Here is a 144,179-nt window from a genome sequence, read left to right on the forward strand (position 1 = left end):
GGAACTAAAGAGTGAATGTGAGATGTGGTGACCGAAAAAGATTCCTGGTAAACGGAAATGGAGGGCTCAAGCGTGCGTTTACTGAAAAGAACAATGCTGAAGAAGAACAATGCAATGAAGACAACTGTGGTTAATGCAAAACGGGTTTTTCGCGAAATGGAAGGAGAATCGTCCATTTGGATTTGGATTTGGATTTGGTTAAGGGAGATTTGCATAGGATCATTTTGTTTCATTTACTATTGGCAAAAACCCTCTCCAGCCCCTCTTAATTTTAATATTGAGCATATTGATCTCTCAAAAAAATTCAAAATAATTTAATTTCTTTCAATCTCGAAAGTAAAAAAATTAAGAATAATTAGTCTCAACATTAATATTGTTTTCAATTTTATGCAATTTTGATTGCTATAATAACAACTTTATCTCTTGAAGTTTAGACATTTTGTTAATATGGTCTCGATTTAACGAATTTAGCTTAAAACATTTGTGTAAATGTTGAGGTTAAATTTATTGATTTTTTAGAATTAAGACTAAATTGACAAAATATGTAAATATTAAGGGCTAAATTTATTGTTATATCAATCAAAATTATTTACACTTAATGAAAAACATTAACACCGTGATTAATTGTTCTAAGTTGCTTGCTTTCAAAATTGAAAAGATTAAGTTTCTCCAATTTATTGAGAGTGATCAATTTGCTCGATTTTGAAATTAAGAGGCACTGGGAATGTCTTTTTACGTTTACCTTTTGAAATGTATAAATAGAAACTTGTAGCAGGCGGCTGCAATTCGAATATTTTTAATTTTTAGGGTAAATTCCTTAGTTGGTCACCTGACTTTTAGGGTTATTTCATTTTGATCATTAAAAAATTATTACAATTTTATCACTCAATTTTTAGGGTATTTTCATTCTGGCCACCCAAAAATTTCTTAACGGTGGCTAACTGTACAAGTGAAATCATGCCGACTTCGTGTTTACACTTTCAGTTTGGTCACCCAATTTTTAAGTAGTTTTCATTTTGGTCATCGAAAAAAATCATTTCAAAATTTTGATCAAGGTAAAAAAAAGAGTTAAGGATTAAATTGAAAAACCAATAGAAACTCAAATAATGCACTAAAAAAATAATTGTACTTGTTTATCCAATTATCGAGAATTCAAAATTTTTTATTTTTTCTTCAATGTTGAAATTTTAAATTTAAAAACATTAAAATTAATTAAATAAATTATTTAATTTATTACTGTAATAAATTAATTAATAAATTTAATTTCATTCTGAATTTTAAAAAATTATTTATATTTTTAGATTATCCTTGACGAACTTAACTTAAATAAATCATGCTTAATAATTGTCTACAAAACTTAAAAAATCATGTTTAAATAAATCATGTTTAGTAAATAAGCGATTAAAAGTGGTAGGTTTTGTTAGACATGAAGAATAAAATTAATTAATTGTAATATTTTTCTCTTTATTTTTAGCTTAGCATGAAAAATTCGAGATCATATAATCAAAAGAAATTTGGACTTTGTAGACCATTATTAAAGATAGTTATTTGAGTTTATCTTAATTTGGAAACCTAAAATGAAATTGTAAACTCTAGAATGAAATTAAATTAATTAATTTCAATATTATAGTAACAAATTGGTTAATACTATTAAGGGGTGATAAATTTTCAATAATTTAATTAATTAATTTTGATATTTTGATTTTTAAATTTTTAAAATTAAAAGAGAAAATAGAACTTCCGTACAAGGGTAAACAATTACAATTTGACAATTTTTAATGCAGTATTTTAGTTTTAGTTGTTTTTTCACTTTAATTTTAAATGTCCTTTTTACCCCAACTAATACTTAAAAATAACTAAATTTGGTGATCAAAATGAAAGTGACCTAGAAGTTGAATGACTAAAATGAAATTATAAACATGATGTGGTGAGTATTAAAGATTTAATGCTTGAGTAACTAAAATGAAAGTGCCCTAAAAGTTGGCTGACAAAATTGCAATGACCAAAACGAAAGCACCTTAAATTTTGGGTAGTTTACCATAATTTGTTTTATATATAGATACGAAAATAGATTTTGGTGTATATTAAAAGGCATAATAATAAATTTATCCCTAAACATTTACATAATTTATCAATTTGGCTCTTGTTATTATTTTGGCTAAATTTGGTCATTGACCTTTAAAAAAGAGCCAATTCACTTTTTTTTTAATGGAAATGTAATGGCCTAAATTCAAAATTATCGGAACAGTGGTTTCGTAACCACAAATCCGATTTAAAGAGAAATTTATTTCAATATTTTTGCATGCAAATTGATATGATAGGAAAATCGTATGAAAATATTAATAGAAAATTTTTACCGATTTAGTGATTAGATAGAAAAAGAAATTATTGAAGAAATTGGGTAAAAACAAGGTATCGAGACCTCTATCTCGTAAAACTGAGTCAAAAATAATTTTATAAATATTTATGAAATGTTATTAATGTGGTATTAAAATTTCGTTAGGAAATTTTAATGTTTGGGTAGTCAATTAAATGAAAAGGACTAAATTGTAATGGGTGTAAAAGTTACTAGAATGATTAAATAGCTTAAAAGTCTAATGAGAAAGGATTTAAAAGGAAATTAGACCCAAAATTTATTTGGGCTGGACGGCAAGGGTATGAAATCAGCAGAAAAATTGATAAATTAAGGGTAAAATTGGAATATTGCAAAATTAACTAAATAAAACTAGGACTAAATAAAAAATATCTAGATTTCTCTTCATTTCTCTTCAATTCCAGCAGCAAAAAACGCCATAGGAGGGTTCTCTAAGCTGGTATTTCATAAGTTTTGCACCAAGTGAGTTAATCCTTTCCTTTTTCTTGTAATTTTTGTGTTTCTAAGACTTTTACAACTAGGTCCTACTATTAAATTCATTAGTTTTTTATTTCATGGATGAAATTGAAAATCACCATGGTTGAGTGCTGTAATTTTATGATGAAATAGAATGAAATTAAAGCTTTAATTTGTTTATGAGATGATTTTATTAGGTAATTTCCAATAGAAATTGATTTTTAGGACCTAATTGTGAAAATGCTTGGAATTAAAGTCTATTGCTGAAATTCTGATTCCTAAAGGTTGTAAACTAGTTTAAGGTGATAGAATAAAATGTTAATTGCGAAAAATCAGCTCAATTAAGAGGCTAATTGAGTAGGGATGAAATTATCATTTATTAAAAGCTTAGGGGGAAAATGGTAATAAACAGATTGCACAAAAACAGTTTGGACAGCAGCAGTAGACTAACTTTGAAAAATCACCATAAATTTTAGAAATCTAATTAGAAGATGAAAAAAATATGACATTAAAGCTTATTGAGTCTAGTTTCTCGTAGAAGAAATAGTGTAAGCAATGGATTTGTAAATTTTGAGATATAATGAATTTTGTGAGACAATGTCAGAATGAATTCGGGTTCCCCTGTTCTGAATTTGAAAAATCATAAAAAATTGAAGAAAAACAATTATGGGATTAAATTTATATGTCTAGAATTCTCAATGAGTCTATTTTTAAGGGAAACAAAAGAGAACATTTTTTGAATTCTGTAAGAAGAGATAATTAATTTTTAGTGAAGAAGGGTCAGAACTGTCGACAGCAGAACAGGGGTGACTTTAAAGAATAAACTGTACTTATTAGATAAACCAAAAATTCTGAAAATTTTATGGTAAAAATATATATGAGTCTAGTTTCAGGGAAAATTAACGGATCTTAATTTGGAGTTCTATAGCTCAAGTTATAAATAATTTAGTGACTATGACTCAAGTAGACAGCTTTGAATGAACTATAAATAATAGTTGAATTATAGAGAATGTTGCATATGAACATGAAATGTATTAAATTGATAATTAAATTTATTTATTTAGATCCGGAAGATTCAAATACGAAGCTAGATCGAGGAAAGGAGAAAGTTTGGAATTAGTAGATTTTTATTGTTTACAAACAAGTATCAAGGTAAGTTCATATAACTTGAATTATATTATTAAATGCTTGAGATTGTATGTTATTTATGTGAATATGATTTGAATGTTCATTGTATGAAAATTTATGAAACATTGATATATTTGATAAAAGGAGAAGAAATCTCGGTTGAATGAAAGGAAAATTTGATGGATCTTTGAAAAGAAATTGACGGTAAAAAAGATCTAGCCCGGACGGGTGATCCTAACCTGATATAGTCCTCCCGAAGAATATGTGTAAAATGGATTTAGCCCGGACTGGTAATCCGAATTAGGGTCTGAATTTAGCCTGGACTAGTAATTCAGATCCAAGCTCATTAGAGTAATTGGCGTTGCAGGGGATTTAGCTTGGACTGGTAATCCCGCTGCAAGGTTGAGGTTCGCGGGAGTGTGCTCTCTGAAATGGATATGTGCGCACATGAATATGAATTGACGGACCCGAAATTGTACAATAAATGGGTACCTCTGAAAATCCATCGAAATTCCGATAAATTCAACGGGATAAATATGGAAAAATAACAAGGAAATGGAAATCATGGTATTGACGAGCTCATCAATCATGGTATATATATTATTGATACATGGAAATTATTGTACTAACTTGAATGTTGAATTTGTGCATATTAGGGTAATAATGCATTGAATGGATATATGGATGGTTATTGTATTGTATTGAAAATATTCGGTAAGTATAATTCTTGTTACATGAGCTTACTAAGCACGAAGTGCTTATCCCGTTTCCTTTTTCCCTATTTTGTAGTGTTAAGAGCTCGGAGGTCGAATTTGGTCGGAGACACATCACACTGTCAACCGCAGGATTTCGGTATATAAAGAAACATTATTTTGGAAATCAATGGCATGTATAAGCTAACAAAGTAAATGTTAACGTGAAATGAATGTAAAGTTAGCCATTAGTATGGTTAACAAACCTGGTTTTAGATATGTGATGAGGTTATCTTATAAATATGCATGAATTTATCTTGAAAATATGTTGAATTGATTTGGTTGATGTGGATTGGTCTCGATTTAATATTGCAGGGACGGTTAGATATTTATAAAGGGGCTATATTGAATATAAAAAAAAATTAATTCGTAAACCCCGGTAATGCCTCGTACCCTATTCTGACAATAAATACGGGTAGGGGTATTACAGGAAATGATTATTAAAACAATAAATTTTTAACAACATTAGCGTGGAAAGTTGTGTGACAATTCACATGTACTTCATATGACAGTTTTGTCTTATATGTCACTTTAACAAATAATTTAAAAGTTATAAATATATTTTAAATTAAAAATATCAAACTTTTCATAAAAATTCAAAAATTTAACTTAAAGTACACGCGAATTGTCATGCAAGTTGCCATGTTTTGAGCTTTAATGTTTTAGTCTATTTATAGGCTTTGTAAAGCCATATTCTAATAGGAGTGTAGTAAGATTGAAACACCTTATTCTAACCAATATAAAATAGATGGAGTTTAATAAGGTTTAAAAAATCTCATTCTAAAATAAAATAAAAGAAAAGAAGTGTAGTTCTATATGGATTTTACTTTTATTTTATTTTACCACCGTATTTTATTTAAATAATGATTCGGGTCACTTAATTCTAACACAAGTGTAATTGCATATGATATAACTCAAATCTAAATAGTTAAGACTCAAAGTCTTAACATTTACCAACAATACCAAAACTTCGTTAACATAATAAAACATATTTTAAATTAGAATTATGCAACCAACATTAGAAATATAGTTTGTTAAATATAAAAGTTTAACTATATAATTTGATAAAATTAAATATAGTGATTTACAAAGAAGTTAATTTTAAATTTAGTGACCTAGAATATAAATTAAATTATATCACACTCATGATGTGGGTGAAAAAAATATTTTATGTAAACCACGAGATGGAGTAGTAAAAAACTTTATATATATTTTATTAAACATGTATTTGATCGATAAAAGCACTATAAAGATCATTGTACTAGGAGTTTGATTGCATTCTGCCTCATCTACTAAAAATGGACAAATTAGTCCATACATGTTAGATCATATAGTAAATTAGCCACTCTATTAGAAAATCCATTTCAGTTCTACTACTAAAAACTGATCATTATATGTCAACGTGCCATATGTTGTTGATTATTCTGTTAGCCATGTCAATTTTTTATAGCAGAAATGGACGAAAATTTAAAAAAGATGACAAATTTGCTCTTTGATTTAATATATGGGCTAATTTATCATTTTTTAATAAATAAGACAAAATACGATCTAAAACCTAATATAGGGGATCTCCATAGTTTTTTAACGTATTTCAAATGCAAATATATATATTTTAATATTTTATAAGAAAATTTTAAAGAAATGACATTAGTATTGTTTTGATAATTTTAAAACTTATTTAAAAAATGTTCTGAAAATTTCTAAAAAAAAATACAAAAACTATAGTATTTCAACTTCAAAATTTATTATTTTTATTTTTTATATAAAACTATAAAAGAATAAAAACATCATTAAAAGGATATAAATTTTTAAAATAATGATATTTTGGTCATTGATCAACTGAATTGGTCCAATTGCATCCACGTCGCCAACTTAATCAAGTGATTAATATATAGTAAGTACAAATATTAAAAATACATTAAATAATAACAAATAAATTGTTGAAAATATATAACTACTATTAAACTGGATTGGATTAGTCGATTAAATTAAGATCCGATTAGAGCACTGATTTGGAGGGAGGGAATAGACTAGTTGACTCACAAACTATTCAAAACCTATTGAACCAAGTTAAAAAACTAGTTGAACCTATTTTCTTTATGTTTATTTTTTAATTTTATGAGTTCTTGATAATTTATTTAATTAAATTGAACGAATTTATTGAACCAGAAACATGTGATTTGATTGGTTCAACTATCTATCGTGTTCTAAAAACCTTGATTTTGATATTAAATATTTAAACTAAAAGTTTAGATAAATGGCATTCATTCATTTTTTATTTAAATTTGTTTTTTTCCTATTAATTAAAAAATTATAAAAAAGTACAAAAGTCTTCGACATAAGCAGGGTGTTGTTTCCGGTATAATTAAAAACGAAAAGTTTAGCTAATTGAGTTTAACTCGATTGGTATGCGCATTGTTGCCAGTGTAATAGTACGCGAGTTTGAATACACTAAAGCGCATTATCCTCGTATTAAGGGTTAGGGACGAGCTATGAGTGGTTCTAAGTATTATGTAAAAAATAACTGATATAATCAAAACTTATAAATGAATTACAAAAGAAAATGCTTAATGCATAATTTGGTACTTGTGTTTTTTTAGGTTTGATATGGTATCTGAATTTGACAAAAATTATAGTGTTTAATTCGGGGTTTAGAATTTATTTAATGAAAAAAATCATAATTAGCTAACAATATTAGCAATGAATTTTCATCGAATCAATCATAAAGAATTAAATTACACCCATAGGATTGTATTTGAAAAACTAAAAGCAAAATTAAACAAATTCACAATTAACACTAAATAACTTCCTTCAAATCGACCATAAAACTCGAATTAGGCACTAAAAAGATAAAATTGTTACTTCAAGTATCAAAATATATAGTCTTTGTCAAATAAAGGTACCTTATTGGACCAAAATATAAAACAAGTATCGCAATAGAAACAAGTGTAAAACCCATGTACCAAATAATATATTAAGCCTAAAAAAATACATAATCTTAACACCGTATTTATAAATATTAAAATACCTTATTTTAATGAGTAAACTACACCCAATGCCACTAAACTATTAGTAACTTTACGTTTTAGTTATTAAAATTTAAAAAAGTTACAAAATGATCACCAAACCATTAGAAAGATTTCATTTAAGTTATTGTGTTGTTAAAGTCGCTATTGTATGACCTTTTCTATTCACTCCGCTTGCACCAATCGAAAGATTTCATTATTATTCTCTTCTATGGCTCATTTTTTCATGAAACAACATTAAACGTTACGAATCTACGAATTAAAGCCCAAATAATTTATTTTTTGATCTTCGACACTGACTATCAAATCGATTTGGATTTAATGCATGTTCTACTACTCATTGATGAGTATCGATCAACCTCATTGATCGTCAACTCATCACTTGGAACTAGCCAGCCGAGCTAAAAAACAATTAACATTACTGTAACTTAACTAAAAAAGTTCAAATAGTTCAATGACTTAAATGAAAACTTTCATATAGTTCAATTATTATTTTGCAACATCTTGAAGTTAAATGTCATCAACATACACTTGTGAATAGTTTAGTGATCTTGAGTGAAAATGGTTGTGCAATATATTTACTAAAAATTGACATAAAAATTAAATATTGTATTAGCAGGAACGATAAAGTAAGAAGAGTGTATATGATGGTGTATTGGGTTCAAATTAGACATGATCATGGGCTAGTTTGGACAGGGTTGAAGTAGAATTTTAGGCCCATTTTCGGGCTGGGTCGACCTAAATTAAAAATGTTAAACCTGAGTTCGACCTGACCCGCCAGTATTAATTATTTTTGATTTTTTTATATAAAAACAAATTTTAAAAATATAATATACCAAATACACTAAAAACATTAAAATAAATAAATTTCAACAAATTAAAAATAAATTAAAAAAAATCCTCATATTTAAGTAACACTAAGATAGGTAGCTACTTAACAAGTAAATGTCTCAAAAATAGTAACAAAATTATCAATAAAACAAGAGTTATACAATATTCAAACATTAACAACAAAATAGTGGTAATATAATAGCGAAACAGTAGTAAAATAATAACATAACAACAAAAAGTGAAAAAAAGTTCACGGGTCAAAAATATCATACTCGAGGTTCAACCCTTTAGAAAATGGCCTTAAATTTTTTTATCTAAATTTATTTTTGGGCTTATATTTTTTCTCAAATATTTTAACTTTTCAGATAGACCTTCGGATCTAAACGAGTAGCCAAATCATAGTCAAGCATAGTTTAGATTTTATTATAAGCTTACATTTTTTTCGATTTTATATAAGAAGATAAAAATACCCTTAAATTAATATTTATTATTTTTATTAAATAAAATTATTTTAGATATAGATTTATGAATGTTAGCTTATTTTAAATCAACACAAACCTGACCCGACTTTATCTATTATAAACACCTCCGTCGTAATTGACGAACACCGTTTTATTTTCTCAAGCAAGTCGAAGTAGAAACCTCTTTTTCGAAGCCCCGACCAGCTCTTGCAAGTAAAAAATTCCCGCCATGGAAATCGCCGACGCCTCGGAGAACGGTTCGGCAAAGACCCAAGCACCGAACAACACGGCTATAGTAGCCGACCCATCAGCCGTAAACCCTTCAGAAACGACCGCTAATAACCCAGCAGTAGAGAAGTGGCCTGGCTGGCCGGGTCACTGCGTTTTTCGGCTCATCGTGCCGGTTTCTAAAGTGGGCAGCATAATTGGCCGTAAAGGCGAGCTTATCAAGAAGATGTGCGAGGAAACCCGGGCCCGTATCCGCGTACTTGATGGTGCTGTTGGAACTCCCGATCGAATTGTAAACGCCCTTTCTTTTTTTTCTTTTTTAATTTTTACCTTAAAATATTTTCCTCATTTTCTCTTTCACAGTAGTCGATTCATTGGGCTCTCTTTAGTTTATAATATGTTTGATAATGAAAAAACGAGCTAAGGGTAAAAGAAGAGAAACTTTAGGCCTAATTAATCTATATTGATGCAAATCTTGTATCTCTTGATTCGAAAAAGTTAAAAAATTTCGTTTTTTTTTTCTTTTTGGTAGCGAAAAATTGCAGTAAAGTAACAACTGAGCTTAATAGGATGGTTTCCCATTGTGAGATTTATGTAAATCTAGGTACCCTTTTGTAACTATTACTGTATAGAGAAGTAGAACTATTGTTTGTAGGCAAAGATTTGTTTTTGGAGCAAATAGTAAGTACTCTGTCCATTGTGAGATTTATGTAAATCTAGCTACCCTTGTTCTGGTTCCTTGAATTTATTGGCTTTTTCTTGTAGGTGCTAGTATCTGGAAAGGAAGCACCAGAGGCGCCTCTTTCGCCTGCAATGGATGCTGCTATAAGAGTTTTTAAACGTGTTGCTGGATTGCCGGACAATGATGGGGATGCTAAAGCAGCCGGAGCTGCATTTTGTTCGATCCGGTTGTTGGTAGCTTCTACGCAAGCAATCAGTTTAATCGGAAAGCAAGGCTCCTTAATTAAGTCATTACAAGAGAGCACTGGTGCATCTGTGAAGGTGTTGTCAACAGGTATGTTTTGTACATCTTAAAATATGGGTTCAATTTGTAAGAGTTCTTTGCATTTAGGTTTCAGTTGGTGCATATGGATTGGTTAATGAAATATCTTTATCTTGTAATTTTAATGCTCTAGCCCTATTTTGTGTAACGCTATTGTTTTGGGATTATACCATCCTTTTGCCTTTTGATTGAGTTGTTTAATCCTCTTCATATATGATAAATCCAACTGATTGTTCTATCCTTTAATTAAAAAGGTCGAGTAATTGATAAATATGAAATTAAATAAGAACTTAGCCTACCCATTCCCATGCTAGGCATGAAGTAAACCTTAAATCAATAAAGTCTTCACTTAATTCTGCATGGCTCAGTGCATTAATGGATAATTATTGAAATCCCGTGCCCTTTTTTATTTATTTAATGGATGCACGCTTATGCTCATTTATGTGCATGCTTCATTTATCTATTTTGGGGGGATTTCAAGTGCTTTGGTTATCTGTTTGTTTTGGCTGGAGGGACTTTGTTGGAAGGGGTTATTGCTTAAATCAACCAAACTTGCCTCCTCTTTTAATTTTAGTAAAGATTTAGAGAACTTAAGGACGCCTTTTTTCCAGCTGAATGTCTTCTCATCCCTGTTAAAGTGAGGGCCCTCCTTGGTGGTGCACGAAGTTTTCCAATCTGTATAGCTGAAAATTCATGTTCCTGAGACTTAAATAACTTAATGATACCTGCTGTGTGATTTTAGCTAATATCCTAACCGGCTGATTTTATTGCTTAGCTTTGTTCTGTCGAGGAATCAATAAGTGGCTGCCTTAGGTTGTAATGTCCAAAATCTACAAAGTGTTGGTCATATTGTCTGTTTCAATCATTTGATCCTTTGATAATTCATCTGAACTTTACTACTATTTTAACTCAAACCATTGCAATTGTATGGTTCTAGACACATAGAAGCAGTTTTTATAACTTGTACATGATACTTACGATTCTAGTAATAGAAGGTAATAAATTTTGACGTTTCCTTCAATTATTTTAGACCATTATGGTTGCATAAATTGTACAATAGATCCAAGTTTTTGTATATTATTCTGTTCAAGAAATGCTCTATAAATCATTGGATTTATGGTTTCTGTAAAATTCATGATGAACACGTTTCTGTTGTACAGATGAAACACCATCTTATGTGGCAGCAGATGAGAGGATTGCGGAGTTGCAGGGGGAAGCACTGAAGGTTCTTAAAGCTCTTGAAGCAGTGGTGGGGCACCTGAGGAAATTTTTGGTTGATCACACTGTTCTTCCTCTTTTTGAAAAGACCGTAAGTTTGATTCCTATCAAACTGTTGTTATGTAGACTGCAGCTGTTTCATGCTAAGAGTTGCTATGTATGTTTGTAGCATAATGCGGTTGTCACTCAAGATCTCCAAGCAGAGACAAGGGCTGAAAAGTCATCTCTGCTTACTGTTTCTCAAAGTGGAATCGGAATTGATCTTCCTATTACAGCAAGGAGAGACTCTTTATTCCTTGATCATGAAAAACAGTTCGAGTCACGAATCCCATCTGGAATTTCATTCTATGGACAGGATCCTGCACTTCCGACAGTACATTCTAGTTCAGGGCTTCTTCGAACTTCTGTTCCTATAGTTACTCAGGTTTGTTTTTACGTGTGCCTCGATTATTATTATTATTTTTAATTCCTTTTACCAAAATGGGAAAGAGTGAAATCAGAGATTATGATGTCAAACAAGGAAGGGAAAGGGGGATATGGAGATGAGATTGAAAATTAGAAGGCAGAACCAAAATAGGGTAAGAGTGGGAAATCACGTATTCAATATTCTAAATTGTCAATAATTCATAATCCGAAGCTGGTCGAAATTCATAATCCTGCAAGACATGAACATAAAATGCCAAATAAGTAAAACCCCAAGGTGATTCTCCATGAAATTAAGTACTATTTTAATTAGTAGTTAATTTGAGAGGGTGAGAAGAAAATCACTTGGAGCCATTTTTTAGGTCATTCATGCCCTACTTGCTCCAAATCATTGCTGAAAAACTTGAATGTGGCAATTTTTCTCTTAATTACATGCTCATCATTACATGAATTTAATTCAGCTTAGAGATTTTTTAATGATGTTTTGTTGTTGAAATTAGGATTTTGCATTACATTGGTTTATTATGTATTGTCATTTCTCTTCTTGCATTTATGGAATCAGATTGCTCAAACCATGCAAATACCATTTTCTTATGCTGAGGACATTATTGGGATTGGAGGAGTTAATATTGCACACATTCGTCGCACTAGTGGAGCCGTCATAACCGTGCAAGAAAGTGGGGGCCTATCTGATGAAATAACGGTTGAAATTAAAGGCACCTCATCTCAGGTTCAGTTGGCTCAACAACTTATTCAAGTAAGATACTTTCCCGTACAACCTATTTGTTAATTCAATTATAACCGGCTGGCGTTTCAAGTTTTACTATCACTTCTCTTTTGCTATGTAAATCATGGAACTATGCCTCCTTTGTACTCTCTTTAATGGGTTTGATCCGTGTTTAACATCCTTATTCAATGCATATTTGAACATGGGTTCCAATATATGATACTCTAAAACCCCTCCAATACATGGAAACCTTGAGAAAAATTGAACACACATCCGACACAAAGCCGAAGACTAGTAACATGAATAGATATTTTTCTCTATAAACAATCATTTTGGTGCTTGCATTATTTACATATTAAGACTTTTAATACAGGAATTTATGAGCAATCACAAGGATCCGGTTATGAGCAGCGGTTACAGAGACACGAGTTATAGGTCCTCGTTTTCGCAGTTAGGCAGCTCATCTGCACTTTCATCCCAACCCTATGGTGGATATGGGGGATCTTCAAGTGTAAGTGGCTACTCTACTTTTAGGCTTTAAGAAAATTATCATTTTACCTTAAATTCACTTTGGAGTATGAACTTGAATGGGTGTTTTTCTCTGATGGGATTGACAACGGGGCGGGACGGGGCGAGTGAGGAGTGCAGACTCGGGTTAAGTTTCAGAATATATCTATAAACTTAATATAAATTATATACATATATATATTTATATATATGTATGTAAAATTATTAGTTCATATTAATGCTTTCTGGAAAACATTTGATGTAATAGGGATATAAGTAAAATATGTAATGATTTACATCCAAGTTTGACACTCAAAAACTTTAAACATTGAACCTATTTTGCCTAATTCTACTTCAATTATCTGATAATAATAATGCCATAAGATTATTTAACTAATTATCTTTATACTTGTAATTGTACCCAAAAAATATAATTTTCTCTATTATGTCCATTTACATAATATTGATACACACAATATATGTTAAATTAAAAGTAAATAATGCTTATTCCTAAAAAAAAAAAAAGAAAGTAAATAATGCTAAAGAAATAATTTTTAATTTTCTAAATATAAAAATTAGTGTGTACTATAATGTATTAAAAATATTTAAAATATATTATTTTACGTATCATTTTAAATATAATGTATGTAAATGGAATGTAAGTACGATTTTATTACCATAATTTTGAATTATATTAATAATAGTATATAAGAAATTAAAAATATAAAAAAGAGAATTATTATTTCTACAAGGATTAAATAGGCATTTTATCTTTATTTTAATATTATTTTAATCAATACAATATAATAGCGTCTTTCATTTCATTTAACAAACCATTCATAATCGAAATAAATAGCGTTATTCAATATTCAATAATTTTATATTCAAATTGAGTTTTTTTTTCACATATTAAACATTTATTAAATATTCAGTTAATTTTATATTTAAATTGAGTAATTTAACACATGACCCAGTATGTTTTTCCCACCTATTTTTATCACAATCTATATTTAATAATTTAAAATGTGTTTAAATTATTAATATTAAAAAAAATGTTTAAACAATAAAATGGGTTGGTGAGGTTCATGAATTCCGCCATTAAGAATATTATGCGCTTAATGATGATTGAATTCTGTACCCAATTTGATCTTTAAATAACACCTTTTACAAATAATTATAATAATAAATAACGATTGTGAACCCAAATTAACATAATCTATATAAATATAAGTGATTAAGTTGTTTAGATTCAAGATATTCAGTGTTGTTGGAATTGGATTAGATCAATTGATCAGGCCAGTTAGGTTGAAATCTAAAATCGTGAAAAAGATTGATAGTTGCACTGGTTTGGTTTTTATCAATTTTGAAATTTTTATCAACTTTTATGATTTTTTAATTATTGTTAGACTGGTTGAATTAAAATTTAAGGAATATGCCCTTTTTAGATAATTTCTAAAATTTTAAATTGAACTTCTATTTTAAGAATATTAAAAAGTTATTAACATGCCTTAACCCTTATTCTATAATTATAATAATTTTTTATTTTTTGATAATTTTTTTAATTGAATTGGTTTCACTTTATTTGTGAGATTAACTTAATAAAAGGAAAAAAAAAATATTATTAGGACTAAATTTTGACACAGTCAGATGGGGAGAATTTTTTTTCTTCTAAATTATTTTGGGAAAAATAATGTATTAAAAATATGAGTAACATTATGTATGTTTTTGGCTATGTTAACATACATAAAAATAAAAATAAAAATAAAAATATTAATATTTTTTGGTGATATTTTATTTATTTATCCTTAAAAAAATGATAGTGAATTTGTAAAATACAATCTTAGATTAAACTAGTATTTGGATACATTGAATATATTTATGATGATTCTTTTTTCTAATTTAGAGTTACAAAATAAATTATAATTACAAAATAAGCAAATTTTCCAAGATAATTTTTAAAGTAAAATTTAAATAATAATTCAATATAACATAAATACAATACCTGTCCAAGAAAGAATCTAATTGATCAATTGCATAAATTGAATTATTAATTAATGTGTTGAAAATTATATATCAAATAATGTTAATTAAATTTAGAGAATAAAAATGATAAATTTAAGGAATAATTAATATATCAAAATTCAAATAAATAAAATATTAGTAATACATCTGATATGGTTATGGTACGCCCAATGACTACATATTATTTACTTTGCTTTAGTGATCATATTATTATGTTCAGTATTTATTTTTATGCGTTAAATAAATTAAAAAATAATAATTTTTTTACCTTATGTTTGGATAACTTTATTCATTTATTTATTGAAGGGAAGTTTAATACTCAGTTGCTTTTCTTGAAATTACTTAATTTTTATTTACTCCCATTTGTATAAAAAGTTAATGAAAGGAAAGATATTTCCCTTTCTTTTATTAATTTTAACCATCCAAATAAAATAAACCATTATAGACAATCATTTCTTTAATTTTTCATAGTTTAACCAAACAAAGGTTGTGAAAAGTTCTTCCCTTTTTATTAATTTTAACCAGCCAAATGAAAATTTTCTTAACCTTTCCTTTATCTTCTTTTACAATTATTTACTCAAACATAGTGTTAAAGTACTATGACTATTCTTGAACTGTTCATGGTTGTGGATTGGAGCAACAATAATACGACTAAGCTTGGTGTGCGGTTGATTGATGACAAGGTGTTGTTATAAGTGTGAGAGTCAATGATGGATACATGTCAGAGAATAGTGAATTGGATTGACTCGACAAGAGAATGTTTATTGGATTGTTATGTGAATGTCACAACGATTCTAATGGTGTATGTGATATTTGGACTTGAGGTCACCATGGTTCCCTACATCAGAAGTCTGTTCGGTAATTCGAAAATAAAAGATTGGACGGTACTAGTATGATTGTCTTGTGATTTATTTTCAATCTAAAGATCACTGACGAAGGGATAGATTGCATGATAATGTTATTGTGGAAAAGTTTTGTTGAAACTCATATCCCTATTTTTAGGCCTTCAAGATCATACTGATGGTCAAATTGGTCAAACATTAGTTTACAAATTGATTGATTTGATCTGTTTAAATAAATAAATTAGTAAAAAGTTTGTAAAAAAATTTAAAATAAGAAATTATTTAAAAAATAGAGAATCATTTTAGTTGGTTCAATTGTCAATTCAATTAGGGTTTTAGCTCGATTTGCGATGTCTAACCCTTCTCTAGATCAATATTCTAGTCATTTCTTGTTTTGATTGATTGGTATGGTTTAAACAACATTATCTATTAGCATCGGTAGAAGGTAGTTGGTGACTTCTTGTCTTTAAATGATTCTCTTTTATCAACAATTAGGTAGATGACATAAAAGTTGGGATTGATGAGTTGTGGCTAGAAGTTTGTGGAAATGTTTTTTTGGTTGTATGAACACATCATCTTAATTCGATCTACGCTTATCGATCAAAGGTGAACCATTCACTCTCTTTCACTTAGATTTGGTATCTCGCACTTGGATCTGTTGGTTTGGACTTGTTGATTTGTTTTTTCACTATGTCGATGGTGCTTTAGCGGCCCAATAGCAATGTTAAAGCCCTGAGTTCGAGTTTATTTTGTGTCAACACATGACACTGATTGGATTTTGATGAGTTTTTTATTAGGTTTGTTTTGGTTACTTTTGGTTTAATATCCGGTTTTGATTTTATACTCCTAAATTTAATATTTTAATTAGTAGCAATGGTCAAGCGTTAATGCCTTTCATTGCTTACCCTAGTCAAGCCCTCCTTTATATAATGTAGATTTTGCCAAAGGTTGGTGCCTAACCATTTTATCCTAATATATTTAGGGACTTAAAGGCAAGTAAGTTGGTAGGTTCATTAGATGATTTGAGTGGTTATTCATTAGCTTTTTGGGAATTACATAAGATGTAATAATTAGTAAAAATTGCTTACCTAATTATCTATAATCTTGAGTGATTGGCTAAAACTATTTTAAAAGGAGGTGAAGTATAGATCTTAATCCATTAAGAATTCTTTAATTAGAATTTTTGAGATTAATAATGACCATTATTAATTATGAATAAAATAGTGAGTATCACTTAATAAAGTCTTGTTTTAAGTGATCATATCATGGTATTTTACTTTTTGCATTTTTGTTGTTATAAATTACAATGGCATCAAACACATTTAACACCCTTTCATTATAATTAATCCTTGAGGAGGACAAGTTAAATGGTCTTAACTTTTTGGATTGGTATCTTAATTTGAATAGTCCTCAAACAATAATGAAAATTATATTTTCTTAGAGGTCCCATTCTTGAGCCTTCGAAGATTAATGCTTCTTAAGTTGATAAGGATGGTTACAAGAGGCATCTTGATGATATGGTAGACATAAAATGTCTAATGCTTGCCACTATGACCTTTGAGCTTTAAAAGCAACAGGAGGACTTGATCACAAATGATATGATCGAGCACCTGAAATAGTTTTTTCAGGGGCAAGCACGTCAAGATTGGTATGGGACTTTTAAAGCCCTACTTCAATGTAAAATGGTAGAGGGAACTCATGTTCTCAAGATGATAGACTATATAAAGATCTTGCAAGAGTTGGCCATTGATGTTGTCTTGCAAATGTTCTCAGACAGTTATAGTCAATTCATTATGAATTACAACATGAACGAGACACAAAAATCTTTGTTAGAGTTGCTTAGCATGTTGAGAACAATTGAGGCAAACTTGAAGAAGCTTGTACTCAAGGTTATACTAATGGTTCGAAGGGGTAAGGGCAAAAGTAAGAAATACTGCAAGGATAGTACTAACGGCAAGTCTAAGTGCTTTAAAGTTACATTGGAACCAAAAAGGTGAGGTGGTTAAAGAAGGTAAGTACTACCTCTATGATCAAATCAGATGTAGGAAGAAGAGTTCTACTTACAGTGAGAAGCTTATGAAGATGAAAGGAAGTAATGCTTTTGCTTCAAGTATTCTTATTGTTGAAGTCGGTTTGTTTTCTACTACTTATTTGGTATTTATTATCGAACGTGGTTCTCACATATGTGCTTCTGCACAAAGACTACAAAGGATAAATATGGAATAATAAATTTAGATGCTAGATGTGGTTCTCAATACTTTGTTACTTTTGCCTTCGATTTCAATAGTTATGAGTATGTTTACCCTATGTTCCATAAATCTAAAGCCCTTGAAATGTTTAAGGACTTCAAGGATGAATTAAAAACTAACTAGGCAAAAGTATTAAAGAATCTCGATTAGATCAAACCGGAGAGTAGTTAAGCTAGGAGTTTGATGACCTTTTGAAGGAATGTGGCACAGTTTCACAATGTACTACTTATGGTATTTTACAATGGAATGGAGTGTTTAAGGGGAGGTATTCAATTTTGTTAGATATGGTTTGATCAATGATGAGTTATACAAATGTTTGTACTTTCTTTTAAGGAAATACATCAGACTAAGATGCTTTTACACTGAATCGTATTTGACATAGATGTGATTTTGTGAAGCTTATGTTAGATATCAGATATTTACTAAACTTAATCTCAAATCTAATAAATACATCTATGTAAAAATCCCTTCAAGAACAAAGTATTATTAGTTGGACATGTGTTTTATCATAAAAGTGGTTCATATTTAGAGCGGAAAGTGAGAGAAAGATTGAACTTAGAGAAGTTTAAGATCTATAAGACTTCATTGAACCGGAGGTAGAACAATAGCAAGCTCTACAAGTTGCGGAACAAAAGTTATGTAGAAACACACGCATTGTATAGGTTTGAAAGAAAACATCATGCATTTAAGAGATATGGATTTCTTACTATAACGTATGGTGATGTTTTTCTTATGGATTGAGATGACCTTATGAGTTGTTTTGGCTATAGTAACCCGAAATCCATATTCCTATTTTTGGCCATTCAAAGCTTCGACTAGCACGAATGTAGGGAGGTTGATGGATTCCAATTTCAAAAAGACTTCGACTGGTGATCTAGTGGATTCGTAGAAGATGGTACGAATGAATTGTAATTAAAGGTTTGTGAATGCATTTTTCGATTGTGTGAATGTGTCATCTAGAGTCGAGCTACACTCATCAACCGAAGGTAAACCCTACACACACTCTCTTTCACTTGATTCTGATTTCTTACAATTGGTTCCATGAAATTGGGCTTGTTAGTTTGTTCTTCCACTACTCCAATGGTGCTTCGACGACGCAACAAATAACAACAAAAACCAGCACATATATTAATGCAACAATAAGTGGCACAAAATTTGGAATTATTTAGTATCAATTAGACAACAATTTTGAAAACATGATAGTGAGACATGAACATAATATAAAAATTAATAATAAAAACACAATTAGGGCGAAGCTTGGAATTTTTTCTTTGGGGCGAAATCAAGTTCAAAGTTTTATGAGAGCTAAAATGTAACTTGACTATTTCATTAGCTTATAGTTTTATAATTTTTAAATGATTAAATTAAAATTTTAACATTTAAGTGTAAAGTGTAATTTTATTATATACTAATTCATAATTTTATAAAACTTAAAGGGTCAAACATGTAATTTTTCAATTTAAGCGGGTTGGAGGCCCTTGTTAGTCGCTTGCCATTGCCTCTAAACATAATGATACATATAAATACCAAAATAAATATTAATTTGTCATAACCATATAATAATAAGTATGGTTCACATCCCATGCTTCGTGTTGGATTAATTATCTTTTGTGGTCAAATTATTGAGTAAAACTTTGAAAGTTAAAATATGTTCAATGTTAATGTCAATTTACTTTTTCATACTTTTAAACCCTTTTATTAAATCAAACTAGTAAATCCATAAAATTTAACTCAAGATTTCATTAACAAGAGTTTACTTTCTTTGTTTTATTATGTTTAAATTTAGGATTTACTATCTATATTTAGTTTGACATAAATTGGTATACACGCTAGACTCGTCTAAGGGTTAGGAGTCGAGTTGGGCTTGAACAAGAATTTCTACAATAATGAAAAATATTTTTATTAATTAAATTTAATTATGAAAATATATAAAATATTAATTAAAAATATATTTTTATATTCTGTCACATTTTGAATAGTGAAAGAGGCTTTTTGAGCAATTTAGGTCAATCTGAAAATGGGCTTGAACTTGAAACTTTTTATGAAATTGAGCCTCAATTCGGCCTGACCCATGGACAGCTCTAGTCCACGTAGGCTCAAAGGAGGCAGATAGGAATTTTGGGCCTCCACAAAATGGAAAAAAATTGTTGTGTGTTCTCCTTATAAATGATAATAAAATAAGTTAGTACATGATAAAATTACACTTTTTGTCATTCATTAGTACATGATAAAATTACACTTTTTGTCATTCAATAATTTATAATTCAATTTTTGCTCACCTAAAAAAATTTATGGCTTCGCCGTTGTTGGTCCCTTTACTTTTATAGAATCATTAGTTAATCCAAATTATTGGCACCTTAATTATTTCAAGTAAAATGTTAATGCAGATTTTATTCTAAAAAATATGCATTCTAACTTATAATGTTGAGATTGTTTTTTTTTTGTGTTAGATGTTTTTATTATGTTTACATTTTAATCGAAATAATTGAGGATAATAACTATTTGAATTAAATAATATCATTATTAAAGTAGAAGATCAAATTATGTCAAATTAAAATATAAAAATTAAATCTCGAATGCGATCATAATAGAGGGATTAAAATTGAAATTTTATCATTCGGTATGAAGGGTGGGTTTGGATGGATGGTGGAGTGCGGTGCGGTGTGTTTAGCTTTCATGTTGTCGCATGCTACAATATCTAATTTCATCACCGCCGTTGTTTTTACACTAACCGTAAGTAAAAACATTGCTTATCCAAATCCACCCGAAGGCTCTAAATATTAAAGAAAAAAACAAATAAAGGTAAATTAATCATTTACATAATATATTAATGATTTATTTAATTAGGTGTTAATTGCATTTTATTTAGTTATTAGTAATTTCTAGTTTTACAATTGTTTGGTAGACTTTTAATATTTATAATATAAGATAAAAAAATAGCAATGAAATAAATCTTATAATATAATTTATTATAAGATCCTTATATTATTAGAAAATTATTTTTTATACAATTATATATTAAATGTAAAGTTAGGTATCATATAAATAATTAAAATTTGTATTAGTATTTAAAAGAAAATAAAAATTCCTTTTCATACTTTCAAATTAATAAAAAGTTCATTATTTTGGGTTAAAAAAATTATAACTAAACTCAATATAAATTTTAATTTTTATTTATTATATAAATTTATTTGGGTGAAGTTAATAAAAAAAATTATTACATTTGAGGTACAATGATTTAATATAAAATTTAACTTTTGTTATTAACATATATTTGGCTAAAATTTATTATAAAATCAACTCATTTAACCAAAGCTTGTGAATTGAATAGAATTTTTATTTATATTTTTAATAATCATATTAATAATAAAATAATATGGAATGAAAAAATTAATATAATGAGCAATAAAATATGAAAAAAGAGAGAGATAAAATTAGAAATATAATGATAAATATTAATTATTTTTGTCAATTCAAAAGATTTTTCAAACTTGTATTTGTTATATATCAATTTTTTCAATTCATTAAATAATGTATTTTAATTTCATATTATTAATGTAAAGTAATATAATTTAAATTGTTGAACATAATCAAAATATGACAATAATAAAAAAATTCAAATCATAAATGAAATTTGAATGAAAATAATTATGAAATTAGACTTTTTTTTGTGATATTCTAGCTTTTAATTGAATGGAAATACTTGAACGATAATACAAATATAATAAATAATAAAAAGATATTTTTATTAGTTTAAAAAAATATTTGATTTGATTTTTATAGATTGTAGATTAATATCAATATCAATATATGATTTTGTGTTATATTGTTATATATTGGATTTACATAATGCAAATTCATATTGTTATATAGGAAATCAAAACTTAAAATTTTCAGATCAGCTCCTATCATGTGTGATGATGCCATGGCTTCATGTTTCACTTAAGAAACTTGTGGGATTTCGCCCTTAAGATATTAGCGCCCCCATCGGCGGATAAACCCGAGATCGCACCGTCCCTCAAATGTCAATCTCCTGACTCCGTGCCATTTGAATATGTTGCAGCTTGTTGAATATGTCGGTTTTATTAAGCTAATGGATCCGACAGGAAAATGGGTTTAAGATTTATAGTTTAGGGTTTTGATGGAATTTGAGTTGTTTAAGCGAGAAGCGAATATGGGTGTTATCTAAAAGATAAATTACCAAAGCTGAATGACTAGACATGAGGATGGGTGTAAGAAAGAGCATAATTGTAGATCTATCCAAGAGTCGACCGTGAATTAAAATTTTGAAAATATTCGAGTCATGGTTTGATCTCATTCGGGAATAATGTTTTGTTAATTATGAATGAAGGATGAGTTTTTTTTCTTTTAATTGTGCTTCCCCTTCTTTTTTATTGTTTATATTGCTCGGCTTGTATTTATTCAAGGGTCAAATTATCATCTAGGCTCAAAAGATTTACTCAGAATATGAGAAAGTTTTGGCAAAAATGTTAAGCTCGACAAATGAGCTTGAATAAGATATTGAGCTCATAACTTATTTAGCTCAGTGCTAATCTCAAATCTGGCTTGACTCAAATGTGTTGTTATCCAGTAATCTTTAAATATATATAAATATATATATTTAAAAAAGCATTGTCAATACACCATTGATGGGTAATTATGACACTTTATCATTGAGTGAAACAAAATAAATAAATCAATACTCATATCTTAAAACTTAATTCAAACTCGTTAGTTCAAAAGCTGAAACTATACTGAAATGGTAAGTTGTTTAATTATTAACAATGTTTTCAAAGTTGGACTGATAGTCAAACTGGTTAGACAATCGGTTCGTCGTTTAATCCGAATAGTTCGATTAAACAAATTATTAAAAATCCCATAAAAATATAAAAAAAAATGAATCGTTGTTTTTTAGTTCGGTTCAATTGGTTTCGAACCTAAAGTTTTTTCTAGATTAGTACCTCGATCGACTTCAATCTAATCGACCAATCGGATTCATAAATAAATGATTTTGACTCAATTCACTCGAATTTTTTCAAAATTTTAATTGATATTTATTTTGATTGAATTTTCAATGTTTTTCTTTTAAACTTATTTTTATAATATAAACTTTTATTTTAAAGCATTTGAACATTAATCGATAAAATTTTAAAATCATTTTCATAAATATTTATAAAAAAATTATATGATATTTTTTAGAAAAAATATTTTTATATAAAGCTCTTAAATAATTCTCATTACTTTAAATATAACATATTTAGTTTTACATAATCAAAATTTTAAATTAAATTAAAAACGCTTTTTTAATCTCTTAACAATTCTAATCATATTTCGAGTAAAAAAAATACTTCAAGGTAAAACCAAGCTCCATTTGTTTCAACATAAAAAGCTTTTATAGAAAGTATTTTTAGACTTTTTCAATGTTTGTTTCATGTAAAATAGGATGGTCAACGTAAAAGGTTTTCAAGTCTTGATAAATTTTTTTTCATAAAATATTTTTCAAACTAATAAGACTATGTCACTGAATACCCCCATACCCAACACGAGCATCAGGTCAAACTACTAGGATATTACATTCTCTACTACATTCTTCACTTATTAAATATTTTTTATAAACTTTCACAATTTTTTAATTTAGTCCATTTTCATCCTAAAAGTTCAACATTCACTAATTAATCACATATTTTCTTAAGTTCAATAATTTAATTCTTGCCATCATAAAAATTCATATATTTCCATAATTTCATTTTTACAATACTTTATGCATATTTCATCATCTCATAACAGATTCATTAAATTTTTATCATAATTTTTTTGTTCGCATATTGGATTGTTTCACACTTAAACTTTTGTACATTTTTTAATTTAATCCCTATTATTATATAATCATTTTTCATCATATAAAGACTTTAATCAAATAATTCATTATAATATTTTATTTCACATAACAAATTTTCATACATATCACTCCTCTTATTTCAATTATAAATTTTACAGAATTTACAATTTAATCCTTTACTACATATCATTAATCTCAAATGTATGTTTATTTCATTGAAAACAACTTTTATGAAATATTTTCAGAAAATTTATCAAACAACCAAAAATATTTTACATAAATTCATTCAAATACCAAAAAATTATTAATATTTTTCAAAAAAATAAGTCATTTTTCAGTAACCATTTTCTCTCAAACAAATGAGCCTAAATTTGCAGTCAATTTCCACTATAAAAAAACAATTCAGTATTTCATCGATTGATCCCCAACTTATCAACACCCAACAAAAAATAGTCAATAGAAATCAACAACAGACCACCATAACAAAAATCCATTGTATTTTTAATTTTATTTTATCACCATAATGCTGCAACGCATTTGATCAAAGACAGTATCTTCCTGCCTAAATTGTTCAGAAATTACAACCAGAAGAACCTGCAAAACATAAATTGTGAAATGATAAATATTTGCAACATAAACCAACCAAAATAAAAGCATAAATTAAATATAAGTTTATTCACATATCAGCCATGGTTATGCTTTAAAATAGTATATCTAGCAGTAGTATGTTGAAATTTTTTTGAAGTTTTTTTTTTTTTGAAGCTTCTCAGAGATTGTTATGTCCTCATACCAACATCCAGATATGCTCCGGACATTGGTATCAATCATGGCATAAAGGCTCCTGTATTAAGAGTCAAATTGCATTTTGCCCCATCTACTAAAAAAATGGGCCAAACAATCCATTACATTAGATAAAAGAGCAAACTAAACCTTCTGTTAAAAATTCTATCCATTTTTACTGTTAAAAACCGGTCCCTGCATATCAATATACGTGACATGCCACGTGTAATTGTCTAGTTATTAGAAATGGATTAAATTTTTAACAAAAAAAACTAGTTTGCTCTTTTATCTAACATTTTTGAATAAATGGGGCAAAATACAATCTGACTCCTATTACAAGGGCCTCTGTGGTACTTTTACCATATGATGGCCTCCATTATAATTTCAATTTCAAGGAAACATATGAAATGCATTCTTCTCATATTTCTTCTATCATTATTGCGCAAGTTATCTCATCAGAAAGGAATGATATCTATTGATGTAACCTAGTCCTCTATACTTTCATGGGACATATAAACCGACTATCTACTCAAAATAATTGCTTGGTCTTTTGCCATAAAGGAAGCATAGGAAGATACATCCATCAAAACTCAATATTTATAATTACAGGGTGAATGATGTTTTAAATTGAATTATACATATGCATAACTTTCATAGGCAGAACAGATACAAATCTTACACAATTAAGGGCACTAACATGACCAGAATTAGGTTAATGATGTTTTAAATTGAATTATACACATGCATAAGTTTCATGGTATTAGTTAAAACCAGCATTCGTATGACAGTCAGTCCAACCAAGCTGCAAGTTGATGCCCAAAAAAGGGAACAATGACAGCAATGATTAAGGAAAGAACACATGGTTGAATGTTAGTACTCATCCATCCCAATTCGTAATAAATGTTAAGCTGTTCAGAGCCTGCACATCATCGGAATAGGTTCATTGTGTTTTAAATTTTATCGTATTAGTTAAAAGCAGTTCTCATGTGTACATTTTCATCCATCCAACATGAGTTCTATCAAATGATAGTAAGTCCAACTGAAGTTGATGATCAAAAAACCGAACAACAATGATAGAGGAATGATCATCACATCATAGAAGGTTAGCACTCATTCCATCCCAATTTGTAATAAATATTAGCTAAAACCACATATAAAAATGGTTGAAATCTCCTATGACCAATAAACACCCAAATATAAACAAGTACATAACGAAACAATTAAAACTACAAATCCATCATCACTTAAACTTCACTAGAATCGAACATCAAAACTAACATCAATGTTACAAAAAGCTTGACTTGAAAAAAGTGTGGTGAGAAATGTGGTCTTAGAACTTCTAAGTGGTAGATAAAGCTGGTGCAAAGAACTGAAATCTCGAACCATATATATTTCTAAAATAATAAAAAGTTCAGAGATCTGAAGATATTATTTACAAGCTTCCAAAGTACAAAACTCCATTTTCTTAGCTTTTTAGTTCGAGCTGCCAAACCATGATTTCAACATAAAGGTCGAAAATTTTCGCTGGTTTAGCATTGTGAAACATAGCAATACTATGTAAACATCAATGCTAAACCGGGGCCGAAAAATATAACCGGAAAAATGCAAGCAAATCTCTTATATCAATGCTCCTGCTCCAGCAAAGCAATCCCAAAATTATACAAATTTATATGCAATAAAAGATCATCAACACATCAATCCAATAAGCATTAACAAACATATCTCCTTTTTTCCTTTCCTCAATTCGAAATCGAAAACCCATCTATTAAATCAGCAGTCGATTACATAAGCAAAAATAGATCGATACTAAGGAAATCAAATCATCATCGAAAGAAGCCCATCGATCCATAGCCAAATTTACCCACATTTCAAAAACGAGGCATCAAATCATCCATCTAAAACAAAACCCACACATATGAACCTCTAAAAATCCTGAATAAAAATTACCTGGGCGGGGATCAGTGATGACCATGTTCCTTGGGGTGTTGCTGGTGCTCCAGATGGCGACGCTCATTTGGGAGAGCGACGAGGTAAGAAAAGGCCATCCCACCGAAACAGACATGGTAAAGAGGCTGGATCGAATCGGTTTGAATGTACTTTGAATTGTAATTGTCCAAACCCTTTTGAAAAGCTTTCTTCACGTAACCCATAGATAGCATCGGTTTCACGTAGTTAGGGACTTCCTTCACTTTCATCCCTTTTATCTCGCTAAAAACTTTCCTCATTGCCATTTTCTGCAAAATTCAACCCTAACCCTAGCTTTGATTTCCCCCCTTTCCTTATTCTCTGGGAAATTTGGAGGATTGGATTTAAGAGTTTTTTTGTGTGTGTGTGTGTGTGTGTGCGCGCGTGTGTTAATTGAAGGGCTTCTCTCAGTTAGGTTTAAGGCTTCTTCGTTGGGCCGCCCTGCTTCATTGTTTCTTTCACCTAAAAATAAATAGGGTAAACTGCATTACGGTGACTCAACTATGTTTTTTCTTTATCCAATTATGAAAGTTACTAAATGGTTACTTAATTACTAGTATATTTCTTTTTTTGCCATTCAAATATGAGAAGTTATAAAATGGTCACTCAACTATCAGTAAATTTCTTTTTTGATCATCCAAATATGAAAAGTTACAACATAGCTATTCAATTTTATCTTTTTTAGTCACCCAACAGTATCAGATTTTTGGGTGCTTCCAATTTTATATGATACACGCACAGATGAGATGAAATTTATTAAAGAAAATTCAACTAAACTACCAATTTTCAAGATCAAAAGATTAGTTAACTTGAGACGAATTTTTGAATGGGATCCAAGCTGTTATGGGTTGAGATGTCTTCATAGCATTTGAAGATCTGTCTCTTAACCTCGAAACATACTTTGAATTACTCGATTTTGAGTTTAGGAACTCAAGTTATGGTCATTTTAGTGAAGACTACGCGAACATAATTTTTGGATGGTATAATTATGAAAATTACGAGTTCCGGGCTTTTAATTCGAGTTTAAATCATATTGAGTTTAATTTTTAGACTTAATTTTTATTATATATGAGCCCAATATTGTATTTATTTGATCTTATTATTTCATTATTTGTTTATTCCGAATTTTAGATTTTTTTAAGTGAGTTTTATGTAACAATCAAGTTTAGTTTAAAATTGTTTCTTATTTAGATTGATTAAAATTTCAGTATATTTAAGAGTTTTATTTTGATGTACTTAGCCAACTTGTATGAAGGCCTATTCATTATACACTGTCAATTCATTCATTATTCACTTTAAGTTAATAAATTTTCTTGAGTTTTGATTTTAATAATCTTTTCAAATTGTAAGAATCATTTTTAAGATTTTTCTTGACAGATTTTCTTTATTAAATGGAAAATTAGAGCTATTTTAAGAGTGTTGTGAATTCATCTTTCTAGGACTTTTACACGTCACTTTTCATCTTTTTCATCTATCTTCTTCATTTTATCTTGTTCTTGTTTAATTGTTCAAACATTTGATTTATTTAACTATTTTTTTTTTCATCTTAATTATTTTTTTTAATTATTTTTTTCAATTAATAGATTTAACTTAGATTTATTTGTGTTTTAGGTTTTGTTAAACTCTAAGTTTTTCTAGAGCCGTAAGCCAAATCCATGACTTAGACAAATTTACAATTCTATTCTGCGCATGTGTCCTTATCATTACATTAGCTAGCTAGTGATAAAAAAGATAAAATTGAATAGTTAGGTAACCAAAAAAGAAATTTACTAATAGTCGGGTGACCACTAACATAATTTACCTAAATAAATAAGGTTAAAACATGTTATAAGTCATTGTACTCTTCACAACTTTAAAACTCAATCCTTGTACATTTTATTTTCATGATTTTATTCTCTCTAATTTTCAAATTTCAAAATTCAGATTGAATTGTTAACGCTATTTTTTTGATATGATATTTTGAAATAATAGAAAAACTCACTTGATAATAATGTAACTAAAAAATGACTTTGGTAATGAACCTAAATTTAACAATATAATTTTAACAATGTTAATAGTTAGATTTGAATTTTGAATCTGAAAAGTATAGGACTAAATTCTTAAAAATAAAAGCATAAGGACTAAATTTCAAATTTATGAAGAATTTTGAGACTTATGACATTTTACCCAATAAATAATATTTCTTGTCTATTTTTTTTCTATTTTGGTACTTAAATTGTTATTTTTCATTTCATTTATTTAAAAAATTACTGAAGCTCAATAATAATATGTCATGTGTTACATTTTTATCGGTAACTTTGATTTTTAAGTAAACTGAAATGAAAATGATAATTCAAATACTAAAATTAGAAAACAAATATGTTTCAATGGCTAAATTGTGACAATAATTGTCAATACCTATCTATTTTGACTCCAACTAAAAAAACATGATTAATTAAATCTAAATCTAATTTTGATCCAACTTGATAATAAAAAATTAATAAATTGTACTCATTGAATCTGAACTAGAATGACCTAAAATTGAAAGGCCAAAACAATTCGAATTCAAAAGCGACCATGTTTAATTAAAATCTGAAATGATCAAAACTCAATCTCGAACTTAAATGGTTTAAACCCAAAGAATTCAAAACTACTAAAACTTGAAATGATACGAACCCAAACTCGAATTATCGTAAACTAAAACAAGTGAGAAACTTAAATAATAAAAAAAAAACCTTCCCCTATCCAAATTGAGCAGGTCAGACCAATTGATAGATGTATATATGCAAGGCTAACCCGCTAGGAATTATTTAAGTGTAAAATTAAGAAGATAAGATATTTAATTATATTAATGCAAATTTAGATTAATTTTTATAAAAAATATTAAATTATTTTTTAAAAGGTAATTTTATTAATTTATTCAATAAATGAAACTATACAATTCAGAGAAAAAAAAGTAATTACTCGTCGTAGATGACGAAGAACAAGTTCCATCAAACATAATAAATGTTTTAGCTTTTGCATCAATAAAATATTATAACATGTTGACAATTGACTTTATTAAAACTAAAGTACGATATATTTGAAGTGATTGTAAACACTTAATATGATAAATAAATTAGCCTTGAATCGTCCAAAACGATGAAAAAAATCGACAAAAGAATACAATAACAAAATTATCTCTAATATTAATTAAAATCACTCATTTAAATTATATCCGTTGTGTCAATAAAATTTTCTTTATCACAAAAAATTTGGTTAAAAAAAAATTAGACGAACATATATGGAAATTGGAATCATTTTGGGGCAGTGAAGTGGGCAGTCACATGTGGTGTATAAACAAAACGACAAATTCTAGTGGGCCATACTAACATGTGATTCAATCTCTCGTTTTCCCAAAATAATAATAATACAATAATCCTCAATTTAATTTCAGTTTATAATATATTTGTAAAAAACCACTTAAAAATAAATTATTTTTAACCAAAATTAATAGACATAAAAATTTGTTGATTTGGACAATGTAAAAAAAAAATTGTGACTATAGCTATTTTAACCTATTAAAAAATAATATTTGAAAATTTAATATCTCAATAATATTAGTTTTTATTTAAGTATTTATTTTCTCCAAAAAATATTTCTATTTTTAATTAAAGTAAAAAAAATGTGAATAAAAATTAAATAATAAGATAATAATTTATTTCATTGAGGAAAAAGAAATTCCATAATAGTTTGGTTGAATAAATTGAACCAATTAATTGGAATCTTTTAAAAGTATATTAGCTTTTTTTCCCCTAAAATTAAATAGGCTAAGTGTGAGCTTAATTGTTACTCAATAAAAAATAATTTTAATTATTAAAATATAAAATATTAATATAAAACATTCTTGACGAATAATGTTAGTTTTTGAATGTGATACATTCTCCAACATATTTTTATATATTTAAATATAATTATACTTGTGGTGTGTGCCTTATATTTATTGAACGTTTTGCAAGTAATTATAGGAGACAAACGCGCGACAATCTCTTAAGGCAGGAGTAGGGATGGCGTTGCGATAATATCTCATCTAATGTAACCGCGTTTTCAACTTCAAGCAAGATTTATTCTCCCAGTTAAACTATGACTACTCTATAGATATTTTAGTATGATTAAACCTCTAATCTTAGCTTGTTTAAAGGGGTCATTTTATTCCTATTTTTATATGCCAATCAGTAATGACTTTTCTTGAGGGCAACAAGATGAAATTGCATATGAGTTTTGGTAAGAATTCTGTAGTAACTATGGAAAGAATTTTGTTCCCAAGTTAGAGTTTTGTTTTCAAGGTTTGGTATTGTTAATTTAGTACATTTAAAGTTATTTTCTCTATATTACACTTTCGTTTATTTACTCATTTATTGAAAAGTCAAAGCCTCATTTGCTCATAGTTTTTATCCTCTTTGGAGGAATTTCCACATAAAATATTTGTGTGTTTACCCTACTTTATTTTACTTGTTCATTTATATGTGTTGATCCCTGACAATACTAAAAAATTATAAGATATCGAAATTATGTTTATAATTAAATTAAAATATGTAATTTTGTAAAAGTGATTTATTATACTTTTTAAGGAGAAAATAGGATTTGAATGTTTTTAATATATGTATAAATGTGAGATAAAGGTGGATAATATAATCTCCACCAGTTACACCTCATTACCATCCTTATTTAAAATTAAGTGGAAAGGGTATTTACCTTCCTAAAATGCGAAATTATTTTAATGTCTTAAAATTTTATAAAAATTTAAGTTAATATATGGTAAATTTATAGTTTGGTCCCTAAAAAATATTGTAATTTGAATTTAGTCTTTTTAAAAATCATAAAAATATAAACCAATACAAGGATGAAATTGCATATTAACTCTTTTAAAAGTATATAACTTAATACAAAATAGAAAATGGAGAAAGCATTTCTAAATGTTATTTTTTTTATTAAATCGATTAGGTTTCTATGGTTTATTAAGTAAATTTATATTGAATCAAGAGAATCAACATAGCACAAACAAATGAATATATTAAAATATATAATTTTAGCAATTATTTGTTTAGTCCTTTTTACGAATAATTTATTTGACATAATATCAGGTGAAGGTGATTATAGATAGTTCACACAGTCATGTTGAGAACTATTGAAAAGTAATGAGATATCAGGGAGTAACTCTGAAAGGTCTTGAAATTTTATTTTATACACTTTTGGATGATGATGAAAGGTTTTACGTGAGAGGATCTTGGACGATACTTGAGTATCGCAGGATGAATGCTCTATCGTGTATGGTCATGGAAAACTTCATTATGATACAATCATATATGACGGGTATGATTAGACTTTTAAAAAATAGTTTTGAAGTTACGAGATGAGATTGAAGATGTCCCCTTAATAAATTTTCTTATGATCCAGTAGCGGTCTTTGCGTCTTCTTGACGAGCAAGGTCCCATAAAGTTTGGGTACTTTCCTTTAATGAGGACGAAATTAAACCAATACAAAACACAATAGATGAAGAATCGAAAATAATATGGATAAAACCCATACAAGGAACACGCATATGAGGGACTTATAAACCCACACATCACAATTACACAATGTGAGACTCGAGCCTCAATACTTAAAGATGTGAGTCTTCACATTAACCAACAAATTTAAAGTCGTTGATCTAATAATAATTACAAAATAATTAAAACATTTATAAAAATAATAAAAATTTGGAAATTTATTAAATTGTCGATTTTCTATCCCAAATTCTGATTTTTTAAGATTTCGAGTCATTTGTTCAAAAACCAATTCAATTTTTATACTCGAACCCATATACTAATTAATTCCCGAGTTAACTAATCCACGTAGATTTCAACAACTTTGTTTGGTGAGATATCAAGTTCCATTTTTATTTCCCTCGTGATTTCCTTCCATTACTTTTTAGAATATTTTATTTCCTAATTGTCATGATTCTCTTTTTTTTTTAATCTAATATTTTCCTTTTTTATTTCAAGATTTTCAGTTCACTTTTTGTCCACTTATCTTTTAAGATTTTTGAATAAATAAACAAACAGAACTGTAAAATACACTTAATAATTGGAAGAAAAAAAAATGTAATCTCTGTCTTTTCCTTTGTACATTTTCCCTCACATGAATGATTAAATACATCCATATCTAATATTATATATTTTTCAAAAAAATAATATAATATATACAAAGCGAGTATTAGATACACTAATAGTATATATTTTTTATTTCACAAACAAATTTAAAAAACTATCATTTGTGCCGATTGATTCTTAATTTGATTAAGATGGACATTGTTGTCAGTGCAGAATGATAGGGGTTCGAGTGCGTTGAAACGCATTATCCTCTTTTTTTTATTAAAAAATATTATTTAAATTAATCTAACATAATCGAAAATTAACAAAATTATCAATTTCAAGAACAGGTAGTAAATCTTCACCTGCAAATCTGTACTTCTAGTTGTGGCCAACTTCGTAATACGATATGTAACTTGGTTTTTTCCCCTGGGAACATGTCTTATCCTCCAATGCTGGATGTCTTTTAATCTCGTATATATCCTTTGTAATAAAGCTGAAGAGGATTTTGTCAAATGAAACCCTTGAACGACTTTGACTACCTCTAGATTATCTGTGTGGATCACAATCTTTTGATATTCCTTCCCTTAGATGAGGGACAAACCATTTAGGATACCCCAAAGTTCGGCATAGAAAACGGAACAAACCCTCAAGTGTTGGGGAGGGACTATAGGTAGTTCTAGTCATTATGTCAAAAAGAGCAGATATAATTAGAACTTATAACGAGATTGTTTAAAAAATTTATCATGTATTTTTTAATATTTTAGTATACACTCCTTGTAGAACAATTGTAAATCTCCTAACATTGCTTGTAAAATCTAAAAATTTTACTGACAATATATTAAATATTTTCTCATATTTATATATATATATGTATATATTATCATACATGTCCCAATCGCATCTTGCACGCTTTAAGCCTATATGCCTAATAGTTAATTAATCATTTTTAAATCAAAATTAGGAAATTAATCACAATAAGTTTGAAAAAAATAATTTATTTGTGGGAACCTTTTGACTTTTAACTTGGCTCATTTGCTTCATATTCTACATTTACTTTCTGACCATTGAAAATTTCTTCTTCCTTTTTTTTTTTTACTTTTTTGAAATTTAAAATAATTTTTATTAAAATATTAAAAAAACTAATGTTGGACGTTTTCACATTGATTAATATATTTCTTTATTTCATTCAAATAAATATAATCTTTTAATTTGTACCTAATTAAGTTTTTATTCTAAGTGAGAAGTTAATTTTTTTGAAGTATTTACATATTATGAGGTGATAAATTTAACCCTTAAAGTTTTTTTTGGTCATAATTATTTTCTTTTGATCAATTTGACCTTCAACATTTAAATATTAGTTTAATTATCTTTCTTTTACGAAAAAATTGGTCGAACAATTAAAATTTTAATGATATCTATGTGATAAATCATGTGGCAATTCACATATATTTCATTGTAGATGATTTTTTTAAAATGAACATTGTAGAAAATAATGTATTTTTATTAATTTTTATGAAACACATGCGAACTGCTATATGGGTTACCATGTCATTGTCGTTAAAATTTAAATAGTTTGATCAAAATTTTCATCTAAAGGAAAATAGTTTGACTAAATATTGAAAGTTGAGGACCAAAGTAGTATAAAAATGAAGAATTAAGACCAAATTGATAAAAAGGATAAACATTATGGGTTAAATTTATCATTATACTAATTTTTTAAAGTTTGGATTAATATTTAATACATTGTTAATGCAATATTTTAATTTCATAAGTAATTTTAAATACTATCCCTTATCTTTTTTTTTAAGATTTAATTTTTATTACACCCTAAATAAGATACATGTAGGCAGAATCCTAGGGGATGATAGGGTCCTTGGCCCCCTTAATGAAACGGCTTTATTCCATTTTCAGTCCCTTCAGAAAACTATTAGTTCAATTTAGGTTATTTTAATATAAAATATATGGGTTTGGTTCCCAACAATTTGACTTTTTTGTCTTAACACCTTAACAATTTCTTTTTGGCTTTGCCTTTATATACACCTCATCTTTTGAGTTTTGCTTGTCTAGTTTAAAAACTCATTTTATTGTATCAAATAATTTTTCTTAGCTTTTTAATTTTTTATTGGGTAAACTATATTGCAGGTCACTCTAAAACAGCATCATTCCTATTTTAGTCACTTTAATTTTTTTTGTTAATTTAGTCACTTTGGTTAAATTAATTGCTCGAATAGGTTATTGCAGTTAAAATTTCCGTTAATCCACCAACAGATTGCTAACGTGATTTTTTTTTACTTTTGACTAAAGTTAGAGATCTCTTTGTAATTAGTTCAAAGCACTTTTTTTTTTGTTTATTTTCAACATAAGACTAAGGTTTTCTCGTTTTCTTTCTACTTGTTTGTTTCATAGGAAAAGTAATAGAGAAAAATGAGAATAGTTTTGACTTGTTATTTCTCTTAACATTTTTAAGAGAAAATATGCAAATGAGAAAATAGAAGAAAAAACTAAAAAATCCTTTAAAAAAAACCTTCAAATCTTCTCTTGAGTACCCTCAAATTAAATCATCCTTTCATTATTAACATTCAATACCTAGTAATAATAACATAATTACTATGAAAAATAAAAAGAGAATAAATATTTATATATAAAAAAAAATTATTTAGGGAATCACTGTTTTTCATTAAAAAAATTAAACACACAACAAACCAGATTTGTTAATAAATCAAAAACACATGCAAAGAAATAGAACACAATCTCATTTTGGAAATTTAAGAATTAAGGGAGAAGACTAAAATTTTCTTTAAAAAAAACAGAAAAGAAAACTTACCATATTAAGATCAAGTCTTGAAGAAATTGCGAAGGATCTCCGAGAAGCAAATAGCAGAATCCGAGCACAAATAAACACGGAAAACATAGTATTTATTGTAAAACCTCTAAGTCAAAACTATTCTCATTTTTTTCTATTATTTTTCCCAAGAAACAAACAAGAAGAAGAAAAAAATGACAAAACTTATGAGTTTTAGTCTTATGTTGGAAATAAACAAAAAAATATATATTTTAGACTAATTACCGAGAGATTCCTAGCTTAATCAAAATTCAAAAAATACCACGTCAGCAATCCATTTGTGGATTAACAGGATTTTTAACGACTATGACCAATTTGAGCAATTATCTTAATTAGAATGACTAAATTGACAAAAAAGACTAGAGTGACTTATGTTGCAGTTTACCCTTATTTATTTGGTTACAAGTTAAAAAAGTTAAAAGACTTATAATAAAAGTAGGATTATTTGCATTTTAGGTCCTTTTAACTTATATCAACTTTAATGTAGGTCACAATTTTATAATTTAATCAAATTACATCACTTATTTTCAATTGTTAACAAATTAAGTCACTTATTCTAATTATGTTAAGTAGTTCTCGTTAATAAAAATTAACAAAAAACCGAATGCACAACCTAATCTAAAGGATTTATTACTGTTTAGGTCAGGTTTGTAACACCCTCTAACCCTTATCTGTCCCCGGAACAGGATTACAGGGCATTATCGGTCTGTACAGTTCAATTATAGTCATTTTTCCTAATTCCTCTTAATTAAGCTAAATTCACTTAATTAAAGCCTAGTTAATTACTCAATTAACTTCGTAATTATTTTTAATAAATATTTTCTAATCCATTTTTCAGAAACAGAGACCCGAAAATACACTTTTCCTATAATCTTAAAGTTCGGGTCGTTACAAGGTTAGCTTTGGATGTATTATATGTAACTGTGAATTAAAATTGTACTTGAATAAAAAGTTAATTTCTTAAAGGCTTTATTATTGATTTAGCCCCTAAATTATACCACTTTTTTTACTTTGGTTTTTAATTTTTGTTGACCCACTTTGATACTTAGGATTTAATTTTGTTTACCAATTTAACCATTAAGAGTTAATGCTGTAAAAAAGCTCTCGTTAACTTGTGGAGTCAAACAGAAAGTGCCATGTGGCATTTTTTCCGCATCATCTACATGGAATTAAAAAAACATATTTATTAACATTTAATTTAATTAATAAACTTTTTTTAATTCTCTTCCCAACTCATTTTTTCTCTCTCTCCTCCTCATCCTCTTTGTTATAATAAACATTGATAATGGTAATAGAACGATCACAAAGCAATAAGAAAATGAAAAATAAAACATATAGATTTTACGTGGAAACCCTTTCGGGAAAAAATTACAGGCAGAGAAATTTACTAATGTTGAAAATTGAATGATACAAGAGGAGTTCCGACTACATCTATCTAAAGGTTGAAAAACCTTATTCTAATCAATGTCAAATAGAAGAAATGTAGTTCTATACGGATTCTTAGTTCTATACGGATTCTACTTGTGCGGCATGGTCCTTACCGGCCTTCGGCCCCTTGCCGCCTTGCCCCTAAAGGTCCCCTTATTTTGTCACTGTATTTATTTATTTAACAAGTGACAAGATTTAGGTCACACAAACTCTAACACTCTTGTTAAAACATAATTAAATTTTTCACTCCCTAAACCAGAGGCGATTCTAGAGGGGTTGGCATGGGCCTTGCCCCCCCTAAAATGTAAAATTGTCATTTAGGCCCTTTAATTTTTTTAAATTTAAAATTAGTAAAGGTAAAATTTCACTTTGGCCTCCCTTAAAATTATAAAAATTCGATTTAATCTTTTAAAAATTATAAAGATATAGACTATAAAAAATTAAAATTTCATTCAACCACTCCTAAAAAATTGTTCTGACTTCGTCTCTGCCTTAAACCCTTAAATTTTCTTGTTGTTTTGAAGGATAAAACAAACACAATCTCTACTTATTTTGAAGGAAAGTATTCCACTTATGGGTTCTGATCCAAACATATCAGATTCACTATTAAAACATAAAGATGATATAAAAACAAGCAACTTTTCACCATTGATGTCATGAAATCATTGTAGGGACACTAGAAACTTTCACCTGTGACAAAGTATATTTGTTGGGTTTTCAAGAATTTGGAAATAGGGATTTTTGGGAGGGAGAGTTGTTGGATTCGACGGAGTTCAAGTTTGGAAGGGAAGGATAATGTAGTAATAACAGAAAAAATAACTTAGGAAAGATTTTTTATAAAGTTACTGTCGCAATTTACATGTGCTTCATATTAATATGATATTATTTGTCTTGCGTAACATATCAACAAATAAATTAATAATTATAAAAATATTTAAAAACAATAAGAAACTTGAAATGCAAGAAGGTGTAAAAAATTCATGAAAAATAACATGAAGTACACCTAATTTGCTATTCAGGTTGCTATATTTAAAAATTAGCATTTTAGTCAATATTTGCTAAAAAAAATAGCAATTTGACTTTTTTTTTAAAGATTGATGGTCAAATTTAGAGGTTCTCGTGGGCCAGATCAAGCTTATGCAAGGTATCTTGTAACGATCCAAAATCCGTGGGCACCGGAAAAGTGAGTTATCGGGCTTCCGTCTTAGTGAAATAAGTTTGAAAATAATTATTAAAAATATTTATGAGCTTAGTGGTGTGTCTAATTAAGTTTTAATTAAGTAAATTTAGCTTAATTTAGAGTAATTAGCAAAAAAGATTAAATTGAATAAAGAGTGAAAGTCTAATTATAGATTAAAAGAAAGTAAAAGGGCTAAAATGACAATTAAGCCATTTAGCATAAGTTGAGGCGGCAAACATGTTAAAATCTAAGATATTTTTAGATTTTAATTATGTAAATATATATAATTTAATTATTAATTACTTTTTTTTAAGTATATAGATATTTATTAATTATTATTCTATTAAATTATAATTTATATTATTAAATTATTATTATTATTATTATTAAAAATAAATTAAAATAAAGACAAATGTATGGTGATTAAATTATACAAGTGTAATGCATATATTTATACATTTGTAATATATTTATTTAATTACTTTTTATTTAAGTAAAAATATTTTTATCATATTAAAATATTAAATTATATAAACTAAATAAAATAAGGACAATTGGATACTGATGATAATAGGTAAATGTAAGATATATGTGTGTCCAATTGTAATATATATATATTTGTTACTAAATAAGATATTTATAATAATAATAATTATTATTATAAAGGTAATAAAATAAAAGAATAAAAGAAATGAAATAAAATAAAGAAATAAAACAAAGTAAAGAAGAAACATAAGACATTTCGAAATAGAGCAGTAAAGAAAAAAGAAAGAAAGAAGAAAGGGAAAATTAAGATTTTAAAGCTTGAAGTTTAATTGCTAATATCGAGCCTGAAGCATCGGCCTAAAAAGGAAAAAAAAAGATCGTCGAGGATTAAATCCGAAGAGAATTCTAGTCTGTATCACTATAACTCAAGCTTTATAATTAATATGTATTTAATTTAATATGAATGTGTGGTAAGTATTTTAAGGTAAGTATTTAATGAACTGATAAAATTTGTGATTGGGTATTAAAATTGAGATTGATACTAAATTGAATTATGAGATACTGAATATTGTTTTGAATACTGAATTGAACTGTGAAATTACTGAATAATATTACGTATACTACATTGAATTGTAAAATTTCTAATGAAGTGATTTATTGTATTACTGGGAAAATTGATCAAAATAATAAATTATAATTAATATTGAATCGAAATGGAAATTATACTGAAAAATGATTTAAATACCCTATTAACTAGTCGGGCTAGTCGGATATAGTTGGCATGCCATAGGATATAGAAGAGTGCGGGTTTTTGCCGGCTTACTGATCAGGCACTTATATGCCGATTACTGTTACTGTTACCGTTACTATTACCGATTCGACACTTTGTGTGTCGAATACTGTTACCGTTACTGTTACAGATTCAGCACTTTGTGTGTTGAATACTGTTACTGTTACTGCTACTGCTATTGCTACCGTTACTGATTACTGATAAGGTACTGTGTACCGTTAAGGCACATTGTGCCGTACTGGTGTGTTGGTTGAAATTCGTGTATCCGCTGAGTCCGAGTCAAGTTAATAGGGACAAATGAAATAAATCTACTGATAAAACTAAATTTAAATGATATGGCATATGTGAAAGTTGAGAATTGAAATAAAGAAATAAGAATGGTATATATATAATTGAATGATAACATGAAAGATTGAATTGTTCATTAAGTGATGATAATTGTAATGTAGAAGTATGTGTGTGATTTAATGTATTTAATTATAAACTGAATTATAGTGATACCACTGAGTATATGCATACTCAGCGTACGTTTGTTTCCGTGCGCATATTATAGAAGTCAAGTACTGAACCAGCATCTAAAGCCAGACCTGACTTCAGCAAACTTTTGGTGATGTATATTTTCTTTTTTTGGTAATGTGGCACGTACATATGATATGTATAAAGGTTATTATGTTTTGAATATAAATGGTTTAAAATATTAGTATTACAAGTCTAAGAATTATAATGAAAAAGTTTATCCATTTCAATTTAATTAGTACAATGATAAATTTAAATTGATATTATATTGATTAAGTTGATTAGAGGTATTCAGAATAGAATATGAATGTGTGAAATAATTTGGTTGAATTGGTTATGCTTGAAATGGATATGGTTTTAATTGCAGGGAGTTTTATGTAAAAATAAGCTGAAATGCTGTCGAAATTTAAAAATAATAAAAAAATAAAAATTTGGAGTACTTAAACGAGTCCCATTTCACTTAAATGTATGTTTTAGACTTTGAGAGTTTGATATAGGGATTTAGTAATTAAATTATGCTATGAATGTTATTTTATTTGTGAATTATTTATAAGTTGATTGATACGTCCGGTAATGCCTCGTAACTCTGTTCCGGCGACGGTTCGAGGTTAGGGGGTGTTACATATCTAGACCAATTTTCTAAGCCCGAGTCTAGCCTGACTCAAATTAAGAAAGGTAAACTCGGGCCTGGCCTGACCTACCTATATTTGATTTTTTGGATTAGTTTTTATTTAAAAGTAAAATTTTAAAAAACATGATACAATAAACACTACCGTAAATATAATAAATATTTTATTGTATTAAATATACTTTTTAAAATTTTATATTTTGGGTTGCGTTATTTAGTTGGATAAGTGTTTTTTTTAAGGTTTTGGGTAATTGGTTTAATTGTTATTGTGTTAGTGATTTAATATAAATATAAATATTAATTATTAATTAACATATTATAAAATAATATATTCGGGTTGGGCCAAAAAATCTTGCCAAGGTTGGCCCGACCCATATAGAAAACGAGTTTCAAATTTTACCTAAACCCGTTTTCTGGCCTTATATTTTTGTCTAAACCCTCCTATTTTTAAGCGGGCCTTCAAGTCTGGGTATGCGGCCCCGTCCGTGGGTAGGTTTAATCAAATTCAACTCTTTTCAAAAGGTTGAGTGCCAAATTTAATTAGAAAAAAAAAAGAAATAAGGGTCAAATTTGTCATCATGTCTTAAAAAACACTTCTATGTTGCATTTCCAAGGAGATAACACGTGTGAGAACCCTAGAGATGATATTGAGAGGGGCAGCCACAAACATCTAATATAGATCATAAAATAGATACGAAAGATACAAAATAAAAATCTATCTAGATTGCTTATACGGAAAAAAAAGAGTAGACATGGCGCGTTTTAATTGGGTCACCACAACACCTGGTTTAAATATTGACAGCATTAAACTCAAAGGACTAAACCGATTGACGGAAGTGAAGTTTAAGTACTAAATTAAGTAAAAACAAAGTTTAAGGGCCAAATCATAATAAAAGCTTTCTCAAGGGCTAAAAACTTAAAAGAAAAAGAAACGCGCTTAAATGCGGGAAAATTAAAAAGTAGCAGTTGTATCCGTCCGTTCCGGTCCAATCAGGATGCTCTCCCACTTATCAAACTAGCTATTATAACTAATTTCAAGGGTAACTGAGTAATTTCAGTCACCCGACAGCTTGCGCGCGAATGTCTCTCTCTAACAATAATTAAAGATAACAATAAAACAAAAACTACTACAAGAGAAAAAAAAAATGAAAAGGCAATTTCATTAATTGACCAATAATAATAATAAGGGTAGGGTCACCTTAATTTGGGTCATAATCATTTCATTTAAACTTATTTATTGCTCTAAATTTATTTTTTTATCTCTTTATCATTATTAGCAGTGAATAATTTCACATCGAAGCCAGCAGTGAAATCAAGAAATTTGTATAGAATAATAAAAATATAATTTTATTTTTATTAATTTAAAATTTTAAAAATTTTAAAGGGTCTAAATAAAAAATTTTTCATTTTAAAGGAGTCAAGGCCCTGCCAGCCTCCCTAATTTTACTCTTGGTCACAGATACTCTTAAAAAAATAAATGATTGATCACTAAATGTGTTTTATTTCCATAAATAGGGGTTAAACTTCGACTATATAACTATTACGCCACACATCATAGTTAAGGTTTTTAGACAATCTTTACTCTAAGGTTTTTAGACAATCTTTACTCTTACTCTTATATAAAGAAAGGGATAAAGTAACATTTAGTCCCTAAACTTGATAATTTTTTTAAATTTAGTCTCAAAAATTTGATAATTTTTCTCAATTTAATTTTCGAACTTAGATTATGTAAAGACATGATGACACGACACAATTTAAGATAAAAGTAGGTGCCACATCATCATAGTTTCTTTTACAAATATATCAAGTCTAAAAAATTACAAGAAATTATAAATAATTTAATAGTTTTTATAAAAAAATTTTAGTGAAGACATGATACAATATTAAAGCGCTGTATCATCATACATAAGGGAATTCAAGGATTAAATTTAAAAAATTGTTAATTTCAAAAACTAATGTGGATAAAAATAGATCCTTAGATTAAGATAAAAAATTATCAAGTTTAAAGAACAATAAAAGAAAATGTATAAAAAATCGTTTAAAAATTAGCTTATTTTAAAATTTATTTATAATATAGTATCATTTAAAATTATTAATTGAATTTGTTTATTCAATTAAAAATAAGTTTACTTCTCATATTTGATAATAATGTAACTAAATATGATTTTAATTGATATTTAATTTCACTTAATTTAATTTTTTTATAATATTATTAGTAGGTTGAAATTGATAATATCATAACAATGTCAATTGTTACCATTGAAACGAGTACATGAATTTTTTTTAAACAATTTTAAGTATTTAGATAAAGGGAAATAATTATATGAAATAGTGACGTCCAGTCATCTTTTTTCTAACAATTTTATGTTACATAAGTATTTTTATTTTAAAAAAATTAAAATTAAATTAAAATACTATAATTCAAGATTAAATTACTGATGTGACATAAAACTATTAAAAAAGATATATAATCTATTTATTTAAAAAATAAATTATTATTAAACATATTACTGAATTTCTAAGCCTCTCTGAAAATTACGTCATACTCTAACAAAAAAAACAAATTACTTCAAACTAAAATGGAAGGATTAAATCTAAAAAATCACCATAATAAAGGGACTAAAACCAAATTAAACCTCTATTATTACTTTTACTTTTTTTACGCGTTTAATAAAGTAATATATTAATATTTAAAAAAGGGTCAAAATTATAATTAAAACAATTTTAAGTAATGGTTAAATTGGTATAAATTGTACTACTTAATGATTAAACTTTTTAAAAAGTAAAAAATAGAATATTTATTAAAAAAAAAAAAAACTACCTACCTCACAGACTCACTTAAGCTCTTTTCTTCCTCTCTACTCTCACACACACTGCTAAATAAACCTTTAAAGAACTTTACTTTCTCCATTGCTTAGATCTCCAGTTTTTGTTTCTCTTTTGTGTGTGTGTGTTATTTTCACAGCAATTTTCTCTTATTTTCTTTGAATGAAGGATCTATCTGAACTTATTAAATCTCTGCAAATGTGAATAAACTATATTCTCTCTCTGATCCAATCATTTTTCTCATCTTTTTTTTGGTAAAAATCGTGTTATAAAAGCTTCTTTGATTCGCTCCTTTATTACTTGCGTAAGTCTAAATTTTCCTTTCTTTTCCTTTATTATTTTTTTATTTTTTATTTAATTTTTTCGAGTGATATTGTTATGATCTTCTTCTTTACCACCGAAAATGCTTGTGGAGATTCTGGTATTTCTTTCTTTTTCTTCTTCTTCTTTTTTTTTAGTTCATTTTTGTAATTATTCTTTGTTTGGATCGTAGATAAAAAGGACGTTGACGCAGGTTGACGTGAATGTAACTAAGAAACGTGAGCTTCCGGCGGGATTGGATCGGGTTTTTTAGTGTCTCTTCGGTAATATTTTCGTTTTTTATTTATATTTTTCTTTTTTACTGATTTAAGTACTGTTATTTTTTTCTTATAGAAAATGATAATATAGTTTTTTTTTTTGGTTTTAATGCAATAATATAGTTTATTGAAGTAGCTGAAAAGGGCTAAACTAATTTCAGCTAAATCCAATCTCCACTGAAATAAGTTTATTTTTAGCAGGAAAGATCTATAAGCCAAAGTTAGTTTATTTATTTCATCTCTATAAATGTCGATATCAAATAATCACTTTTACAGTCTTGTTCCTTGCATATAAAACTATAGTTCTTGCCTTTTCAAGAAACAAGAAAATATTTTCATAAAAAAAAAAAACAAAAAAGGTAATTGCTGTTAAATTTGACTTAGAAAAACCCAGCAATTTTCTTGAAATACTGATTTAATATGAAGCAGATCTCTAGTGAAGCGAGAGAAATGAAGGCGTCAGGGCTTGGTTGGGCTGTCCTGTTGGTGCTATTGGGGCTTGTGGTTAATGGAAAAGCTGAGATTTACATAGTGACTGTAGAAGGTGAGCCTATTATTAGCTACAAAGGTGGTGAAAATGGCTTTGAAGCTACCGCTGTAGAGTCAGATGAGAAGCTTGACACTACTAGGTAAATTTCTTAGTATTTCCCATTGTGTTTGTGTGGATGTGTTTATTTATTTATTTATTTTATATATAATTGTTTTCAGATTCTGCTGTGGGGTCTTGGACTTATTTGATTTTTTTTTTGGTTCATATTGGACTTATTTGATATCCTGTTCAGCAATTGTCGTGTTTGAATGATCTATGCACATTTTTGGGCCTAAAATATTACTATGATTTGAGTATTTGACTTAACTATGTTGTATATAGTATTAGTTTATGTTATTTGGATTTAGAAGCAGATAACATCATATATGAATATTTGTTCAAAATGAATATATTTAATTTTTTGATTTTTTTCTCGAATGTTCAAATATGCTAAGAACATAGGTATCTGTACATGAGTAAGTGCTGTGAGTTCCTAGAAAAGACCTTGTAATTCTATGCTTTGAAGTTTGAACCATTATTTTCGAAATTGAGCTAATTTTTACCTTCCTATGCGATTAATGAAACCTCTCATGTAAAACAATAAGGTGGTTCAGTCTACTATTGCAAAGTCTTTTGGTATCTTACGTATTGCCTTGGCATGTATGGTTTTCACTCAAATTTTATGGGCTCACGCAATCTCTTAGTTGATCAAAATGTTCCAATGCTTGCTTGGCTAATAATCCCCTTCCGTTTTTTTTCTTTTGTTATCGTTTCAGTGAATTGGTAACGTCCTATGCTAGTCATCTTGAAAAGAAACATGATATGCTACTTGGTATGCTGTTTGAGCATGGGAGTTACAAGAAACTCTACAGTTATAAACACCTGATAAACGGCTTTTCAGTTCACCTTTCCCCCCAACAGGTGAAATAACTTTTTAGCTGCTACACATACCGTGTTGTTGTATTTGAAATAACTTTTAGCTGAACGAATACCTGCAAAATTTTTTTTGAATCCAGTCTCTCCTTTATCGTTCCTTACACCTTGACAATATATTAGTAGGCAGAAACTCTAAAACGTGCTCCTGGTGTAAAGTCTGTGGAGAGAGACTGGAAGGTGAGGAAACTTACAACACACACTCCACAATTTCTGGGGCTCCCAACTGGTGTATGGCCTGCAGGAGGTGGCTTTGACAGGGCTGGAGAAGACATTGTGATAGGATTTGTAGACTCAGGAATTTATCCACATCATCCAAGCTTTGCAGCCCATCACGATGACCCATATGGACCTGTTCCAAAGTACAGAGGAAAATGCGAAATTGACCCTGATACCAAGAGGGACTTCTGTAATGGCAAGATCATTGGAGCCCAATATTTTGCTGAAGCTGCAAAAGCAGCTGGTGCCTTTAATCCTACTATTGATTTTGCCTCTCCCATGGATGGCGATGGACATGGAAGGTTAGTTGCAATTATTATTTTGCAGTTATTTTCTAAATAGGAAAAAAATATGCCACCTTATCTTTAATAAATATACCTTCAAGAGAGGTCTAACTTTTATATCCTTGCTTCATTACATGAAGGAAAGTCTTAAGGACCTAAATGAGCTCATTCCAGTTTTAAACAAAAAAAGTGAACGTATGAGAATCAGAAGTTGGAATGTGATTGTTTGGCTGAAATATACTGATCAAGGATGTAATAGTTAAATGTTCTACATGCTTGTGTAAGTGCTAATATGCATTTAATATAACATAAAATATAATTATCCCCACTCAAATATATCAACAAAATGTCAGATATAAATCAAACTATTATTTATGTTGTATAATCATATTGACACCATGGTACTTAGACTAATTCGTGATAGTCGGACAGTGACATGTGTCTGGCTCCTCCGACATGGTTATGTTCAATATGTTTAATGAGCATAAAATGGAGTAAGACTACCTCTAATTTTTTGCAGCATTTATGGGTAAAACAAAGTAGCATAAACTTCTCTTTACAGAACTTCTATTCTTCTCACTTTGGAAAAAGTTTAGCATTTGATGGAAGATTTTTATATAAATTTACTGGTATTGAGTTAAAAATTGTATCTGTTATTTCATTCTAACAACCTCCCCTTTTTTGGATGTCACTGTATATCAGTCATACAGCAGCTATTGCCGCTGGGAATAATGGTATTCCTGTTAGATTGCATGGGCATGAATTTGGAAAAGCAAGTGGAATGGCTCCTTGTGCCAGGTAGAGATTGCATAGATTTAAGTTAAAAAGCTGTTTTATTTTCTTTGATATGGGAATTGGCATTTTTCTTTTGTTTTCTTGTTTTAGGATTGCTGTCTACAAGGCAATATACAGGCTTTTTGGAGGGTTTGTCGCAGATGTGGTAGCTGCAATTGACCAGGTGTGCCACGATTTTTAATTGGAATATTTATTTCCATGATTCCTATTTATGTTGATTTAAGATTACTGCTAAGTTCACTTGCCTTCCCATCTGTTTTGAGCTTTAGTTTTTGCTTGGGATACAATTCAACATTATTTATGGGTAGTGTTTTCCTTTTACATCTAACATTTGGGATTCTAGGTAACCAGATAAAGGATCTTCCTTTTGTATATTGTCTTGTATGGCTCTCTCTTGCTAATAATTGAGCCACAGCTTGGATATGTTTTTGTTTAAAGAACACTTCTTTGATGGTTATCTTTGAATTGAAGATGTTGATGACTGACATCCTCCTTTGTCAAGAAAAATGTGAATCTGTTTTGGTTATCTTAAGTTGAAATGTGAACCTGTAAAAAAAAAAAAGCCAGGACAGAAAATATAGAGTAAAATTTGAATTTGCTTGTGATACGCCTGAAAAGAAAAAAAGGAAGAGCTGTTTTTTTGCTATCCATTGATTCTAAAAGTTGCCTATTTTCCAATCAGTTCTACATTCTTCTATGTTATTCTTTTGTCAAAAACTTGTGGTTTGACAATTTTTATGAACAGGCTGTTCATGATGGTGTGGATATTCTCAGTCTCTCTGTGGGACCAAATAGTCCTCCAACAAACACGAAGACCACATTTTTAAATCCTTTTGATGCTACACTTCTTGCAGCTGTCAAAGCTGGTGTTTTTGTAGCACAGGCAGCTGGAAATGGAGGTCCTTTCCCTAAAACTTTGGTTTCTTATAGCCCGTGGATAGCATCTGTTGCAGCTGCAATTGATGATCGTAGATACAAAAACCATCTGAACTTGGGAAATGGAAAAGCTTTAGCTGGACTTGGATTGTCCCGTAAGTTACATCAACTGTGTTTATTTATTTGTCTGGTATGACCCTTTGAGAATGTTTCTTAAGAACAGTAGATGAAAATGGTTTGGTATCTACACAGGAGATGACATGTTTTGTTAATCTGTCAGGATAGGGATTCAGACTTCTTCCTCTTTCTAGTTAATGCTTTTCTTTAGTTGATGCCTTCTTAAGTTGTGGCCAAATGTGCCATTAGTCTCATCGTCAGCATTGTAGCTGATCCTTGCCAATTCCTTGGCTCTTTTAGTATTTTTGGATAAATCTGTGTTCTTTAGAGCTGAATTCTGGAACTTATGGATTATTGCAGCTTCTACTCATCCAAATCAAACCTACACCATGGTTGCTGCTAATGATGTGCTACTAGATTCCTCAGCGACAAAGTTTAGTCCCTCGGACTGCCAAAGGCCAGAAGTTTTAAACAAGAAATTGGTTGAGGGGAACATTCTTCTTTGTGGCTATTCCTTCAACTTTGTTGTTGGTACTGCATCAATTAAGAAAGTCTCTGAAACAGCCAAGGCTCTTGGTGCGGTTGGTTTTGTTCTTGCAGTGGAAAATGTTTCTCCTGGAACCAAGTTTGATCCTGTTCCTGTTGGCATACCCGGAATCCTTATCACGGATGTCCCAAAGACAATGGTAAATCTCCTTGCTCCCATTACCTGTTCTTTTGATATGATAAGCAAAGCTGATAGCTTTCTCACCGGGCCAAAATTTTAACTGTTCTTTTTAACTCAATGATGCTAAATTTTATGATTTGTCTTTCGGAAATCTCTTTTGTAGGATCTTATTGACTACTATAATGTTTCTACACCGAGAGACTGGACTGGACGAGTGAAGAGCTTCAAAGCTATTGGTAGCATCGGGGATGGTTTGATGCCAATTCTCCATAAATCTGCACCAGAGGTTGCACTATTTTCTGCTCGAGGGCCTAACATAAGAGATTTCAGCTTTCAAGATGCAGATCTTCTCAAGCCTGACATTTTGGCACCTGGTTCTCTAATTTGGGCTGCTTGGTCTCCAAATGGAACAGATGAGCCTAATTTCGTTGGTAAAGATGTGCTTGGTTTCTATATTTGTTTCTCTTGTATTCTCAACTAGTGAAAATTTTCAGACCTAATCTTCCTTGTTTTGAGCAGGAGAAGGATTTGCTTTGATATCTGGAACCAGTATGGCTGCACCACATATAGCAGGGATAGCTGCTCTTTTGAAGCAGAAACACCCTCAATGGAGCCCCGCTGCTATAAAATCAGCCTTGATGACTACATCAACAAAGCTCGACCGAGCAGGAAGGCCTCTTCAAGCACAACAGTATTCTGAAACAGAGGCCATGAAACTTGTCCCTGCCACTCCTTTTGATTATGGGAGTGGTCATGTTAATCCGAGAGCTGCTTTGGATCCCGGACTCATCTTTGATGCAGGCATTTTTGCTTTTTGCGTTGGATCTTGGCCTCTTTATTTGTAGCTTTGCGAAATCATTCGGAGTCTTTATTTGCATTCCCCTTGCCTTTTTGTAGGTTATGAGGATTATGTTGGATTCTTGTGCACCACACCTGGTATTGACATTCACGAGATAAAGAAGTACACAAACTCCCCCTGCAATAGCACAATTGGCCGCCCTTCGAATCTCAACACCCCATCAATCACAATCTCTCATCTGGTTGGGACTCAAACCGTTACTCGCACCGTTACAAACGTTGCTGAGGAAGAAACCTACGTCATCACAGCTAGAATGCATCCATCCATTGCCATCGAAACCAGGCCTTCAGCCATGACTTTGAGACCCGGCGCATCAAGAAAGTTCTCAGTCACTCTTACCACTCGATCAGTAACCGGAAGCTACTGCTTCGGAGAGATCACAATGAAAGGCAGCAGAGGGCACAAGGTAACTATACCAGTGGTGGCTATGGGACACTGGCGATAGACTTAATTGGTAAGCAGAACTAGGGAGCATTTTCATCTGCAATTCGTTTTACTACAACCTTACAATTATTCAATCACAACACTGAATTACACGGTCCTCAGTTCATTCAAACATGGATTTCAGATAATATTTTCACGGATCATTATACAATTCAGGATTGTGATTGGTTAATTGTGTTGTAGTAATTGTAGATGAAATGGTCCTCGTACTATTATTCTTTGTAATTTGTGGTAATAAGATATGGGTTTTAGATTATATATATGTCTGAAATATATAGATGTGGAATAGTAGTTTGTAAAGGTAAATGCTATAGCGTGGGGAGACTTGTAGCATCTTCCTTCTATAAGTTTTGCTACTAATTTTCTTTGCTAATTCCATAAAAAAATGCTTCCTTTACTATTTTGTATTATGTTTTGTTGGATTGACAACCAAAATTTCCCTTTTATCTCTTTGAATTTCCTTTTGTTAACCTTGATTAAAGGTCGTGATATTTGTCTAAATCTGAAAATCTGAAAACCTGCTTTGAGAATCTTTGGATAAAAGTGATTTGATGAAAATTCATAATTAATTAATAATATTAACAATTAACTTTTATCAAATCAACTTTCATAAAAAATTGAATATAAAATTAAACAAAAATTCATAATTTAAATTGAGTTTATTCTGTTTACAAAATTATGAAAAATTTAAAAATAGTATTAGTAATTAACTTTTATCAAATCAATCAAAAACTCAAATCAAACATTAAAAAATTAATACCATTACTGTTAGGTATTAAAATAAATAGTTTTTACCAAATACAAGATACCAAATGATGTATTAAGTCATAAAAAATATATATACACATAGGCAAAAAATATAAACACACAAATGTTAAAAAGTTGATGCATTAAGGTTGTGAATTTGAACGTTGTAGATGAGGAAAATAACTAAGCCATTGTTTAAGGGTTTGGCTTGATTTATTTAAGATTTTTCGATGTCTATTAATCATATTGAGCATTGCTGAAGTGATCTTAATAGTCTTTAAAGTGTTGTTCATCGGGTAGCTAATTAGATTCTCAACAATCGAAAGCATTATTTCTAAGAGGGTTTTGTCTTTCGTGCTCTGCCAAAAGTCAACATGCCTTGAACAACTACTCTGAAAGTCTAGTTTACAGAATCGAGAGCGCCTTGACCGTACCTGGGCATACGACAACCCATCAAGTGGTACCATATACCCTACCAAGGGCAAGATGCTCACACTGCCTTGATGGGTGGCTGTATACATACGGTTGAGACGTTCCTGACTCTATAAACTAGGCCTTCAAGGTAGCCACTCATGGCATATTAGCTCTTGACAGAGCACGAGATACTAAACACTCGTTGAGGGACCTTCAATTGTTTGGGTCTAATTAACTACCTGCAGATAACATTTTAAAAATTTCTTTTAAAAGAGCTAACTCTCCCGAACAAGCATCGACTAAATTTGAAATCAAGACTAATCGAACTCCTTCTAAAAGAGAGATAAAAGATCTTCTTGTATTTTTTTAATTTTTTTAAGAGATATTAAACTCGTTATCACTTGATCCGATAAATATTAGTGACTCAGGATTCAATTTAACTTAATATGACAATTGAATTTCAAAAACTAAGAAAGGAAATAAATTTATGATTTTAAATTAAAATTTCACCATTATTTTCATAAACTGGACCGATTGATTTAAGAGTTGATTATTTGGGGTAAAAAAACCGGAGGAAGTAGAAAGAAAATTGCAGAAGCGCAACAATGTCCAGTCCAGAGCATTGAGCAAACTACAAACACCAAACTTCAACAAATCACTTCAAAAAAAAAAGAAAAAAAAGAGGAGAGCCATGTCTTTACCCCCAAGGCTCTCTCGTTTATCATCTTCTTCCCTTCCTAAAACCCCACCTCTTCAAACACTGCTTAAACGCGGCTTCACCCCCACGCTCAAATCCATCAACCAGCTCCTTCTCTTTCTCTCCCACTCCCGAAGATTCAACGCCGTTATCCATCTCTTCTCTCAGCTGGATTCCTACAAAATCAATCCCAATTCCCAAACTCACTCGATCCTCATTTGCTCTCTCCTCAAATTGCACAAATTCGAAGAAGCCGAACATTTGGTGAGTACCCAGATGTCGAAATGTCCCGATTTCCCCAAAACTCGGTTTTGGGATTCTCTAATTCAAGGATTTGGTGTCATCCGAAACAACCCAGAGAAGGGTCTTTTGTTGTTAAAGGATTGCTTGAGTGATTCTGGTACATTGCCTTCTTCTTTTACTTTTTGCTCGTTGATTCATGGTTTTGTATCTCAAGGGAATATGGATAGAGCAATTGAGGTGTTGGAGTTGATGACAGGTGATAATGTTAGATACCCTTTTGATAATTTTGTTTGTAGTTCAGTGATTGTTGGTTTTTGTAAGATTGGGAAACCTGAAGTTGCAGTTCGGTTTTTCGAAAATTGTATGAATTCAGGAGCTTTAAAGCCTAATGTTGTTACTTATACAGCTCTTTTAAGCAGTTTTAATCTGTTGGGTAAATTTGATGAGGGTTGTGAGTTGGTTTATAGTATGAAAAAGGAAGGGCTGGCTTTGGATGCTATTCTTTATAGCTGTTGGATTTTAGGGTATTTTAGAAATGGGTGTTTAATGGAGGCTTTGAGAAAATATAGAGAGATGGTTGAAAGAGGAATAAACCCTGATACTGTGAGCTACACTGTCCTTATTGATGGGTTTTCGAAGGAAGGTAGTGTTGGGAAGGTTGTTGGATTTCTGAAGAAGATGTTGAAAGACGGGGTGATGCCGAATGTGATTACGTATACGGCAATCATGTTAGGTTTCTGTAAGGAAGGGAAATTCGAGAAGGCATTTAGGTTGTTCAAGGAAGTTCAAGATATGGGGATTGAAGTGGATGAGTTTATGTATGCAACGTTGATTGATGGAGCTTGTCGGAAAGGAGATTTTGATTGCGTCTTCCATTTGTTAGATGGAATGGAGAAGAAAGGGATTAAGCCAAGTGTTGTTACTTATAACATAGTCATCAATGGTTTGTGTAAGGTTGGGAGGACATCTGAAGCAGATAATGTATTCAAAGAAGTAGCCGGTGATATTATAACATACAGTACTCTGTTGTATGGTTATACCGAAGAAGGGAATATAAAAGGAATTATTAAGACGAAAGAAAAATTGGAAAAATCTGGTCTTTGTATGGATGTTGTTGCATGTAACATACTTATCAAAGCATTCTTTATGGTTGGTGCATTTGAAGATGCTCGTGCACTCTACCAAGCAATGCCGGAAATGGATTTAAATGCAGATTCGATTACTTATTGCACAATGATTGATGGCTACTGTAAAGTGGGCAGAATAGAGGAGGCACTTGAAGTATTTGATGAGTATAGGGTGTCATTAGTTTCTTCTGTTGCATGCTATAATTGTATAATAAGTGGGCTATGCAAACAGGGAATGGTCGATATGGCCATTCAAGTGATTATTGAACTTGGTGAGAAAGGTTTCATTTTGGACATGGGTATCTCTATGATGTTGATCCGGGCAGCTTTTTCTCAAATGGGTGCAGTGGGAGTTATGAATTTTGTTTACAAACTCGAGAATTTCGGGTCAGACACTTTCAATAGTTTATGTGACGATGCTATCCGTTTCTTGTGCAAAAGAGGTTTTGTTGAAACTGCAACTGAAGTGTACTTCGTGATGAGGAGGAAGGGTTTAATTTTGATGAAAAGTTCGTATAATTTGGTATTAGAAAAGCTTATTTATGGTGGGACAACGTTTCTAGTTGGCCCTTTTCTCAATTTCTTCCTGAAAGACTATGGCCTTGTTGAGCCTATTGTTGGCAAGATTTTGGCACAATACTTGTGTCTTAATAATACGGACATTGCACTACGGTTTCTCAAGAAAATGAAGGAGCAAGTATCAACTGTCAGTTTACCTCCCTCGATTTTGAAAAACATTGTAAAGGAGGGTAGGTTATTGGATGCATATAAACTCGTCTTAGAAGCTAGCGAAAGTTTCGCTGATATGGATGTGGTTGATTACTCATTCCTGGTTCATGCCCTTTGCAAAGAAGGATACCCTAATCAAGCCTTAAATCTGTGTTCTTTTGCCAAAAATAATGGGATTACTCCGAACATTGTAACATACAATTCGGTCATAAATGGCTTGTGTTGTCAGGGGTGTCTTGTTGAAGCACTCCGACTATTTGACTCGTTAGAAAGAATTGGCTTGGTTCCCTCTACAGTTACATATGCAACACTAATTGATAATTTATGTAAGCAAGGTTTACTGCTGGAAGCCAAAAATTTATTCAACGGTATGATTTACAAGGGATGTAAACCGAATATACGTGTATATAATTCATTCATTGACAATTACTGTAAGTTTGGTCAAATGGATGAAGCCTTGAAGCTTCTATCTGATCTTGAGAACAAGAGTGTTAAGCCTGATGAGTTCACTGTTAGTGCTCTGATTTATGGGTACTGTATGAAAGGTGACATGGAAGGTGCTCTTACATTCTATTCCGAGTTCAAAATGAAAAATGTATCTCCTGATTTCTTGGGTTTTATTCATATGGTACGAGGTCTTTGTGCGAAAGGAAGGATGGAAGAGGCAAGGAGTATCTTGAGAGAAATGCTTCAGACAAAATCTGTTGTAGAGCTGATAAATAACATTGATACCAAGATCGAGTCAGAGTCGATAGAAAGTTTTCTTGTATTCTTATGTGACCAAGGAAGTATCCAAGAAGCTCTGGTAGTTCTTAATGAAATCGCATCTATACTTTTTCCTAGTCAAAAGTGGTTCACCGTTCATCAAGAATCTCAAGCACTGAACAATGGTTTGAAGAGTGAAACTCTTTCCGCAGTCTCTACTGTGTCAGCTGGATCCAACAAAATATCCGATTTAGATGGTGCAGCGGAATGCTATGATATTGGAAAAGAGGAATCTCAATTTCGTAGTTTTGACTTTTACTATTCCTTACTTAGTTCACTCTGTTCGAAAGGGGAGCTGCACAAGGCAAATAAAATTATGAATGATATGCTTTCGAGCTTGCAGGGAGATATGTAGTCAAATTACTATTATTTAGTTGCCATGTCTAAAACCTAAAACTTTCTCTGCCCGGGAGATAGGACAAGAAGCAATGTACTTACAGGCTAGCGCTTGTCTGTTTCTGATAAACGATAACCATGCCATTTAAACTTCTTATCTTCCAGAAGGTAACTTTGGTTTCTTCATTATGCAATTCAATTATGACATATTACCCCTTTTCCGCTAGTCTAATTAGTACTTGCCTCTCTACATATAGACACACATGCACTAGCATGTTTTCTGAGATCGAATTTACCATTTTCATGTGCAGGCCTGCCTGTTTCTGGTTAAATTTTTTTTTTGAGATTTTCATACATTTGGAGAGTCCTTGGAGGATCATATCCTCATACTGAAGTTCAGAAATGGGCAAGATGCAGGTGTCAGACATGGGTACTCCAAGAAAAATGAAAAGTCAGAGCAACATAGCCATTAGGTAATGTAAAGTCTATCTACTTTAATTGAAGCAATTAAATAGTTTGGATCCTTTCTTCATGTTAAGCTGTCGGTAATGATATTCATAACTGTAGGTTTCATGTCAATATTGGGGCATATACAAAAATCATATTTGGTGGTAAACATATCATGGAAGTCCTGCACAAGGAGTCAGATTGCATTTTGCTTCCTTCACTCAAAAAATGGGCAAATTAGTCCCTGTACGTTTTATCCAAGAGTAAATTGGTCTTTTTTGTTAAAATTTCATCCCTTTTTAGTGTTAAAAACTGGTGTGGCTAATGAAATAATTAGATAGTTACATTTGGCGTGCCACATGTATCTTATGCTAATATACAGGTACCAGTTTTTAATAGTAAAAATGGATGGAATTTTTATCAGAAGAACCAGTTTATTCTTTGATCTAACGTACAGGGACTAATTTGCTTTTTTTTTTTAGTAAAGTGGGCAAAATGCAATCTAACCCCTAATACAAGGGCCTCCATGGTATTTTTACCATATTACGGTATAAGTATTTGTTAATCGTACTCCGTGCATGTACAAGTTTTATGTTTCTGACTCAATCATTCATGTTCTTGTTTATTACAGCCGGGGTTGGATGGCAGAAATTGCATTGCTGATGCACATTACATGCTGGCCATTTTTCCAGGTGAGAACCATACTTTGGACTCTTGTTTCCTTCTGTTCACATTAACTTCTCATAATGTTGTTTTCATTTGTATGTCCTCAGAAGGTTGATCTTGGTGATATTGCAAACCGGTCAGTAACACTTGTTGACTGGTCTGCAAGAAAGCGGTGTTGAGAATCATCTGGCTTGGGATGTTACTGATGAGCTTCTAAAGGATATCATGGTACATGTGCTTATAACTTATCTTTTAAGCAATCCCATTGTGATAATTACTTGCCACTCTTGATGCTAATGAGTGCGAGGTAGTAAGGTCATTAAGAAACGTACCTTTGGTCTTTTGCACAAACATAGGAAAATGGCAACACTTAACAACTTACTACCTTAACGATATGCTTTAGAATTTGCGGTTCCTTTGTATGATAGATGAATTCTGGCATGGTTTGTCATCTTGGAATACCATAGTAATACGATGATCCATGCAATAAGTGATGAAAACTTGTACATTTCAAACACTTTCTCTTGCACATTTATGAGTCAGTAAAATTACTAGATTCTTGACCCTTTTTGTTGTGTTCTTTTTTTCATTGAGCGAAGAGCAGGTGCAACTTGCCTAAAGAACGGTATCAAACAACCATTTTACCTATTTTGCAAGGAAATTCTACCCAGAAACCCTACATAAATTGATGATGCTCCTCGTCTCTGACTGCGAATTCTTTGGACGGAGTAGAGCAAAACTGCAGGTTAGCAAGTTGTTGGTGGTGTGTCCTAGACGGGTAATTTATTGTCCAACCACCCCTCACATCTTTTCCATTGATACATATTCTATATCCATATACATACACATACATGTATGTGCGTGTACTAACATGTGTTTGAAGGAATTTTTGGAGATTCATAAACAAGAGTGAACTGGTGCACTATACTATTTTTTTTAGTGAGTTGGTATCATACGTTCATCATCTCTTAACCCAAATGTGAAATTATTGAAAAGGAAAATACAAAATAATTTGAAGGTATTTTTGTTCTTTTTATTTTTATATAAAATCTCTCTCTCTCTCTCTCTATATATATATATTTGTGGTTGACCTTTAATTGGTCAAAGGTTCAAACCATGTTGTTGTGGTTAAATAATTATTTTAAAAGATTTTATATAAACTATTTGAAACTTATCGTAATAATATTTGTTGTTCGTTTAGATAGAGTTTTTTAGGCACTTTAGAAAGCCAAATAATCAACTACTCTCTCTCAATTTTAATTATTTAATTAAATAAAACTACTTTAAAAAAATGAATTTGTATTGCAATTTCAATTCAAGCTATAAAATACTGTAGACACCTATAAATAAATACTATAACTTATACCAAAGAATTATGATTCAATACAAAACCAATTCAATCAATAAATTCCGAAAAAAAAAACATAATCAAACAAGAACACTTATGTTACTCGATTCAATTAATAAATTTCGAAGAAAAACATGATCGAACAAGAATACTTATATTACTCTGATTTGGGTGTGAAAGTTGGATATGGCTATATATCGGACAAAAGTATGATAAACTTTTTCTAAATTTTGTCCATGTATTTGAAGGATAAAAGGTCATGTCCTTATAATATAACAATACCTTAAAAACAATGAAGAATCAAAGTCACATCACTCAACAGTGCGAACTCGTAAATGGCAAATAAAATATGCATCTTGCATGGATTTAAAAGTTAAGCCTTTATATTTCTAGAAAAGGGTGCCCCAGTCATGTTTTGCAACTTTTACAGAAGAAGAAAAAACAAGAGTTTCCCCCATGTTCTTTCTCATATATGATCAATGGCACAAAATGTGGGAGAAAATGGACAATAAATTACCTGTCCGGAAGGACGCAACCCTACCAAACTCGTTGCCCTCCGGCCTTGTTCGATTGTCATCCTCGTTGTTCTCTTCCTGTTACCCTTGCACTCAAGAATTGTGTGATTGCAAAACAAGCCATTTACAAATGTATAAACCTCTACGTAAAAACGAGATGGAACGAAGAAAATATGACCGATCCCACCAAAGTATTCAGTCAAAAATTGAGGAGTGTCACCAATTTATCTAAGGTTTCTGGATAGAATTTCCTTGCAAATAGGTAACATGGTCGTCTGGTACCGTTCCATATACAAGGTTGTAGCAGCTCTTCGCCCTACAAAAAGGACGGTCAAACGTAAAACTATATTCGGAATCTAGTAACTATACAAACTCCTAAAAGCATGGGAAAATATATGCGGAATGTATACCCCAGCGTTACTTGTTATATGGGTGGTCATGTCAATCGACTGCAAAAAGAATAAAATAAAAACCGTCAGAATCTTAGTTCATAATTCTGGATAGTTCATCATCATACAGAGGAACCACACGTTTGTAGTGTATTTGTTAAACAAGAAGGTCTTATTATAAGTTAATAGAGTGTACCGTAAAATTCCTTAGAAGATCATATGTAACATCCTGTGCCCTGTATGATTTAGGGTGCCATTTTCTCTCAGACCAGTCAACGCGCGTTACTGACCAGTTTGCGATGCCACCGGGGTCAACCAACTGATAAAAGGAACAAGCGTTAGAAGAAGCTAAAGTGAAATGTATGAAACATGATGCAGAGTATGATTCTTACATTGAAAAAGGTTGGGAGGTAATGCTCGTCGGCAATGCAGTTTTTGCCATCCGCAAATGGCTGTTATAATCAAGAACGTGAATGACTGAATGTCAGCAACATAAACTTAGGCACAAATTCTATCATTTTGTGCCCTTGTTAAAGCTAGAAATACTATCTTAGTGCTAATGCTAATAGTTAAGCTAGAAAATGACGGAAATAAACATCAATAAGGATAGTTGAGACCAGTCTAACAGACAATAGTAAGGATACGTAATGCTTTCGATAAACAGCAATTGTTAAGAGCTACTTTTGGCATCATGTACCAAAAGAAGTTACACTTAGGCCACCTAAAATTAATTCTTCTTATGTTTCAACATTATAGTCGAAATGGTGAATACAAAGAATAATCATTAAAATTGGAATAAATAAAAGTGAACCAACGCTCTCATCAATGAATGCAAGGCTGCTGTAAATTCGAAACGAGAACAGAATACTTTAATAAAATTTACCCTGCAGTAATCCCGAAACCTTGAATAGTAAAGACTGTCAGCCATGACTAGCAGAGCATGCTGCCGCCTCATTGTGAACCACTGCATAAAATTCAATGATTTAAACTTGCTACAACAAGACACTGTATAAGTTCATAAGAGACTTTATAATATCAATTAACACATACCTGTGCACCCTTTCTGAAGTCTTTCTCTTCTACTTCAGGTAACATGCGTGTTGAATACCTGCCATTTCCATGAGGTCCAGGATCCACAAAGCTGGCAAACAAAGTGGGTGGGATAAATTTCAAACAAGGGAAATGGTGCAACAAAGTCCATTATGCGTACGTGTATGTGTAATACTCTCAGATTCTACTCACCAGTCAATGAAACTCATATTAGCATGCATTAGATAATTGTAGACGTAATCAAAATTATGCAATGGAATACAACTGCAATGTCACCATCAATACTTCAGATTTGGTAAAAGTACAAGTAAATATATATATGTATATTTTGGGAGGGGCGGGGGTGTTAATGACACGAACTATATTTTACCTGTCAGAGAGTAAAACAAAATGTTGGTTATCAGGATCTTTTAGAGCATATGCCAATAATCGTCTCTCTGCATCAACCATAGAAAATGCTCCCCATGTAACCTGCAAATTCAGTGTCAATAAATAAATCAATAGAAAAACTAACCGTACAATAATTGTTGAAGTAGTCATATATCAGATAGCAAAGCTCAACCACAAAATTTGATCTAAGAAACATACCGGAGAACTGTGAATTTCCCGGTTAAGGAAGTAAGGGCTCACATGCACTGGTTTTTCTTTTGATGCATGGATATAAACAGAAAATCTTCCCTCATTACCCTGCCAAGAAAATTGAGCAAACCTTTTTATCAGGATACATGGTTATTATAATTCAAAAACCAAAAATGCAGAAAAAGATATACAAAGTTATTAGAATTCCTTTCTGCAAGAATTCAACAGAAACAATACAGACTGAGCAGACAGTCGATATAACCAAAAGGCATTGATACAGACATCCTGAATCATACAAAGCAGGGGAATTGCCTTGTCCTCCACCCTAGCAATTATATCAATTCACAATAAGCCAGATTGATTTCACTAATACCTTCGCCATACACATTAACATATTTGCATTGGCAATCAACAAAGGAAATGTTCTTTACTAAAATGAAATACATATGGCTCTCATTCATATTAGGCAATTCCTGGACACAAAAACTAGTAAAATGACCAACCTGAATTTAAGGATAATAACCATGAGATTTAATGGAATAAAAAATAAAGTCCATGAAGAATATGAAGACATTAGATCACGGAAGGGAAAAATGAACTAGCAACAACAACCAAAAAAAACTTACACGGAAGAACATATCCCAAAGCTTCTCAAATGGCAATGAACCTGGAGTTAAGAACATGAATGCAATTTTAGGATTTTTGGATTCGACAGGAGGTGTATCCAAAATATCCCTAACCACAACCCGTGAAATAATCTCCTCATCAGTTAATTCCCTTTTAGGAGGAGGAAGCCAATCAGTAAGGACCTTGCAACCTCTAGAAGAAAATACATAACATGCAACATCGCTGTTCGGTGGATAGATGTAAGCACAAACTAGAAAAAGGCTGACAAAAGAAACCATTAAAATAATCCATATTGGCCTCTTCAAAGGAGAGCGATGGCGAGATCCAGGCAAGATCTTAGTATCACCCATGCTACCTAATCGCCACTCCTTAGCTACCTTCATCTAGTATAAACAAAAGAGCTCTATATTCATGTGTTTCTCCTTTGTTTCAGTTTCCTCCTCAAGGTAATCAATCAGTATCCAACAACCAACCCCAGATTCTTCAATGGATCAATGTAATGTGATCTGTAAAAAGAAACCATAGGTGAAAAAGAGTTACAATACTTACTTTGTAACACAAGTATCCATCATATCTGAAAAACAGAACTTAATTAAAAGGGTACACTTAGATACCAAGATAAACCTGATCAATCCCTTAAGCTTAAAGCTACATATAGGTAAAAAAAAAAAAGTTAAAAAGAAGAGTAAATTCAAGCAAACGCTCTATACTTCAAAATAAATACAACCAGTATACAAAATTTACCTACTTTTTTTCCGTTTTCTCTGTGCAATTTAAAAGGCTCAAAAGCAAACACTATTTTTCAACATGTGCGAAAGAAAGAAACGTAAAGATTTGTTTCCCTAACTATTAAAACCAAACACAGCAGCAGCATCTTTCAATCACTTCCATTAAAAAGTTTGACAACAAAAAAAAGTCAACTCAAATCAAAGACCTCGTTGATCTAACCTATCTAGACTATAAGACTCGTTCAAATCCAACAAAAAAACACTTGATCATTCAATTCCTCTCCATAGTTCATAACAATCATAAAATAACATAACCAATCAATCAATTCAACAATGAATGAATCAAACAATGGTCATTTATTTTTTAAAAAAATGATAGAAGCAGCAAAGTTACCTCCGCAATGGTGCTCATCGAAGAAAACGGAAGCGATCTTCAAATCTCTGGATTTGAAAGATCCAAAAAAAAAAAAAATGGCAATGAAGATCTAATGGAAGCCAAAAGCATGAAACGATGAACAAATATAAATAAATAAATTTGTATATTAAAAAGAACAATTATTTACTTCAATAATTTAAACAAATTTTCGACGTGTTTATAACTGAATTCTTTGTTTTTTGATTTGTTTTTGTTTGTGAAAGAATGGAGAAGGAGAGGGACAGAGCTGGCGGGTTGGTAATATAGTATTTTAGCTAATTTCCAAACAGCCGGCGATTTAGTTTAATAATTGGTTAAAATATGTCATAAGTCCCTTTACTCTTCATAAATTTAGAATCGGGTCTTTATACTTTTATTTTTAGGAAGGCATAATGTTTAATTTAGCTCTTATGTTTACACATTTTGTCAATTTAACCATTTTTTAAAGCTAAATTTGGCCCTTAACTTTTTAAAAAGAGTCTATTTAAAATATAAACCTTTTGAAAAAGAGTCGAAATGATATTCTTTAACGAGAATATTAACTAAAATGTTAAAAATTTAAACACAACAACTTGCATGACAGTCCACGAGTACTTCGTGCTAGTTTTTTTGAATTTTATAAACTTTTTATATATTTTTTATTTTGATTTTGATTTTTTTATCTTTATAATTTTTTATTTATTTTTGATGAGACATATAAGACAAATGATGTTATGTTAGCATGACCTACATATGGATTGCCATACAAGTTGTCAAGCTAACATCGTTAAAAATTAATGTTTTAATCACCATTTCCATTAAAAAAATTCAATTTGACTCTTTTTTGAAAGGTTAAGGATCAAATTTAGCTAAAAAAAAAAGAAGAGTAAAAGTCAAAACAACAAAAAATGTAAATGTTGAAGGTTAAATTTATCATTATGCCTTTCAAGATTTTAGTTTATTTTTTATATTTCAAAATTCTGGTACAACTATTAACATTATTAATTTTTTTAGGTTAAATTTGTTAGTGTGACATTTCAAAATATGTCATAAGTCTCCGTAATTTTTGAAAATTTAGAATTGAGCCCATGTACTTTTATTTTCAGGAATTTAGAGGTATAGAGATTAAATTCTAAAATTTTAAAAGGTATAGGGATTTTTGGAAAATTTTAACCAAAACAAAAATATGCAGCATGCTTCTATTCGAGAATCAAATTGTTTAAAATATCTAATCGCGTTGTAAGCGCGTGTAACTCACTTTGCCTTTCTCAATTAACTGTCTTCGTTTAGGGGTTAATTACTGTTTTCCGACACGTTTTTTTAATTTAATTATTTATCCGTTTGGTATAAAGGAAATAAATTTATAAAAAAAATGTTCTCCTATGAGATTTTTAGTATATGATTTTTTTAACTCACTTATTTAAAATATATTATAAAATATATAATTAAAATAATAAAAATAATATATTTTTTTAAATAATTAAAAACATTAAATCAATCAGTTTCATATATAAAATTTAATAATTGATAATCGATGAATATAACTAGATAAATAGAATTTACAATTAACTTAACTACCAAAGCCATCTAAACCGAAATTGATATAACGAAATTGGTCTGTTAAGTCGGATATTTTATGTTATGGATCTGGTACCATTTAAATTTGAATAATTTAATTACTATTTATAACAGATTCAGAGTAGATATAAATATTAGATATTTATTATATAAATTCACTCACATTTTTGAATTTAGATCAAATATTTGAATCCATTATTTTCTTTATTTTAAAAAAATTAAATATTTTTTAACTTATTACAGTTTAGACGAGTTTCAACCGGTACAATGTTAAAATTAAATAATATTTAAAAAAATTAAATAAAATAATTATTTTTAAAAATTAGAAATAGTAATAATGTTAATATTGCTATAATTATGGAAATTAAATATAGTGATATTATACTTACAAGGATGTTTAACCTTTAAGCTTAAGATTGGTATTTCAAGTCCCTTACACGCATGCTCTATAATTAATATTACACATAATACTAATATACCTCTCATCGTTGTAAATTGTACATGGTTTTTCGCGGAAGCTAGGGACAAAACCCCGACACAGTAACAATTTCTTTTGTTGTTAGAGGACAAGTCGACTACTCAATAAATGATACTTCAAAAATTGCTTCTGAAAGAGTTGATCTCTTCAAAAAGTACGAATTCAATATATGCATTAATATTTGGGATATTTGTCAAAACTAAACGTGAATTTTGATCAAAAGTGAAATCTCATGCATATGAAAATTTTATATATGAAATTTTGATTTGAATCAAAATAAAAGTTTTGTGTATGCATATGAACCGTAATTCAAGTTTTATGTATATAATTATATCAAATCAAAATTCATGTATTAAATTACACATTTAACCAAAGTTCATGTATAAATTTGACATTTATCTTTTACCATTTTTCCTACATAAAACTTTAGAAAGTAGGTTCGATATGGGGATTAAATTAACCACTAAAATGATTTTTTTTTCTTGAGTGGATCAAGTAAAATTAAAATTAAGTAATAGGACAATATTTTAAAGGGTTAATATATAGTTTACCCCATGAAGTTGTCTAAAAGTATTTAGTTCGTACTTGAATTTTTTTCTATCTAGTTAGTACTTGAACTTGTATTTCGTCGCACACATTGTCCTAATTTGTTAACAATGTTAATTTTTTAAGTGTTAAAATGTAGTTTACCCCCTAAACTTATCCAAAAGTACCTAGTTGGTACCTGAATTGTCTAAACAAATACGTAGTTGGCACCTGAACTTGTCTAAAAAAATTGTACTCTTTTAAATTAATTTATATTTTTTAGCAAAAAAATTAATTTATATTTTTAAAATATTTTAAAAAAATTAATTTGTCTGCCACATGTCATATTGAGAGGCTTCCACGTGCCACTATAAGATTAGTTATCAGTGCCACGTTAATATAAATTAACGGTGTTAGTGCATAAATACCTACTTGGGTAACATAATACAAGTTCAAATACGAACTAAATATAAAAAAAAATTAGATGCTAACTAGATACTTTTAAACAAATTCAAGGAGCAAACTGTATATTAACCCTATTTTAGACTTTGGTTTCTCTACCAAGATGCCAAAACTAAACCAACATCACAATCATCATGCCCACTAATTACTTTTAAAAATAATTATAAAATTATAAAAAGACTTAATATATAGTTTGGTATCTGAGTTTAACACTTTTTCTAATGCAGTACTCATATTGTTTTTGATTGATTGAAATGTCATATCAAAGAACAATATCTGATAAAAATTTTGTTCATTTTTACTGTTAAAAGATGTTTCCTATAAGTTAGCATGATGTACAAGTGGCACATCACATGTAACTATCTGGTTATTCTGTCTGCCATAACAGTTTTTAACAATAGAAAAAGATGATATTTTTAAAAAAAGGAGACCAATTTACCTTTTTTTTTAGTAAAGAGCGTAAAATACAATTTGTCTCTTAGTATAGGGGTATCCATTGTAATTTTACTTGATAAAACTATCGAGATTTATTAAATGAGGCGATAAAAAATTTAATGTTAATTTATCTAATGTTTTAAATTTGAGTCTCGTGGATAGAGAATATAATATTGAAATTTTTTTACTCTTGCTCAAGAGTTCAGTCCAACTCGAATTTTAATTTATCCGGAATTCAATGTAGCTAGAATTTTAGACAAAAAAAATAAAAACTTTTAATAATATTAAAAAATAGTGAGATGAACGTACGCACGCGAGGCCAAAGCGCGTGAAACAGTCTTTCCCCCAGGCTCCAACATGTTTGTTGCTCTTAGAATCGAAGTATGTACGACAATTACGAGGCTTTGAAGTTTAAACGTGTCATTGGTCGTTGCCTTGAAGGAATGAAACGACAAATATACCCTTCATCTTTACTTGTTTGGTGCGTCTTATACAAATAAGGTTTGGTAGGCATTTTAGGTAACTTATTTTTTAAATATATATAGATTCAAGATCTTTCAATATTCGGTAATCATATCAAATTGTATCGAACTCTGAGTGGAGCCAAGTCAGGATCTTTAAGTCGGGGGCAAAGCTCTTCCAATGTTGTTTTCTTTATCCATCAAATTTAAACATAAAATTTTTCTCTACTATTCAATTCGAAACATAATTTTAATAACGCAAATTATCATAATTGCATGCTCGTTAGAAATGTATTCAATAAATAATTAAAGACACGATAAAATATAATATAATATAGAAAACAAAAAGTATAGTATGATAATAAATTTAGCTCTTAACATTTATCTCTTTTGGTATTTCGATTTTAATTTTTTTATTACTTTAACTTTCAACATGTAAAATTTAGTCAAAATATTTTTTTACGAAAGTTTTGACCAGAAGGTTAAGTTTTTACATTAATCTACCGTTAAAATTATAACAATTCAATCAATTTTTTTATAAAAGGAAATAATTTGACTAAATTTTAAAAATTAAAAGTTAAGGCTAAAATGAAATTTAATAAACAAATGTTAAAATTAAAATAATTTTATTATGCGAATTATTGATATGTTAAAATTTGGGTAAATTATAAAAAATAATCACTTTTGTTTACCTCAAATTACATTTTAGTCACTTATGTTTGAAATGCTACGTTTTAATCACTTACATTATCGTTTTATTACGAAGTGATCACTCTACCGTTAAGCTCCGTTACCTCCCTAACGACGGTCCTACGTGGCAATTCAAATGGGTTTAAAATGCCAACTTGGATGTCCTACATGACAATCTAAATTAAATTTGTTTAATTAAAAATCTATTTTCATTCCAGTAACTGGACATCTAAGTTGGCATTTAAAACCCATTTGGACTGTCAAGTAAGACTACAATTAGGGAGATAACAGAGTTTAACGGTAAAATAACCACTTCGTAACAAAACGATAACATAAGAGACTAAAACATAATATTTCAAATATAAGTGACTAAAATGTAATTTGAGACAAATAAAAGTGACTATTTTTAAATTTACCCATTAAAATTTATATATACGTATAACACATTTAATACGGTTTAAAAAATTAAATTACAGAAAACATTGTTCTTTTATATGACAATTTTTTTATTAATATAAAAATAGTGCAATAAATTAATAGATGAAAATTGACTTGGAGTCTCCAGAAAAGTTGGAATATTAAGGAGCGAATTGACCTAAAAATTCTTAAATTAAATATTTTTTATAATTATTACATAAATGAACCAATCAAATTAACTCATTTGTGGAAATTATTATTATATGATGGCATTAAAGTCAATGTCAAACAAAAGCCTAGTTCATGAATGTCGCGTTTGACGGAGTAAAGACCGAGAAATGACCGTTTTTATGTTCACATTTTTCTGACGACTTTTAGTGTTTGAATTTTAATATTGGCTATTTCTATTCGAAATTTAATTTCGGATAAATTCGATTAAATATTTATTTTTAAACTTAAGGTAAATTTAGAAAATCCTTTTTAATAGGGGTCGGGATTAAATTATAAATTTTTAAGAAGTTAAAATTAGGCTTGCTTATGGGTCGGATTATTTGCTCAGGCTCGAAAGCTCGCTCGAAAAATAAAAGAGTTTAGACAAAATACAAGGCCCGAAAAATGAGCTTGGGTAAATTTTAAATCCTGTTTTATATATGGGTCGGGTCTTGGGCAATATTTTTGCCTGACTCGACCCGAATATATTATGTTATAAAAAAATATTATATTGATTATATATGTTAAATAATAATTATATATATTTATATTTATGTTAAATCACTAACCTAATAATAATTAAACTCATAACCCAAAAAAAAAAATTACCCAACTAAATAATCCAACCTAAAATATAGAACTTTAACAATAATATTTAATACAATGAAATATTTATTATATTTATTTGTTTTTTTAATATAATAAAATATTTATTATATTTATGGAAGTGTTTTTTAATATAAATACTTTTTAATGTGTTAAATTTTTTTTTATTTTAGCGTTTTTTGTGCAATTAATGTATTATATTTTTTAAAAATTATTTTTAAATAAAAACTAATCTTAAAATAATCAAATATGGGCAGTTTGGGTCGGACCCAAGTTTACCTTTCTTAAATAAGGTTCGCAAGGATAAAAAGTAAGCCCAATTTTTGGGTTGGGCTGGGCTCAGGCTTGGAAAATTGGTCTAGACACATTGCATAAGTCTGGCCCCAAACCGGTCTGACTCGAGCCACGAGCACCTCTAGTCAAAATATTATTTTATCATTTATTAAGTTTTGATTTCATAAATTCCAAAGGAACTGTATAATTTTTTTCATTTTTGGGGGCTCAAGTTGTAATTTTATCATATGTTATAAAATTGCATGATTTTTATCTTTTTTTGGAGGGGGGCAAGGCCACTCCTTGCCACCCTTACATTCACCCTGAATCTTGATTAACCTCAAGATATATCAAGCTACTCGAGCTCAAGCTCGATTAATCTCGTTTATCAATTTTGTACTAAAACTCAAACTCAAATTTGATTAAGCTTATATGTATTCAAGCTTAAACTCGACTTAATAATTATGCTTAGGGTTAATAATATATGTTAATGACAATAAAATAATTTAATAACATAAAAATATTTAAAACATATATTAAAAATGAAAAGCTTGATGAGGTTTACGGGTATTCGAATGAAGTATTACAAAGTTCAAATTTGGCTTTATCAATAACTCGAACTACTTATCAAATGAAGTTCGAGTTTGTTTGAAGTAGAACTCGAGTAATTTGTAAACATTAATGTTTCATTTGCACTCCTAATTGATCCTAAAAGAGTAAAAATCCGTGATGTTATATTCTTTTGGAGGGTTAAAAATTTATGACATTTAAAACGCAAGTTAAATTTTTGAAAATTTTAAAACCTCAAGTTCGAGCCTTACTCTATCTAAAGTATAGAAGCATTTTCAATCTAGACTTACTCTCATTTTAAGCTCAAAATTTTATTTATGGTTTTTTTATGAAATTTTATATTAATTTTGAAACTCAAAAGTCCAAAATTCAATATATAAAATTTTCATACGTAACCTGACTTTTGGTTTTATTTGCAAACTTTGGCTTCAATTTTTCCTCTTATATGAAAATTAGCTCCAATTTTCCAATGAGCTGCCCAAATTAGACTTCTATAATAATAATAATAATAATAATAATAATAATAATAATAATATGAACTTTCGAGATTCAATTATTATTATTATTATTATTATTATTATTATTATTTACCTTTTAACTTAAATGGAGCTTTGATTGCTTATCTTTGATCTTTCTAGTTGGAATTGCCAAAATATTTCATGTTTGGTCACACTTGTAATCATAATTGAATCTCGAAAGTTCATATAATTAGTGTAAACTACATTAGTAATCATTCAATTATATATATATTTTTTTGATTATCCAACAATGAAAAATTAGAAAATGATTACCCAATTTTTTAATTTTGTCTTTTTGATCACTAGCTAACTAAAGTAAAAATGAAAACACCTAAAATTTCAATATAATTGAATGACCAAAAGACAAAATTTAATAGTTGGATGACCATTTTATAACTTTTCATAGTAGAATGATAAAAAAAATATAAAGAATACATAGTTGAGTGATTATTAATGTAGCTTACGTATATAATTATTGTTGCACACGTGAAAGAGCTAAAATGCCAACAAAAATGGCAGTCTTGTATCTCAGCTGGTGAACCTTACCAACATAATCAAATGCATTATTGCAGCACCGATGGTTTCTATGTTACTCAGATTCTAGTGCTAGTTGTTAGTGATAAATACAGGTGTTTGTCCAACATGTGTACCTATGATCTTTTTAAGTTTTTCTTGTTTTCATAAGGTCATATCCTCGTAATTATATGTCAGATATGTCGTATACAAATACGAATGCTTGTATGACATAAACCTAGATCTCAATAAATGTCAAATACAAATGAATGTCCCATAGGGGGTCATATCTCTAAACCCGTATCCTATTAAATGTCGAATACGAGTATCTAGATACGGGCATTTGTCAGGCATTAGTATTTTCAAGCTTTTAAAGTTTTTCTTTGTATTAGGGGATCATATCCAATGTTTTTTTGAATCAGATCAATGGTTGAACCAATCAAGTCACTAGTCCGGACAATTTGATTAAATAAATCATTAAAAATTCAAAAAAAATAAAAATATATTTAAATTTTAGCATGGTTCAATCAGTCCGTATAGATTTGTTCTTCAATCAGTCTAAAAGTTTTTCTCTGAACCGATATCTCGATCGATTCCTAATTCAACCGGTACAAACAGCTAGACAGGTCCAATTTAGATAACCATGATCATATCTCCATACCCATATTCTAATAAATGTCAGATACATGTATCAAATACCGGTGTTTGTCCAACATGAATATGTTATGTTCAATCCTTTTAAGTTTTTTTAAGTTTTTCTATGTATTTAGGAGGTCATATCCCCTCTTATATCCTAATACGGGTGTCGAATACCGTTACTTCTATAATGAAGAAGTCTAACAAAAGTTTCAAATGACCCCTCTAATATAGGCTATTTATTCCCTTCGTTAATTTATCTCAAAGCAAAATTTTTAAAAAAATACAACACATCAAGTACAAAGGTTCAAACCAAAAAATGCTGCCTAAATATTGTATAAATCAAATCTTTAAATGTATGTTCTTACTTTTTACCACAATGTTAATGCAAATACTAATAGCTCAACCTCAACAGATCACTAACATTGTCACTAATAATGGGAAAAATGTCAGTAATGAGTACCCGGTAACTGAGAGATTTGTTTCAATTGAAAGAGATGCCTTCATCTTCGTCGTCGAGCTCCAGGTCGCCAGAATCATAACCGCCCATCATGGAGAGGAAAAGCAGAACCGCAAGTAGCTGTGCAGCTAGAAAATATTTTGCCCTCCTCTTAAAAGTTTTCTCCTCCTCTGTTTTCTCCCTTTTTGGCTTGCTCTTCGGCTTTGAACCTAGTTGGGAACAAAAGCGAACCATGCTTATTACAACACTAAGGTTTACCAAGATAAATAGGGTTTCTGCTAATGAGCGCCCTAGACTACTCTTTAAGGTTAGTTGACAACCATTTTCTACAAACGAAGAACTGGATCATTCCTTATATCACCAGCAGAACATTCAAAACATCAATAGCAGTTAATTAATCATGATTCTTTTCATTTTGAATGGTTATAAAGGGATAAGTTTTGTAACTGTAAATTGTAGACTAGAATATTGAGGTAAAAGTACCATGAAAGCCCTCGTACTAGGAGTCAATTGCATTTTGCCCCTTCTACTCAAAAAATGGGCAATATAGTCTTTGTATGTTAGATCGAAAAGCAAACTGGTCCTTCTATTTATTTCTACTGTTAAAAACTAGTCTATGTATGTCAGCATGACATACATGTGGCACACAACGTGTCATTCTTTGGTTATTCCATTAACCAGACCAGTATTTAACAGTACAAATTTTTAATAAAAATGACCAATTTGTTTTTTGACCTAATGTGCAAGGACTAATTTGACCATTTTTTAAGTAGTGGAATCAAAATGCAATCTAACTCTTAGTCTAGGAGCTTCCGAGGTACTTTTACTGAAAAATGATTAACGTATGAAGTTGATGAAGGCCAAGACCAGAAACCAACAAAGCAAAGTAATATTAACAAATTAACAAAAGGAAAAACGAAAGAAAGAAAAAGATACTTTTGGGTGCAGTAACTTACTCCAATTTGAGGGACCTTTTCTCGGAGTTGACGATGAAGGGACTGAGCGAAATTGTGGACCAGAAGATGATGAACCAGACTCTATCAACTCCGTTTTAAGTTTTTCGGCATATCTGACAATATTGTCATGCTCCAAGAGTTTGCTTCGGAGCACTGACGTGTCCTGGTGGTGAAGAATTGCAAAGGAACATGTTTTAAAGAGGTTAAGGAGAAAAGTTATGTACTATAGAAAATGTGTTACTCATTCATCCATAGGATCTTCAATATCCTAATTTGAATTCTCCCATGATTTCAACTTATGTTTCTTTTCCTTTCAGGAGGAAATATCTTTAGCAGATACTAACTCAAAATCATGATTAAAATAAAAAAATAATTCCAAAAGTTAATCATTACTATGCCATTATAACAAGGACCTACAGAATGATCTAATTTAATATGCCATTATAACAAAAGCAGTCCTAAACTCATAATTTCTGTCTTCAGGTCAAAGCAGCGACAGTCATTACAATATTAATATAACCTATCAAATTGTTCATAATTTCCACAAAATATATTAAATGACGCTTATATTCGACATAAATTATACATATTAAGAATATCTGTCATGCAAATGAAGGAATTTGCAGTGCAAACACATCATTTATTAACAAAAGCTATAAAGATTATTCAGGAAATATAATCAGCAAGAATGCTTCCATTACTACAACAGTATACAGCTACGTGATTTTGCATAGTGTTGCTCCCATCAACAGCCAGGTTTAGCCAGTATTCATCTTCCTTGTGACTCAAGTTTTTTTCAGATAATTGAATGTTTAGCAGATGCAAAAACTACTCCGAAGGAGTTCACGAAAGACATTTAAATCCAAGTTTAAGAATTCATAATGATTTAAATCAACCATGTAATTACCAAAATCATCTTTCAGAGATAAAAAAAGGAGTGAAATAGTATAGCCTCTGAGGTAACTCACAGGTAGTGCATGAAGGGTGACAAGAACATGTCCGAGAAAAGTTGCATCCAAGCTTGATGGCCTGCAACCATGTAATAATCCAGCTGTCTATATCATTAGGTTTGAGTAAAATACTATTTGAGAAACTAAAATTTCTACAGCCAACAGATTTTAATATCTATGCCAGGATACCAAAAGGAATTACCTATCATCAAAGAGGAAGTTCTGTTCTCCTAACTTAGTAGATAGAGCACCATAAGCAATTTTTGCTCTCCTGTAAATCTGCCCAGAGATAGAATATAAAGAAGTGCGATTCTGAAAATCTAGTACCAACCCTCAACGCACATGAGCATCAGTATATAAAAGCACATGGTACATTTTCTTGATAGCGCAAATGCAAGCATTGCATGGTTTAACATGTACATGCAGGTAGAGTAACACAAGAGAGAAAGAGAGGGAAGAAAAAATATGGAAAAATTGAAGGGAAAAGTGGGACCTCATCTTCTCTGTGTTCGGCATTGTCTTTAGTAATTCCAAGACGTTGTTTAACACTATACACTTGCTTTAGGAAAAGAACTTTTCCTATTGGCCATGAAAGGTCAGAATAATAAATCTTGTAGGCTGATCTTCCATCGGTACCCACCCATAGTTCGTACGTCAATGCATCAGCTAACCAAGAGTTAATCATAGCTTGTATCGATACCCAATCTGGGGCAGATTGGAATTCAGAGTCCAGATCAACGATACCATCTTTCTTTAAACACTCAACAACCCCACTATTCTCGTTGTTGTAGGCAACGTAAGTACCAGATTCAACATAAGGAATTTGATCTGACAGAAATTTATTAAAAAATAGCATTATCATGATTATGTCTATTTACCCAAGTACGCGCTTGCATGTGACAAACACAATTTACATGCAGATACTCATGCTAGAGAAATATGACAGTAAAATATTATAGCTATAAGCGGGCCATCAGATAGTGACCACTAGTGCCATCAGAAAAATAAGGGGCTTCAACCCATCTTTTAAACAGTGAAAACACCACCAACAAAACCTTTAACAATGATGTGAGGTTGACTGACATATTCCAATACTATGCCCCCATACATAACATTACATAAGAGTAAGATCATTGTCTGGTTCATAAAAACACAAAAAAGAGGTGAACATCAATTTCAAGCTTTACATATGTCCCAAAAGAGAATGCTATAAGAACATGCCAAGAAGATTGTTTAAGAGATTTTTTTTCTAGAAAAAAAAATAGGGCATCAACAGGATTCGAGTGCTCCCAGTTGAAAATTTACCGTAGTAGTGGAGCAATGCACCCAATTTATCCTCCCAAAACCTCAATCTAGATTTACAAAAGCAACTCTCAAGCAACACCCTTGAAATTTTTAATGTTTTAAGTGGTTATTACTTATTACAGTTTATAGCAGTTAAGTTCTTAACTGATATTTGGCTCAATGGTAGCTCAAAACTCTAATTTTAAATAGCAGCCATAAAGTGATGTTAGAGCTCCTATTTTGCTTTTTAACTCTCTCTAAGGCCAATATTCACAGCAATTGGAGTGTGAATGGCTAGCAGTCCTACTGGTTAAAGTGACGCCCTTAAATTAATACATATACATATACACATACATATATCCAATTTACAATTTGAAGAACTAATTCACTTTTATAAAAAGATTGTAGAGTGTCATAAACTACATTGTATAACCAACAATGCCATGAGATTCAAACAACCATATATATATATACACACACATATCCTATACATACATCTATATATATATATATTAAAGAAAACTAAAACTAAAGGTAGGCAAAGTTGATCCACCCCAGTATTTATTTTAGCTGAGCAATTAAAGAAGAGACATTATAACAAAAGAAACCCAATTGAATTACATACATATATATCCAATTTACAACTTGAATGACTATTTTGCTTTTATTAATTAAAAAAAATTATAGTGTGTCATAAACCAAATTGTATACAGCCAATAAAGCTAAGAGAACCAAACTACCCAATATATGCGTGTATGAAAATTAAAGATAGGCAATGTTAATGCACCCCCAGCATTTATTTTAGCTCAACGTCCATCCGATTTGCATTTAATTGACAATTAAAGAAAAGAGAATTAAAATTAAAAGAAACCCAATTGAATCACATACATACATAAACCAAATTGTATAACCAACAAAGCTAAAAGCATCTGTTTGTGCGTGAAAACTAAAGATAGGCAATGTTGCTGCAGCCCCAGAATTTATTTTAGCTCAGCATCCATCCAATTTGAATTTTATTGACAATTAAAGAGAAAGTTAAAATTAAAAGAAACCCAATTGAAATTTAGGAAAAAGAAAAAAAAAACCTGAATCAGGGAAGATTGAATTGAAAGATAAACGAAAGGGAAAGTGGGCAAGCTTGAGATAAATGAAAAGCGGCAAACAAATAGGGCACGCAGTTGGGAGATCGAAGTAAGGCTTCCTTGCGACCAGTGTGAACTCTTCGGCTTCCCTTTCACCCGCCACTTGCTCCATTTTCTTTTTCTTTTGCACTAAGCAGCTATGGCTGTTTGTAATTTGCTCCGATGGGTAAAAATACCAGAGCAAGCTGAAAAGAGTTTTGAGAGTAGGGGTTTAACGAAGCGTTTTTAAGATGGTAGGGTTTTTCAACAAATTTATTTGTTTATTTATTTTTGGGTTTAAGTTGTCAATAGATTTGATCATAAGTCAGGTATCTATTTAAACATACAAATTAAGATTTAATAAAAATGTTAATATTATAATAAATAATTTTGAGAGAATTTGTTCATAAATCAAGTTATCGACCTCGAGCTCAGCCTAATCATCTTGAATGTGTATAATATATTATATTATATAATTTACAACATACAAAAATTAAATCTATAATAATATATAATCAGTGGCGAAATCAAAAAATTATTTTAGGGGGCCGAATGAAATTTTAATTTTTTATAGTTTATATCTTTATAATTTGTAAATAATTGAATCGAATTTTTATAATTTTAAAGGGCCAAAGTATAATTTTATCTTTACTAATTTAAAATTTTTTAAAAAATTTAAAAGTCAAAATAATAATTTTACATTTTAAGGGGAGCCGAAACCCATACCAGCCCCCTGACTTCGCCCCTGTATATAATGCTATAACATAAATATTAGAAAAAAGTTAAAATAAATATATATAAATTTATTAAATGTTAAAAAAAACTAAAATAATAATATGAGTGAATCTAAAATGTTAGGTTAGTCATGTACAAATATAGGTGGTATTAGACAAAATTTTATATCCATATTTCAGATTAGATCGAACTTGAAATAAGCATAAAATGTATTAATATTATGCTTATACCCAACCTGAATATAACCTAGTCTAACTGTCCAAACCCTCCATATTTCAAGCGGGCCTTAAAATTAGGCCGAATAGCCCAACCCATGAACAAATCTACTACCAATCCATCTTATTTCATTACCATCCCTAAATTTAGTTCAAGATTTATAAATCAGTTTAAAAAAAAAAGAAAGAAAGAAAGAAATTGTAATCTTATCTTAAATAATAACCTTAAAATCTTAATCACAATCCATCGATTATTTATGTCTATTTACGATAATATTTTCAATTATTATAATATTCCAATAAGTTAATTGCTTAGTGATTATCATGCTTAACACTGGCTTGCAAGATTTGCGAATAGCTAGAAATTATTATTGACTGATTTTAGTTTCAAGTTGCATTATATCAAGCTACTGCCGTTATATTAAAAATATAAATGTACTCACCGTGCACATAAAAATATAAATCCACCCAATCATTTTATATAATTTTAACGTATATTAGATTTATCAAATAGTTAATTTCTAATTTATTTAAAATTTAATGTTCAACAAAATATCATTTAAAAAATTACATAAAATAGCCCCTTTAATATATGTCTTTAGAGTTTTAGCACAGTTAAAATAAATCTATACAGTACTCATACATATAAACGAGATTTTTTACTCACCGAGATTAAAAAATCATTAATTGATATTTTAAAAATAAATAGAACAAGTAATTAAGGAGATTTTTACTCAATTCTGTAAAAGCCATCCATCGAATATGAAAGTCAAAGTCAACTTGCGAATGATAATTAAACATATATAGGATAATAATGGCTAAAATGGTAATGGAAGGGAGCCAAACCCAAATAAGACATTAAGACTTTTTAACTATGCTTGTGGAGTTTTTAAACTCCATGAATAATATACCAAATATATTCCCATAAATATATATGGGTTAATTCCACTAAATGTTTGCAAATTATTGTCCCAATTTTAAATTAGTACTCAAAACTTCAAACCTTCTAATTGAATTATCAAAGTATCAATATTATATTAATCAAGTCCTTCCATCAGCTTAGTCATTGGTTTAAGCATTACATGTCCGCTTAAATTTAACATGGAGTATATTTAAATCACATGAATCAAATAATAAACACAAGTGTAGTTACAATTCAACATGTTAAAAGGAAAATAACTCTTAAATTTTATCAAACTGTCCATGCCGTAAGTACACAAGTACTTCAGACTTCAGAGTTTGATTCACGTGACTTAAATTTTATCAAACTGTCCATGCCATAAGTACACAAGTACTTAAGACTTTAGAGTTTGATTCACGTGCTTCAAGTTCAAACTGACATTTAACACTTAAATTGACGGCTAAGCTGATAAAAGGACCTAATTGATACAATACTGATACTAGTAAGACTCAATTAGAATGTATTGAAATTTAGGAACCAAATTAAAATCAAAGAGATAGTTTAGGGACGTTTTGTGAAATTAACTGTGTATCGGATGAGCAAAGTGGGAAATTGTCATACTATTAACTAACTGGGTAAACTCTTGTATAACAAACATGGCAAGCATCAAATGTTAAAAATAAACAAAAGTATTGGTGAGGTTTAGACAGTAACAAAACAATCATCAAAAAGAAAAGTGTAATGCCATCCAAATTGTCATCGAATCAAGAAACTCAAAAGGGAGGGGTTAATAATGCCATCCAAATTATCATTCGAATCAAGAAACTCAAAAGGGAGGGGTTAACCTTACTTTTGATGCTGGGATTCAGATTCTAAACGATCACTTTCTTTCTTGAAAAACTCGAATTCTTGGAGAAGTTTTGCCAGCTTTGTTGCATTCTCTTCTTGAATGTGAGATGGAACTTTTTCTTGATATCCTGATGCACTGATGATCTTCTTCAGCTTCTCCTGCTGCCTGTGAAAACAAACAATTTTGATCCTGTGAGTTATGGCAACTCTCTTGCTATATTGACATGTATTGAAGATTGACCAGAGTATTCGTGCCCTATCTTACTCAGACTAAATGTAAGTGTCAGATATGAGGATGAGCCTGACACCGATATATTAAATTTTCTTTAAGTTTCTTTCCATATATTTTGACCTGAACCCAGAAACTCGACTTGATCAAACTGAATGCAAACTTGACCCAATCCATTTTGACCATAAAAAGTCAATAATCCAAACCTATTCAACCAGACCCAAAAGAAGTCCGAACCTGGAAACAGATCCAAATCCAAACTGATTCAAACCTGAAGGACCTGACTTGAAAAACCCGAACCCAAAACATCCCAAATCCTAAATGAAGCACAAGAAATTGACCCAAACCTGAAGTGAGCCGATCCCGAAATTGATCTAAACCCCAAATTACCCAGATTCAAAATTGACTTGAACTGAAAAGATTAGAAAAGTCCTAAAGCCCTAATTGACTTGATTTATGAATTGATCCAACTCCAAACCAACCCGACTCGCCCAACTGATAGGTCTATCTGATAAAGATATATATTTTGAAGTTTTTGGAAGGTCATATCTCCATAATCACATCCGATATGTAGTAGATACAGATGCCAAACATTAGTACATCAAAATAAAATGAAAAGTCTAGAATAGAAAAAAACTTACTTCAGTATTTCATCCATTTTATTCTTAATCTTTTCGCGTTCTGCTTCTGCATTTAGGGTTCCCTGAACCTTAAGATAAACTTTAAGGTTTTCATTAACATTTTCAAATGCACATCCAGCTGGAGCATCATCCACACCACTGAGTAGAACCTGGAGATTGGTAATTTGAAAACATTAAAAACCGCATTTGAACACTATAATAAAAGGATAATCCAAAATTCTGAATTGGAATTCGATGCATCAGTGTTTAATATGCTGCAATACCTTGAAAGATGATAACGTGGCAAGGGTTAAGATCTCTAATTCACAAGATCTTATGATTTTCGCCACTTCATCATTTTGACATAATGCAAAAGCAGGTAACCTAAAAAAAATAAAATTAATGCAATACAATTAGACAAAGATTTGCTGTGAGTTATGTCAAGGCAATCACAAGCCAGCTCCTTCGAAGATTCGAAACAACAAAAAGAGTATATATATAGTGTTTCACTTATGAACCTTTCATTCTTCTGCTTAGCAAGCAGCTCGGCCCGAAGTGACCTAAGAGACCTTACAGTGGACTCTACAAGGTCCATTTCATATTCCACCCTTTCATTTGTCCAGCTCTGCAAAGGGAAAAAGAGGCCAGTGCACAAAGACCAAAATTAAAAGTTGAACTTGCACAAATTTTTTGTTCAGTTATCATATGATTTTTCAGTTTTCAGGATAATAAAACAAAAAAATTATTACCAAAAGAAACAGGAACTTACCTCAATTGGTGATGGGTAATCACATATCATTATAGATTCTTTCTTTGTGTGGCTCTTTACTCCTGGAAGGCGCTGCCACAGTTCTTCTGTAACGAATGGCATAAATGGATGAAGCAAACGCAGGCCTATTTCCAAACAAGCCCAAAGAGCATCTTGTGCAAATTTCCTTTCAGAGGAAAAAGCTGGATTATCACCAGCAAAGTAAGGTTTGATTGCTTCGATGAAAATATCACAGAACTGATACTGCCACCAAGAATACACACTGGTCGTAGCATCAGAAAATTCATATGAATTTAATGACAATACGGTCTTCGATATAGCCTTGTTTAACACTGAGAGTATCCAGCGACAACTGAAAGGCATTGTCTCAGGATTTATGGTTGATGGAGGAGTATAGTCATCCGGAAGTTTGCTCATGGCAAAACGAACAGCATTCCATAATTTGTTGCACCATTGACGATAGCCAACCACTCTTAGGATATCCAAATTGATTTTATCTGACTGAAATGAAATAATAATTTAAAAACAAAAAGGCTGAGAAGTGCAAGGTCTCTCAGAGAAGAACAACAAGTTTAATGAGAGTAGAAACATAACATAATAGAATAAGCATGTAGAAGTATGAACCTGAGCGGTGTAGGAAACAAGAGCAAACCGGAGAGCATCAGCACCACATTCAGCAATACCGTTAGGAAAATCTTTCCGCTGCCCTTCTTTGGCAGTGGCCAGCTCATTAGGATCCAAGTTACCCCCTTCAAGCCTCTTATGAAGACCTTCAAGTGATATCCCATTTATCACTTCAAGAGGATCAATTACATTTCCCAAAGACTTTGACATCTTACGCCCATGTGCATCTCGGATCATGGGATGTAAGTAAACCTGAAAAAATGAAAATCATCTAGGGTCAATAGAGAGCTTGAAGCAGTCTCACAAAAGTGCTGTACACAATTAAGGACAAGATTGCACTCACCTTACTGAATGGTACATCACCTCCCAACTTCATTCCCAACATAACCATTCGAGCAACCCAGAAGAAGAGAATGTCATGGCCGGTTTCGAGAACCGATGTTGGATAAAATGCTTTTAAATCATCTGTATCATCTGGCCATCCCAACACAGATAATGGAAAAAGACCAGAAGAAAACCAAGTGTCGAGTACATCAGGATCTTGAGACATCTCAAACTTCTTCCCAGAATATTTCTTCCTAGCTTCTGCTAGAGCCTGTTCCTCATTGGTGGCAACTATCCAGTGATCATTATAAGCACCAAGTTCCTTCAGTTCATCATCTTCCAAAGTAACATACCATGCAGGAATACGGTGACCCCACCAAAGCTGCCTTGAAATACACCAATCACGAATGTTCTCAAGCCACCTGCAACATTTGGAAACTATCACTCACGCTATGCAGCCATTAAACCAGGATGGTGTAAGATGAATATGACATAGAAATAAAGTCAGCCATGGAGCCATTCAATGGAAACCAACAAGAATTGTTAACCTAAAATTTCTAGAAGCAATAGTTTCCTACATTTTTTAGGCTTTTGGTTAATCACATTGGAGCAAGCTAATTCAAATATGAGAATGTCACAACACCAAACATAAAAAAAAGTCATAATACTTGAGAAGATCATTATTCTAGAACATATTATCAGCACGTAGAAGAAAAAATACTTAATGAGTACCTTTTCCATTCCGCGGTGTACTGCTTTGGAATGAACTCAAGCTTCCTGTTTTGATCATCCATGGCTGCATCAAGAGCTTCCTTCGCAATGCTGCTACAGCTAACATACCACTGGGGCTTTATCATTGGCTCAATGACATCATTGGTTCTTGAACAAAGGCCAAGGCGCATCTCATTGTTTTGAGCTCCTCGATACAATTTCTGAAGGTGAAGAAATAAATTAATGAATATAGAAATTACTTCCGATCATGCATTGATGAAAATAGAAATTATTTAATGCCAAAAGCTATACAATGTAAATGTGCAAAAGGCAAAAGATTGGTCAACAACCTAAGGCCTTTTCATGCATTCAAATTGCTCACCAATTGTGCTATCCTGAGTCCTCATTTTCCAACACAGATACAATGTACATGATTAACTTGAGAAAACTACGATGCCTAGGTTGGAGACATACTTGTATCTAACTCTCATCCCCCATGTCCATGAAACATATATCATCTATCCCACGACAAAAAAGAATGTACTTGACTTATAAAGCATAACTAAAGCATGACTTTGCTTGGATTTCAGATTTATTTTCCTTCTTACAGATAAATACACATATATATATACTTGTATATTTTTATTCTTGCAATAGTAAATCAAACCTTATATACAATCATCATTTATCAATGTCTTATTACCCTCCAAAGAATGAAAACGTAGCTCATAAACCGATGTTTATAGTTGTTAAATGATAACTTTACATCTCAAATTACAACTCTTGAAATGGCAAAATGCCACCAAGTCTGAAGAAATACTGAAACCCCAAAGGTATAAAAGAACCATAAATCAGGAAGCAATCATAATTACCCTCCCTTCTAGTATCTTCTTTCTAGGAATTTTAGTTGCACTTATTTAGTTATTTTTTGCAGATGCCACAGGTTAACCAAATATGCAGTCCAGACTAGAGCTCAATAGTGAAATATCATTGCATATGAATCCAGCATACTGGGAAAATACCTTGAAGTTTAGGGTAGAACATTAGCATTTTAAACCAAATGGATGCAGGTTTAATTCTTTCTCCATACATAGATGGGATGCAAGGGGTGCACACCCATAATCAAGAAATTTAAATCAAAGATTCAATACTACTGCAGCAGAGAAAATTACACAAGAATATTTGCATGATCTCAAACTGAAAGATAACTCTTCCCATATACATATCAATAAAATCAAATACCTTCTTCTGTAATGCATCAATCACAGCCTCACGAGCCTTAAACCGTGGCATTCCAACAAAATCTGCCCCACCATTGCTATTTATTTTCCCATCATCAGTGAAAATGTTAATAAATTCAAGGTTATGGCGCTTGCCCACCTCAAAATCATTTGGATCATGAGCTGGAGTTATCTGTGCAACATTGAAGGCAATGCCAAGAAAAGTAAACAAAACGAGGAAAGATGCACAGTTAGCAATAGCATCTCAAAATCTATGATAAAACTCTTTACCTTTACTGCACCAGTTCCAAAAGTTGGATCAACTAGAATTGCATCACAGATTATTGGAAGTTTTCGTCCATTGAAAGGGTGAATGGCAAATTTCCCGTGCAGATGACTGTACCTCTTGTCTTCCGGATGAATAGCTATAGCTGTGTCACCAAGCATTGTTTCAACCCTAGTAGTGGCAACAACAATTTCACCCAATTCTCCCTCCAAAGGGTAAGCAAAGGAGGTCAACACTCCAAACTCCACTGGCTTTTCATAACTAGGTACCTTTAACAAAGTTCTTTCTTTGATGTCCGTATAATCTACCTAGAAACGTGGAGCAACTTCAAGAGAAGCAGCAAAAGATGAAGAAAAAAAAATTACCCAAAAATTGAATTACCTCTATATCAGAGATAGCAGTTCGCAAGATACAGTCCCAATTGACTAACCGTAAATCCCTGTAAAATGCATGGAGAAATGAAGAGGCAACGAATTTGAAAAACAAAGGATTGTGCTTAAAGGATACCGATCATTCTAAATGCTATGAACTTCATTTTTACTGTAAGCAACACAAATTTCATCAAATCACAGAATAACAGAAATCATTCAGCATAAAACATGCCTATAAATAAGACCCTCCTTATAAAGCCGATTGAAAGCTTCCACCACAGCCTTTGACCTCTTCTCATCCATTGTATAGCACTGGAAAAAATAAATAAATAATATAATAAAAAAGAAAAACCAGCAAGAAACATGAGAAGCTATTAATAAAACAGCTAAAGATAAATTTAACTATATAGCCATGGCCCATTAGCCAATATGAAAAGAAAAAGTTAAACTATTAAAGGATGCCATTCATATTTTACCTCACGGGACCAATCAAGGGAGGCACCCAAACGTCGTAACTGTCCCAGAATGGTACCACCATACTCATCCTTCCACTTCCAAACCTAATAATTGCGGTATCAATAAAAAACCATAAAGATGTTACATTTGCAGAGCAAATCAATAGCTCCATCTTAATTTCATAGTTAAAACTCAGAGAAACTTAATTTCAGAGTTAAAACTCACTTCATTTACAAAATTTTCACGACCAACATCATGCCTGGTTAAGCCTCTTTCACGCATTAGCTTTTTCTCTACAACCACCTGAAAAATTCAGATATTAGAGCAACTTCAAGTCACACCTGTCTATATCAAACAAAAAGCAAAATGGAGAAACTTATATATAACAAAATGAAACTTAAGCTTTAACTGATCCAAAAAAAAAAAAACGAAGGAACACAACCTGTGTAGCTATCCCAGCATGATCCATGCCAGGTACCCACAATGCATTGTATCCAGACATTCTTCTCCAACGAATGATCGTGTCCTGCATGAAATAAATGAAATACAATGAAAAATTGCCAATAAATATTAGCAGCCGTAGCATTACACTATGCAACCTCTATGGCACAAGTCAGTGCATGGCCTATGTGCAGAGCCCCAGTCACATTTGGTGGAGGAAGAACCTGCAAGATCAGTAAGGTTATTAAAGAATCATCACTTTAGTTTGAAAAACGGTAAATAAAGAGAATTGGGTGAATTCCAGTTTGATTCATACAATCACAAACGGTGGTTTTGAGCTACTTGCATCAGCCTGAAAAAACCCAGATTTCTCCCACCAAGCATACCATCTAAACATACAGAGACAAAGAATGCAATAGTTGAAACAAAAATTAACCTTAAAACATATCTAATCTACCAATTGTGAACTTTTTCAACACTTACGACTTCTCCACAGAAGCTGGACTATATTGCTTGGCCATCTGATTAGATAGTCTTTTCTTCTCGCCAGAAGGAGTCTCTGGATCCACAAAATCCTCCGGATTCTCATCATCTGCTTCTCGCTTGGCACTCTTCTTTGCACTCTTTCTTGGAGTATTCGATCCTTGTTGTGCCTTTGTAGAATCACAAGAAAAAAAAAACATTCATTGATTTCAACATTGCTAAAAATCAAAACAAAAAACTAGCTACATCTAGCAAACCATGTAATCCATGCGTCATATCTCATGCTTCTCATGCAAACCGAATAACATAAACACAAATTAACTTGTTATGTTAATCATGTTTAAAACAAGTTAATCAGTGTCCTATTTTCGAATCGTATCCAAAGTTGTGAGGCCTAAAACTAATTACACGCACAGTTTTACAAGTTCGTAAGCAGATTTTTACTTGCAGTTACCTTAAGTTTGGCTAACTCAGCTTTTTCTAAGGCCTTTTGTTTCTTCAGTTCCTTCTCCTTCGCCTATCACCAAAAAAAACATAGGTAAAGCTAAATAACAATAAACGAATCCAGATTTGGAAGTAATTAAACTAAAATGAAAAAGTTAATAACAAATGAACCTTTTCTTCTTTCTTTTTCTTTCGTTCGAGCTCTTCTTCAGTCAAAGGCTTCGTATCCGGTTGCTGAGACTGCAAATTTAATAAAAAAAAATTACAAGAAATGAAAAAAAAATCAATGAAATGAGAGAATTAGTGATAGATAAAAAGTAATGAAGAAAAACGAAGTAAAGGAAGTACACTAACCATGGCTGCTGAACTTTGATGAGAATGAGGAAACAGAGCGGCGTCCAATAGAAAGGGTGTGGGCTTTGAGGGCCTGCGTGCGTTAGTCAGGGTTTTTGTTATGTGCTTAAGACCGAGAATAAGCGAAAGAGAAACCATAAAACAAGTCGAATAAGTTTAGCGTTTTATTTCGTATTTATTTATGGATTTTTCCGGGGTAAACCACACTGTGGTCACCTATTGGTAAATTTAATTTTTTATCACTCAACTATAAGAAAATTACAAAATAGTCATTTAAATATTTGATTTTACCTTTTTTGGTCATTAACGTTTAAATGACTAACATAAAAATGACGTGAAAGCTTTTAAAATTTGCATAATAGCAAATTTAACCCTTTATACATTATGTTAATTTAATTTTGATTCTAAAAAATTAACTCTCAACTTTTATATATTATGTAATTTGATCGTTTTTGTAATTTTATTTTTCTTTCTAAAAAAACAAGCTTTTTAATTAAATTTAATTGAAAATATATAAAAAATGGAACACAAAAAAATCCAAGTTAATAATTTTACTATTGTCTTATTATTTTAAAATTAACTCTTATTGTCAGAAATAAAAGCAAGATTGCAAAAAAATAAAAATCAAATTACATAATATGTAAAAGTTAAGAGGTAATTTTTTAGAATTAATACTGAATTGACATAATATATAAATGTTAAGGATTAAATTTACTATTATATTTATTTTAAAAGTTGTGAATTTATATTTCATATTTAATGCACTAACAGCTTGTAAATTCATACATGTATAGTGAATCATAAGAAATGACGTGTTCTTATATGTTTTAGCATGAGTGTATAGTATTCATAGTATAATAATTTATTTGGACTTCAAATTTTATAAAAATATCATTTTAGTCCTTTATTTAAATTTTCACTTCCTTTAGCCCTTAAACTTGTGATATTTATCAAATCACCTTAAAATGAATTGTCACGTGGATGCCACATCGGTAATTAATTAAGGTTTAAAAATTTAAAATTTTAAAAAATCAAATAAAAATTATAAAAATATTTTTTTTACTTTTAAAAATTAATTAATTGCTATCGTGCCTATAAACTATCCATAGTCCCTCCTCAATTTATAAATAGGAGTATAATGCGTTTTCAGCGTATTCGAACAAAAGTCATCATGTATTGACAATAATACCCATGCCAATCGAGCTAAAACTCAATCAGCCATTATAACATGTAGTTTAACATAGAAAATTTTACCATAATTAATTTCCTACAATGTAGTTTAACATGTAATAATATTATATTATATTATATTATAATATTTTTTTTTATATTTTTTAGTGTTTACATTGTAATATTACATTATAAATTAATTTTTACGTGACATAAACAAAATATAATAAATATATTACTCACATATAGCGTTAGATTGAATTGAATAACGTTAATTGGATTTAAAGATGTATAAAAAATAATATTACTAACTTATTTTTAATTAGAATAAACTATTAGAATAGTCTCTTTTGTTTACTTCAAGTACATTTTAGTCACTTATGTTTGAAATATTACGTTTTAGTTACTTACATTTTAACTATTGAGTTGTTAATTGCTGTTACTGTGTAATGATAAGCTGATGCAGCCCATTAAATCATCATTTCAAACAAATTTTTAAATTAATTTATTTAGTTCCCATATTTTTTTTATTTTGAGCAATTTAATTTTTTTTATGTTCTTTTAATTTTTTTCTTTATTTTTCATTCTCTTCTGTTTTACTTCTCTCTCTATTTTATTCCCTTCTCTATTTATTTTAACATAGTTTTTCTATATTTTCCATTTGTTAAAACTAATCTATGTACTTTTAATTTTTTAAACAATTTAATTTTTTCAAGTGAAACGAATTTGTGGTCTAATTTTACCCAATGAAAAACATAGGAAAACTAGTTAAAAAATATGAAAAAAAGGAAAAAACAAAAAAAAGAAGCAGAAGAGAATGGATAAAGAAAAAGAAAAAGAAAGTTATAAAAACACAAAAGAAGAAAAAAAATACATCTATAAAAATATGTTTGTGTAATTAAATATTAATGCTCCTTATTTTAGAAAATTTCTCTACATTCCAAAATTCCAAAACCAAAACACATCCATATATATTATATATATCAATATTTTCTTAAAACCAAAACACAGAGATATGTATGTATCGATACAATAACCAAAACCTTAAATCACCATTAGACTCGTTAACTATTACTTTCAAAGTGATAATAAACCATGATATATGTAAAACTAGTTCATCCCAAAACTTTCAGATCTATAATATCGTAGCTGGTTAGAAACGAGCTTTCCGTTTTCGAGCAGTGTACTTTGTGTCAGGGGGAACGACATTCCCTTTCCTTCTCATCTGGTCCTTCTTCCTCAACACCCATTCTCTGCCCTTCCCTTTCTTGTTTACTTTCTGCTTTTTCTGAGGTCTATGCCTGTCCGAAATGCAAACCTGCAACAAAACCCCGAAAAACACAACAATAACATATAAGTAGTTGCAGTCATTGTGGCGGCAGAAACCGAAGCAACAACGAGCAATGTACTAAACTTCGTAAACCACTTATTTATTTCGTTTTCCGGGAAAAAAAGTGCAGGCTTTGACTGGTATAGGGCAATAAAGCATGTAATATGATACATATATATACATATATATATAGGCTCACCGTCTGATTTTCTTCATCTCCACTGCTCTCATCATCAGAACAACTCTCTCCGTCTTCACCTTTTCCACTGGGAACGACAGAGCTGAGGGACGGCGGGCCACAAGTGAGGACAAGGTATTCTTTTCTCTTCTTGGTACTGGAGGAAGACAATTAGTTAGTGTTAGAGTGCTTAAAATGATACAACGAAATGTCCATCTATCTATATATTTAAAAGAAAGGGTGTTCTATTGGAACTCTCTCCTATGTTCATGAATGCATATTTTCACCTAAATTATATTCCATGCGATAGAAGCGATAGCACCTTTCCCTAAACTAGTGCAAGGTTGTTTGAACTGGACTAGGCTGGCCGGTCAGACCGTGAATAGGCCAAGGTACCAGTGCAGAGAAGGGCATCAAATCAGTATGGACCAGTTGAACTGAATTTTTAATACATAATTTTAAATTTTTAAGATTCTTTTAATGATTTCTTTAATTGAACCAGACGGACTGGTTGGACTGATGAACCGGTGGCCTGACCAATTCAACCAATGGTCCAGTTCTGAAAACCATGCACTAACAAAGATACAATAGATGGATAAATATAATATAAACAAAAATGAAAATGCACAGTACGAGAGGCATAAGGTAAAAAGAAGTGGAGTGCTAAGATACAAATGCCCGCAAGGACATAATAGCAGGAAAATAACACCAGTAATCATGAAATGTCGATAATTTCATGCAATACATTCCATTGCCTCTGAATAAATGAGACTGCTGAATAAACGAGACTGCAAATCTTGATTCCATTAAAAGCAATGGAACAAATCGTATGATCCAATTGGAGGCATGAACAATTGGATCTAAAACAAGTTCATCGTGAACAAGAAAAAGGAATAGAAGCAAGTGTATGCATAGCTGTCATTAACTCAAACAATCCATCCCACCAAACACATATATGGACACGAAGAAAGATGGCAACTGTAAAGCCGATCATAAATAGTTCATATGGGATCGCAACATACCTGTGCGGGTAATCGACAACCACGCCACCAGCAAATCCAGAGCGCATTGCATAACTCAAAATTAGCTCATGTTGGGCTAGATTTTCAGGATATACTTGGAGCACTGCTCTAGCTCCCCTTGCTAAGCATCTATATAATGATCCGAAAAAAGCCCTAAAAGATCATATCAACCATATTAAATTTACCGAAATACATTTCCCATTTACAAAAAACTAGATACATAAAAACCATTAACATACTTTAATCTCAATCTTGGCTCGTGAGAGGACTTGTCAGCATTGCATAACCACTGCATGCCAAAGCAACGAAAGGAGAAAAGAAATCATGAGCAAGAATATGAAGTCTTTAAACTGCTTCAGTTTAAACCAATTACAAGAACGCTTTGGAGAATAAATTGCAAGCTTAAGTCACATTAATCCTCTCCATAAAGAGAAATTTTGCACCCAAAGAAAAAGTGCTGACCACATAACATTTTAAGATAAATGATTGTTTCTTTCTCCGCAAACCCAATCGACATTTCAAAGACTTTTATTGTAAAAACTATGAGACACTGTATGGTACACTTATTTGCAGGTCCCACCAGAAGCAGGGTTCTGGGAAGGTCACAATATATGCAGCATTCTCTATATTTACTCAGAGAGGTTGTTTCCGGGTTTTAAAGGGGCGAATTCAATTAGATTACTATAGCAAGTGCATTCTTGATAACGATTGAAACCCGAAAATTTAAGACGGACAAACAGAAAACCGAGGCTCCCATAAGACGTAAGGGGATTTCCAAAGTAACATACATTCAAATTAATAACAGTTGAAATGGTAATCTGATCCATAATGAAATAAGTTTTTTCATACACAAGGCAAGACTTACAGAATTCAGAATATTCGAAGCATGGAATTGAACTTGAATATATGAAAATGGTGAAGCAAAATATTGACCAAAAGCATACCTGAACAGCAGAGATACTAATAGCTCCATCGATAACTCCAGGTCGAAGTCCTAAGCCCTGAAAATTAATATAGTATAATGAAGTCCTCATTTAAGAAACATGTCCGAAAACAGCTACAATAACATCGGTTTAATTTGAAGATTTTTAAGAACTTGGTAATTTACCTGACCCATATCACCAAGTAACAAATCTCCTTCAACCTCATTTTGCAAAGCAACATCTATAAATCAAAGCCAAAAAAAAAAAAACACTTAAAACCATTTATTACAAATGTGTCAAAAAATTAAGTTTCAACAACAAAAAATAAGAACTAAACTTACTAAGCATTGATTCAGAAATATCGAAACCAATCCATTGGTGACTATTCTCAGTTATTGTCTCCCCACTAAGCCCTGATCCACAACCTAAAATAACAACAAAATATTACAAATTAAATATTAAAAAAGGGTAATTTCATTTTATTTTATTTTTGTTTGAGCAGAGAAATAAATATATATACCGATATCAAGGAGCAACCTTGGGACTCCATCATCGGGCAAAGCCAGAAGTTCCAGTGCTCTCTCAGAGAGCTTTGTCTATTTTTTTTTTACAAAAAACCCAAATTTCAATACTTAGTAATTTCAGCAGCTAATAAAATTATACACAAAATAAAAGGAAAAATAACTGCAAAGTGAACCTGTATTTCAGCAATACGAGATGAGGAAGTGTATTTTCGAGCTTCTACGTCGTCGTAGAAAATCTCCGGCGGGGCTTGCAATTCAGGCCGACTCGACATCCTATCAACTCCGGCGGCGGATATGCGACGGCAACGCGATGGAGTTTGACAGTGTGAGAAGGGCGGCTGGAGTTTTGAAGGGTTAAATACTATATCCTTTGTGGAGGATTAACAGCTTAAACCCAAAACTACTTTTGTTCCATTTAAAGTTAAGGGTTAATTCCAGAATACGTCCTTCAACTATGGAAAATATTTTAAATTGGTCCTCAAGTTTCAATAAAATTACACGATATTAATAAACTATCAATAAAGTCTTATCTTGTATTACAAGATTTAGGGTGAAATCTAAAATATTTGACCAATTTATACTTTATTTTTTATTATATTAATAAATTATCCTTTTTTCAAATAAATTTGTCAAATTAAAAAACAAATATTAATGTTTCGGTTGATTCGAGTTAATTTTTTAAAATTAACGGGGTCGATATGGAATAAACCCACCCCCGACTCACCTGGGATATTTACAAAATTATCTCTCTTTATATTTTTATTTACGATTTAAATCTCCCGAGACTTTTGTCCCACTGCCGCCTCTGTTTAGTCTTTAGTACCCTAAAACCCCAAAATTATCAGTGATTTTCGTTATTCCATTGATCCTTTCGCCAATATCCAACGCCATCTCTGTCTTCACCATTTTCAGTCACGATCGAAATCTGCTGGGCCCTGGAGGTTTCGTTTCTCCATACAAATCGACACAGTGAAAGCAGGTTATTCTTCACATTCTCTTTTTACTTTTTCTTGGATAAATTTATTTGATTTTCTCTGCTGAAAAGCAACATATACATTTGTATCGAGTAAGCAAATTTGTTGGCAAATCTAAATTTTTGAGGAGTTCATTGCATTGACAAATCTTTGATTCACCACTGTTTTATAAATCAAAATAATTGAGTGAATTGTTAATTAAAGAATTGGCTTGAAGCAATGAAATGAAATAAAATTCGGGTCGGGGGACGGGTGTAGAATTTCGGGTCGGGGTCGGGGTCGGGGTCAGGGCAGGATATGTTACGAGTTAGTGAAATTTAACTAAAAAGTTTCTAATTCTCTACCAGCTAGTAATTCTGTTTATATAATATGCTTAAGCTCCAGTTCTCTTTAAATGATTCATACTCTGTTGAATTTTGGATGTTATTATTCAATCCAAATATGGGATAAATGGTGGGTTGTTTCCAAATTTGCTAATTGCTTAACTATAAGTTATAAGAATTTTATTTGTATCATCTTCTTAATTGTAGAGGACTCATTTTTTTTATGTTACTTGGATTTGGAGCAAGTTTATATGCTCAATTTTGTATAAGTTTTTTTCATTTTTATATCCCATGTTTGCTTTGGAGAAAATGAAGAATCCGGGTAATATAGATCTTACTATTGTAAGTAGAAAGTGAATGTGAGCTTTTCTGTAGGCAATCCTTGTAGGGGAATGGCTCTCAGGCTGGTAACTAAGAATCTCAGCGGTCGAATTTCGCCCAAGCTGTGTTCTGCTTCTCTGTTACATTCACATGCCACAAGTTTTGGTATTTGTCTGCTTCTTTCTTTCTCTACAGAAAAATAAATAAAAATAAAAGAAAGAAAATGAAATATTGATTCTTGCTTATTTGATTTATTTATTCAATTTTGCTCATCAATATATTTGAAATGCTTAGCATATCTTTATGCATGTTTTCAATGTCTTCATCAATACCTTTGCGGTTCTTCCAAGAGACTTTATGTGGTTTTGTTTGTGCCTTGAAACATGAAGATCCGAATTACTATAGGCAACTTCACTTTAGATGGAAATATGACACTATTTTTTGTAGCACACAAATTGGAAAATAGATGGCTGATGTGAAAACCATGGAAGTATAGGTTTCGGAAGTAGCTATTTCTTATCACAAAAAGGTCAACTATGCATATTTCGTATCCATATACCAGATGCATATATGCGATTTTCTTTGCTCTTAATGCTCAAATCTCAAATACGTCACCCTATACTTGTATCTGAATTCCTACAACCTCCCTTGTGTCACTATCATTATGAATTTTACTAGTGTTATGTTTTCAGGGTTTAAAGAAGTACGAGAAGAAGAGAAAAGCCAAATGGTTGGTAAAGTCTTTAGCAATGTTGCTTCAAACTATGATCTCATGAATGACTTCATGAGTGGCGGACTACATAGACTGTGGAAGGATAGGTTGGATTTTGTATGCATTTTTGTTCTTATTATTTCACTTTTATCATCTTGTTGCTTTCTCTATTTTAAATCTTCTGCCCAATTTATCAGATTGGTTTCCAAACTGAGCCCATTTCCAGGAATGAAACATCTTGATGTAGCTGGTGGAACAGGTAGGCTTTCCTTGTTGAACGAAGTATATGTGCATTTCTTGTAGTGGATAAAGCATAAACACCGGCAAACAATAAATATGGTGAGGTTACGGGAAAATATAAGAACTGCAAAAGTGAAAAAAGAATTAGGCTAGCTGTTGTAGTTCTATTGGTTGGATGATTAATTTGGGCAATGTGAGTATAATGAATAACACTCATAATAGTATGACCTTGGAAGTGAATCTTAGCTCCTTAAAATGAAATTTATTTGTCATTTTCTAGTGTAAAATCAAACGAGACAAGTTTGGGGTGTTACTATGCTTCATTCTATTTTCTTGATGTAAACTGAAGCTGTATTCCTTAGGTTAAAAATGCTGAATGTGCAGGTGATGTTGCTTTCAGGATTCTGGAAAGTGTTAACAGCATCAAACGCAGAGCATTACAAGATCCACTCAATGATGACCTACAGGAAGAAACTCGGATATATGTCTGCGACATCAACCCAAACATGTTAGATGTTGGAAAAAATCGTGCCCTAGAGAAAGGTAAATAAAAGAATAAGTTTGTTGTTGAATGGATTATATTTTATCTCCTAAAGGTGAAAAATTATTTGTGAGGGAAATTTTGTACGTCACCTCAATGTTACTATTTCTTCTTTTTTTATCCTGTTTCCCTGTGCTTTTAGGTCTTGGAGAAGACAAATCTCTTGTATGGGTGCAAGGAGATGCAGAAGCCCTAAGTTTTGAAGATAATTCAATGGATGGTTATACCATTGCATTTGGAATTAGAAATGTCACCCACATAGAGAAAGTTCTTTCTGAAGCTTATAGGTAAACTTCAAACTTTTGACCTCCCTTTCTTTTGGTTCATAGTGTCATTTTCTTTACAGAACCGTCTGATATATTCTATATTCTAATTCCCTCTAGGAAACCAAGCCCATGTAGATAAATTGGAGAGACTGGTACTATAACTTGTTTAGAAAAGGGACGTTTTCTTTCTTGTGACCAACAGTAATCATGGCTTTGAGTAAAGTGATTAAGGAACTGAATATTCTGTAACTTTTGGTGAAATAAACTGTATTCTCTTAGCTTTACAACTAATACTCAAAAGTAGTACCAAGGTAGACTGCCGGATTATGACTTGAATTCATGGGGTTAGCAAATTTCCCAGGAGCATCTATGCATGAATGCCCTCGAGCTTGCTGTATTCTCGAACCAGTTTATGTATGAGATGAATTATGAAGATAATTAGAAAACATGGTAAATGAAATATGAAGCTGAATTCATCTATTCATTATAATACCTTGCTGTGGTTTTCATGCTGCTTATTTCTAAGTTCATGGTTCACTGGTTCAGCAAAAACTTGTGTCTTTTTCTTTTTCATTTTCATTATAGGTTAGACTAAGAATTGGTGTTAATTATATTCTGTGGCATACTTATGAAGTTGATTCTATGCAAAGAGAAAGAACATTCCATTTCCAACTTCCTTTTCTTTGTTCACAATCTCGTAATTTTAAGAATTCGCTACCTGTTTTGTGCTGTGGACCTACTTCCATGCAGTGGCACAGACTGTTCCATAGCTGAATAAGGTTTGTGTTATGAATTATAGTGTCTATAATGTTGGTGCCCATCTATCTCTCTCTCAGGGTTTTGAAATGGGGAGGAAGATTCCTTTGTCTCGAACTGAGCCATGTTGACATTCCTGTATTTAAGGAACTGTGAGTATCCTTCACCCTTTTCATATTGAATGCAACTGTTCGATAAAAATTTCTTTTAGAACATAAACGATCTATGCAAGTTCCCTAAAGAGTGAAACTTTTGTTAAGACTATACCATTTTGCTTTATATAAATTTTCATTTAGCTACTTTGTTCTTGCAAATTTTTTACTTTACACCATAGAGTAATTTTTCTACCATACTAAATAACCTTTTAAGAAAGTGATAAATTCTAGAAAATAAAAGCTGGAGAATCTTTGACATGATTCACGTTTAAATTACATGCCAAATAAACTACTAATTGTAGAAAACTAGTACATCAATGGAATCCTCATTTTCCAACTAATAAGTATCCATCTTGTTAACTTTCAAAAATTCATGTGAGATTTCATTTTACAGCTAGTCTTAGTGGAGCTTTCTTTTGGCACTTTATGTATGTTCTTCATATTTTATCAGATTCAGGTTACTTTAGTCTTGTTCTAAGAACTTTTTGCCCTTCATGCAGGTATGACTTTTATTCTTTCTCGGTTATCCCACGACTGGGAGAGATTGTTGCAGGTGATAGAGAATCTTACCAGTACCTAGTTGAAAGTATCCGCCGTTTTCCACCACAGGTCATAATTAAGTCCTCCATACCTTCTTATTACTTCTGAGTAATATGCAATTAATTACTTGATGCATTTTTGATTACCTGGAAAATAAGTTAATTCAAGGTGGCTAGAAATCTGGAACATAAAGTATGAAATTCTGGGATTTTCATTTCAAGTGAATTGCTCAAGTTTTTCTGGAGTTATCGGTTCTGTATTCATCGGTGATCCTAATTTCAGCTCCGCTGTGTTGCCATAAAATAATTATGAAAAATTCATCAATGCAGGAGAAGTTTGCTTCAATGATTGCGGATGCCGGATTTCAGAAGGTCGAGTATGAAAATCTTGTCGGGGGCGTGGTTGCCATTCATTCCGGTCTAAAAATTTAATGGTATATCAAGCAATTCTTCGTTTGACTTTTTATAATAACTGAACATTATCGGCATTCTTTGCAACGAACTACCGCTGCCTGCTTGCTTCTGTTCGATCTAGATGGAATGACATCGTGAGAAGCATTTAGGTTCAAGCATGTTGATCTGTTATGCATTTTCAGCTTTATTTTATATTTCTACTAATGCAAAAAAGTTCCCTGCACTGTACAGTACTTGATGTGAAATAAATACTCACCTTGAAGTTTTCCCTATTATTGAAAGCAAGTTTTGAAGATTCCAGCTTTGATGTAAGAAAACAACATCCAAATATTTTTAAGATTCAATCGGGGAATTTATCGGTGGAATTTATCGATATGATTTTGAGTTGATTTAATGTTTCTATCATATCGGTTTAAAATAATATTTATTAAACAATAGAATTTTTTTTACATCAAACAGATGATTAGAAATATTTAATTTACATCAAATTTGATAAATATAAAACTAAAGTAATTTACACATTTTACATCAATTTAAAATTTAATAAAAATATATTGATTTTTAAATCTATTAAGTCAAATTAGTTCAATTAAATCTATTAAATCAAAATAATTAAATTAAATCTATAAAATAGGTTTAAGTATTTGTTTTTATTTTATTTTATTTTATTTTTGGTGAAAAATAAAAAGAAGCAAATTACATTGAATTAAATTGCTCAAAAGTGCCACTCGCTTTGTCTTGTTATAAAATCTCTAAAACTTCATTGCAAACATTATTGAAGACCTATAAGCTTGACTTCTACCCCAAACTTAGTTTAGCCAAACCGATCCATAGTTATGTTGTCTTTTTTATGTATATATTTAATCCACCATTGTCCTTTCAAATCTCATAACCCATTGGACCCTCCTAAGCAAAGTGATACTTAAATCCTCCAACTTATTACCAGTTAAAGCTTGGACCACATCTAGATTATTTGTATGAATCTCGACTCATTTATATCTTTTGCTAAGTAGAAGAAATAGTTCATCTAGAATATCTCAGAGTTCAGCCTCAAAAATTGCGCATAAATCCTTCAGATTTGATTCATGTAATAATCAAAACTTAAAAATTCTCAATCATTCAATCAGCTTGTTTTTAAACTTGATAAAAGAAAATAAATCAATTTTTTATATAATTTTATTTCATTGTAAATAGTCAAACTAAGCAAATGGTCGACAATACATTGTTGTTTAACAATAAAAATAGCAAAGACATTGATTTGAAGCAGGTATCCCAGCAATATCCAAGCAAAAACCATGTCCATCTTGAACCCCTGGATATTTAAATTCGCAATTTTGTTCACAACAATCATCACTGCAATGCTCACTGCATGGTCCTATTCCCACATTGCAGCTTTTAGTTCCCGGCCCCTTGCATTCATACACGCATTTGCATATTCCGTTTTCATCACATATTCCTTTCCCATTCTTTGAAGTTTCACATTTAAAATCGCAATTTTCATCACATTTCCCTAATTGTTCTTCACATACTGCACCATTTATTTTACCTATTTTTACAAAAAAAAAATGTATTTAAAGTTGCTAGAATCAAACTGGGCCGATCAGTACATCAATTCAACGGAAAAGATTAAATCAATTGATTCATGAATTTATCTGAATCAATTACATCAGACAAAGAAATATGATCATAATACCTGAGGTGAATAGGAGAAAGATGGCAAAAATATATAATGGAAAGAAGAATTTAATCATTTTTTCTAAAACTTTCAATTATTTTATTTGGTTTTGTTTTGGTACAAAAGATGTTATATATGCAAAAAGAAGGGTGGTCCAATTTCAGCAATAAATTTATTCTTTAATTGGTATTTTATATCATTTAAGGAAATGAAAATTTCTCACTATATATAAATATTTTAACTATTGAGAGCTGCAAATATAAAATTTTAGATACGACCCAATATTTATTATATATTGTCACTTATTAGTGTGAAAAAAAGAAAGTACATTTCAATAAATAAACTTGAAACAAATTGATTGAGTCATAATTCGATTGGTATGGATTGTCAATATAAGAGTACGTAAGTTTGAAAGCGCTGAAGCGTATTATCCTCTTATTTATGGGTTGAGAAAGAACTATAAGTAATTCTAATCATTATATTAAAAAAAATATAATCGAAATCTATAATGAAATTACGGTAAACATCAGAAGGTATAAACAATAACATAAGATGAAAGCAAAAGAACACTTTTAAACTAACAGAAAGACACTAATGGCCAAGTTTATGACGTCCGCTATAAGATGCTTCATAAACGTGTCTAAACAGTTGAGATTCCTTGCTTATTTTTAGAGTTGCAGAGTTACTAAGATAATTGAATTTCAATATTTTCCAAATTGTATACTTACATTTTTAAATTAATCCTTCTAATATTTTATGTAGACAATGGGGATTGTAATTGCTTGTTGTACCATACTTTTACTTATCCTTATATTTTACGAATTTAAAAATTAGGGTAAACTATAAAAATAATCACTTTTGTTTGCCTCAGATCATATTTTAGTCATTTATATTTGAAATTTTACGTTTTAGTACGTTTTAGTCACTTACAGTATCGTTTTGTTATAAAGTGGTTACTCTACCGTTCAACTCCGTTACCTCCTTAACGGTGGTCCTACGTGGCAATCTAAATAGGTTTTAAATGCTAACTATAGAAGCCTAAATTACCCAAACCCCATTTACAACCAACAACCCAAAACTCAATTTCTAAACAAACAGCCCAAAATAAACCCATACAAAGACCCATTAAACCCCAACATAACCCACAACCCAAACCCATCAACTAACAACCCAAATTCCACCAAACCTTAGCCCATCCCAATCAAATCAGCAACCAAACCCTAGGTGCGGCTTCAGCTTTTTGACCTCTGCCACCACCCACCGCCACTCCTCTGTTAGCCACCTGCTCCATCATCCCTCTGCACCTGCAAGGAATTAAAAGGAAAGGATAGCAAACATAAAATAATAAAAAGGAAAGCATTTGTAAAAGGCTATAAAAGCCATCAAAAGACAGTGTAATGGGGGGGACGAATTTTTGGATGAATGAAAACAGTAGATTCGGCCATTTTAATACCAACCAATAGACTTTAGATCACCAAAAAGCAGAGAATAACACCAAAACGGAAGATAATCAAAAGCAAGAATAAAAATAAAGAAACAACAGAAGGTGATTGGCATCTTTTTCTTTTTTCTTTCTTCTTTCGAAATTTCTTTTTTTTCTTTTTTTCTTTTATTTTTTTCTCTCTTTTTATGTACATACACATATATATTATTAAAAATAAAAAAATAATGAAAAAATAAAAAAAAGTTACCTTTTGAACTTCCGGCCACCGCGCGACGGTGGCGCATAGCAGAGGTACGGCATCGGAGTCTCACCGAAAATCCCCAGGCTGAGAGAGGGCTGAGAGAGAGAGAGAGTGAGAGCTTTTTTGAAGAGAAAGAAAGAAAAAATGATTTTTTTACAAAATTTTTGCTTTTTATAATAATATAAAACGACGCCGTTTTGCATTAAAGACCCAAGACATAAAACGACGTCGTTTTGCCCTAGGTCGGACCGACCCGACCCATACCCGCTAGAGGATCTGCGTGTTTTTGATTAATTGGTTATTTATGCGCGCGGTCCTTCCGCTTTTTCACTCTTTTACAATTAAGTCATTTTTTATTTTCAATTTGGCCCCATTTGTTTTGCGCTTTTCAATTTAGTCCCCTATGAAACGCGCGTTTTTGGGGTTTGGGGAAAATTTCTCATTTGATCCCCCTATACCTCACGCGCATTCAAATAAGCCCTTACTTTTTATTTTTATTTCGAATTTGCCTCAAAATTTCATTTTTCTATTCAATTTCGTTATTTTTTTACTTTTCTCATTATTTTATCTTAATTTAAATATCAATTACACTATTGTCACTGTGATGATTATTATAGTTTTACTTATTAGCATTTCATTATCACTATTTCTACTTAATAGTTATACGCATATATATTATATATTATTATTAATAGTTTTTTATTATTATTTGTCTTAATATTATATTATATGTATACTCTTTTAATATATTAGGCATATTCCAAATTCTATATTACGTGTGCGTATATATATATTTGTAACTATATTGTGCATATATTTTATATATATTATTATGCATATATTTTAGCATCATTAGTTATACATTTTTTATACCATTGTATGTATATTTCTAATACTATTATTATTATTATATATATATGTACGTGAATGTATTTATGTAGCGTATGAATAGATTTTTTTCTATCATCATTTCTAATATACGTATATATTGTATATATTTTATATATCATGTATATACTTTAATGTTATTAGTTACATATTTCTTATACCATTTCATATATATGTTTTTATATTATCCTTATTATTATTATTAATATTAGTATATGTTTTGTTATATAGGTATATATATGTATATTTATACATGGTATTATTTTTAATTACCTTATTTTAATTGTACATACCCAATTTTGCCAACCTATTCCTAAATACTAACCCAAATCCCTAAAACCCAACAGCCCAATACCCCTAAACCCACTTACAACCAATCAGCCCAAATAACACCTAAAAACCAATAACCCGTTAGCCCAACTAACCTAAACCCATTACAAATTAAACCCAAACTAACCTAAACCCAAAACCCTGTAAGCCCACTGACCCAATAACCCCAAATCCCATTAGAAACCCTAAGTTCAGCCGAACCTACCCCCCACTTGCGCCACCAACCCTCTGACGGCCCCATGCCACTGACTGCCGGCCACCTGCTCCACCAGCACCACCCATTCCCTACAAGCAGCAATGAAAGGACAGAAAATTATATAAAATTGATTTGTAAAGGGCTATATAAAGCCGAATGGAAAACTGTAAAAGGGTCCCCTTTTTTAAAAAAAAGAAACAGAAAAAGAAACATTGAATTCTGGATTCTGTCTATATCCATATGCAAGGATAGCATCAGACTAAGCAAGAAAATAGCAAAGATCGAAGAATCAAAAGCTAAAAACTAAGGTTATTTCCTTTTTTTATATTTCTATTTCGTTTTAAAATCTATTTTATCACCCATACACATAAAATATAATAAACTAATAAAATAAATAAGTAAAATATAAAAAATAAAAAAAGAGAACTTTTTACCTTTTTCGGACACCGTAGCCTCTAGTGGCCGTCCAGTGACCGGCCCTCTGGCCGGTAGCCCCCCTCTCTCCCTCCTCTCTCTTCCTCTCTTTCTTTTTTTTTTCTCTTCCCCTCACAAATGATTTTTTTTCCTGAAATTAGGCCTATTTATAGCCCTCCAAAACGACGTCGTTTTGGACTAACCCGTCTACTGATCCGACCCGCTTCAAGGATCCGCGTGTTTTTTCATCTGAGGGGCTAATTGCACTTTAAGCCCCTCCGCTTTTTCATGCTTTCACAATCAGATTTTTTTGTTTTAATTCGGCCCTGTAATTTCATCCGTTTTTCAATTTAGTCTTTACTGTCACGCTGCGTTTTGAGGGTAAGGCAATATTGCATTTTGACCCCTCCAAGTTATGCGCGTGTTTTAATTAAGTCCCTTTTCTTTGTTTTTATTTTAAATTGGCCTTACAACTCTGTTTTTTTATTTAATTTTAGTCCTTTTTTATTCTTATTTTCTTATTAAATATTCTTGTTATTTTTATAATATTAGTATTTTTACTATTATTATTATTATTATTATTATTATTATGTATTAGCTTATGTTTTATTATACAATTATATACTTATAATACGTATACATGCTTAATATATTTGTATATATTTATGTAATATTAGTACTAAAGTTTTTATTTTAATATGTAATATTACCTAAATGTTTTAGTATTATATGTATATGTATATTCTTCATATATTATATATATGTGTTCTTAATACTATACTTTACATATATCATATATTTTTAATGTTGTATTATTATGGTCTAATACTATATTATGCATATATTTTTTACATGTATATTGTGTACATATTATCTAATTTCTTATATATATTATGTTTTTTATGTTATTTGTTATATGTTTCTTTTATTATTCCACATATTTTTTTAACTACCATAATATTTATATATATATTTTTCATACAATCTTATGCATATATTTTACATTATTTTATTATCATTAATATTAGCATATGTTTTATTATTTATGTATATATCCTTAATACATATAAGTATATGTTTCTGTAATATTATTCATAGGTATTTTCAACATTATTATTATGCATATATATATTATGTATGTCGAAACCATTTTTTTTGAAAACGGGGATCGACTTTGTTTGAAAGTAAAAATTAAAACGGGATTCGCCACCAATCTTTTATCAGGTGTGATCGGATCACCTTTGTTTTAATAAATCAAATTTAGTTTACTAAAACAGGGCCTTTTGTCTACGAAACTTGAGAGAATGAGTTTGGGAGTCGGTTACGTGCGAGGAAGGATTAGCACCCTCGACACGCCCAAAAAATTGGTACCGAATTGATTAGTTATTGTCTTAATGTCGAAAACTAAAAAATCGGGAAGGGACTTGAAATACGATCTTTTCTATTAATATTGATTTTAAAATTCTTGAATTAGCTTAAATCAATTTGTTTAAAGATTTCCTTATCTCGAGATGTCGGAGTATCACATCCCATAAGTTAGGACACAATACCATGAATTCCCGAGCACAAGGTTGTCTTTTAATTTAAATTGGAAATCCGTGTATTTCAAAACTCAAAAGGATATTTAGCTATTTAAAATCAACGAGAGAACCGAAACCCCGTAAGTTAGGGCACAATTCTTCGATGCTCCAAAATGCGAAACATTGCCTTATTTATTGAAATTAATTAAAACATGAGAAAAAATATTCCTAAAGTGAGAAATTAAAAATAGATAAACGACGCAAAAAATGATATCATTAATGAAAAATATTAACATGGAATACTAGAATATTAGAATAACAATAACAATGATATTTAAAAAAAAGAAAATAAAAACAAATCATGTACTAATAATAAAATAGGAAAAATGATAAATTTGGTAATAATAATATAAAATAATATGTACATAAAAATACATATATATATATGTGCATATAATAAAAGTATGTAATAATAATAATATCTACAATAAAAAAATATTAGGAAACGTACATAAAAAATATATACATAAAAAATTTTACAACAATAATATAAAATAATGATATGTACAAAATATATATATGTACATAAAATATACACTAATGTAATAATAATTATAATAATACTAGCAATAGTAACAATTAGTAATAATAATATATACACAATATGGTATTTTAAAAAAAAATATATATATTTATATATAATAAGATTTAAGAATATATACATAAGATGATATAAAATACATACATGGAATAGTATAAGAAATATATAACTAACTGCATTAAAAATATATATACATAATATATATAAAATACATATAATATATACGTATTAGAAATGATAAAAATTATTAACACACTACATAAGTAAATAAAATATAATAATACTAAAATAATTAATTTAAATAGTAAAATAACTAAAAAAGGATTAAATTGAACAAAAAAACAAAATATTTGGGGCAAAATTGAAATAAAAATAAAAGGAAAAGGACTATATTGAACACGCGCGGAAACAGTGGGGGGCCAAAACAGAAAATATTCCTTCCCCATCAAAACTCAACATAGCAAGAGGGACTAAATCGCAAAGCGCTACATACTTTAAGGCCAATTTTTGACAAAAAAAATCATTTTGAAGAGAGAAAGAAAAAAAAAGGAAGGGAGAAAGAAGAGAGAAGGGAGGGGGGAAAAGGAAATCCGGCCAAGGGGGGCCGGTTACCGGCCGATCGTCGCCGGCCACCGCCCACGGTGGCCGGAAAAGGTAAATAATTTTTTTTAACAATATATGTATATATAAAGAAAGAAAAAAAAACAACACAAAAAAAAAGAAAGAAAAAAGATTCGAAAGAAGAGGAAAAAAGAAAAAAATGCAACCTTTTTATTGATGTTTCTTTTGTGTTCAAAATTTGAAGGGATTTTTGTATTTGTCTCCTTCTTCAATCTTTGTAAAATCCCCCTCCCCCTTTTTTACATGATTTTTGAATGGCTTTTTATAGCCATCTTTTACATGACTTTCTATTATTTCTTTTTCTATTTTGTAGGTGGTGGTGGTAGACAATGGATATCAAAAATGGGAGGAAAAATGGGGCAAGTGGGAAAGTGGCTAGGTGGCTAGGGTTTCTTAGTTTTTTTTTTGGGTTAGGTTTTTTTCTTTTTTCTTTTTTTTTTGGGTTAGGTTTTTTTTGGGGGGGCTTAATAGGCTTTTGAATTGGGTTTTGTAATGGGTTTGGGTAGATTTAAATGGGTCATGGGTTAAGGGTTTTAGTGGGTTTAGAGGTTTGGTTGGGTTTTGATGAAATCGGGCCCGGGCAATTTGGGCTTCTACAGCTGTCCCTCTTTGCTCATTGTTGTGCAACAGGAATAGAGCAAAGACTTTCAAGGAAGACCAAATTTGCCCGGTCATGCTAGGTCTTGACTTGCTTTAGAACTCTTCTTGTTTAGTTAGTCCATTTTCAGTCCACCGCATCTTGTAGCTTTGGTTCACTCCACTGCATCTTATGATATACGCCTTGTAGATTCAATCTATTCCAATGTAACTTCAAGGATATGAAATTTATGGCTTCGATCTACTTCACTGTAACTTCAGAAAGGTGAGCTCTACAACTTCAATCTTCTCTTCTATCGCTTCAATGAGATAAGGTTTGTGGTCTTTTCTTCTGCGACTTCAGAAAGGCAAGATCTGATGCCCTCGATCAACTCTACTGCAACTTTAAGGAGACAGAATCTGACGTCTTCAATCAGCTTCAATCTTTATTCTCTACTCGGCATGTGATCCTCTCGCAATATGAGTTGATTTTTGAAACTTATCTTGAAAAGCAGATTTTGAAAATACCTCGACATGTGACTCGAGGCTCAACTTACCTCTCGCAGAAATTAAAAAGCTCAACTCACTTTTAGCAATATAAATTGAAAAAATACCACAGTGTGTGATCTGAAGCTCAACGCACCTCTCGCAATATGAGTTGATTTTTTTTTTGAAAGACAAAAATTGAAAATACCTCAGTATGTGAACCGAGGCTCAACTCACCTCTCGCAATATAAGTTGATTTTTTGAAAAAAAAAATGAAAATACCTCAACGTGTCTTGAGGCTCAACTCATTTCTCGCAATATGAGTTGAATTTTGAAAACAGAAATTGAAATTACCTCAGTGTGTCCCGAGGCTCAACTCACCTCTCGCAATATGAGTTGATTTTTTGAAAGACAAAAATTGAAAATACCTCAGCATGTCTTGAGGCTCAACTCATTTCTCGCAATATGAGTTGATTTTTTTTTTACAACAGAAATTGAAATTACCTCAGCGTGTCCTGAGGCTCAACTCACCTCTCGTAATATAAGTTGATTTTTTTTGAAAACAGAAATTGAAAATACCTCAACGTGTCTTGAGGCTCAACTTATTTCTCGCAATATGAGTTGAATTTTGAAAACAAAAATTGAAAATACCTCAACGTGTCTTGAGGCTCAACTCATTTCTCACAATATGAGTTGAATTTTGAAAACATAAATTGAAATTACCTCAGCGTGTCCCGAGGCTCAACTCACCTCTCACAGAAATTAAAAAGCTCAACTCACCTTTCGCAATATAAATTGAAAAAAATACCACAATGTGTGATCTGAAGCTCAACTCACCTCTCGCAATATGAGTTGATTTTTTTTTTGAAAGACAGAAATTGAAAATACCTCAGCATGCGAACCGAGGCTCAATTCACCTCTCGCAATATAAGTTGATTTTTTTGAAAACAGAAATTGAAAATACCTCAACGTGTCTTGAGGCTCAACTCATTTCTCGCAATATGAGTTGAATTTTGAAAACAGAAATTGAAATTACCTCAGTGTCTTGAGGCTCAACTCATTTCTCACAATATGAGTTGATTTTTTTTTTGACAACAGAAATTGAAATTACCTCAGCGTGTCCTGAGGCTCCACTCACCTCTCGCAATATGAGTTGATTTTTTTGAAAGGCAGAAATTGAAAAACGGAAATTGAAAATACCTCGGCGTGTAACCTAAGGCTCAACTCGCCTCTCGCAATACGAGTTGATTTTTTTGACAACAGAAATTAAAATTACCTCAGCGTGTCCTGAGGCTCAATCACCTCTCGCAATATGAGTTTATTTTTTTAAAAAATACCTCAGCGCGTCCTGAGGCTCAACTCACCTCTCGCAATATGAGTTGAACATACAGAAAATTGACAATACCTCAGCGTGTCCCGAGGCTCAACTCACCTCTCGCAATATGAATTGAATTTTGAAATAAAACATCAGAATACCAGAACATGTCATCTGGTGGAACTCATGTGTCTTTTCAGCTATCATCACATCTTCTTGCTCTACTGGAGTACCTGTATATGTCATGCATGATGTTATCATGATATGCACATGTTTTTCGTAAATGATTTTATGCCTACATGATTATGCTATGTGTCTTAGGCATGTTTGTCGTATGCCCTTTTTCATCACAATTTTCGTGATGATCTGTATTCATTACTTCGGCTCCTGACTTTCTCTTTAGGCCCTGTACCCGTCCTCAAGTTTCACGAGTAATCAATGTTTCTCAAATATCACTCTTTTGCCATTGGTTGAGCTTTGTCCTTGCGTTGAGGCTCTTGTACTTATCAAATTCTTACCCGGGTAATGCTTAACATTTCTTTCGTTTAGAGTATGTCATTTCACTATTTATCATGTAAATGAATCACATAATGAGATGCGTGAAAATGGTCAGGTAGGGACAAAAGGATACCTCACATTTATTCATTTCAGATGTAGCAAACAAAGAAAGTTAACCAATGATAGTAAAAGAGTGTCATAAAGAGAAAAGGGATTGCATTCAACGAATACAAATGCTCTAGATATTCAATGCATGAACTCTTCCACATTCTTCAATCAAGAATCTTTTCGAGCATGGCTTCTTGCGTAAAAGATTTCGAGCTTTCAGAAATGCTTCAAATACGGTAGTCTCACTATTTGACCCACTGTTCAAAACGCCTTGTTCTTTAAGCCCAGGTTTGCTTCATTGGAATGCGCTTTCGGGTTTTCATCCTAATCTTTTGTGTTTAATCAAGACGCCCTTTTCGGGTTTTCACATTGATCACCCTTTTTTTCTTTCTTTTTTTTATATGCTCTTTTTGGGTTTTCATCTTGGTTTCCTTTTTCAAGCATAATATTTCTTTACAGCATCTGAATTCACTGGACTCGGTAACTCTTTCCCATCCATCTCGGTGAGGATCAAAGCTCCGCTCGAAAATGCCTTCTTTACGACGTATGGACCTTCCCAATTTGGCGCCCATTTTCCTCGGAAATCTTTTTGTATTGGGAGAATATTCCTCAGCACGAGTTCTCCTTCGTGGAATTCTCTTGGTCGTACCTTTTTGTCATGGGCTTCGATCATTCTCTTCTGGTACATCTGTCCATGGCAGACTACCTGCAGACGTTTTTCTTCAATAATGTTTAACTGGTCATATCGAGCTCGAACCCATTCTGCTTCTATTCCATAGACCAGAGAGAAAGGAGTTGCTCCCGTAGATGTCCGCACAGATGTACGATATGCATACCAAGCAAATGGTAGCTTCTCGTGCCAGTCTTTATATGTCTCGGTCATTTTCCCAATAATCTTTTTAATATTCTTATTGGCTGCTTCAACAGCTCCGTTCATCTTTGGGTGATAGGGTGAGGAGTTATGATGTTTTATTTGGAATTGCTCACACACTTCTTTCATCATCTTGTTGTTCAGATTCAAGGCGTTATCTGAAATGATTCTCTCAGGCAAACCATATCGACAAATGATTTCCTTTTTCAAAAATCTGCAAACTGCAGTCTTTGTCACATTGGCAAACGAAGCAGTGTCTATCCATTTTGTGAAGTAATCAATAACCACAAAAATGAACCGGTGTCCATTAGAAGCTTTTGGGGAAATTGGCCCTATAACATCCATGCCCCACATAGAAAAAGGCCACGGAGAAGTCATGACATGAAGAGGCAAAGGGGCTACATGAATTTTATCACCATAAATTTGACATTTGTGGCATTTTCGTGTGAAATTAATACAGTTGCTTTCCATCGTCAGCCAGTAATATCCGAGTCTCATAATCTTATTGGCCATAGTGAAACCATTGACATGTGTCTCGCAAATTCCCTCATGGACATCTTCAAGTATTTTTCTAGCCTCAACAGCATCTACGCATCTCAAGAGCACCTGATCTTTTCCTCTTTTGTACAGGATGTCCCCATCAAGAACAAATCTCGCTGCCATTCTTCTGATTGTTCTTTTGTCGTTCTCGTTTCCTTATTCAGGATACTTTTGATTCTTAATATATTCTAAGATATCATGGAACCATGGTCGTCCGTCTGGCTCCTTTTCAATGCTGAAACAATGGGCAGGGACTTCGTATATGCTCATTTGAAGAGGCATTATTTCAGTTTCTCTGCTCGCTTTGAACATTGAAGCCAACGTGGCCAGGGCATCAGCTAACTGGTTTTCTTCTCGTGGGAAGTAATTAAAAGTTATTTCTTCGAATTCTTTAATCAATTCTGCTACTAGGTCACTGTATTTAACCAGTTTCGAGTCTCTCACTTCCCAATCTCCACGGATTTGGTAAATCACCAAGGCTGAGTCTCCGTATACTTCTAAAGTTTTGACGTTTCGTTCAATAGCTGCACGAAGTCCCATGATACATGTCTCATATTCCGCTATATTATTAGTACAGAAGAAGTTCAACCTGGCAGTGAGTGGGTAATGGTTCCCTTCTGGTGATACTAAGACTGCTCCAACCCCGTGCCCCAATGCGTTTGATGCACCATCAAAGCTCATCTTCCATGACTTCTCTTTTGGTAACTCGCATTCTTTTTCTGTAATGCACATCAAATCTTCATCCAGAAATTCAAATATCAATGGCTCATATTCATCCATTGTTCGGGTCGCCAAAAAGTCAGCTATTGCGCTTCCTTTTATTGACTTTTGACTCACATAGACGATGTCGTACTCTGATAGTAAGATCTGTCGCCGTGCCATTCTTCCTGAGAGTGTAGGTGATTCCATCATGTACTTTATTGGATCTAGCTTTGAAATTAACCATGTCGTATGATACAACATGTATTGCCTGAGTCTCCGAGCTACCCAAACCAGAGCGCAACAATATTTTTCAATGGATGAATACTTTACCTCATATTCAGTGAACTTTTTACTGAGGTAGTAGATCGCCTTTTCTTTCTTTCCTAACTCGTCATGTTGCCCCAGTACGCAACCCATTGAATTTTCGAACACTGTCAGATACAAAATTAATGGTCTTCCCGGAGTTGGCGGTACTAGTACTGGAGGACTAGACAAATACTGTTTTATCTTGTTAAAAGCCACTTGGCACTCCTCGTTCCATTCTCCGGGATTATGTTTTCGAAGGAGTCGAAAGATTGGGTCGCATTGGTCGGTAAGTTGAGCGATAAATCGGGCAATGTAGTTTAATCTCCCTAAAATTCCTCTGACTTCTTTTTACGTGCGCGGAGGTGGTAACTCTTGAATGGCTTTTATTTTATCTGGATCAACTTCAATACCTCTCTCGCTGACAATGAAACCAAACAATTTTCCTGAGGTAGCTCCAAACGTACATTTGGCCGGATTGAGCTTTAACTGAAACTTTCTCAGTCTGTCGAACAACTTCTTCAGGTTCACTATATGCTCTTCTTCCCCTCGGGATTTAGCAATCATATCGTCGACATAGACCTCTATTTCTTTATGCATCATATCATGGAATAACGTCACCATAGCCCTCTGATATGTTGCCCCTGCATTCTTTAACCCAAAAGGCATCACCTTGTAGCAGAATATTCCCCATATCGTTATGAAGGTAGTTTTCTCCATATCTTCTAAGGCCATTTTGATCTGATTGTACCCCGAGAATCCATCCATGAAGGAAAATAATGAATGTTTTTCCGTGTTATCCACCAACGTATCAATGTGTGGTAAGGAAAAATTATCTTTAGGACTTGCTCGATTCTGGTCACGATAATCTACGCACATTCGTACTTTGCCATCTTTCTTTGGTCCCGGGATTATGTTAGCCACCCATTCTGGATATTTGGAGGCTTGTAGGAAGCCAGCATCAAATTGCTTCTTGACTTCCTCTTTTATCTTCAACAACATCTCAGGCCTCATCTTTCTTAGCTTTTGTTGAATAGGCTTGCATTCTAGCTTTAATGGGAGCTTATGGACCGCTACATCTTCATCCAATCCTGGCATGTCCTGATATGACCATGCGAATACATCTTTGTATTCGTGGAGCAAAGCAATCAAATTATGCCTGGTGCCCCCTGAAATAGAAGTCCTAATCTTCACTTCTTGCCTCCTTTCTTCAGTTCCCAGATTTATTGTTTCAACAGATTCTTGATGAGGCAAAATATGTTTATCCTCTTGTTCCACCATTCTTAGCAAATCAGGAGACGAGACATAGTCTTCAGCGTTTTCTTCGGCTTCGAATTCTCCTAAACAAACAGCCTTCTCAAAATCAATTTCAGGACTCGTAACGGGTTTGTTCATGCTGTTGACATCTGAGCACCTGAAAGTTGAATAGAAAAGGGAACTATAGAGGGGCATCCAAGTATTGAAACCAACAAACAAAATGTCATGGCATGGGATGAGGCAAATGTAAGGATTGGCTATGACATGAGAAAATGATTATGAAATTAGTGATAATGTGAAAGATTATAACGAAATGCATCTTCATTGATATTCATTTGAATGATAGAGAGCGAATACAGGCTCTTACAAAAGAATTCTATTATATCTAAGGACATAACAGAATGTTAACGTTTGAGCATTACTCTGAAGACTTATAAACTACAAGAAGATCCTCGGTAGTCCAATTGTTCAACTTGAAACCCAGGGGACAAGGGCGTATCCTTAAGACGTCTTTACTTGCGTTAGCTTCTTTGTCAATGACATTTATACTGACATTCTGAAGACCCCTTTCAATTAATAACAGCGTGCTTTGTATATTATCCTGTCTGGGGTATATCATTCCTGCAGATGTAAATGTTTTTGACAAAGGAGGGTACGTTATGGGCTCCCATTCTATTTCTCGGCCCAAAGTTCTCGCGATCCTTCTCTCCTGATTCTTCTTCCACTGTTTTTTTCTTTGACGCATGTCCGGCTGGAACTCCAAACTGTATCGGGCCTTGTAGTGCACTGGCTTTAGGGCCCTGACTATTCCTTGCAGGTACCTTCCCAAACCTTTCCTTGCTTGGGCTCCCTTTCCTACAGTTAACATGGCACCCATCTTGGTATTTCTCGATAGTTTTGGCTCGGGAATTCTGTTTCCCTCAGCGACAAATGTGGCATTGACAAATTCAAGAGATCGGAAGGAACATTCCATAGCATCTTTACTCACTTCAATATATGGTGCGTCGGCAGAGATAGATGCTACAATGTATTCTTCTCCCTCGACAGTGACCAAACAGCCATCCATGATGAATTTCACCTTTTGATGAGGGATGATGGGACCGCTCCAGCAGAATGAATCCAAGGTCTTCCCAAGAGACAATTGTATGATGGTGTAATGTCCATGACTTGAAACTCAACATCGTATATGTAGGGACCCACTTCTAAAAGGATCTCAATTTTTCCCATAACTTTTCGTCTTGTTCCATCAAATGCCCTTACTGTAGAATGGCAGGGCCTTAGATAGGACAAATCCATCGGAATCCTGGAAAGTGTGGCTAAAGGCATGACATTGAGTGCTGATCCATTGTCGATGAGCACATTCGGTATTATATAGCCCTTACAACGGGTTGTGATATGCAATGTTTTCACTGAGCCTCTACCATTGGGCGGTATTTCATCATCATTAAAAGAAATAAAATTATCCGCATTCAAGTTGTTCACCCACCTATCCAGTTTTTCAACGGATACATTGTTTGCCACATAAGCTTGATTTAACACTTCCAACAGAGCGTTCCGGTGTGGTTCTGAATTCAACAGCAAAGATAATACCGAGATTCACGCTGGCTGCTTACTCAATTGTTCTACCACGTTGTACTCACTGTGCTTGATAAATTTTAAAAATTCCTGTGCTTCTTCCTCATCCACATGCTTTTTAGCTTCTTGTTCAGGCACAGTTTCATACTCATCTTCAGTCACATGCATCGGTGCTTTTCCTTTCTGCTTCAAGTCACTATTCTTCTTTACTGATTCGACCTCTTTTGAATATCATCTTCCGCTATGAGTGAAATGACCTACTTCCCCAACGCTTCCAGTCATGGCTTTGGGTTTTTCATCTTCAGGTGTGACGATATTAATGTCATATTTCCATGGTACTGCTTTATTGTCCTTGTAGGGGAAAGAAGACGGTACTTCGATTTATCATTTTTGGTTTCACCGGCTCTTTCGTCGCGTCATAATAAATTACCAACGGTCGATCCGCGCTATAAAGGGGACCTGATGACTGGCTATCAGAGGCGCATATTTCTCTTTCGTTGGCCTCTTCTCTCTTATTAAGGACCTTAATCTCCTTATTATCCATCCGGTCTTGAAGTAACCTTTTAAATTCCTCACACGATTGAATGTCGTGCCCTACAATTCCATGGAAATCACAAAAAACCTGACCTTCTTCTCTGAGATTATCGTCGGGGCGACAGAGCAATCCCTTCTTAACCAGTGCTTCCCAGATTTTCTGCAGAGGCGTCCTTATTTCCGAAACACATCTTCTAACTTGCCATTCCCCTTCTTTCCCTGCTGCTCCCATATTTCCTTCGGTATGGTTAGGGAACGGGTTCCCAGTTGCGTTACTGGCACTATCGAATCGTAGGATACCCGCATCAATGAGTCATTGAACTCTCCTCTTAAAGTCTAGGCAGTTTTTCGTGGAATGTCCCTGGTTTCCCGCATGGTATGCACAACTAGCGTTTGGATCGTACCATTTCAGGTACGGGGGTTTCAGGGGTTTCATGTAAAAAGGGGATACGACATGTGCGTCGAACAAAATATGGTACAACTCCCTATACGTGATTGGGGTGGACGCGAACTGGGGTTTTCTCGAGTTCAGTCTCGGATTGGGTCATTGCCTTTGGAAAACTTGATAGCTGGTAGTTGCCTTCGAACGACCCTTGTTATACCTACTTGCATCATTCTATTCATTTTTCTTCTTCTCCGGGGCCTTTAAAGTCCACTCTCCCTTTTCTTTCATATTTTCCAAAACAACTAGTTTGGCTCGATCATTTTCTGGGTTAAAACCTAAACCTATCGGGAAGTTCGACAGTACCGAGGCATCAGTCCGATATTGGGGTCTGATAATGACGGGTGCCCCTTGCATGTTTGGTTTGATCAGGACGCTTACTGGGGCAAGACTTGGGGAATAGACGATGTCTTCATCATCCTCACTATTAACCACTAGGCTACTCTTTTTTCAAATTCTTTGGCCAGTAAATGGGTTAACTGGCCCATCATATTTTTTGGAGTTTCAGCATTTGTTCTCGCATATCTTGTTAAATTTGGATCAATTGCTCTTGCATCCGTATTTGCCTTTGGTCTATTCTTTCCAACCTTTGGTCCATATCATTTGTCGGTTCTGAAATAATTTTACCTAATTAGGGTCTTTTAATGAAAGTTTAATGCCAATGATACAATGCAATACAATGCAAATGTATGGAATGAATGCAAAAGAAAGGAAGGCGTTGATTCTGAATTCAATTCCATTAGAACAACTTTTCTAGAAAACAAATTCCCTTACATGAAAATAGATTACATATGCGGTCTTGCCCTTCATAGTCCAAAATGCTGATCTTTTCTTCATGGTCGAATCTTGTAAATTCTCCAAAATATGCCTTTCCTAGCTCATTGCTGCTTAATCTGAGCCTCGATCTCTTGCTCACTTATCTCCATGATACTCATCAAAAAGTACCAGCTCTCGGATAATCTTCGTCGGTAATTAAATCAAATCATGTATTCCTTCGTGGACTTCTATCTTTCTCTCGTCATGCACTTGGATAACCTTTGTTGGCTTGAATCTCCGGCAATTACATCATGTATTCCTCCGTGGACATCAGCTTTCTCTCATCGTGTTTATTTGGACTATATTTACACGGCCGCACTATAATTCACTTTATCAAAAAATTCGTTTCCTTATGACAAACTATTCTATTTAGGAATCGAATTTCGAATCAACACATTATTTTCTTTGATGTAATGCAAATGCATGAATGCAAAAAAAAAAGGAAGGCATTGATTCTAAATTTAATTTCATTAGAACAACTTTTCTAGAAAGCAAATTCCTTTACATAAAACAGACTACATATACGGCTTTTCTCTCATATTCCAAGTGAAGACACCTATCTTCCTCTTCATATCCGGACTTATGGTCGAGTCTGACGAATTCTCCAAGAGATGTCTATATTAACTCCTTTTTTGCTCGATCCAGGTTGCGACTCGTTGCTCACTTATTACTGTGATACTTGTCAGCTCCTTTAAGAAGGTCAAGACGTGACGGCTCTCGAATAGTCTTTGTCAGTTTCTGTCTTCAGGCAATGAAGCAAAGTCTTGTATTTCTTCACGGGCTATCAGTCTTCCTTCATGTGTTCACTTGGACCATATTTAGACAACCGTATTATAATCTACTTTATCAAGAAATTCGTTTTCTTATGACAAACTGCTCTATTTAGCAATCAAATATGAATCAATACCTCCTTTCTATAATGATGTAATGCAATGCATTTATATAAAAAAACAAAAACAAAACACGTTAGCACAGGATAAATAAATCAAATAAAGCACCTAGTTGGGTGACTGCTAGGAGTTCGGAGTGGCTTTACCTAGGGTGAGCTCCTAGGTCTCTCTATATGCTGCTTAGTTCTAAAGTAGGGGTACCCAAACTGGCAGATTCCTCGATCCTCACCTATTATAGGTTCATACAGACCGAGTTCGATTCAGGGGAATACATTTCCCTACAGCTATACGGAGGTGAAAACCTCACGAAGACGCAGGTACGGATGTATCCCGAAAGCGATCCACTATCCTATACGGAGGTGAAGACCTCATGAAGGAGTAGTTTTTCACTTCCACTTGAGAGGGTGAAATTGACCAATGATGCGACATGCAAAGATCCCTCAAAGAATTAAACCACTTAAAGCAAGCATATTATAAAGAGAGTCGCGAAAATAATAGACAACATGCAATGCAGTAAATTTAAAACCGATTTTTGATTTTTGACAAAAGACAAAAAAAATAATCAATTTAAGGCTCGACTCTCGAGGTCCCCAGCGGAGTCGCCAAGCTGTCGAAACCATTTTTTTTGAAAACGGGGATCGACTTTGTTTGAAAGTGAAAATTAAAACGGGAGTCGCCACCAATCTTTTATCAGGTGTGATCGGATCACCTTTGTTTTAATAAATCAAATTTAGTTTACTAAAACAGGGCCTTTTGTCTACGAAACTTGAGAGAATGAGTTCGGGAGTCGGTTACGTGCGAGGAAGGATTAGCACCCTCGACACGCCCAAAAAATTGGTACCGAATTGATTAGTTATTGTCTTAATGTCGAAAACTAAAAAATCGGGAAAGGACTTGAAATACGATCTTTTCTATTAATACTGATTTTAAAATTCTTGAATTAGCTTAAATCAATTTGTTTAAAGATTTCCTTATCTCGAGATGTCGGAGTATCACATCCCGTAAGTTAGGACACAATACCATGAATTCCCGAGCACAAGGTCGTCTTTTAATTTAAATTGGAAATCCGTGTATTTCAAAACTCAAAAGGATATTTAGCTATTTAAAACCAACGAGAGAACCGAAACCCCGTAAGTTAGGGCACAATTCTTCGATGTTCCAAAATGCAAAACATTGCCTTATTTATTGAAATTAATTAAAACATGAGAAAAAATATTCCTAAAGTGAGAAATTAAAAATAGATAAACGACGCAAAAAATGATATCATTAATGAAAAATATTAACATGGAATACTAGAATATTAGAATAACAATAACAATGATATTTAAAAAAAAGAAAATAAAAACAAATCATGTACTAATAATAAAATAGGAAAAATGATATATTTGGTAATAATAATATAAAATAATAATATGTACATAAAAATACATATATATATATGTGCATATAATAAAAGTATGTAATAATAATAATATCTACAATAAAAAAAAATTAGGAAACGTACATAAAAAATATATACATAAAAAATTTTACAACAATAATATAAAATAATGATATGTAAAAAAAATATATATATACATAAAATATACACTAATGTAATAATAATTATAATAATACTAGCAATAGTAACAATTAGTAATAATAATATATACACAATATGGTATTTTAAAAATATATATATTTATATCTAATAAGATTTAAGAATATATACATAAGATGATATAAAATACATACATGGAATAGTATAAGAAATATATAACTAATTGCATTAAAAATATATATACATAATATATATAAAATACATATAATATATATACGTATTAGAAATGATAAAAATTATTAACACACTACATAAGTAAATAAAATATAATAATAATACTAAAATAATTAATTTAAATAGTAAAATAACTAAAAAGGATTAAATTGAACTAAAAATAAAATATTTGGGGCAAAATTGAAATAAAAATAAAATGAAAGGACTATATTGAACACGCGCGGAAACAGTGGGGGGCCAAAACAGAAAATATTCCTTCCCCATCAAAACTCAACATAGCAAGAGGGACTAAATCGCAAAGCGCTACATACTTTAAGGCCAATTTTTGACAAAAAAAATCATTTTGAAGAGAGAAAGAAAAAAAAGGAAGGGAGAAAGAAGAGAGAAGGGAGGGGGGAAAAGGAAATCCGGCCAAGGGGGGCCGGTCACCGGCCGATCGTCGCCGGCCACCGCCGGCCATCGCCCACGGTGGCCGGAAAAGGTAAATAATTTTTTTAACAATGTATGTATATTTAAAGAAAGAAAAAAAACAACACAAAAAAAAGAAAGAAAAAAGATTCGAAAGAAGAGGAAAAAAGAAAAAAATGCAACCTTTTTATTGATGTTTCTTTTGTGTTCAAAATTTGAAGGGATTTTTGTGTTTGTCTCCTTCTTCAATCTTTGTAAAATCCCCCCCTTTTTTTACATGATTTTTGAATGGCTTTTTATAGCCATCTTTTACATGATTTTCTATTATTTCTTTTTCTATTTTGTAGGTGGTGGTGGTAGACAATGGATATCAAAAATGGGAGGAAAAATGGGGCAAGTGGGAAAGTGGCTAGGTGGCTAGGGTTTCTTAGTTTTTTTTTTGGGTTAGGTTTTTTTCTTTTTTCTTCTTTTTTTTGGGGGTTAGGTTTTTTTGGGGGGGGCTTAATGGGCTTTTGAATTGGGTTTAATATTTGGGTTTTGTAATGGGTTTGGGTAGATGTAAATGGGTCATTGGTTAAGGGTTTTAGTGGGTTTAGAGGTTTGGTTGGGTTTTGATGAAATCGGGCCCGGGCAATTTGGGCTTCTACAATGTAAATATTTAAACATTATATTATGCATTTTTATATATTACATATATGTATTTTTTAGTATTGTATTTTTGTATGTGTACATATTTCTAATACTGTATTACATTTGATCTTATATATTGTCTTATATATATATATATTTTTTAACTCTATATCGAGTATGTATTTTTAACATTATACTATGTACATATTTCCATATTATCCCATGTATTTATTTCCAATACCATACAACGTTTTTATACATATTATGTATCTACTTTAATATTTTTGTTATATATTTTTATATGATCTTATGTACACATATTTCATTATTCTTGTATATACATTTTACATATAGTATTATTTTCGTATATTATTGCATTCATTATTATACCTATTATTTTCACTTACTTTTTTAATTACGTATTAGTTGGTATATATATACATCTTTTTATTATTACTATTATTATCACCGCTAATATATGTTCATATATGTAGCACCCCAAACCCGGCCCAGAAGTTATGGCTGGATCCGACATGCCACATCAAAAATGTTAAAAAAAATTTCCATTCTAAGTCCAGAAAATCGTACTTGATGCTCAAAAGATTAATTCATTAAGGGTTAAAGTGAATGGAAGCTGTGCACCAGGTAGGAAACCGGAAAAGAGGTGGTGAGTCCATCGGACTGCTTAAGTACCAAGCTCCCTTCAGATCCAATCCTAGACATGCATACCGCCATTGCCACACCTTAACGTCATTGATATTTCTAGGAAACCGATTTGATTAAGTCATTTTTAGGAAAAGTGATTAATTTTGGAAAAATACTTTCATTGCGGAAGCTTTGCTTGTTGTCGTGTTATTTTGAAATCAACTCTTGTTTTTGAAAACACGCCCTAAAGCTATCCAATTTCTACAGTTAAAATAAGTATTACCTATCTTAGTAATACATATTAAAACCATCAAAAATAATTAAGCGGCCTTATTACATTTAAAAGCCCAAAAACTTCAAGCGTAAATAAAAGGATGTCCAGTTCACCAGAAGAAAATCAAACTTTCAGAATGGGTGGCCACTCCGAATTCCCTCACAGCTCCAAGCCCACTATGGTTGGGGATTTCCTGCGTGGATGAAAATAAAAGGGGTGAGTTTGGGAAAACTCAGTGTGTAAGGAAAACCCATTCAAAGCCCAAGTCAGCTCAAGCCTATTGGGCCTAAGCCCATTCAGGTAACAGTGGTACTGGACCAGAGCCCTTTTCAGATTACAATAAACTGGGCCTTAGCCCCTTATTTAGATAACAGTATGGCCCATAGGCCCATTTCAAAATACATGCAACATCAATAAACATATGCAAGCCCATTTGGGGAGACTACTCAACCCACCAACCACTACACTCCACTCGTGCCAGCCATACACTCCATGTGGGGAATAGCTCAACCCACCCAGCCTAACACTCCACAGTTGTAGCCTTGCTGCTCAGTTAACAGTAAATTGAGGCAAAGCCTCCAGTACGTGGACAAGCCACTTTCAGTACTTCCTCCGTCAATATCCCAGTCCCATGCATCAGATAATAACAACATGGCATGCAGTAAATAACAACAGTCAAACATGCATTTAGGTCAATTTAACCCTAGGGGTATTTCGGTAATTTATCTCCTAGAGGTAAAACTGTAAATTTTCCACTTTTAAAGGTATTTCAGTAATTTATTTATTTTAGGGTTTTTCATGCATATTCCTACTTTTCACGTACTAACAGAATCACGTACTGAGGGTTCTTACCGAATTGGGCCCGTTTGCCCATCATTCCAATTTTGGCCCATTAAGCCCAAAAATATCGAGGGCATAGAAATCATGCACTTTGCAGTCCAAATTTTTGCAGTTTACCAAAAACATTAATCGATTTACCTCACGAGCATTCGCACACTCGCAAATCTACAAAATACCGGTTTTCGGCATTTCGGCTTTTCGACTTTTGCCGATCCAGACTAAGAAAGAGGGTGTTAGTTACACACCTATTTGCGACGATATGCTGACGAGATCCACACACGAACCGCCTACAATTGGATTACTAACACGTTAATCTAACTATTCAAATACAAACTACGTATTAACCCCTTACAATATTCGGCCAACCACACCTACAGATCATAGTAAGCTTATAAGAAAACAATAAACAACTCATTAACAAATTTTTGTCAATGTTTACCACATAATCATAATTTCACTGCAAGCTGTCTTTCTGAGCAACAGTCACTAAATCATTTATAACTGGAGCTACGAAACTCCAAATCAAGTTCCGTTAATTTTCCTTGAAAATAGACTCATATATCTTCTATCCATAAAATTTTCAGAATTTTTGGTTTAGCCAATCAATACCAGATTTTTCTCAAAGTTTCCCATGTTTCACTGTTTGACTAATCTGACCACTCTTCATTACGAATCAAATTTCTCATTGTACAGAATTCAAAATATGTTCTTGTTTGTTTCATTAGAAACTAGACTCAATAAGATTTAATTACATAATTTATTCAGCTTCTAATTCATCTCCCACAATTTATGGTGATTTTCCAAAGTCACGTTACTGCTGCTGTCCTAAGCAGATTTATTACCAAATCACTCTTTCATACACCTATCTTGCATGCATGTTATTTAAACATGTATATCACCAATCAATCATCACATATCTATGATTTTTACTTAAGCATAATCTCCATTTCATCATTTTAAAGCACAACATATTAGCCGATTTTTCCCTTTAGCATCTAAGGCACATGCATGCTCATTTGTTTGGCTTAACTTCACATATCTTCCATTTTTCATCAAAAAGAACATGAAACAACAACCATTTCATTCATTTTAATTCATGACCAAATGCTCAAAACACAACCAAAAATTAAAATATACTTCAAGAGTTAAGGTAGAATCAAGAAGAACTCATGAACCTCAAAATAGAAGCAAGGTACCAAGAACTTACCTTCAATTTTCCTCCTCCTAATGACCGAATACTCAAGAGCTTTCTCCTCTCCTTTCTCTTCTCTAACTTTCAGCTATGATGAACAAAGATGGACAAAACTTTGTTCTTTTCACCCCTTTTTCTGTTAATAAAACTTCATATTTCATCCATTTAATTCTTTAATACAAAAGACATGAAATTCTTATCATGAAGCATTTACCTAACCCATTATCATGAAACATTTACCTAACCCATTATCATGGAACATTTACCTAACCTATTATCAATTTGTATCAATTTGTACCATAAATTATGGATATCAAGTGCACATTTTGTCTACAACAACATGATGGCTGGCCACTTCATGTAAAATGGGAGGTTTGTCATGCAAATCCTCCTATTTTGCACTCCTATTTATTTGGCCACTTCAATTTAGCTTATAGCATTTTCAAACATTTTCACATAGGTCCTATTTCATAATTTCACTCCCTTTTTCTTATGGAACAAAAATTAACTAAAATTACCGGGTTCTATCTTAAGCTTGGGCCTTCTAGAGGCCCACTAACATAATTAAACCTATGCCAACATTCACAGGATTCCCGAAAATTGGGGCGTTACAATATATACATATATATTTATAATGTTTTAGTTTAATACTATTATTATGTTTAATATAGCATGCATGATTATTGTTTTTGAGATTATTGCCGCGATTATTATTTGCTTCAATATATTTCTGGTTATGTCAGTTATTCATTTTTATTCCATATCAGCTTTGTTTTGCATTACAACAAAAATTGTGTTCTTATTTTCTAATTAATTTCAATAATCAAGGGAATGTACCGATTTAATATTTAGTCATCAAATTTCATCGCTATGTTGGATGGAATTTGTCGGCTCGTGTTAAATCGATATATCCTTCTCAAAAATCAAAAATTGAAAGTTCTCGTCTCTTAAATTGGATCACGATTAGAATTTAAATTGAACTCGTACTTTTGAAAATCAAGACAACACATGTTTAAAAGATACCAATTTTGGGCGTCGCGAGGGTGCTAATACCTTCCTCGCACGTAACCGACTCCCGAACCCTAATTTTTCTCTGGATTTTAACGTAGACCTAAACTCAGCCTTCTTTTGTTTTAAAAAATAGATCTAATAGGTGTCCGATCACACCTATAAAAAAGGATCGATGGCGACTCATTTTTATTTCAAAATCGAACTTCAGTTTTCAAACTTTTTCACTAGATAGCCACAATTAGCGACCCCAAAGTTAAAAATTTTCATGTCGTTACATTAATATTCTTATTATATTATATTTGCTTTTTTTGTTATTAATATTATTACTATATTTATTATTTCTATTAATAATAGTGTATATTTTTTATTTTACATATATATGTATATATTTTTGTACATAGTATTATTTTCTAATTACTTTATTTAATATTTTTATATTATGTTTACGTATATATAGCGTTACTAATTTTCTTTTATTATTTTTATTTTCCCCTATACATATTACCGTTTATACGTTCTTATTATTACTATATCTATTATTTATTAGTATTTTATTATTACTATTATTAGTATTTTTTTTAAATCAATACTTATATGTATATATTATGTTTTTTTAATACTATATTTTTTAATACCATATGTATTGTGTATATTCTTAATACTATATATTATATGTATTTTCTTAATAACTATATTATGTGTGTATATATATTGTGTACGTATTTTTAATATTATTATGTTTTTAATATATATATATGTGTATATTTATGTAATATTATTAATAGTTGTTTTTTAACATTATTATTATTTCTCACATGTGTATACTACGTAAATATTTTAATACTATATTATATATTTCTATTATTATATATATTATGTATATGTATCTTTTTAATATTATATGTTTATATACCAATATATACTTCGAATACTATATTATATTTTTTACATATTATCTCATGTTTTTTTAATACTATGTTATGTATGTATTTTTCAACGCCATATTATGTACATATTTTTAATGCTATGTATACACTTTGTAATACTATTATTATGTTTATATTTTAAATATATATACGTATGTATAGAGGTAACATTATTAGTGTTTTTAATATCATGTTTCCATCACTTTACTAACTATTATTATATGTTTATATATATTCATGATTTTATTTCGTGTTTAATGCTATTACTATCATGTTTAATATCATATGCATTATTATTGTTTTATACTATTACTATCGTATGTATATTGTTAATGTTTTAAATATTATCTATTTCATATATTCTTAACTTTTTATTTGTCTGTCCCGAATTTAGCATAGTATTTCATACCATAGTGCAACATCAATTTCAGTTTTCTTTTACTTTTATTTGTTCTGTCTAGAAATATTTTCGTTCATGCCTTTAAATTAATTTCAATAAATAAGGCAATGCACCGATTTAACATTAAGTCGTCGATTTCATCGCTATGTTGGGTGAATATTAATCGGCTCGTGTTAAAAACGGAACATCTTTCTCAAAAGAAACCAAAAAAAACTTGAATTTTTTCGTGTTTTAATCGGATCACGATTAAATGTTGTATTGAACTCGCATTTTCGAAAATTAAGACAACACATGTTTAATATAGATACCAATTTTGGGCGTGCGAGGGTGCTAATACCTTCCTCGTGTGTAACCGACTCCCGAACCCTATTTTTTCTCTGGCTTTTAATGTAGACCTAGACTCGGCCTTCTTTTTGTTAAAAATAAATAAATAAATTTAGTAGGTGTCCGATCACACCTAGAAAAAAGATCGGTGGTGACTCCTTTTTTAAATAAAACCGAAAGCCGGTTTTCAAATTTCCAATAAGTCACCTCAATTAGCGATAGAAAGCAAAAATTTTTACGTCGTTACACTAACTTGGATATCCTATGTGGTAGTCCAAATTAAATTTATTTAATTAAAAACTTATTTTCATCTCAACAACTAGACATCCAAGTTGGCATTTAAAACCCATTGGACTGTCACATACGATTGTCATTAGGGAGGTAACAGAATTTAATTGTAGAGTAACCACTTCGTAACAAAACGATAACGTAAGTGATTAAAACGTAACATTTCAAATATAAGTGACTAAAATATAATCTGAGACAAATAAAAATGACTATTTTTATAGTTTACCCTAAAATTATAATCCAATAAGTAAAATAAATTCCTTTTATGATATGTGAAGTATGCTGGGTGTTTTTAGAGAACTATTCTCTAGCATTAGTCTAGGAGAAATGCCATTATAGTTAACTACGATCTACATCGATTTACCCTTTACACAATTTAAAAATTGATTTAGAGAGGAATAGATTTTAAAATTATATATAAACTTTGAATTAATCAAGGGCGAAGCTAGAAAAATTTTTAGGGGGTCAAAATTAAATTGTATATTTTTACAATAGTAAAAATATAGTTTCACCATTTTAATATTTATATCTTTATAATTTTTAAATAATTAAATCAAAATTTTATCATTTTTATGGGGGCCAAAGTATAATTTTATCTTTACTATTTTAAATTTTTATAAATTTTAAAGGGGCCTAAATGAAAATTTTTTTATTTTAGGGCTAGTTACGCACCTAGAATCAATGTGTATTATTATATATGAATTTTGAGTGTGTACAATTATATATATATAAGATTTTTGTTTGATTTAATTTTCACAAATTGTTTACACAATTATTATTATAGAATCATTTTACGTTTACATATTACATAAAAAATGATTATATTTATCTAATATATAAATAAATTGATATATTCATTGTTTTGAATGTATACGATTAAATCAAAATTAAATTTCATGTATACATCTGAAGCACAATAAAAACTTCATGTATATGATTACACCAAATTAAAATTTATATATCAAATTGTATTTAAATTAAAATTTATGTGTAATTTTGAGATTTGTTCCAACTAAAATAGGAAACAAAACAATCACCAACAATAATCCAAAATCCCAAATATAAGAACATGATTAAAGGAATCTTAGTAAAAGTACCATAAAGGTCCCTAGATTAGGAGTTAGATTGTATTTTTACCCCTCTACTAAAAATATATTATATTTAATATTCATTACTTTGTTAGAATTAATTTTTAAGTAATTTTATTAACCGAGTTAAAGCTGAGTTAATTCATGATTATATAAATAATTATATAATAAATTAAGCATATTTTGTCAAATTAATTAGAAGCATTTAATCTTGGATTATACAATGAGACTTTGTTTACATGCATCACTTAAATTTTTTTATTAGTTTCTTTATTTTACTAAACTTAAAGATTTAGTCTGTATATTTTAATTTTAGTTCACATACTTTTCGAATTTTGAAATTTTAGTTCTGACCTAAATAGTAGTAGTTAAATTCGTTTGGTTAAATTCAATTAATAGTCTTGTACTATACGTACAATTTTAGACTTAGTCCGTATTCTCAAATTGATCATTCTAGGTCCCTATATTTTTTGAAATTTGCCACATCAGATTTTAGAAATAGTAGCTCTTAACTTAATGAATTTAACAGTTATCATTTGATAATAATTTAAATTTTAAAAATTGAAAAGTACAAGAACTAAAAATGATCAAATTAAAGTACAATGATTAAATCTATAACTTTCATAAAGTACAAAGGACCAAATGTGTCTATTGACTAGGGTTTTTTTTTAAATAAGCATTACAAATTGAATTATGAAATATTTAAAATTTCAGACGAACTACTTAATTTAAATTATAGTTTAATAAACACAAATTATTTTATCTAAATTTAATTATAAAGTAAAAATATCAGTATAAAAAATAATTATTAATATATTTTAGTTTAATACGACTACTGAAATGAGATTTTTAGTATCTAAGTTTAGTTTCAATATTCAATTTGGTACTTGAATTTTTTTGCTTTAATTTAGTACTCAAGTTTGGCTTCAATATTCACTTTAATACCTATGTTTTTCTAATTTGATACTTGTACCTTTCTTGTCCCAGTTAAGATGTTCAATTTGGTGCCTAAACTTTTTTTTATCTCAATTAAGTACCTATGTTTTTTGTACTAGAGTAGATGTGTTAGCCATTCTTTAGGCCACATGATGCATTTGGTCTACATACCAAACTGAACATTGAAGCTAAATTCAAGTACCAAAATAGAACAGAAAAATACTCAAGTACCAAATTGAATGAAGCTAAGCTTAAGTATCAAATGATATATCAACCCTAAAATAAATTATCCTATGGCTTGCTTGTATTCGATTTTAGATAGCATCACAATGCAACAAGGATCTAAGTTCAGGTATCAAAAATTGAATAAATCGACAATCATCTTAAAACAAAAAACTAACCTACTAACTCTACTTAACCCAAAATCTTTAATAGAATAAATAGAATTAAATCGATAAAAATCGATTCAATTTAATTTGATTTATTTAGATAACTAATTCTTTGCACACTTTTGTGAACATTCCACATCCTATCTGGTTTAACTTCATTGCTTGAATTAATTAAATCTAGATTTGATCATGACCGGGCTAGGTTGATGTAAAATTTTAAGCCCATTTTTTAGATTCGGGCTAGATCCATCCTGAAAAATGACCTAAAATTTTGCTTAAACTTAATCCAGATTAAAAATGCTAAACCTGGCCTGACCCAGCCCACTCATATTAATTTTTTTAGATTATTATTATCTAAAAATAAAATTTAAAATATAATGCATCAAATACACTAAAAACATTAAAATAAATGTTTCCCAACAAATTGAAAATATATTTAAAAAAATCTTTATACTTAGATAACACTAAGATAGTTGCAACTTAGCAAGCAAATGCCTCTAAAATAGTAGCAAATTTAACAATAAAACAAGAATGATTCAATATCTAAACAATAACAACAAAATAGTAACAATATAATAGCGAAATGGAGCAAAACAGCCGAGTCGGGCTTGAGCAAAAAAATCCTACCCAAGACCCAGCTCATTTAAAAAACAAGCTTTATTTTTTTGTCCAATTCCAATTTCTGAGCTTATATTTTTACTCAAACCCTCTAACTTTTCGAGTAGATCATTGGACATGAGTGGGTGCCTGGCCATAATCAAGTCTAATTAAATCTATTAAATCGATTTAAGCTTTTAAACGATTTATAAATGACTTTATTCATAAACATTAATAAATTGAATCGAATTTTGTTTTAGTTTATGTAATAATTAGATTTTAAATTTCCGTTTATGATAATTTATTTAACTTGATAAATAAAAATAATTATGAATAATTTGTCTAACATTTTGTTTTATTTCATTATAAATACTCAATGCATACAAATGGTAAATATGCATTGCTCTCTAACCAATGCGAGCCCCTTAAAATGAAAAAAAAAATTATTTAGGCTTTTTATAATTTATTAAATTTTAAATTAGTAATGATAAAATTATACTTTGAACCTCTAAAAATAATAAAAATTTGATTGAATCCTTTAAAAATTATCAGAATATAGACTATTGAAATGGTGAAATTGTATTTTTACTATCGTAAAAATATATAATTTAATTTCGACAAAAAAATTTTCCTGACTCAATCACGTCTCTAAACATTATAATAGCAAACACATTAGCGTGAACTAGGTATACCAGCAATATTCATGCAAACCCCATACCCGTTGTTTCTCTGGGTATTTAATTGCACAATTTCTCTTGCAACAACCATTGCGATGCTCACTCCATTGATCCAATTCCCACATTGCATTTTTTATTTATCCGCGACGTCGCCATTGCCATCACCTTTTTTACATAATTTTATTTCATTGTAAATAGTCAATCTAGGCAAATGGTAGACAACACATTGTTGTTTAACAATTAAAATAGCAAAGACATTGATTTGAAGCAGGTATCCCAGTTATCTCCAAGCAAAAACCATGTCCATCTTGAGGCCTTGAAAATTTCGATTCACAATTTTGTTCACAACAATCATCACTGCAACGCACACTGCATGGTCCTATTCCCACATTGCATCTTTTAGTCCCCGGCCCCTCGCATTCATACATGCATTCACATATTCCGTTAACGTCACATATTCCTTTCCCATTCTTTGAAGTTTGACATTTAAAATCACAATTCTCGTCACATTTCCCCAATTCTTCTTCACATACTGCACCGTTTACTTTACCTATTTTTATAAAGAAAAAAAAACATTTAAAGTTGTTAGAATCAAATCGATCAGTACATCAATCCAATGGATTGACTCATGAATTTGTGTGAATTAGTTGAATCAGACAAAAAAAAATATGATTATAATACCCGAGGTGAATAGGAGAAGGATGGCAAAAATATATAATAGGGAGAAGAATTTAATCATTTTTTTCTAAAATTTTTAATTATTTTATTTGGTTTTGTTTTGGTACAAAAGATGTTATATATGCAAAAAAGAGTGGTCCAATTTGAGAAATTAATATTTTTGAGCAATAAATCTATTCTTTAAATGGTATCTTATATCATTTAAGGAATTGAAATTTTCTCGCGATATTATAAACTAATATAGGATGATTTTGCTTGATTGATGAATGATGATCTCCCCTTGAATCTCTTTTTAGTTATTTCTATAATTAATATTTTATATAAAATATATTATATTAATATTCATTATTTTATTAAAATTAATTTTTAAGTAAATCTATTAATCGAATTGAAGCTGAGTTAATTCATGATTATATAATATAAATTAAGCATATTTTTTTCAAATTAGTTAGGAGCATTTAATCTTGGATTATACAATGAGAATTTTTTATTCTATATTTTAATTTTAAATATATTGATTATTACTTGGCATAATTTTCAAATGGTTTGAAAATTTGTTATAATCTTAAAAAAAAATAAAGTTATATGTAACAATTTTTTTTATTTCTTATTTTTAAAATAAACCTAAAAACATAATTTAATTTTTAATATTATTTATGAATTTAAAAAATTTCACTGATAATTATCCGATTTCATCTAAGCACATGACCATGATCAGATATGTAAAAAAAATCCTACCCAAGATTCGACCCGTTTAGAAAACAGGACTTATTTTTTTGTCCAAACCTAATTTTCAAGCCTATATTTTTGTCTAAACCCTCCTACTTTTCGAGTAAGTCCTCAGGCATGAATGAATAGCCCGACCCATGATTAGATCTAATTAAATCTATTAAATTATTTTAAACTTTTAAATCGTTCGTTCGTAAAAATAAATAAATTGAGTTTACTTTTATTTTAGTTTATGGAATAATCAAATTTTAAATTTCCGTTTATGATCATTTATTTAATTTGATAAATAAATATAAATCAAAATAATTATGAATAATTCGTCTAACATTTTTTTTTATTTCATTATAAATAGTCAATGCAAACAAATAGTAAATATGCATTGCTCTCTAACAATTATAGTAGCAAACACATTGACGTGAACTAGGTATTCCAGCAATATTCAAGCACACCCCATACCCCTGTTGTTTCTCTGGGTATTTAATTGCACAATTTCTGTCACAACAACCATCGTTGCAATGCTCACTGCATGGTCCAATTCCCACATTGCATTTTTTATTTATCCACGACGAACTTTCGTCGCCATTGTCGTCACATTCATACAAGCATTTGCATGTTCTGATATCATTTGATGACGGTTTCTCGCATATTCCTTTCCCATTTTTTGAAGCTTCACATTTTGAACTGCAATTCTCATCACAAACTCCAATTTCCTTTTCACATTGTGCACCATTCACTTTGCCTATTTTTACAAAGAAAAAGAAAACAATAATTTAATAGCCACATTGGTCTGTTAAATATTTAACTATCAAGTAACTTAAATAAAAACTTTTGAATAATTTAGTGATTGTTTTGTAACCTTTTTAAAATTAAGTGACTAAAATGTAAACTTAATAATAGTTTAGTAATTTAGGTGTAGTCAGGGGGCCACAGGGCCCCAATCCCTTAAAATTGGAAATTGAAAAATCGACTCTTTAAAATTTATGAAATTTTAAATTAGTATATGCTAAAAGTACACTTTGACCCCCAAAAATGATAAATTTTTTATTTGATTCTTTAAAAAGTTATAAAGATATAAGCTATTAAAATGATAAATTTTTTATTTGATTCTTTAAAAAGTTATAAAGATATAAGCTATTAAAATGGTGAAATTACATTTTAGCTCTCATAAAATTATACAATACAATTCTACCCAAAAAAAAATTTTAACTTTGCCCTAGGTGTTGTTTACCATAATAATAATAATAATAATAATAATAATAATAATAATAATAATAATAATAATAATAATACCTGAGGTGGTGGTTATGAGAAGAATGGCAAAAATATAAAATAGAGGGAAGAATTTAAACATCTTCTTAGAATTTTCAATTATTTTGATTTGAGAAAATTTGGTAGAATATCCTTTTTATATATGCAAAAAAAGTGGTTGAATGTGAGAAATTAATATTATTTAGAATTTAGTTTTAAGCAATAAATCTAATTCTTTAATTGGTACTTAAAATATCATTTAAGGAAATAATTCTTTACTAAAAATATTATAAATTATACCAAAAATAATAATAAATTAATTTTGGATAAACTTTATTTAGCATAATAATAATTAAATTAATTAGGAGCATTTAATATCGGATTATACAATGAGATTTTTTATTCTATATAATCTTAATTATAATTCACTATTTTAAGTAAGTTGACATCAAGAAAAAATTAAAATAAAAATTAGGTTAAGATTTTCTTTTTGTTTTTTAAATCAATGTGTGTTTGATAAATAAAAAATTTACCAATAAGTGGTTGTGTGCGGTGATAACACATTGTACTCCCAAGGAAAGAACGTGGATTTTAATCTGGGAGGCAACATTATTAGGAGGGACAACCACGAACCCTGAACATGAATCATAAAATGGACATGCATAATATAAAAAAAATGAAAAATTTATTCGATTCCTTTCTCATCTTGGTATTCACTTTTTCTTCGGTTGTCATATTTGTTAAATTAAGCTTTATTTGATAATTTGTTTTGATATAACAAATTAAAATATTTTTGAATAAAAATTAAAGTTAGAACAAAATTGGCAAAATGATAAAATCAAGTTAAAATGATTTCAATTGAGTTAAACATTTACAATCAAGTTAAAATTGTTTTAAAACAAGTTAGTATTGCTCCAAGCCAAAAAGTATCGATACCTTTTGGCCAAGTATCGGTAGTTTTCAAAATATCGATACCCATTCTAAAATCGATACCGAATTGATATTCTATTTTCAATTTACACAAAAAGTATCGATACCTTTTACCAAGTATCGATTTTGTCTTTGGTATTGTTGTAAATTAATTTCAACGGTCACTAAATCAGACATTATATGCTAATAGTATTGATACATTTTGTTGCAGGTGAATTTAATGCTCTAGTTGTTTTCATCCCTAGTGGCTCTATTAACTTTCATAATAACCCCATAGTTAGAAATGTATTAGAGGGTATAAATACCATGTTCCAAAGGTCCTACAACAAGGAGAGAGATAATCAAACTTCAAAATTAATCAGAACAACCTTAGTGCTTAATTCTTTCATATTCTTCTTGTAAACACTTGTGAACTTTAATTGTATTCATTCAGCTCAAGTGTTATTCTTTGTATTTGTACTTAATTGACAAACACATCAATCTTTCAAGTATTACTTTTTAGTTTCCTATTTGTTATCCTCTTTAAGAGGGTTGAGTTTTAAGGTTTGAGTAAAAACTTTAAGGGAGTTGCAGTCTTAAGATTTTGGCTAGAAATCTTAAGGGACATTGTACAGTTAAATCTTATCTTCAAAGGTTGTCAAATTAGTGAATTAGGGAAAATCCTTAATTGTAGAAAGCTAAGGTAGTGGAGTAGGCAATTGAGGCTGAATCACTATAAATTGTTGTGTTGATTGTTGCACATTCTTTCGTTGCTTCCACAAATTTTCTTAAAAGCCAATTCACCCTCTTTTTGGTGATTTTGAGTTGATCTTTCGAGCTATCTATTAGCAGCTACCCATATTTTTGAAAAGTCAAAGATATAGGTGTCAGAAAATTGACACCGAAAATCAGAACATTTAAGGCATAGAAATTTGGTTTGAAATTTGGCATGGGATAATTACAATTTTGGTCCCTACTTGTATAGGGACTTTGCAAGTTGATCCCTAAACCTCAACTATAAATAGGCCTAACCATTTCTCATTTTCTTTATCCCATATTTTTCATTCTCTACTTAAGGCATTATTCTCTCTCTCCCTATTTTTAAATTTCACTTGTATTTTTGGAGTGAAATATATTTGATAGTGCTCGAAGACGTAGGCAAAATTTACTGAACCTTGTTAAAATTCTAGTGTTCTTTATTGTTTATTTTTGCATATTTTGTGAGTGTGATTATAGTGATTTATTGTGCTATTAAATTACGATATAGGGATATTCTGGCTAGGAAAGACCTGGTACTTAAGTGATCCTCGTGATCTACCTCTCTTTCTTGGGAATTGAACTTAGTGTGATTTTTCAGTACAATAATTTTACTCTTTTACACACTTCTACTCAACAATTGGTATCAAAGCTAGATTCGTACTTGAGGAATATGACTGTTTATGGTACTATTCACGTATACGATGCTACTCACGTATACAATAGTTGGGATTGAGGAGAAAAATGACAGAGGCATCGTCATCAGCAAGCACTACTGTGACCAATGCAAAATTAGAAGTAGAGAAATTTGATGGTACCAATAATTTTGGTATGTGGCAATGTGAGATCATGGATGTCTTATGTCAGCAAGAGCTGGATATAGCTTTTGAAGAAAAACTTGATAAGATGGATGGCAAGGAGTGGGCCAAGATCAATAGACAGGCGTGTGGTACAATCCGCCTATGTTTGGCCAAAGAACAGAAGTACTCTGTCATGAGGGAGACATCAGTGAAGAAGTTATAAGATACACTGGAAGAGAAGTTTCTAACTAAAAGTCTTAAAAATAGGCTTTATATGAAAAAGAAACTTTATCGATTCACGTATGCTCCCGGTATGTCGATGAATGACCATGTGAACTCATTCAATAAAATTTTAGCAGACTTGCTAAATTTGGATGAGAAATTTGAAGATGAAGACAAGGCCTTATTGTTGTTGAATTCCCTTCCTGATGAATATGATCATCTTACCACCACATTACTTCATGGGAATGACACGATCACATTTGATGCAGTCTGTAGTGCATTGTATAGATATGAGACTCGAAAGAAAGATAAAAGAGATCACAGAGATACAATTGCAGAAGTTTTAACAGTAAGAAATCGTTCATACAGCAACAAACCTGGTAGAAGGGGCAAGTCCAAAGGGAGACTCGCCAAAGATGAATGTGCTTTTTGTCGTGAGTAGGGCATTGGAAAAAGAAGTGTCCTAAGTTACAAAAGGGCAAGGCTATTTCTGATGCATGTGTAGCGGAGCATGATGAGGAGTCAGACTTTAGCTTGGTTGGCATGGTAATGACATGTCATACAGATGAGTAGATTTTGGATTCAGGATGTACTTATCATATGTGTCCTAATAAGGACTGGTTTTCTAGTCTTAAAGAACTAGAAGGTGAAATTGTTTTTATGGGCAATGACAATGCTTGTAAGACAATGGGAGTAGGTATAATCCAATTGAAGAATCACGACGACTCAATCCAAGTCTTGACAGATGTTCGCTACGTACCTAGCTTGAAGAAAAATCTAATCTCATTAGGTGCCCTAGAATCTAAAGGGCTCACAATCACTTTGAGAGATGGATTACTAAAGGTAGTAGCTGGGGAATTGATAGTGATGAAAGGCACAAGAAGAAATAACTTGTACTATTTAAATAGAAGTACAGTTATTAGATCAACATTAACAGTTTCTGCGAAAGATGCAAATTCAGAGGCTACCAAGTTATGGCATATGCGATTGGGACATGCTGGTGAAAAAACTTTGCAGACTTTTGGCGAAGCAAGGCTTGTTTAAAGGTGCAAATTCTTTCAAATTGGAATTTTGTGAACATTGTGTTCTGGGCAAGTAGATGAGGGTAAAATTTGGTTCAGCAATTCACAATACGAAAGGAATTCTGGACAACGTTCACAGTGATGCGTGGGGACTTACCAAAGTGGCTTCTTTGGGAGGTATGCACTATTTTGTTACTTTTGTTGATGATTATTCAAGAAAAGTATAGGTGTATCTAATGAAAAGAAAAAATGAAGTATTGGATGCATTTCTAAAATAGAAGAAGATGGTGGAGACTCAGACTGGTAGAAAGGTCAAACGACTTCGATCAGACAATGGTACTGAGTACAAAAATGACCTATTTCTACAATTATGTCAAGATGAGGGCATTGTGTGACACTTCACTGTTCGGGATACACCACAGCAGAATGGGGTAGCAGAACATACGAACCGGACTATATTGGAGAAAGTTCAATGTACGTTGTCCAATGCTGGATTGGGCAAGGAATTTTGGACTAAGGCAGTTACATATGCATGCCATCTAATTAACCATTTGCCATCAGCTGTAATAAATGGAAAAACTCCTATGGAGATGTAGACTGGTAAATCTGCTACTAATTATGATTATTTACATGTTTTTGGGTCTACTGCATATTATCACGTAAAAGAATCTAAGTTAGACCCAAGAGCAAAGAAAAAATTATTCTTGGGTATAACTGGTGGAGTAAAAGGATACCGTCTCTGGTGTCTTGATACAAGGAAGATTGTTTTCAGTAGAGATGTGACTTTTGATGAATCAACCATGTTAAAGTACGAGGATTCATAAAAGGATGACAAAACTAGTAGTACTTTGCAGCAGGTGGAGCTTGAAAAGGTTAATGATGATCCAGCTAATATTGGAGGGACAAATGATGAAGAAGTTCCGACCTAATAACCTCTACAGCAACAAGATTCAATTGCATATAGGAGGCAAAGAAGAGAGATTCGTAAGCCTACTCTCTTTGATGATATAGTGGCCTATACATTTCTAATTGTAGATGATGATGTTTCGTCTACTTATACAGAAGCAATAAGTAGCACTAATGGTGTAAGGTGGAAGCAAGCCATGAATGAAAGACATGCAGTCTCTTCATAAAAATAGGACCTGGGAGTTGGTGACACTGCCCAAGGGAAAGAAGGCAATTGGATGTAAATGGGTATATGCAAAGAAGGAATGATTTCCTGGTAAAAATGAAATTCGATACAAGGCTAGATTGGTAGCAACGGGTTACAATCAAAAATAAGGAATAGACTACAATGAAGTGTTTTCTCCAGTTGTGAAGCATTTGTCTATTCAGATTTCGCTAGCCTTGGTTGCACAATATGACCTTGAACTAGTTTAACTTGATGTGAAGACCGCTTTTTTACATGGTGATTTGGAAGAGGAAATCTATATGACTCAGCCAGATGGATTCAAGGTTGCTGATAAAGAAAATTAAGTTTGCAAACTGACAAATTCGCTTTATGGATTGAAACAATCTCTAAGGCAGTGGTACAAGTGATTTGATCAGTTCATGAAAGGGCAAAGGTACGCATGTGACGATCCTAATTAGACCCTAGTCGGAATGTGGTTTCGGGACCACAGAACCGAGTCACAAAAATTTATTTTTGTTTTAATTGCATATATTTATGTGTGATAGTGTCTGTGTGAAAAAAAAATTAAATGCTTAAAATTAGCCTTAGGAATGTGAATTTTCTTGAAAGGACTTAGTTGAGAAATTTAGAAAAGATGATAGGTAAATTGTAAGGATTAAATAACAATAAGGTGAGAAAGCATGGATTTGCATGTCAAAATGCCCATTTTTGCACTAAGTGGCCAACCAAGTAATGATGCCCTTCCACTAATTTAAATTAATTTGTATATTAAATTGGCAAAGGAATAAAATATTCAAATCATAATGAATAAAAAAATAAAAAGATGAATAAAAGAAAAGAAAAGTGTTCATCTTCTTCCTGGTTCCAAACCGAAACAAAAGGGAAAGAAAAAAAATTTTCATTAGGGCAATTCGGCACCTTCTTAGCTAGTTGGAGGTAAGATTTGAAGTTATTTTTGGAATTTTTCCTTTAAATGTTTAAGTTAATTGTAAATGCATCTCTTGGCCATGTCAAAAAAAAAAAAGAAATCAAAGTTCTATGGTAGTTTGGGCACTAAGCCGTATATCAATGTAGTAGAATTGGAGGTTGTTTTCAGGTTGTTTTGAATATGTAGATGAGAGAATGAGGTTGAACTTGTTGAATTAATAGTTGGGTAGTACATTGTGTATTCGGCCATATGAGGATTTGAATGGAATATTCATTTTGTTTGCTATTTTCTTGTATGAGTAATGGTTCAATGTAAGCCGAATAAGTCATGATAGATACGTTAAAATGTAAAATTCAAGATTATGAGGTAAAATGAGTAGTTGACTGAGACATGGAAGAAGGAAATAGATTGATGTCTTATGTTTTGGGAGTGCAAGGCATGATGTAAACATAGTAAGTTAAGTGCATATTTTAGTATAAGTGATAAGTAAAATTTGGTTAAAATAGTTTGACATATGTATGTTTGTAGATTTTAAATCAAGATAGTTTGGGGTGACTTAATTTATGTACTCGAAATCTATTTGAGTAGTTACTATGGGCACTAAGACGTTGAACTCATGAAATTAGAGGAATACGAGCTTGATAGATTTTAAAAGAGCACTAACCGAAAATGAACTTAGCTAATAAAATTTGGAAATGTGAATTGCCGAAATTGATCTTATAATGTATTGAATTATAGGAATATATGAGAAGCATGTTGGATATACATTAAGTTTAAAGATTTAAATTTTAAATTATGTATGAGCAAATACCGAATCTTTGTGTGTGTGTGTCTATGAGGAAGAAGTATAAATTGGGGTTACGATGATTTAGTTATTTTATTTGCTTAGTTGGAGTTGGAGCTCAAGATCAAAGGGAGCCAAGTTCGGAAAAAGGGAAAGCAAGAGTGATGGAGTAGCCGATCGGAGTTGTCATCCGATTAAAAAGGTAAGTTTTTAGGTAATCAAGTTATAGTTAACTTTGAGCATAGATGAGACAAATTAAGTTAGATAAGATATCATAGTATATATATGTTCTTGGGAATCGAATGTGAAATTATTGATCAATCTATGATAATATGATGATTAAAGATAAGAAAATACAGCACTATGTGTGCGAAGCTATGTGGCACTATGTGTGTGAATAAGTAAAAGCACTGTGTGTGCGGACTTTCAAATCGAGCACTAAGTGTGAAATGTTGATTATGGAGTATTATTTGTGGCAATTAAGAATGCAACTAAACATTAAATTGGAGATTTGATTGATAGATGGAGTGGCTTGGTTTATGCTTTAAATTTTAGGCTTTGTATATTATATATACATATATATATATACGTCAATGGTTGTATATGACATTGCCATGGTATTTTAATTGTGAATATTTAGAGTAGGAGTATATGGTGTATTCAGATAAGTATGTACCAAATACATAGGGTACGTTTGTGACATAATATATTTCCTTATGATATCATGGCTAAGTTCGAATAGTATTGAGTTAATTATTTAGTTTGTAGATAATTGAATTATTATAGTATTGAAATTTTCTTAGGACTTACTGAGTTAATAACTCACTCGGTGTGTTTTTCGCTTTGGTATAGATCATTTTATTCGAGGGAAGCTTGGGAACCATCACGAAGTCATCGCAACTTTTGTCAACCTTTTTGGTACTTTTGTTTGAAACTTTAGTAGACATTATGGCATGTATAGGATAGTAATTTTGGGAGGTTAGCTATTTTGATATAATTGTATATAAAGCCATACGAATATGGCTAAAGTTCTATGTATGAATTTGAAAATGTTTTGGTTATAAATCTTGATTTAGAACTTCATATTTGTGATATGATTGAATTATATATATTATGTATGTGCACTCGGTCAATAGGGGATAAATCATAAAATGAATAGAAGGGTTTTAATCGGGTAATGTTATTCGTAAATTTTAAGATTTCACTTTTCAATTTTCTTTTGTATCTCAAGTGTTCTATTGAAAAGTTGAGCATGTTATGTTTTATGAACCTACTCTAGTAATCGACACGGATATTTGGGTGTTACATTTTATTGGTATCAGAGCCACAGTTTAGTCGATTCTAGGACTACCGTAGCGCGTATGAGTCTAGCTATACATGCCATAATGCTAGGATATGATAGTGTGATGACTTCTGACGGTTGAAATTGTTGTTTGATTAGTAAATGGAATCCACTCCAAAGAGAGCCCTAGCGGATGACGTTGAGAGTGTAGCGCCTGCTCCCACGCAAGGGACAGCGCCTGTTGAACCTCAACCATCTGCGAGTAATCAAGATGATGGGGCTAAACAAGCCTTCTTTACCATAATGAATGAGTGGGTTGCACAGTATGCCCGAACAAACTCGGCTACTCAACAATTCCCGAATTTGAATAATCCTTCTCCGGTGCCTATAATACCAGCAACTACTGACCCTATGAGGCTGAGTAAACCTCCTGTTGATTTGATTAGAAAGTGCAGGGCCGAGGAATTTCGAGCCACCGCTATTGATGACGCTGAAAGGGCTGAGTTTTGGCTTTGATAATACCATCCGTGTTTTTGATGAGCTATCTTGTACACCCGATGAGTGTCTAAAGTGTGCCATATCCTTATTACGCCTACTATTGGTGGGGAACCTTGATTTCGATTATTCCAAAGGAACGAGTTACTTGGGACTTCTTCTAGATGGAGTTTCGTAAAAAGTATATCAGTCAATGATTCATTGATCAAAAGCGCAAAGAATTTTTGGAGCTTAAAAAAGGCCATTTGACGGTATCCGAATATGAACGTGAGTTTGTAAGGCTCAGTCGATATGCTCAGGAGTGTGTAGCTGATGAAGTTACCATGTGTAAAATATTTGAAGAGGGATTGAATGAAGATTTAAAGCTACTGGTGGGTATTTTAGAACTAAAAGAATTTGTAACACTGGTTGAACGAGCTTGTAAGGCTGAAGAGCTTGGAAAGGAGAAAAAGAAAGCTGAAACTGAAGCTAGAGATTTTCGCAAAAGATCGATGGGTAAAACTTCTTTCTCGGCTGCAAAGAAGTTCAAAGACGATACTAATAGATCAAAGACGACTGCAGGAAATTCTATTAAAGAGCGACCATCAACGGACTCTCGAGCTACTTCAGTTGTTAGTGTTGGCAACAATCGGCCAAAAAAACCCAAATGTCCACAGTGTGGAAGACGACATGTAGGTGAATGTTGGGGTAAATCTATTAACAGAGCCTGTTATAGATGCGGTTCGCGGGATCATTTCGTTCGAGATTGCACGGAATCTGACGATAAAAATAAACTGCAAGGTGGGAGGTCGAGTGGTACAACAACTAGAGGTAGACCACCGAGAAATGCAGGAGGCAGGGGTGGTAATCAGAGAGGGACTACTGATATGACTATTCGATCTGAGACTCGTACCCCCTCCAGAGCTTATGCCATCCGTGCACGAGAGGAGGCATCCTCCCCTGACGTTATCACTGGTACATTTACTCTCTATAGTACTAGTGTGCTTGCTTTAATTGATCCTGGTTCAACTCATTCTTACGTATGTGAAACATTAGCGTCCAGTAAGACTCTACCTGTTGAGTCTACTGAGTTCGTAATTCGAGTGTCGAATCCCTTGGATCGATATGTGCTTGTCGACAAGGTGTGTAAGAAATGCCCCCTAATAATCCGAGGTTCCTATTTTCCAGCCGATTTGATGCTTTTGTCGTTTGATGAATTTGATGTTATTCTCGGTATAGATTATTTTACTGTACATGATGCAGTTGTAAATTGCAAAAGAAAGACCATTGATTTGAAATGTGCAAATAATGAGATAATCCGAGTTGAGTCTACTGACCTGAACGGATTGCCAGCAATAATATCCTCGATGTTGGCTCAGAAATATGTGAAAAAGGGGTGTGAAGCATATCTTGCATACGTACTTGATAGCAAAGAGTCAGAAAAGAAACTTGAATCAGTGCCAGTGGTTTGTGAGTATTCAGATGTTTTTTTTGAGGAATTACCGGGATTACCACCTGTTCGAGAGGTAGAATTCGGCATCGAACTTGTACCTGGGACTACACCAATTTCGATAGCTCCGTACCGTATGGCACCAACAGAATTGAAAGAATTGAAAACTCAGTTGCAAGAGTTAACGGATAGAGGTTTCGCTCTACTGAGTTTATCACCGTGGGGTGCACTAGTATTGTTTGTGAAAAAGAAAGACGGAACCATGAGAATGTGCATCGACTATCGTCAATTGAATAAGTGACAATAAAGAACAAATATCCATTACCGCGTATTGATGATTTGTTTGATCAGCTGAAGGGAGCCTTAGTGTTTTCAAAGATAGATTTGAGATTGGGTTATTATCAGTTGCGAGTCCGAGACTCAGATATACCTAAAACTGCTTTCAGAACGAGATATGGTCACTACGAGTTCTTAGTGATGCCGTTTGGGCTCACTAATGCCCCTGCGGTATTTATGGACTTGATGAATCGAATCTTCAGACAATATTTGGACCGGTTCGTATTTGTGTTTATTGACGACATTTTGGTCTATTCGCGAGATGAAATCGAACATGCCGAGCACCTGAGATTAGTATTGCAGATTTTACAGGATAAGTAGTTATATGCTAAGTTCAGTAAATCTGAGTTCTGGTTGAGAGAAGTTAGCTTTTTGGGACATGTGGTATCTGCATCGGGTATTCAAGTTGATTCGATCAAAATTTCAGCCATACTCGATTGGAAGCCTCCGAGAAATATTACTGAAGTTCGGAGCTTTTTGGGACTTGCTGGTTATTACAGACGGTTTGTAAAGGGTTTCTCGATGATAGCCACACCAATGACGAAACTACTTCAAAAAGATGTTAAGGTTGAATGGTCAGAAAAATGTCAGAAAAGTTTCGATCAATTGAAAACCTATTTAACTGAAGCTCCAGTGCTAGTACAGCCCGAATCCGGTAAAGAGTTTGTCATTTACAGTGATGCTTCTTTAAATAGTTTGGGTTGTGTACTGATGCAGGAGGGTAGAGTTGTTGCATATGCTTCGAGACAATTAAAGCCTCACGAGAAAAATTATCCAACTCATGATATCGAGCTAGCTGCGATTGTGTTTGCTCTTAAAATTTGGCGTCATTATATATTTGGAGAGAAATGCCATGTTTATACTGATCACAAAAGTCTCAAATATTTGATGACCCAAAGAGATTTGAATCTGCGACAAAGACGTTGGCTTGAGTTGTTGAAAGATTATGAACTCGTCATTGATTATCACCTAGGAAAGGCTAACGGGGTTGCCGATGCTTTAAGTCGTAAATCGCTGTTTGCTTTGAGAGCGATGAATGTTCACCTGTCTGTTTCATCCGATAATGTGTTAGTAGCAGAATTAAAGGCCAAACCATTATTGATTCATCAGATACTTGAATCCCAGAAAGTCGACGATGAATTGGTTGCTAAACAAGCTGAATGTGTTTCAAATGTGGAATCAGAGTTTCAGATTGACGACAATGATTGTTTGACGTCCAAGAGTTGATTATGTGTTCCAAGAAATTCAGAACTTATTTCGATGATTTTAAGCGAGGCTCATAGTAGTCGAATGTCAGTCCACCCGGGTAGTACAAAAATGTACAACGATCTGAAACGTCAATTTTGGTGGCCTGGTATGAAACGAGACATGTCTGACTTTGTTTCAAGGTGTTTAATATGTCAACAAGTGAAAGCAGAACATCAAGTGCCTTCAGGATTACTTCAGCCAATCATGATACCTGAATGGAAATGGGATCGAGTAACGATGGACTTTGTATCTGGTTTACCGTTGACACAGAGTAAGAAAGACTCAATCTGGGTTATTGTTGATAGATTGACGAAGTCTACTCATTTTATCCCTGTCCGTACAGATTTCTCGCTCGATAAATTGGCAGAATTATATGTCTCCCAGATTGTTCGATTACATGGAGTACCTATTTCTATTGTGTCGGATAGAGATCCGAGATTTACGTCGCGATTTTGGAAGAAATTGCAAGAAGCATTGAGTACCAAGTTGTATTTTAGCACCGCTTTTCATCCCCAAACTGATGGTCAATCTGAGCAGATAATTCAGATACTCGAGGATATGTTGAGATGTTGTATCCTAGAGTTTTGTGGTTCATGGGAAAGGTATTTGCCTTTGATTGAATTCGCTTACAACAATAGTTTTCAAGCAAGCATTAATATGGCACCTTACGAGGCTTTGTACGGTCGTAAATACCGTACACCGTTGTTTTGGACCGAACTTAGTGAAATTAAAATCTTCGGGGTTGATTTGATTAAAGATGCTGAACAGAAAGTAAAAGTGATCCCTGAAAGTCTGAAAGCAGCTTCGGATCGTCAGAAGTCGTATGCGGATTTAAAAAGAAAAGACATTGAATATCAGGTTGGAGACAAAGTGTTTCTTAAAGTTTCACCTTGGAAAAAGGTGCTCAGATTTGGCCATAAGGGAAAATTGAGTCCGAGATTCATCGGGCCGTATGAAATATCCGAACGAATTGGGCAGGTCGCATATAGATTGATTTTACCCCCTGAACTTGAAAAGATTCACAACGTTTTTCATGTTTCGATGCTTCGACATTATAGATCCGATCCATCGCACGTAATTAATCCATCAGAGGTTGAGATTCAATCTGATTTGAGTTACGAAGAAGAACCGGTTCGTATTTTGGCTCGTGAAGTAAAAGAACTACGAAATAAGAAAATCTCATTAGTAAAGATACTGTGGCTTAAACATGGGGTCGAAGAAGCTACTTGGGAACTTGAAGACACTATGAAGGATCGATATCCTAACTTATTCGCTGGTAAGATTTTTAGGGACGAAAATTCCTTATGTGGGGAAGAGTTGTGACGGCCCTAATTAGACCCTAGTCGAAATGTGGTTTCGGGACCACAAAACCGAGTCACAAAAATTTATTTTTGTTTTAATTGCATATATTTATGTGTGATAGTGTATGTGTGAAAAAAAAATTAAATGCTTAAAATTAGCCTTAGGAATGTGAATTTTCTTGAAAGGACTTAGTTAAGAAATTTAGAAAAGATGATAGGTAAATTGTAAGGATTAAATAACAATAAGGTGAGAAAGCATGGATTTGCATGCCCATTTTTGCACTAAGTGGCCCGCCAAGTAATGATGCCCTTCCACAAATTTAAATTAATTTGTATATTAAATTGGCAAAAGAATAAAATATTCAAATCATAATGAATAAAAAAATAAAAAGATGAATAAAAGAAAAGAAAAGTGTTCATCTTCTTCCTGGTTCCAAACCGAAACAAAAGGGAAAGAAAAAAAAATTCATTAGGGCAATTCGGCACCTTCTTGGCTAGTTGGAGGTAAGATTTGAAGTTATTTTTGGAATTTTTCCTTTAAATGTTTAAGTTAATTGTAAATGCATCTCTTGGCCATGTCAAAAAAAAAAGAAATCAAAGTTCTATGGTAGTTTGGGCACTAAGCCGTATATCAATGTAGTAGAATTGGAGGTTGTTTTCATGTTGTTTTGAATATGTAGATGAGAGAATGAGGTTGAACTTGTTGAATTATTAGTTGGGTAGTACATTGTGTATTTGGCCATATGAGGATTTGAATGGAATATTCATTTTGTTTGCTATTTTATTGTATGAGTAATGGTTCAATGTAAGCCGAATAAGTCATGATAGATACGTTAAAATGCAAAATTCAAGATTATGAGGTAAAATGAGTAGTTGACTGAGACATGGAAGAAGGAAATAGATTGATGTCTTATGTTTTGGGAGTGTAAGGCATGATGTAAACATAGTAAGTTAAGTGCATATTTTAGTATAAGTGATAAGTAAAATTTGGTTAAAATAGTTTGACATATGTATGTTTGTCGATTTTAAATCAAGATAGTTTGGGGTGACTTAATTTATGTATTCGAAATTTATTTGAGTAGTTACTATGGGCACTAAGACGTTGAACTCATGAAATTAGAGGAATACGAGCTTGATAGATTTTATAAGAGCACTAACCGAAAATGAACTTAGCTAATAAAATTTGGAAATGTGAATTGCCGAAATTGATCTTATAATGTATTGAATTATAGGAATATATGAGAAGTATGTTGGATATACATTAAGTTTAAAGATTTAAATTTTAAATTATGTATGAGCAAATACCGAATCATTGTGTGTGTGTGTCTATGAGGAAGAAGTATAAATTGGGGTTACGATGATTTAGTTATTTTATTTGCTTAGTTGGAGTTGGAGCTCAAGATCAAAGGGAGCCAAGTTCGGAAAAAGGGAAAGCAAGAGTGATGGAGTAGCCGATCGGAGTTGGCATCCGATTAAAAAGGTAAGTCCTTAGGTAATCAAGTTATAGCTAACTTTGAGCATAGATGAGACAAATTAAGTTAGATAAGATATCATAGTATATATATGTTCTTGGGAATCGAATGTGAAATTATTGATCAATCTATGATAATATGATGATTAAAGATAAGAAAATACAGCACTATGTGTGCGAAGCTATGTGGCACTATGTGTGTGAATAAGTAAAAGCACTGTGTGTGCGGACTTTCAAATCGAGCACTAAGTGTGAAATGTTGATTATGGAGTATTATTTGTGGCAATTAAGAATGCAACTAAACATTAAATTGGAGATTTGATTGATAGATGGAGTGGCTTGGTTTATGCTTTAAATTTTAGGCTTTGTATATTATATATATACATATATATATATACGTCAATGGTTGTATATGACATTGCCATGGTATTTTAATTGTGAATATTTAGAGTAGGAGTATATGGTGTATTCAGGTAAGTATGTACCAAATGCATAGGGTACGTTTGTGACATAATATATTTCCTTATGATATCATGGCTAAGTTCGAATAGTATTGAGTTAATTATTTAGTTTGTAGATAATTGAATTATTATAGTATTGAAATTTTCTTAGGACTTACTGAGTTAATAACTCACTCGGTGTGTTTTTCGCTTTGGTATAGATCATTTTATTCGAGGGAAGCTTGGGAACCATCACGAAGTCATCGCAACTTTTGTCAACCTTTTTGGTACTTTTGTTTGAAACTTTAGTAGACATTATGGCATGTATAGGATAGTAATTTTGGGAGGTTAGCTATTTTGATATAATTGTATATAAAGCCATACGAATATGGCTAAAGTTCTATGTATGAATTTGAAAATGTTTTGGTTATAAATCTTGATTT

The 144,179-nt window shown here is 31.5% G+C and overlaps 11 protein-coding genes across 25 annotated transcripts in view; 4 read left to right on the forward strand and 7 right to left on the reverse strand.

Moving 5' to 3' along the window:
* The window catches only part of LOC107926171 (protein trichome birefringence-like 5), a 5,940-nt gene extending 5,696 nt beyond the window's left edge, over nt 1-244 (reverse strand). For all 4 annotated transcript variants that reach the window (XM_041075591.1, XM_041075590.1, XM_016856969.2 and 1 more), the window contains exon 1: nt 1-244. This exon is cut by the window's left edge and continues 432 nt beyond it. In XM_041075591.1, coding sequence (XP_040931525.1) covers nt 1-233 — 233 coding nt within the window. In that variant the 5' untranslated portion in view covers nt 234-244.
* An 8,848-nt stretch (nt 245-9,092) lies between these two features.
* On the forward strand, nt 9,093-13,367 carry LOC121204873 (RNA-binding KH domain-containing protein PEPPER). The gene is made up of 6 exons (XM_041075592.1): nt 9,093-9,548; nt 10,022-10,271; nt 11,420-11,568; nt 11,647-11,901; nt 12,463-12,657; nt 13,001-13,367. The coding sequence occupies exons 1-6, from the start codon at nt 9,258-9,260 to the stop codon at nt 13,166-13,168; spliced, it is 1,308 nt and encodes a 435-aa protein (XP_040931526.1). The 5' UTR covers nt 9,093-9,257; the 3' UTR covers nt 13,169-13,367.
* An 11,079-nt stretch (nt 13,368-24,446) lies between these two features.
* On the reverse strand, nt 24,447-27,214 carry LOC107926342 (uncharacterized). Its single transcript, XM_016857177.2, has 2 exons — nt 26,814-27,214; nt 24,447-24,680 (listed from the first exon to the last, which is right to left on the reverse strand). Exon 1 carries the CDS (start codon nt 27,095-27,097, stop codon nt 26,825-26,827), a length of 273 nt encoding a protein of 90 aa, XP_016712666.1. The 5' UTR covers nt 27,098-27,214; the 3' UTR covers nt 24,447-24,680; nt 26,814-26,824.
* Nucleotides 27,215-43,561: 16,347 nt separating this feature from the next.
* LOC121204874 (subtilisin-like protease SBT2.5) lies at nt 43,562-50,317 on the forward strand. Of its 4 annotated transcripts, none has more exons than XM_041075596.1 (12): nt 43,562-43,923; nt 44,113-44,203; nt 44,627-44,826; nt 45,503-45,647; nt 45,786-46,180; nt 46,865-46,960; nt 47,048-47,120; nt 47,703-47,988; nt 48,311-48,636; nt 48,781-49,048; nt 49,137-49,418; nt 49,515-50,317. In XM_041075596.1, exons 3-12 carry the CDS (start codon nt 44,648-44,650, stop codon nt 49,919-49,921), a joined length of 2,457 nt encoding a protein of 818 aa, XP_040931530.1. In that variant the 5' UTR covers nt 43,562-43,923; nt 44,113-44,203; nt 44,627-44,647; the 3' UTR covers nt 49,922-50,317. The 4 variants fall into 4 exon arrangements, with proteins under 4 accessions (XP_040931530.1, XP_040931529.1, XP_040931528.1 ...); XM_041075595.1 differs by having other exon boundaries at nt 43,598-44,040; nt 44,134-44,203; XM_041075594.1 differs by having other exon boundaries at nt 43,598-43,923; nt 44,134-44,203.
* A 1,306-nt stretch (nt 50,318-51,623) lies between these two features.
* Nucleotides 51,624-57,112, forward strand: LOC107926292 (pentatricopeptide repeat-containing protein At5g57250, mitochondrial). 6 transcript variants are annotated; one of them, XM_016857113.2, is made up of 5 exons: nt 51,624-55,146; nt 55,290-55,451; nt 56,057-56,117; nt 56,199-56,319; nt 56,686-57,112. In XM_016857113.2, exon 1 carries the CDS (start codon nt 51,773-51,775, stop codon nt 54,995-54,997), a length of 3,225 nt encoding a protein of 1,074 aa, XP_016712602.1. In that variant the 5' UTR covers nt 51,624-51,772; the 3' UTR covers nt 54,998-55,146; nt 55,290-55,451; nt 56,057-56,117; nt 56,199-56,319; nt 56,686-57,112. The 6 variants fall into 6 exon arrangements, with proteins under 6 accessions (XP_016712602.1, XP_016712600.1, XP_016712601.1 ...); XM_016857111.2 differs by having other exon boundaries at nt 56,691-57,112; XM_016857112.2 differs by having other exon boundaries at nt 56,696-57,112.
* A 692-nt stretch (nt 57,113-57,804) lies between these two features.
* Nucleotides 57,805-61,970, reverse strand: LOC107926293 (glycosyltransferase BC10). Of its 2 annotated transcripts, XM_016857115.2 has the most exons (12): nt 61,891-61,956; nt 61,722-61,768; nt 60,599-61,105; nt 59,982-60,080; nt 59,764-59,864; nt 59,586-59,657; nt 59,394-59,484; nt 59,227-59,307; nt 58,736-58,795; nt 58,540-58,662; nt 58,365-58,403; nt 57,805-58,270 (listed from the first exon to the last, which is right to left on the reverse strand). In XM_016857115.2, the coding sequence occupies exons 3-12, from the start codon at nt 60,980-60,982 to the stop codon at nt 58,154-58,156; spliced, it is 1,167 nt and encodes a 388-aa protein (XP_016712604.1). In that variant the 5' UTR covers nt 60,983-61,105; nt 61,722-61,768; nt 61,891-61,956; the 3' UTR covers nt 57,805-58,153. The 2 variants fall into 2 exon arrangements, with proteins under 2 accessions (XP_016712604.1, XP_016712605.1); XM_016857116.2 differs by lacking the exon at nt 59,586-59,657 and having other exon boundaries at nt 61,722-61,970.
* An 8,429-nt stretch (nt 61,971-70,399) lies between these two features.
* On the reverse strand, nt 70,400-75,133 carry LOC107926335 (mitochondrial outer membrane import complex protein METAXIN). The gene is made up of 6 exons (XM_016857169.2): nt 74,829-75,133; nt 72,953-73,287; nt 72,662-72,738; nt 72,478-72,538; nt 71,510-71,672; nt 70,400-70,762 (listed from the first exon to the last, which is right to left on the reverse strand). Exons 1-6 carry the CDS (start codon nt 74,995-74,997, stop codon nt 70,578-70,580), a joined length of 990 nt encoding a protein of 329 aa, XP_016712658.1. The 5' UTR covers nt 74,998-75,133; the 3' UTR covers nt 70,400-70,577.
* A 2,200-nt stretch (nt 75,134-77,333) lies between these two features.
* LOC107926245 (valine--tRNA ligase, mitochondrial 1) lies at nt 77,334-85,044 on the reverse strand. Its single transcript, XM_016857037.2, has 21 exons — nt 84,897-85,044; nt 84,714-84,782; nt 84,553-84,615; nt 84,099-84,268; nt 83,932-84,004; nt 83,774-83,839; nt 83,617-83,700; nt 83,400-83,477; nt 83,195-83,278; nt 82,951-83,030; nt 82,729-82,786; nt 82,353-82,655; nt 82,084-82,254; nt 80,863-81,062; nt 80,150-80,552; nt 79,807-80,058; nt 79,183-79,683; nt 78,932-79,038; nt 78,698-78,797; nt 78,435-78,583; nt 77,334-77,730 (listed from the first exon to the last, which is right to left on the reverse strand). The coding sequence occupies exons 1-21, from the start codon at nt 85,032-85,034 to the stop codon at nt 77,562-77,564; spliced, it is 3,318 nt and encodes a 1,105-aa protein (XP_016712526.2). The 5' UTR covers nt 85,035-85,044; the 3' UTR covers nt 77,334-77,561.
* Nucleotides 85,045-87,012: 1,968 nt separating this feature from the next.
* LOC107926246 (18S rRNA (guanine-N(7))-methyltransferase RID2) lies at nt 87,013-90,431 on the reverse strand. Its single transcript, XM_016857039.2, has 9 exons — nt 90,217-90,431; nt 90,040-90,115; nt 89,861-89,944; nt 89,705-89,760; nt 89,541-89,597; nt 88,836-88,885; nt 88,597-88,749; nt 87,596-87,731; nt 87,013-87,384 (listed from the first exon to the last, which is right to left on the reverse strand). The coding sequence occupies exons 1-9, from the start codon at nt 90,313-90,315 to the stop codon at nt 87,220-87,222; spliced, it is 876 nt and encodes a 291-aa protein (XP_016712528.2). The 5' UTR covers nt 90,316-90,431; the 3' UTR covers nt 87,013-87,219.
* Nucleotides 90,432-90,809: 378 nt separating this feature from the next.
* Nucleotides 90,810-95,556, forward strand: LOC107926104 (2-methoxy-6-polyprenyl-1,4-benzoquinol methylase, mitochondrial). 3 transcript variants are annotated; one of them, XM_016856903.2, is made up of 9 exons: nt 90,810-91,022; nt 91,716-91,826; nt 92,354-92,480; nt 92,571-92,632; nt 92,998-93,156; nt 93,297-93,441; nt 94,257-94,328; nt 94,832-94,940; nt 95,201-95,556. In XM_016856903.2, exons 2-9 carry the CDS (start codon nt 91,733-91,735, stop codon nt 95,300-95,302), a joined length of 870 nt encoding a protein of 289 aa, XP_016712392.2. In that variant the 5' UTR covers nt 90,810-91,022; nt 91,716-91,732; the 3' UTR covers nt 95,303-95,556. The 3 variants fall into 3 exon arrangements, with proteins under 3 accessions (XP_016712392.2, XP_040931533.1, XP_016712393.2); XM_041075599.1 differs by having other exon boundaries at nt 95,178-95,291; XM_016856904.2 differs by lacking the exon at nt 91,716-91,826 and having other exon boundaries at nt 90,818-91,022.
* A 32,696-nt stretch (nt 95,557-128,252) lies between these two features.
* On the reverse strand, nt 128,253-129,322 carry LOC107926214 (defensin-like protein 183). The gene is made up of 2 exons (XM_016857001.2): nt 129,224-129,322; nt 128,253-128,672 (listed from the first exon to the last, which is right to left on the reverse strand). Exons 1-2 carry the CDS (start codon nt 129,282-129,284, stop codon nt 128,320-128,322), a joined length of 414 nt encoding a protein of 137 aa, XP_016712490.1. The 5' UTR covers nt 129,285-129,322; the 3' UTR covers nt 128,253-128,319.
* Nucleotides 129,323-144,179: the final 14,857 nt, after the last annotated feature.

This window comes from Gossypium hirsutum, chromosome A08 (genome assembly GCF_007990345.1).
Source record: "Gossypium hirsutum isolate 1008001.06 chromosome A08, Gossypium_hirsutum_v2.1, whole genome shotgun sequence".
Lineage (NCBI taxonomy): Eukaryota > Viridiplantae > Streptophyta > Magnoliopsida > Malvales > Malvaceae > Gossypium > Gossypium hirsutum.

Bases quoted from the DNA above. Each gene is read 5' to 3' on its own strand.
- LOC121204873 (XM_041075592.1), top strand. From the start codon at position 9,258: ATGGAAATCGCCGACGCCTCGGAGAACGGTTCGGCAAAGACCCAAGCA. The intron at 11,902-12,462 runs GTTTGTTTTTAC...TTATGGAATCAG, and splicing joins CTGTTCCTATAGTTACTCAG to ATTGCTCAAACCATGCAAAT. The intron at 12,658-13,000 runs GTAAGATACTTT...CTTTTAATACAG, and splicing joins TGGCTCAACAACTTATTCAA to GAATTTATGAGCAATCACAA.
- LOC107926342 (XM_016857177.2), bottom strand. From the start codon at position 27,097: ATGGCAATGAGGAAAGTTTTTAGCGAGATAAAAGGGATGAAAGTGAAG.
- LOC121204874 (XM_041075596.1), top strand. From the start codon at position 44,648: ATGAAGGCGTCAGGGCTTGGTTGGGCTGTCCTGTTGGTGCTATTGGGG. The intron at 46,961-47,047 runs GTAGAGATTGCA...TTCTTGTTTTAG, and splicing joins GGAATGGCTCCTTGTGCCAG to GATTGCTGTCTACAAGGCAA. The intron at 49,049-49,136 runs GTAAAGATGTGC...TGTTTTGAGCAG, and splicing joins AGATGAGCCTAATTTCGTTG to GAGAAGGATTTGCTTTGATA.
- LOC107926292 (XM_016857113.2), top strand. From the start codon at position 51,773: ATGTCTTTACCCCCAAGGCTCTCTCGTTTATCATCTTCTTCCCTTCCT.
- LOC107926293 (XM_016857115.2), bottom strand. From the start codon at position 60,982: ATGAAGGTAGCTAAGGAGTGGCGATTAGGTAGCATGGGTGATACTAAG. The intron at 60,081-60,598 runs GTAAGTTTTTTT...TTTTCTTGGCAG, and splicing joins TTTGGGATATGTTCTTCCGT to GGTAATGAGGGAAGATTTTC. The intron at 59,485-59,585 runs GTGAGTAGAATC...TTTGTTTGCCAG, and splicing joins AATATGAGTTTCATTGACTG to CTTTGTGGATCCTGGACCTC.
- LOC107926335 (XM_016857169.2), bottom strand. From the start codon at position 74,997: ATGGAGCAAGTGGCGGGTGAAAGGGAAGCCGAAGAGTTCACACTGGTC. The intron at 73,288-74,828 runs GTTTTTTTTTTC...AATTTCTGTCAG, and splicing joins TTCAATCTTCCCTGATTCAG to ATCAAATTCCTTATGTTGAA. The intron at 71,673-72,477 runs GTGAGTTACCTC...CTTCACCACCAG, and splicing joins TCACCCTTCATGCACTACCT to GACACGTCAGTGCTCCGAAG.
- LOC107926245 (XM_016857037.2), bottom strand. From the start codon at position 85,034: ATGGTTTCTCTTTCGCTTATTCTCGGTCTTAAGCACATAACAAAAACC. The intron at 83,031-83,194 runs GTAAAATATGAA...TATTTTTTCCAG, and splicing joins CCCTTGATTGGTCCCGTGAG to TGCTATACAATGGATGAGAA. The intron at 79,684-79,806 runs GTTCATACTTCT...ATTTCATTTCAG, and splicing joins TTGTTTCCTACACCGCTCAG to TCAGATAAAATCAATTTGGA.
- LOC107926246 (XM_016857039.2), bottom strand. From the start codon at position 90,315: ATGTCGAGTCGGCCTGAATTGCAAGCCCCGCCGGAGATTTTCTACGAC. The intron at 87,732-88,596 runs GTATGTTGCGAT...GTCTTCCTCCAG, and splicing joins GTTGTCGATTACCCGCACAG to TACCAAGAAGAGAAAAGAAT. The intron at 87,385-87,595 runs GTGAGCCTATAT...GTTTTGTTGCAG, and splicing joins GAGATGAAGAAAATCAGACG to GTTTGCATTTCGGACAGGCA.
- LOC107926104 (XM_016856903.2), top strand. From the start codon at position 91,733: ATGGCTCTCAGGCTGGTAACTAAGAATCTCAGCGGTCGAATTTCGCCC. The intron at 93,442-94,256 runs GTAAACTTCAAA...TCTCTCTCTCAG, and splicing joins GTTCTTTCTGAAGCTTATAG to GGTTTTGAAATGGGGAGGAA. The intron at 94,941-95,200 runs GTCATAATTAAG...TCATCAATGCAG, and splicing joins TCCGCCGTTTTCCACCACAG to GAGAAGTTTGCTTCAATGAT.
- LOC107926214 (XM_016857001.2), bottom strand. From the start codon at position 129,284: ATGTTTAAATTCTTCCCTCTATTTTATATTTTTGCCATTCTTCTCATA. The intron at 128,673-129,223 runs GTATTATTATTA...TTGTAAAAATAG, and splicing joins TCTCATAACCACCACCTCAG to GCAAAGTGAATGGTGCACAA.